Raw genomic sequence first — 123,587 nt, forward strand, 5'->3', positions numbered from 1 at the left:
CCATTTAAATATTTAAGTGGAAGATTAAGTTTTCATTTCACACATATTGTAAAATCAGACTATATAATTCGGAAATCTTTTAATTTATGAACAAAATATTATTTCTTAACATCACATAATAATCGCAATTTATATATTATAAACATTTCTAAAACTGAAATATAATAAACTAATTTTTTTATTACAATAAAATACTCTATTTCATAAAGATATTTATTTTATAAAAAATTGAATACATATAAAATTTAATAAAAAATATTATTTTGCGATAGTAAAATTTTAGTCAATAATTTTGAAAAACTGTTGAATCTGCTAAAAAATCCAGAAAAAAGCTCAACTATTTGTAACCAGTAACTAAACTAGAAAACTCAAGTCCCCTGAATAAACAAGAAATAAAGAATAAACAGATCTCTAAAAATTAATAAAGCATCCGGGTGAGGACCCAATAACTGTGTAATTTTTTAAATTATGATTATTAGCTAATTAATCAATGATCTATTACAGAAAATATTTGGAAGACAAAAAAAATCCTGCCAGAATGGCCACTCTGCCCCAATTCATCCTTGACACAAAAGAGGAGACAAAATTTACAGTGGAATGTCTCTCCTTTCAGTAACCTTTAAAATGTTATAAAACTTGTAGAGAATACAAAGAAGAGAAGAGCACATCAATAAACAAATTGTGAAATATATCAGGGTGGTTTAGAAAGGGAAGATTCTGTGTGGAAAAAATAAATAGTAAAGAGGAGATTTTTTTGCCTTTACAAAAGATCGGGCAAGATTCAAATAGAAATGGTAAATGTAATTGCTGAAATATATTTCTTAAAATATATAACAAAATATTTCTTAAATAGATGTATCGGAATATACCAGTAGCAACAAAGTATGATCTAATCTTAAAGATTCTTAATTTTTTTAGGTGTTAAAAAAAATGTAAATTTTTTTATATTTTCTGATATTACATATTTTGAAAAATATTTTGGTAAATTTACAAGCATAAATTCAAAATAATTGCAAAGTTATACAAATTTAACTCTTTAATTGTTGTCGTCTGGTCATTTTTGACCTGAGAGGTATATTTTTGTTGGCTATGTTGACATGACAGTTGCTACTTCCCAGATTTTCATTGTCCACTGTATTCAAGGGTGTTTCAAGGTCAGCTATAGTGCCATGTACAATGAAACTTATTGGTTTACCTTTTACAAGTGTTCACAATCAATCCGATGATAGTAGCAATGTTACTTTTTTTTTGGTAATAAAATCGTCATTGTATTTTTTACATTTTTAACAAATTATGCGTTTACTGAGTATAAGTACCTCTTGTGAATGGAGTAAAAGCTTGGATGAAAATGAAATTGGAGATATCTTAATGAACTGATGATCTGTAGGACAGTGAATCTATATTTAGTGAATATGATAGCGATAGTGAATGTGACATAGAAAGTCCTGACAATGTATGTGAAATTAAAAACAAAAACGCGATGAGTGTATCCGATGAATTGTTGAAGAGGAAATTAGACGAAAGTCTGTTTATGAAAAAAATTGTTATAAATTGAGTACTGAACTTATTAGTTCAAGAACTTAGGTTATTAGGACTCATCTTTCTCAAATAAAAGGAACTGCTAAAAACTTGAATCTCTATTAATTCAATTTATTATTGGGAATTACTGTTTACTGATGAAATGTTATACATTATATTAGAACATAAAATTATTAAATTATCACTAAAACTACTGCTCCGCAACTTCCTTTGTTAATCACACTGATAATATTGAATTAAAAGCTTTAATGGACTACTGTATTTATTTGGTATATTTAATTCTAGTAAAGAAGATGTGAGGAATCTACAGAAAGTGATGGATCTGGAAGTGTTATATTCAGGGAAACCATGTCCCTTCAGCAGTTTTTATTTCTGTTAGTTTTAACGGCACTAAAGTACACTCCAGTACACGAGATGGTGACAAAACTGCTCATATTTTCAAATTATTTAAAATGTTCCTCTCAGTTGCCAGTCCAATTATTCTCCGTCCAAATATCTAATTGTAGACAAGATGCTTGTCAGTTTTCAGGATCTATGCACCTTACGAATGTTCATGAAAAATAAGCCCAGAAAATATGGACACATTTAAGAAAATCACTTGCCTTAACTCATATGAGACGACGACTTGAAGAATCCAGACTTCCAACATCGCTGACTTTATTATTAGAAATGTATTAAAAATTAAAAAAGGAAAAATCGAACCTGAATTGCTATAGAAAAAACACAGGCGATGTCATATGTGTCCATCAATCAATGACAACAAACATCTCAATGTCTGTAGTGAGTGTGAGACCATGTATGCAAGTACAAATAACATCATAAGAAATAGTTACAAAAATGGAGATCTTGAATAAAATCTTGCAATTTTTTTCTTCATTTAAAATTTTTCAATACATATTTGTCTCCAGTTAGTTTTGAAATATCACAATTTATTGTTACAAATACGTTTCATTCAAGAATCGGACATTTTCAAATTTCATGATACATAGATTTTTCGATTATTTAAATTTTTAATTACTTTGTTTATTTTATAATACGGGTAAAAAACTTTCATTAGTAGTCAGTAATTAGAAAAAAAAATCATTAAAAATGTTAATCTTTTTATCAAAAAACACGTTTGTAATTTTCATACATAAATCACATATTTAGATCAAATTAGTTTTATTAATTTATATATATTCTAAACATTATGTTGAATATTTTATTTCTTAAATGCAATGATAGATATTTGAAATAATGTATATTAAGTAATTTGATGTTTTACATGCTACAATCAGGTAATCTCATTAAATTTTATATAAAACCACAAAAAAGCCACCTTTGTATGTTTTTGCATTGCAAATACGGTCAATAATTTTGTCAACCAAAAAAAAAATTTAATATTGTGAGAATTTCAATTTGTGGGTCAGCTGTGAACCGACGATAGCATTAATGTATTAATAGCAGTAGAGAGTTAAAGTGGTAAAGAAGTAGGTCGAATTTCAAAGTGTGGTAAGAGACCTGGCATCTCAAGTCTCTGCCCTCTATTGTTTAAGTTTGCAGCTCCTATACTTTCCAAAACCGTTTTCTATTGTGAATAGAATATATTGAAGAATATAATAGGAATATTAACAACGATTTGAGACATGTATTTCAAAATGTTAGTTTCTGTTTATATTCAAGGTTATCAGCACTTTTAACCATGTTAGTGAGTAACAAAAAGAGGAAAATAACTCACAACAAGGAGATAAGATAAGAAAACAATTTTAAGAAATTGACACATGAAAGAAGCGTCATTTTTTTACATGTTGATAAAAAATTAAAAATAAAGTTTTTGAGGTCGATACAAACAACAGGAGCAGGAATCCTCCTATTTGTTTTTAATATGCGAGTAAACTTTAATACAAAATCAGAATGAGGTTTTAGATTCATTCAAGATCAACGTCATTTGTGAAAATATATTTGAGAAAAATTCATGTAACGTGTGATTTGTATAAGAAGTCTCACTTGTGAACTTCACAAATATTTTTTTCTGAAATGGTCGAATTTCTCAGCACCAACCAAGTTATCTGACTGGCATAATACATGGTTCTGGTCTTAAAATATTCATCATCACGTGCATATTACATTCTAGAGTAATATATAAATCTAACATCTTTTTAAGTCGTCTGTAGCCTTGGAGTCAGTGGTAATGACTCAGTTTTCTGGGATCTGAATCCCGGTTAGGAATGGTATTTTTCACAAATACCATGGCTACAAAACTGCCATTTTACTTAATCCTCTGATGCAATACCTAATAGTGGCAGTGCTACTACAGTGGTAATAAAATTACAAAAAATGTACTTTGTAGCCATAACTAAGCCAAACGTTAATTTTTTGTTTACCTACCATAAAACTGTTCAAGTTTCGACTTCAGATAATTTCTTCAATAATTATCCCTTACACCAACGACCACAATGTTGAACAATCCCTAGACTGATTGGTTTTCCTTATCTTTACATGGATAAAATTTGTTATAGTTGTTTTAAATTATGCACACTTGAAAAAATTATATTCATTTTTTCCCATAATATATTTTCTTACTATAAGATTTTTAAAGGTAATAACAATTCTCTAATATGGATACTAAGATAACTTTTTGAACTATAACTCATTGTAAGATTTTTGACAAAGGTTACAAACAGAAATTTTTCTCATTAGTTATGAATATTAAGATGTCGCTTTAAATTAGAAGGCCAATGAAAAAGCTTATGGCAGAATTTACAAACATAATTTTTCTCTTTTTTATGAATATTAAGATGCATTTTTAAATTGCTTTTGTGATTAAATGACTTTTGACAAAAGTTACAAATATAATTCTTCTCCTTTGTATGAATATTAAGATGTATTTTTAAACTGTCTTTGTGATTAAATGACTTTTGACAAAAGTTACAAATATAATTCTTCTCCTTTGTATGAATATTAAGATGTATTTTTAAATTGCTTTTGCAATTAAATGACTTTTGGCAAAAGTTACAAATATAATTCTTCTCCTTTGTATGAATATTAAGATGTATTTTTAAATTGCTTTTGCAATTAAATGACTTTTGACAAAAGTTACAAATATAATTCTTCTCCTTTGTATGAATATTAAGATGTATTTCTAAATTGCTTTTTTGATTAAATGACTTTTGACAAAAGTTACAAATATAATTCTTCTCTTTTGTATGAATATTAAGATGTTTTGTTAAATTGGTTTTGTGATTAAAAGACTTTTGACAAAAGTTACAAATATAATTCTTCTCTTTTGTATGAATATTAAGATGTCGCTTTAAACTGGTTTTTCGATTAAATGACTTTTGACAAAAGTTACAAATATAATTCTTCTCTTTTGTATGAATATTAAGATGTCTTTCTAAATTGCTTTTGTAATTAAATGACTTTTGACAAAAGTTACAAATATAATTCTTCTTCTTTGTATGAATATTAAGATGTATTTCTAAATTGCTTTTTTGATTAAATGACTTTTGACAAAAGTTACAAAAATAATTCTTCTCTTTTGTATGAATATTAAGATGATTCTTTAAATTAGAAGAATAATTAAAAACCTTATGGCAGAAATTGCAAACATAATTTTTCTCTTCGTTATGCGCAATAAGTTTTGTTTTTAAACTATTTTCATGAATAAGAGACTTCTGACAAAAGTTAGAACTATTTTTTTTCTCTTTAGCATAAAAGTTAACATTATCCTTCACTAAAGTTTCTGTTGTTACATTACCATTCGCACAGTTACATTCACTGAATTTTTGTTTTATAATTCCATCATATACCGAATTATTTACACATCTCTTACAATTCTTAGTACTTCCCTTGATGGTTAATTTATCAATAATAACCTGTAAAATTAAAACAACAATTAAAAAATAATTATGAATTAATGTAAAATTATTTCCATTACAATAACATTATTCTATTTTGTAAAAAGCCGCAAAATATGGATAAACACTGAATATTTTAAACATATATTCAAAATAAACATCGTTTGGAATATTATTTAATGATGCACAAGTAAAGTTTAATGTAATAACAAACTTTACTTATCCTATTGCATATCTATACACATAGCTGAAACTTTACAGATTGTCTGGGCTAAAGGTATCCAAAACAAATGGCCTATATTTAGGAAATCAGTCCTAACTTCTTAGTAGACTCAAATGATAGCATAAATCTCCAAGAATTGCTCAGTGTACTTTCAATAGTCAGTAGAATATGCATATGATGTGCAGGCAAGCTGACTCCAATGCGATTGTAGTCCATCAAGATGTGGATCCCACAAAAACCATTCAGTGCATGCTTTTGTTAATGGAGTTTTAATCATGTACACATGTTTAACAGTTTGTACAAACTGAATGCAATATCAATTCTTTTACGTCCAAGTTTAACGTCCTCCAAGGTAATGAACTTTAAGAGACAGAAATCATCAAAGGTTTCAGTTTTAATGAGACTACGGATCAAGTAAGTGACGCAATCACTGCCCATCCCATTAACTTCTTTTGGCAACCTAGTTATGGATTGTAAATATCTCTTTCCACTGTTCACAACATTACCATAAGCACTCAGTTTGCAAGAATACAAGTTACAACAATTATTTATAGTTAGATATCTTATTTAGTGGTGAACTAACTTTTTCATATGTGCAGGATAGTTAAAGACACACTATCAAATTTAATGTACTTAAAACCCCATGCAGTAATCAAAAATGAAAGGGAACCACCCAAGTCAATGTCTATTTATGATGAAACAAAAATGGTGTAATCAGACTGATTTTTTCATGGAGCCCACTGTGACAGGGCACATTTACCTCGACCTGTTTGAGAATTTTCCTGTTCCTCAGATTCCTGCCGGATTCAGTTTCCAACAAGATGTTGTTCCACCACACTTATATTGAGATGTTACCATGTTCCTGAACAACACTTCCCCAGATGTAGGATCAAATGAATTACCAATTGCATGGCCAGCTATATCTTTCAAATATCACTTCTCTAACTTTTTTGCTTGAAATTTCATTAAAAGTTGTAACAAAGAAAGTTTGAGATTTGGACGATTTAAAACAAAAAAATTGAAGGTGTAGGTCTAATAATGAAGCTGATGCTCTTAAACACCTGGCAGGAGTTAGATTATTGTCTAGGCATCTGAAGAGCTACAAAAGGTGCATACACTGAAGTAGACAAATTTACATTAAAACATGGCGAGAGTTGATGTTTATTTAAAAAAACGTTACCAAGTTATGTTAACTGGTTCTCTTAATATTAAGCTGTACTTTTAGACTAGACACTCTGAAGATTATAGTAAAATATGATATTCTTCTGCACCAATATATGGTATTTTTATAATAAAAAACCAACTTCAACAACCCAAGTAAAGAATTACAAAGTAAATGAAATAACATTTTATTTTTTATTCTAAGCACTTTTGCGGGATCCTGATATCAGTTTTTTATAATACAATTAAATAAAATTACATATCAAACATAATAAAAAATTAAAACTACAATCATATATAAAAAACATATGAAGTCAGTTAAATAAAATAACTACTTCTACTATAAATAACAAATTAAATTTAAAAAATAAAATAAATAGAATAAATTTACGCTATGTAACCTGGAAAGCCAATTTACATTACTGAGTGGATTTAAATCACGCTATTTATAAAAATTATAATCATTTCTTTTTTTTATCTATAAATGTGCTGCCATCTGTTGCTGCTTTTTTAAGTGTCATCATCATATTCTGTCTGAAAGTTGATCAAGTAGGAATCTTTTGTATTTATATGTTTAAATATCTGAAAAATGTCCTAACTTTACCTAGTATTATTTAAATTAAATTTCTTGATATTTTAATATTAAAATTAACTATTTACAATATTTTAATTTGTTATTATGTTTGATATGTAATTTTATATAAATATATTATATACAGCTGATGGTGAAGGATCCTGCAAAGATGCTTTTGGAATAAAAAACAAGGTAAGTGTCATTTCATTTACTTTATAATTCTGTACTGGGGTTGTTCAAGTTGATTTTTTTATTATAAAAATACTATATATATATATACATATGACCAAACTGAAAAACATGATTTATAATGTATAATTTTATAACAAATAAAATAAAAATATATATTTTTTAAATTCTTCTAAATTCGCGTCCTCTTTTAACAATATATTAAAAACATTTAAAAAACTTGTAAATAAATCTGATGATGTGGTGCGCATGCAAGAAACACTAATATATATATATTTCCACACAGGGCAAGAAACTTAAAAACCAAACTGAGAGAGCTTAACTACAGGTATTTGAGGGTTACCTTTTACACTGCTCCTATTAGCACTATTATTGGAGGTGTATATTACTGCTCTAATCTATTATTGTTTGTTGTAAACTATTCATGCTTCAGTGCAATAATTTTCGAGAACAGTGGTTTCCTTGTCAACACGATTTGTCTAGTGCAATTCTGACTAGACGATTTGTCTAGTTGCAAGTCCTACACTATCAATAACTGAAGGCAAATGTTCACAATAAAAAACTGAAGTCATTGACAACAGTTTGCATCAGGTGACTCTCAATAATATTACTTTAGCATTGATGCATCAGCTGTGCAGGGTGATCACTTCGGATATCTTTTGTCAAAATATGGTAGATATGTTAAGTCTTCCTAATGTAATCACATAATTAGATTTTATATTATTTTCTTTTCATTTACAGATTTTATGTCACAACCATGTTTAGTCTGTACCAGGTCCAATTTAAACTGCCTATCTGATAAATATTGAAACATGAGCACTGAATACAATTAACAACATATCACCCAAAGCTTACAAAATGTTCTACTCTATCAACAGGTTAAAATTCACATACTTCGGTCATCAATGAATTTCAAAAACACACTTTGCTCTCACACATTGACCATTTATCATTCACAATCATCTCAATAAATCAATATTAATTAAACAGAACTAAATACAGTTACAAACATTTTTTTTAAAACGAACACATTGGAATATATACACAGTAATGAAATTAACAAGAGACAAATCATGTTTGTTACAATAACCAATAGCTAATACTTACACGACATGGATAAAATACCATCCCATCTTTTGTCTTCACTGTGTGAAAATCTTTTATTCGAACTTCATTGCTTTTCATATTAGGATTAACCTGTGGTGAAACATAATCATTCAATAAGATCTCAGATTCCTTTAACAAAAAAAAAGATAAAGAAAACAAATTAATTTCCAATAAATGTTTTTTTAAATTTTATTCTGACTGGAACTTAGTAATAATACCACTTATATACAAATCACATATCATAAAAATAAATATTTTTGGCAGTAAATACCATTAAAATTTGTCTTGCTAAAATTTTTAGAAAAATCCAAGTATTATGACAAAATTAGGCCAAAAAAGAAGAAAATTATTTTAATTTTATTTTTATATTAATTTAGTATTTAAAGAATATTACAATGGTTATTTATATATATATATTATACACTTTATTTTCGCAATGTGTACGTTGTAAAAAATAACAAAATAGCAAACACATTAATCACAAATTTAATTCTGAGAAAATTAATTTTATAAGTCAAACAAATATTGACTTTTTGTTCAGGAAGGTTTTGAAGAATTTTTTTTAAACTTTCAACTTAATTCTCTTGAAATTTGATTCATTTACTCAGATTTTCCAAATTTTTTTATATTATCAGTATGATGTGATTTGTCCAACTCGGCGAAATGAGCAGTTCTCTCACCTTTGCATCATTAGAAATAAATCTTTGTCCAATGAGCCATTTCTTCAGATTTGGGAGGAGGAAGTAATTAATTGAATCCAAGTCAGGTGAATACAGCACATGCTTCCAGATGACTTTTCAAAGTGTAAATTATCATTGAGTTTTGCAACTACTATCAGAGTTATGTGTACCAGCATATTATTGTGGTAAAAGAACAGTATCTTTTTGGCCAATGTGGCAGTAAATATCAATCAGTCTAGTTAAACATCAGAACTGTAATGATCCTCATACTTGAAAGTTCATGTATTACTAAAGAATAAACCAAAACATGGTAAAAAAATGCATTGAAGTCAAATTAAAACATCAACATTAAGTGCTTACATAAAGTTTCACTCACATAACTACTCTACAAAATTCACTCTGAAAGGGCGAGTAAAACTAACTTACTGCTTCATTTTTGATTTTATGATCTTCTAATTTAATTAGGCTGGTCCCTTCACTCACAAGAGGATCTGTCACTTCATCAAAATTATCACACCCATTATTAATCGGCTCCTCTTTCACTTGCAAAGATTCACTTTCCTGAAACACAAAATCAATAATTTAATGTTATAGTTCAATGGCATGATGATCTTTCCATATGACACAAAAAAAGCATAAAATAAATCAAATTATACTTACACAAACAGGTGTAATATCATCTTCAATAGGGCGATGTGGTAAAATCAACAATAAAGTTTCCTTTGTGGTATCATCTTCAGTTTCTAGTTTGATACTGTTAGAGGGGAATGCTTCATACATGTAGATATTCTTTACAGGTACATCCATTATCTTCAAAAATAAAAACACTCTAAGTTAAAATTGAAGTATTTATAATAAAAACAACAAAGTCGCTGAAAACTGTAAAACATTTCTATATTGAAATTTTTATTTATATTTATTTGTGTGTAACTTTTTTTTTACATGAATATTTAAGAACTTAATTATAGTATATATATATAAAATATTGTCAAGTGAATGATTAATGCGAGACCTGACATTAGACACATCACTAATAAAAATGGCACTAGTCATTCTCAAGAATGAAAGAGAAGAGGTTTTGCAACATTTTCTTCATGCAACAAATATACACAAGTGTTACATAAACATGATATTACCACTGAAATAAAGGTGATAATCAGCCACGCACAAGCAGCTCAATTATTTATACCACAGAAATTTATGTACAATGGACATCAAAACTATCAGAGAACATTACCATGACTGTGCCCAGACGTACTTTAGTTGCTTCACATGAAACAAAATCAAACCTAGGGCAGACAGTTTAAAGCAACCAACTAATGGTCTTTTAAACAGAAAATTATAAATTATATATGACTCCATTCACTAAAAACATTAAAAAGGTGGAGCTACAATTTTAATAATTTTTTTTTAAACCTTACAGTCCAGTACACTCTTCTTCCATTCAGAGAAGCCCCTTATTGAACAAAATGTTGAAATTCATCAAAGTCACTCCCAAAAATTGTAGGCTCTCTGTAGGAGATGATCCTCTCATACTCTGAGAATGACATTCCCCTGTCGTATATTCCCGATACAGAATAAAAATTGCACCTACAAGATGTGTTGTTATTATGGAAACCATATAAGAAAGGAATCACGATATTATTGTTGTGAATGTGATGTTGGTATTTGTCCTGCCCCTTGTTTTAGAAATTTCCACACTAAGAAGGAAAACATTTTCATATTTCAAAACATTAAAATTCATTTAACAAAAAAAATTTATAACTAGTATTAAACTGAAATATAGTAATAACTCTGTGAACAGGCAAACATGAATCTAAGTTATTATTCTGTGATCTTGAACTCTGAATGCATAAATTTATAAATATTTATGAACTATTTCTATAATTTAATAGTTTTCACAGTTAGATGAGAAAAGTATACATAGAAGATTCACAACATGTAAACAAATTTCACCATGCCTCAATGAGATAATGTTATGTATCAGACTACACTTTGTTTAGTTTGGTAGAGACTCAGATCATCTATTCCTGAGACATATGGTTAATTAAACCCCAACCACCAGAGTACACAGGTATTCACTGTTAAATTAATAAATCTTATAAAAGCAACTGACTTTTACTAGGATTTGAACCTGAGAACTTTCGACTTTGAAAATCAGCTGTTAAAACAACTTTTTTGTGATGAGTTAAACACTAGATCAGCCTGGTGGGCTAAATATATATATATTATTATTATCTTTTATGACCGCATAGGATCATTTTAGTCAGTCTGTTATGCATGTCTCTTTGATGGGACTGTTTTGGGCCTTGTGGTCCTCCTATTACTTTTTCATACATTTCAATCCTTGTGCCCTTTCTAGTGTTGAAAATGTTTGTGTTTTGAGGTTTTATCTTATAAGAGTTTTTGTTCATGAGTTTCTCATTTAATTTTATCGTACCTGTGGCGTCTACTGATGTAATGCCAATTTCCTTCAGATCCTATCTTATTTCTCTCAATCATCTGCATCCTGCCTTTGTATTTTCCGAGTCGAGATTGTACTGCATTAGCAGTTTCCAAAGTCTTGAATACTGCATCCACATGATAAGTAAGGGTCAGTTTTATCATGTTTATAATATGATGAATAGTTCAGGGTGTCTTAGAATTTTTAGTAGGGATGCAGTCATAAGCTTTCTTGAAATCTACAAACGTTACGACCACATCCTCTTGTAATCCATTATTAGCTTGAAACTCAAGATGTGTTCTGGGCAGCTCCTACAGGCTCTGAAACCTTCCCTGTATTCTCCTGGTTTTTTTTCGAGTTGTGGATGATTCTTGTAAGAATTTTGTATGTTGTGTCTAGGAGTGAGATTCCCCAGTTAATGGTTAGGGTCTGTTTTGCCCCCATTTTTGTGTAGGAAATGGATGAGGGCTATCAACCACTGTTCTGGTAGTTCTTCTTTGATCCAGATGTTGACAAACTGTTGATGAAGGACAATTTTTGCTGATCTTCCTGCATGTTTTTAGATGTTTCCAAAAGTCTGATTTTCTCCTGCTGCTTTGTAATTCTTCATCTCACCCAGTGCTTGGTAGACTACTTTTATTGTGGGAGGGTTGATGTTTTCTGGTAGTGTTGGTGTTAAAGTTTAAGAATTTTGTTGGTTCTTCGCAATTTAGGAGATCATTAAAATATTTAACAAGGATTTCCAAATTGTTTTTATTTCTGTTAGCCAGTTCCTTCTATTGACTTGTGTTTTTTTAATGATGTAGTCTCTTTATTCTTCTTAGGGGTCAGGTGGTTTCTTTTCTTTGTTTTACTAGATTTTGGAAGGATATTTCTAATTTTTGGGATTAATAGCAATAGTGGATTTTTTTCCACTGTTTTGACACATTTGGCGTTCCAACATTGATGCTTTTGTACGGGATTTTATTGGGGCTAATTCTTCTGCGATTAATTTAATGTTGTTGACTGGATCTTCGAGTTTATCTGTGATTGTTTATTTTTTTGGTTGCTTTTTGGTGATTTTCATTCTTGACCAGTCGGGCAGGATCATCTTTTCTTTTAGTTTTAGACTTGATTTTGTTGTTTTCTTTGTGAAGCAAATTTAATTTTGACTACATAGTGATTGGATCCAGTGTCTACGCCTCGGATGACTTTTACACTGTAGATCTCAATGTGGTGCTGTTTATCCATAAAGACGGTCTAGTAACCATTCTCCTATAATGTAATCAAGGTGTTTTATGATTTTGATTTTTTAAGGTTTCCTCTTGAAATATGTGGATTTCAAGATTAGGTTGTCATTTCTGCAGAGATCAATGAATCTCTGTCCATTTTTGTTTGTTTTCTTTTGGGCGGGCCATTTTCCGATGATGTCGTGTTCTTCTTTCTCTGTCTAGTTGGGCATTGAGTTTCCAATTAATTGTTTTACATGGATTTCAGTTATGTTATTTATAGTTAGGTCGAGTAGATTCCAGAACCATACTGTTTCTTTATGGTCTTTTGGAGAATTATTTTTATTATTAGTGGATGCATGGCTGTTTATTATAGTGTAGATTTTATTAGATGCATTTGGTGTGAGTGTTGCGATTCTTGGAGATTGTGACTTGAATTCTTGTATGGAGTTTATTATTTTGAGTCTGACTAAAAAGCCAGTTCAAAACTGTGGGACTTTTTCATCACTCTCTTTCCAGGTATACCTCTGCAGAGTCTATATCCGTGAGATTCCATGGCATCCTGGTCAGTGTTTCTTATTTCCTGCAGACCCATGATGAGAATTTTGTATTGGTCCATTCGGCCAGTTATTATTTTTAGTTTACCATTCTGCTGCAGCAAGTTTACTTTGTGTGTGGAAATGTAGATGGTTTGATTTTGGACTTTGTATTTTTCTTATTTATGTGTGTAGTGTTAGGGCATTCCAATGCTTCCAGTTGCATGTTATCTTCTAAGTGGCAGCCCACCATATCCAAATGCTGCCTTTTCTAAACTCTGGTGTTGCTTGGTTCAGCAGGTGGTGTATTTCTTAAAAAAGACCATTCAGTGACGCCTCTCAAGGGGACACCTGTCAAACTAGGTTCTGAGTTACATCTCTAAATGCGATCTAGTGAGGTGTGATTTGATGATAAATGAAGCTATGAAGTTTTTTTAGATTCAGTTCACCAGACAAATTTCTCCTATTTGTTTGGGATACTTCCAAGCATAACCCATGAAGGCTCAATCTGACTTTTGTTAAAAGATGTTATTTTGGAGAAAAGTTAAAAACTCTGATCCTAAATGTTACACCCGTATATATATATATATATATATATACAATAGCCTTCGCAATTCACAGAATTAGAGAAACACTCACCTTTAATCTTTTACTTCATCATAATGCTATTGGGCCTAAGCCCATCCTCAGTGATATCTTTTATAAATTCTTTAACTGTTTATAATTACACAATAACTATTAGCTTTTTACATTTTGTAATCTTTTTGCAATTGTTGGATTTAATTTTATAAATACCAGAAGAATACGATAAAACAAAAATTCCCGTTATTTCAATTGAGAAATAAAATGAATATATAAATGAAATGGTTTTAAAAAAAATTAATGACCCAACAATAAAGTTTTAAAAATCAAAAAAAGATTCCATAGTTAAATACAAGGAAATATTTAATAATAATAAATTAAAATATCATATCAGATTATCCACATATACCTTGTAGCCCAAAACTTACAGGTTTCCCAAAATTACACAAGGAAGGTATAACAACAAGACCATTAATTAATTTCAAAACAGCCCCAAGTTATATTATTACTAAAATTATTGATATAGCAATTAGATCAAAGATAAATTTAGAATACAAATAAAATATAAAAAACAGATATGAATTAATAAATTAAATAAGTTAAACATTATTAAAACTATAATTACTAGCTTAGATATAACCAATATGTTCCCAGATTAACCCATTGATTACACAATCTCAATAGAAAATAAATTAATAAAAGCAGGTGAAGACAAAAAATTTATAAATATTTAGCAATTAGAAACATGTGTAAGCAGAATTATTTTGAATTTATTGGAACCTGTTACATATGAGAAAATATTTTACCCATGGGATTTCCCTTATCTGCTTTAATGTCAAAAATATATTGCAGGAATTTGATAATAGAACAGTATATGGCATAAATCACGTATATTAAATTTTATTGTGGGTCAGATTCGTGGATGATAATTTAGTTATATATGAACCAGTTATAGATAATGATGAAGTAATTTTAAATAAATTCAGTTCAGATCATAAAACTTTATATTTTACATATGAAATGGAACATAACAGAAAATTAAACTATTTAGATGTACATATTAAAATAAAAACAATCAAATAATAACTGAATTATATAAAAAACCTACCTGAAATGAAATTATTATAAGTAGGAATTCTAATCATATTTGGTCCCAGAAGGTTAATATTTTTAAGTACATGATAAACAGAGCAATAAAATACATAAACGACAAATGGGAATTTTGTAATTTTAGTATAAAGAATATAGCTATAAAAAAATGGATATCATACGTCATTGATTGATATTAAAAATATAATCCAGAATTTTTCAGTAATACAAATATTACTACATTATTACCCATAAAAATATGTAAAATAATCTTATACAAATAAAATTATAGAAAACTAAATTGATGCGTATACAAATAAAAAATACAAACCTGATAATCATATAATAAAGCATTAAAAACATACAAAATCCTGTCGAGAATCATATACAACCATCATGAACTGGAACTTGGGGAATACCAAGGGGGATTTAGGCCATGGAGAGGTTGCCCGGAGCAAATAATATCCCAAAAACTTATGATGGACTTATTTAAAAGATGGAAAAAACAACTAATAATCACCTTCGTTGACTTTAAAAGGGCCTATGATTGTATACACCGACCAACCATGCTGAATATTCTGAGAAACCTGGGCCTTCACCCTAAACTCTTAAACATGATAAAATTAACTTTAACCAATACCCAGTCCAGAGTGAAATTCAGAGGTGAACTCTCTCAACCCTTCTACATAAAAACTGGATTGAGGCAAGGAGACAGCCTCTCACCACTCCTTTTTAACTGCGCCCTCGAATTTGTCATGAGAAAATGGTATGAAATAAATCCCAAAAATATAAAAATGGGTACTAAGAAAAACTCCATCACACTAAATCGCCTAGGATTTGCAGATGACCTCGCTCTTTTAGCAAATAATATTCAAGAAGCCAAAACACAAATCATGAGCCTTCAAAACCTAGCACAAAAGATAGGGCTTCATATCTCTTTCGAAAAAACTGAACTAATGGCCATAGATCCTCTGGTAATAGAGCACATTACGGTAAACAATCAGAAAATTAAAATAGTAAAACAATTTAAATATCATGGGGAAATAATAATTTATAATTTAAATGAAAAAGTGACATGGCAAAACCGGACAAATAAAATGATTAAATCCCAAAAATTAACTCGGTCAACATATAACAAAAAATGCCTTTCGACTAAAGCAAAACTTAAACATTATAAAACTGTAGTACAGCCAGAAGTCACCTACGGAAGCGAGACCCTTTTCAAAATCACTCAGACAAACCGAATTGAAAAAATTCTGAAAATAGAGAGGAGAATTGTCGGAACGTGTATCAATAAAAAACACCAAAAAGAAGGCCGATGGTGGATTGTGCCAAATGAGGTGGTGTATCGAGAAATAGAGCCTGTTACTGATACTATGCGGAAAAAAAGAATCTCTTTCTTTGGTCATCTCATAAGGACACAAGGAAACAAGACTGTCATGAAATATCATTGAAAAGCTCTGGTTCCAAAAGCTAGAAGTAGGATGGATCAAAGAAATTACTGAAGATATGAAAGAATTGGAGATTTCCCTGACTGACCTACAGAATAAAACTGGAAAAATTACAAAGCTAAATAAAAATTAATAAAAAATCTTTAAAAACATTTCGAATATTTTTAGAAGTTTAAAATTTGTTTTATTAATTTTTATTTAAAACAAACAATTTTTACACAATGTAAAAAGCTAATAGTTATTATATAAATTGAGAACAGTTAAAGAATTTATAAAAGTTATCATTGAGAATGAGCTTAGGCCTGAAGGCATTTTGAAGTAAGAAATTAGAGGCAAGAGTGTTTCTCTAATTCCGTGCTTTGCAGAGGCTGAAAGAATATTCTATCGTACATATTTATGTAGAGAGAAAAAAAATGGACTATAAAAAGTTTAATCTGCTAAATAATTAATACATACAAGTTCACAAATGAACTGCATGGAATCCAAAATTTACATGCAAGGCCATAATAATGAAAAACAATGCAGTAGGATGCCGATTTTCAAGATGTCTGACAAACTGGACTGCTTAAATCCAAATTAAGAAATTAAAGAAAAAATAATACATTATTTGAAAAATAAATCTTCACTTCAACCGGAAATATTTTATTTATGTTTATTTTACTGAATTTTTCAATTGACCTTTTTGCAATTCATTTAGCAAAAACATATATGTATTTTAGCCTTTGTAAAACTTATTAAAGTAAATTTTTACCCAATTATCCAGATCTGGCCTTGTAAAGGTTCATCTGGACAATTGGTGTTTTCACTGTATGCAGAATCTAATATCCTTACTTACCACTTCATTTTTAACTTCTAAATTTTCTGATTTATACAAATTGGTGTCTTCAATTGCTAAATGATCTTTTTTGATACCAAGTAGTTCCTCTTTCAGCTGTAGTAAATCTACTTGCTGTAATAAAAAACAAAAAAATGAATGCTACAACGTAAAGATTTTTACGATTTTTTTGTATAATTTATTAAATATATAAAATTGCTCCTGTAATTTGTTTAGCATACACATATAGGACAGCCACAGTTAAATTATTACTATTATTATTAGGTGACTTTAATATGCCAGATTTTGCAAAATATTATCAAAAAATGTTTCAACTCATCTTATAGATTTTTCTACAAATTTTACAATAATACCTTTTACAATCAAATAATCTGTTAAAACTCTTGTGGTAATTCTCATGAGTTTGTTTTTTCTAATCTTACTGACATATTATGTTAATAATGCTTACAGTAAAACTTTTTATCATGGTAAATATCATTTACCTTAGAGATAATGTTGCCTAAGATTTTGAGTTAAATCTTATAGCTAAACAACAATTCTACTTTTATAACATAAATATAAAGATATTTTTATAACATTCACCATTTACTAAATAGGAGTTTGATTGTAAATGATATTTATTTATTATAATGCCATATAATATTGAAGTTTAAGAGTGAAACAAGGAAACTGAATTGATAATCATGTACCAAAAATATTTATATATAATGTAATTTTTGAAGCAGTTCTCTACTGAGAATTTACACAATTATTAATGAGAAAAACTTCCATAAGCTTCAAAAACAACATAGATCTACCTTATTATTAAGATATATTTAAGAACAAAATATTTGTAATACTCTTAGTCAAGATTTATTTTTTAATTATACTGTTAAAGATGAGGAATCTTTATGCAATGGTTCCAAAGATTTTTTTAAAATAAGCTAACAAAAACAATGATAAATCTATTTTAGGTGGCCACGAAGGCGGAGCAAATGTCCTCAACACTGAAGAGGCTAAGGCCAATGTCGGAGGTCCCAGGGCATCTAAATGCAGGATATTAGCATCTACGGTGGTGTTGAATATATAGCCGATACTATTGCTATCACATACAATATTGTATGTGATGGCGGTAAGATTTGAGGCCTTCAGGCTGAACAGCATGTATACGAATTTGGCAATCAGGGTGGCCCAACTATATAGGACAGTTTCCTTGGATGCTTCACAATTGGTGGTGGGAATGCCACCATTGGACCTCATAGCCAAGGAAAAAAGGGGAAGGACCACAGATGGCAAAGAGGAGGCAAGGAGCGATATGTTTATTGAATAGCAGGAGGTGGAAGAATCCAAAAGGACATTAAAGCTATATTTTGATCCCAGAAGTAGCTACTGTATTGGTCAATAGACCATGGGTCATTTGGGGTCTACGTCTGCAGGATTGGAAGGAGGTGTACAGATCAATGTCAGTATTGTGAAGAAACTAACACAATGGAGCACATCTTTTTCATGTGTCCCAGGTGGAAGGAAGAATTGCCATGTGATGGTTTGGACTCGCTTGGGGGGTCATGCAGTTGATGCTCTTGTTCGGTGAGAGTTGGACCATGTGTTCACAGTGGTTTCTGGTGGAGCGCTCCACCAGAAATTACTAAAGAATGAACATGAGGTGGGTAGCAAAGATGTCAGTTGAGGGTAGTGCTGGGCACCAGTCTTTGGGGGCAGGTGACAGGGGTGCCTCGACACTGCCATCAGCAATGGCTCCCATGAAATGCATTCCTGCTATCTAAGGCCAGCATAGCTGTATGGAGTTAAGAATCTACTTGTATAGTATATATTGCGTTGTAAATATCATGTGAATGTGGTGTGTAAATATTTTCATGAATGTGAGGTGTACCTGTGACGCACATGGTGCTGAGGTAGAGCCTTTACGGCAGTTCCAGCACCACATTGCATGAGGGAATCGGCTTTAAGCTAGTCCACTGCAGTAGGTGGTGAACCTCACACCCAGTATGTACAGGCTACTGAGCGTTTGGTTTAGGCATGTTTTCCCACTTCCGATGTAAAACAAAAAAAAAACACTATATTCTATTTTATTATGTACTTATGATTTTGCATTCATAGGTCTCATGCCTGTCTATTAAATTAAATATAAATAAATAAACTTAAAAATTTACCACTTGCAAAAATTTAAAAACTTACCAAATACAAATTACCCAGCCTTCGCTTGAGATTAAAAACGGAAAATTAGGCCTTAACAACAAAGACAATTGCAAAAATATAGGAAGTATTTCAAAAAATTATTAAACTGCCATGAACCAGCAGTACGATTTCAATTCCAAAATCCAACATGAACTAACTATACAGACGCCAGCCATCTGCACAGATTACAGTGACTGGCTTTAACTGTCCATTTCACGACTCTAGGAACATGACATCTATTACATTGATTGTGTCTAGCTAGACAGTTGCTGCTGCACAGTTCTCATACTAAGCGGCCGATATGATGTTATATCATCAGGTAGTTTACCTAGTTTGATTGGTTTCAGCTATTTTCCATACATCGAGAAAATATTCAATTTTGAGAATGGATGTACAGTAATAATAATTATAATAGCTGAACAAGAACTTTACGATGAGTGAAGTTAGCATTGTAGATAGTTTATGAATTAGATAGTATGCAAACAATGAAGATATTGGATTTTAAAGTTTAATGATAAGAAAATCAGAATTTATTTTACAAAAGCAGCAAAATTTATTTGTTCTGAATGAATACATAAAGTTGTTAAAAACATCTATTCATATGTTAAAAACAGCTGCTGGGTTGTGTATGAGATTTTTCACTCATTTTCTTATTTCGGCATGCCAGCAATCTGTTAATTTTTTTCAAATTAAAAATCTTTTTGGGTGAAATTAAAATTAATTTAATATATATTATTAGAATTAAGCTTCACTCTAACAAAGCAGTATTTGCTGATAATACTTCCTATCTCTATCTATACTATTACATAAAGAGGCAGAGTGTTTTTGTTTGTTTGGGATAAACAAAAAAACTCCTTAATCAATTTCAACTAAATTTTTACCCACATTTCTCAGCATAACTGAGGTTTTTAGATATGTTTACATATGAATCTATATCTGTAGTACTAGAGATTTTCCAGTTGAAGCACAATCTTTAATGAAATGTGAGTCATCACTGTGTGAGGTGAGTTTGAACTGAATGCATTATATCAGTCGACTGAAAAATATTACAAAAATAATGAGTAATATTAAATTTTGAACAATTTCTTTCTGTTTAACAATAATGACCTTCCCTTGGGGACTGCATGTGAGGCTAGAGTGGTGAGGTATACGAACACCTCATGGGAGACTAGCCCAATCATTACTACGAACTGGTAACAAACGGGGTGCCCCTGGGGCACTTTTTTGGAGGTGCAATGTGGTGCTCTTATATCAGAAAACAATAATCCGATTTTGAAAATTCAAACTGGGAATATATAGTTTGTCTGTTTGCTCATGCATCATGTGAGACGAACCTGACTGACTGATTACTTTCAAATTTCAGAATACAATTGTGTTACCCCAGAGAAGGTTTTAAGCCATTAACCGAGGCTCTAGCTCCCTTGAACATTAAGATATTAAAATTATTCATTATTTCTTCACTCCCAAGATGGGTGAAGTTGTGAATTAAGGAAATTCATTAAGGAAAAGATAGATTTATTCTTTTACGTCATTACTGAATATTTCGGCCGCCATTGCAAAGAAATAAGTTATAAATTTTTCATCGTCAAAGGCATGTGTAGTTTAGTTACCATAGTTCCTATTACCTATATTTCATAATTTAGTTTATTTTTCAGGTTTCTGTCCAACCTCACCATGTATGTTACAATATCCAATAATTATAAATACTTACATGACCTGGATAAAATTCCTCCTCTTCTTCTGCCTTTACAGTGTGTACATCATTAATTTTAAGATTAATCCAAGGTGGAATGTCATCATTTAATGAGATCTCAGATTCCTATAAAAATAAGATGAAAAAAAACCTTACAAAAATGTTGAAATTAATTAATATTCAATAAAATATCTTTTTTTATTCTGACAAAGTTAATTATACTATTGTAAATTTGTCTATTATCAAGATATACCGTCATCATAAAATTGATTAAAGAAAAACAAATTATAAGATAAAAATAGATGCGATAAAAGTCTATATTAACTGTTTATAGAAAACACATGAAATAATGTTAAGGTAAATATTTAAAAATAAAAAATCACAAAAAGATAATCCAATATTCTAAGGGCGCTATTGAAAATTATTTTGAGCATATATTTAAATACATTTTGATCAGAATGCAGATAAACTGTGTTTTTTTTAATAATTATTGTTATTTAAAAATTCTGCAACAGAGGAATGTTGTTTCCATAAAAGAGAATATTTCAATTTTTTTAAAATAAATTGTTGAGGAGATTTTTCATATTCAGAAGGAAATTAAGGCTCTTCTTCCTGTAAGTTGAAGTTATGAAAAGACAGTACTGTTGTCTGGTTATGTTTCTAAATTTCCCTTTAATTTTACTAAATTATAAAAGTAAACCCTATAAAATTTCTGATAATGATATTTTATTAGCTGTCTAAAAAATTAATAACACAAAAATTACTGAAATTGAAGATTTAAAATACCCAGAGGAGACTATTGAAGTCTAACATTTCTGAAAAAGTAGCCGTTAGGTCCATACACAGTAAAGTGGCTAATCTATCAATTAACTAAACACCTGTAGCAGAAAATTAATATCACTGAATGCTAAAATAAGGCACTACTGAACAGTCATTTGATCAGAAGCTGTATGTCCCACTGAACATCTGACAACTTCTAATAGACAAATGAATGAACAATATTAAAAAAAAAGGTCTTTCAGCCCATCAAAGATAGAAAAGAAGACACAATAATGAACATGGAGAAAGTGTTAGATTTAATCAGAAAAAGAAAAATCACCTTTCATGGTCATCTACAAAGAATGAACCCTAACAAGCTATTTTTACACCTTAAAAATCTAAAAAATAATAACAGAAAAATACATCAAAGAACATTTACTATGACAATTGCAAAATATTTCAGGTTTCCAGGGGAAAAAACTAGTAGAAGAAATATTTCTTACCTGGACAGAAGAAAAAAGTAAAATACTTAAAAATAATGAAGGAGATATGAAAGAAAAAGTAACTGAAAAAGGGAAATAACAGGAACGTAAAAGCAATTAGATTAGACAAGCGAGATTAAAACTACAATTCAACCAAACATAAATCATGTAAAATTATGACACCAAATACTGACAATTAATAGCAAGTTTCTTAACCCCCTTCATAGTTTTTGATGAAATAACTCATCAAATAACTACCCGGATAAAAATTTCCTTGACGAAATAATTTGTCATCCACTATTTTGCTGAAAAGTGCCACTGATGAATTATGAATTGACCCATTTTATTGTGTTTGTTGATGGGTTACTGTAACATATGTGAGTCTAGTTCCATTTTTACTCTAATTTATTGCTGAAGCGATAGTATCATATTGTTTCTCTATTCTATATGTCCTAACAATGTATATTCATTATTCGGGTTATTTTTTACAAATAAATTAGTTGACATTCTTTATGTCAAGCAGACTAATCTTTATGTCAAAGATTTATTTTTAAAAAAATAACTACTAAACCAGTTTTTGAGGTTTCACCTGTGGAAACAGACTGATAATTATGAGATGCTTTTGTTTGTAGCTGTATATATGCTTTCAGGAATTACCTGAAAGCCACAAACTGAAAGTTATTACACAAACAATCTCCTTTTTACAACTCTTGGATTTGGAAATGTTTTAGCCCAAAGAATCAAACTTTTATTGTATTTCCTCAATTTTACTCATGATGAAAATAATACATATAAATCTCCAAAAAATAAAATCGATTATTGTCTTGTTAAAAAATTCAGAGGTGTATATACACCAGAAAAAATTTTAGCAGATGATGAAAGTTTACTGGAAAGATAGGCTAAATTTCATTCACTTTATTAAAATAAAATGAGCACACTTTGATATTAAGACATTTCAGAGCCAGAAACTGGATATATGAAAATAAAATTTGATAGCATATGTAGATGCAGGCACACAAATTGTAAAAACTCCTAATCATGGCTACACCACTAATATTGTCATTACTCTTTTTGAAACTGGTAACCAACTAGTGAACACGAACGTACACTTAAATGAGGATGATATGTATGACATGTAAACAATGCCTAGTCTTGTACACTCAGGCGTAACATTCCTGTGAAATATGGTTTATTGAACCCCAACAATCAAAGTCTATACGTATCCATGGTTTAGATTTCAATTATCAATAAAAGCAACTAAATTTTACTAGGATTTGAACTTTACAACCTTTTGACTTCAAAAATCAGCTGTTACAGCAGTGTTACTTAACTGCCTATTTGCAACTCAACAAATATTAGTAACAAAATATATATATATATATACATATATATATATACCAACCTTTGTAAAACTGATTATAAAAGCAAATGTCTATATAGTGTATCTTTTGTACTATATTACTATCTCTTTTCTCTTACACTGTACATTGTATTTTCATTTTTACAAATTTCTTCTTAATTTAACTGAAACACATTTACTTTTTATTTTTTTACTTATAGTATTACCCATTAAAAATAGAATCACACAACCTTTTTTAAATTACCCTTTTCAATTATCCAGATTTGGCCTTGAAATGTCCATCTGGATAATTGGCGTGCCACTGTATATAAAATCTAACACTTACCACTTCATTTTCAACTTTTAAATTTTCTGGTTTAACTAAGTTAAACTCTTCAATTGTTAGAGATATTTTTTGATTATTCATAATTTCAAGCAGTTACTCCTCTTTCAGTTGTACTGAATCTATTTTCTGTAATAAAAACAATAAATAAATGCTACAAAGTAAATATGTTTATGATTTATTGTACAATTTATAAAAGTAAAATAAATTGTATATGTAATTCGCTTATCATACACAAACAGCGCAGCAACAGTTAAATTATTATTAGTATTAGGTGACTTTACTGTGCCAGGTTTTGTATGGAAAACCCAAGAAATGTTTCTTTTGCTAAATATTAAAAATGCTGTTACTCACCATATAAATGGGTGTTGAAAACAACACTACTTTACAAGATGATGTTGTTTTTTACAAATTGTAAGCTTCTGCAATCAAATAATTTGTTAAACTGTTCGAGTAATTCTCATGATTTAGTTTTTCTAATCTTACTGACAGTGGTGTTAATATTGCTTACGGTGAAATTTTTTATCACGATCATCAGAGATAATGTTACCTTCAAAAAGATTTTGAAATCTAATTTTATTTCTCATAAATACTTAACAGATTATAAAAATGTTCATCTTATAATAGTCAGAATTTACTAAATAAGAATATATGATTACATTTTCTCATAAAAATTGATTGTAAACAATATTAATTTTTTTTATCGCAATATAAGCATGAAGCTAGTGCATGGAACATGGAAATGTCACTTTATAGTGTATGAAAAATGTCACACCTAAGCAGGATTTGATATTGATCATGGATATAAATTTATTAATAAGAAGAGAGTTCTATAAGCTACAAAAAGAATATAAATCTACTTAAAAATTAAATAAAAATGAAATTCATACAGCGATAAAGAGGAAAAAATAATGCTGAAGTGGCAAGATAAACGACATATTTTCTGTTTGACAACGAAATCCAAATTAGACTGTGTAGAAATAGTATGGAAAGGAAAGAAGGCGATGGTTCCAAATGTTGTCAAAGGGTTATTAAATATGTATATATATAAATGCTGTAATTGTATATGTTGAAGCCAAAATGAGAAGTTAATAATTCGCACTGTACTAAAATAACAACTGATTTACCTTCTATCTGTAATAAATTTTTGAACTTCAAAATTGTTTAAATTTGTTGTATTAAATAATTTAGAACTGGAAATATAAATGTAAATTTTTAAATTAAATATGATAATTAAAGTAAACAATACCTCAGTTGACCAGGCCGTTTAATTTCTAGTAGTATTGCAAATTATTTTTTATTATAATTATCGGAAGGCTGCTATTATTAGGGTTTGGGCCATAATTCAAACATTAACTGTTTAAAGTTCGTTATCAAATGTAATTCTGAAGGGTATACGAAACAAAAAAGTTACTACAGGGGTTTTAACTCGTTTTATTTCTATCGCGATTTTTCCGTCCTTCCAACTTTCATTGCTCATAAAAAAAAAAAAAGCGTTGATGATAACTGATTTTCGCCATTATTTCCGCAAAACATTACATTACAATCACGTATCGTTTCCTATTTAAAAAAAGAAATTGATTCAATATGACGGATCCAAGACAGCTGACAAAATATTTCAAACTCATCATAACTACGAAGATCCATCTTTATTTCTACCTTCTAATATTCCACCACGGTTTCAAAATAAAAACTAGTTTCCAAACTTTAATTTTACTCCGTATGGAAATGTCATCAGGCTAAGGAAAATAAAAACCGTTGAAGATAGAAAAGGAACGTAAACTAAACACTATATATGCTTGCAAAACTTATGTTACAAACTTCTTTCATTATGGCTGTTGAAAATAACAATTTTCTACGCTTCACTTTGTGTAATACTGAACGTATTTTAATGTATTAACCTAATTCTCTCGTAGATCTGTATTCCCGTTTGACAGAACGACCTTTAAATAACGGGATTATTTTCATACCGGATTTAGAATTGCACGAAAAAAGTAACTGTAGTTAAATTGTCTGTATGGAATGGCCTCTGATTTTCATTAAATCTGATACATGATCTAGCTTTATTTAAGACGTAAGTTACGAGTTATAAAACAAATCTGTCGTCAGAAACCCCTTTCACCCTAATTAAATCCCTCATAATTCACATAGTTCCCGCACACAATATTTCGTTATTTCGCACTACACGCGTGTAATATACAGGTAAACGTGAAAGATCAAAATTTGAGAATGTCGACCGATTTTTCTCTAGTGAATGTAGACACATACCAAATACCTCGGGTTAAACATTTAAATATTTACTAACATTATGATACATTCGGAATTTCACCGGTATATGTCGTCAAACACAAATAAGCTGTGGCGGGGATTGAAACGATAACTAAAAATTAAAATAGAAAATTACCCGATAGCGATCTCTAAGGTTAACAGATTTCGAAATATCCTGGTAAAAAAAAAGGCTGTACTAAAAAAAGTAATAACCTACACTCGCTTAGCTCGCTAACCTGGTTTAATTAACGTTAAATATAATTGTTGCAATTAAAAACGGTTGTTTGAGACCCAACTCGGTGTGGAACTACCGCAAAATAGAATTAGATTTAAGGGACAAAATTATTGAATTGTTTTGTTTTTCACCTGAAAAAAGCAATAAAATAGTTCCGAGAACCGTATCTTAAGTATTTATTCTGGTATTAAATCTGGTATGAAATTCAATAAATTGGGGTAAAACCCTGTATTTTTGGTAAGACCTCCGATAACTTTGATAAATGAATAATAAACCGGTAAAACTTTTAAAGCATTGTATTCTGAAGAAGAAAAGAAACATTGTTGTTAGTTGAATCGAACAAAGAAAAACCTTTTCACTTCTCTTTCACCAGTCGTAAATCGGAAACAAAGAATTTCAGGTATATTTTTATATTACATTTCTCCGTTATTTGCACGTGTAGAAAAGTTTATAATAGATCCGGCAGAACAATATGTACACTCTTTGAAAATAACAAGCAATTTTTACGGGGCTATTATCCTTTATATAACGGTACGGAATTTAATAGCAGTATAACTAAAAATTAAAGCAGGTATACAAAATTAAAATATATTTTACAAACACAAATTCCACCGCCTACGTGAAAGATTTCGTCTACGCTAATTGAACATATTAGAATCATTAATAACAGACAAGAAGTTAAAAACGAAAGTATTAAAAATAATAAAATATACAGTTATTGCTTAGCATTTATTCTGTTACAAATTAACACAGTTTAAAATATTTTACGGTCATAACCCAAATCCATCATTAGAAGCAGATATACAGCTTGTACGAACGTGTAAAGGAAACTAATGAATTCAACTAAATTAAAAATTCAACTAAAAACTAAATATAAATAAAGATTTACTGGATGTCCCACCTGACGTTTATATAATATAAAGACTGTCCAAAAACGAAGTAAAGCAAAAAATAAATTCGATAATTCACTGAAAAACAGCAGATATAGAAGCACGACAACAAGTAAAATACATTTAACGACCCCGAAAGGTTAAACCAAATACAACAGAAAAATCCTCCAATACAGAAAATAATCTGCATTTAAATTCTCTTGCAGAACCATCGTATTCCTAAAAGAAATCCATCTCGAGCAGCTGAAATAAGAAATATAACTATTAATTCGGAAACCGTCCCGACAGAATTAGATTTAACCAAATTAGAGGCCTCTTACCGTACATTTTTTCATTATAACAGATTTGGTATTAAATCGTTTATAAAATCTGAATAATATTTACGAATACGTATTAAATTGTTTTCATTATATCCGATTGTATAATGTAAGTGAAAATTGTCGTAAGTATAGACGGAAGTAATTGTTTTAAAATTATTAATCGTATGAAAACGTTAAGTACGAGATAAAAGAGGTATTGTTAACGGTCTCGGTTCGACTGTTGAATTCTTTACTAGCAATTTAGATGCATACGGTTGAGAAAAATATGAAAAATTGTTATAACATTTTATTGAGAATTCTGAAGTGCCTGACCGCAATCGAACCCGGGACCTTCGGATAAAAGGGCGAGATGCTACCACTCGCGCCACGGAGGCCGGTAACCGTCGCTTAATATTCACGCATTTTTTTTTACTAGAGGGTTTTTTATTTACGAATTTTGATAATAATATAACATAATTCCAAGTCTAACCTGAAATCGAATCCAGAATTATTTACTGTACAAAAAGAACGGAATTCTGACGAACTTCAGACGCAACGTCACCCTCACTGTTTTAAAAATATGTACGAGTAAGAGATTCTTCCATTTTTTAATTACGCAACAAACTTCGAAACTTAACAAAATATTTTTTTATCGCGGATTTATTATTTTGATTTCATCGACCGATAAAATGTACGATATGAGTATTTTTTTCACAGAAAATTTACTTCATTGGAAATTGTTAGGTCAATTGACACCCTTAACTAACAGCCGACACATATAATACGTATTACAATTGAAACAGGAAATAATTTTTTCTACTACCGTTCTGGTTGACAAAAAAGATGTACATTTCATTTTACATTTTCAGATTAAATGTATCGCGTAACCGACTTATATCCGAAACGTTTTGGTTCCAAATACCGTTAATTTTTTACGTACGAAAATATTTATATACTTAACCGTCATATTATTAAAAAAAAAAAAATTAATTTGGGCATGACCCTTTAGGCGTTAAACGAAAAAATAAATATCGAAATTGCATAATGTAAAAAAAGAAAAACGTTAAACAAGGTAACCAAGTCGGTTTTCCGTTTCTTATATATTCACATAAGAAATTTTATTATGTTGCATTCTTTTACAGATTTAATATTTTTCAAAAATGTTACCTTGCAGCTTACGTAAACGGATAGATTAAAAAAAAGTAATCAAACCGTTACATACAGGTAAAATAAAATAGAAATACTAAACGACAATCGAAGTCGCCTGAATTTCCATCCGGTTGGCTCCATTCACGTATAAAAAAAGGAAACATTAAATATTCAAATTATTTATATTTAACAAGACCTGCTTGCAACAGATCGAGTAAGAAGACGCCAAAAAAAGTCATATGCATCGGGCCCCGTAAAAAAAAATTACTATCGATGGAGACGGATCATAATTTTGAAAGTTTGATTCGCTTTTTGTAAAACGCCTAAAAAATTTAGACTTTCAAATTACTTTTCTATAATCTTCATCTTTATGATGGAACAGCCTGAGGGTGTAAATGCAGGAAAACGTTTTTGTGAGAACTAATTGAACGGCAGTCGATTAACCGGTTGTTCTAATAATCATTTATCAAACATTGTATGTCGTTATCAATTTTGCTAACATCTAAGAATTTTATTACGACCAAAATCATTTTATAAAAAAAAAATAATCATTATCATGGTCAATTATCCGGTGCCATTACCGCTGTCTATTAAAGAATTAATGTTTCATTACTTTACTTGTTGAAAAGATATTTAATTCGCAATAATTAAAATAGCGATTAAATATTTAAATAAAAATTTATAACATTCAAATTTATATCTACGTTAAAGTCGATTACCCGGTTCTTAATAGTAATTTATTCTAAGGGAATTATTTATATATAGAAATATTTTTATTTTAATGTTTTAAGAAATCGTTCATTTTTAGCATGCGACAGAATCGAGGCGCATTTTAATTACGTAGTTCTAAGCTTTCTATTAAACAAACAAAAATTATTACATTTATTTTAACAATAAATTTGAAGTAACTTTCAGTTATAATAACTTCTATTCCCTTCCACAACATCGCCCACTCAATCACTCATTCTCTCTCTGTGTGAGTGCGCGCGCGGGTATGCGGGGGGATATTTAAATGCTTGTATTTTTTTTTTTAATTTTCTTGCTCAAAATGCATTTTAACAAAACCTTTGTTAAATTTACTGTTACAATTTTCGACACTTTTTTAAATCTTTTAATGACTTTATTTTTTTTTAGTTAATACGATACAGTGTGATAAATAGCTAAAAAAAAAATGAACACAAGCTGGGAATCGAACCGAAATCCCGGTATCTAACCCTCTGATGAAATTACTTATTTTTAATTTATAACTCCTGCACGATTGTTTAATTACGCGTTATTGTTTAGATATGGGCTATGTATATCGGGTTATGTTTAGACTTATGAGATGTTGAGGAAGACAAACTTATGCCCGAAATTGAACCGAGGACCTTCAATATATTAGTCGGTTGTTCCACCGAATGAAATAATACCGCTGTATCCTTTACGTTTAGAATTCATTTAAAGGGAAAAAATCGTTTTTATTTATAAACAATTAAGAATATAAAATTTTATCTTGAAAAAACGAGTACGTAGTTGAATTATATTACTTAAATTTTTAAAAAATTTCGAAGCTCCGTTGATCACAAGAAAGTTTTTTTGGAATTTCTTTATTTCGCGCCGTTTATCGTTGCACATAATGAACGAAATGAAATGATAATCATTTAAACATGCCGAACCCGATTTCGGAATCGAACACAGGACCTTCAGTACAACAGTCGATCGTTATAGAACCGATTACCAATGTGATTTTTTCTGTTAGATTATTTAAAAATCATAAGGAAAATTTATAATAAAAAAAGATTTCAGTCTACATATTAATTGTCGATCTATATTTCATTTACACTATTATGTAGGTTATATGAAGACACAGCTAGTTTATCATGGATAATCTCAGGATCTCAAATAACACTTCATTGTTTAAAAATGTCTTCCTGAGTGAAAGACCAATGAGAATTTCGTTACATTCTATTCTATTTAAAATACTACTCTTCTGCCAGTTTTTCTACAAAATCAATGCGCTTCGAATGTCTAAAAATGAAAACAAATTTTCGTGTATATTTGTGATGCATAATTCCTTCTTAAAAGCATAAATAATCAGATAAATCACGGTCGGTAAGAATTGCTTCCACGCGTAGAGTCAAACCAGCACCGTCATGTTAGTAGGTTGTTTGATACAGTCAACGTGACTTTTTGTGCCTCATAATAAATTTTAAAACAGAAAAATTCAATTAAAAAAATTAACGGTAAATATTTTTTTAAATGTTAAGAAGAAAATTTAAACACAATAAATAATTATTTATTTATTTTTTTAAATTAATGAGTGTAAACTGGGTTGTAACATTTTTAAGTTAATAAATTATTTGAATACATACATAAAAAGAAAAAACATCTCCAAATTATTGTTTCAAAAATTGCAATAAAATAAAAAAAAGTAATTAAAACTCACCTTAATCAGTAATATCTCGACAAAAAGAAGTAAACTGGATGACGTTACAAGTGGATTACGTTAGTTAAACAACAGCGTTCGCTCGAGTCAGTTACAGTCTTACAAATTGTAACTTGCATTGATATTTCTCTGTTTTCCCACCACTATGGCAACGACCGTCACGACATCTTATAACAACAACGCTAACTTTTAAACAACAATATTATTCCATTTAAATTTTTTTCGCTTTATACGTTGTCCATTTATCAAACGTTGTCTAATATCAAATAAGTTATTATCAATCTTGCGGAACTTATAATTACATTAAATATGAACGAGAATAAATTTCCATTTAACCTATACAAGAAAGAGTTATAACAAAATTTACGCTTATTTAATTACACCTAATAATCAACTTATTACGTAATCAAGCTCAACATACAATACATGTAAATGCAGACCCGGACACGCGCGCACATATAATCTTGTTATTAAGTATTATTATATTAGTTTAAATATTAAATCAGGGATTAAAAAGAAATAAAATTATTTTTTTTTTTTAGATGCAGCATGACCTCCACGCTATTAGAGAAGCAGCTGCTTACCTGCTACAATAAAAGTTCCGGATTCGATACCCGGTTAGGATCTGGAAAACTTATAATAGCGCAGTCTCTGATGGCTTCAATAGTCATCAGTTCTAAAGAAAATAACAGAGCCGCATCTTTTATGATGCAAATTATAGAAACCACGAATGGTACGTAAGGAGGTAATGATTAGTGTTATTTCTAAATTTCATATCTACCCGACCACCGTATTTCACGGTTAAGCCAGTCTACAATATACAGAGTGTCCCGTATAAAACGCAACCCAACCTTATTTTGGTAGGTATTGAAATAATAAAAAGGCATGTGTAAATGGAATTTTTATTATTACCATCCATTACCTTACATTTAGAATAAATATTCCAAGTGGCCGCCATCTTCTTGAATACAAGCTTCAATTCTTTATACGGCGTTTCTTGCAACTTTTTTCAAAGTTTGTGGCTGGATATTTAATACAGCTTGTTCGATATTGACTTTCAATCGTTCAAGTGTTCGTGGTTTGTTGCTGTAGTCTTTTTCTTTGAGGTAACCCCGTAGAAAAAAATCCGCCGCAGTCAAATCTGGAAATCATGGTGGCCACAAGCCTCGACCGATAACACGATTACCAAAGAATTCTTCAACGAAATCAGAAGTTGAACCTGCGTAATGCGATGTCGCACCGTCATGTTGTAGCCAGCAGTGTCTGAGTTCCTCTTCCAAGAGTGCGATGAACTGAAATAAAATATCCTGATATCGTTCTGCATTAATGGTGTACTCGACAAAAATAAGACCGATTATTTTCATCTGCGATATTGGGCACCACACGCCCAACTTCTACGGGTGTAATTGTTTTTCGTGATAAAAGTGGGGATTTTCAGCACACCAAATTCTACTGTTTGGGCTGTTTACGTAGCCGTCCAAATGAAACCGCGCTTCATCTGTGAAAAATAACAAATCCATAACATTATTTCCCTCACGCAGAAATCGACGGAACCGTTGACAATATTGTAGCAGTTTTTCTTTGTCGGGATCATGAAGTCAATGAACCGTTTGAATGCGATAAGGTCGTAATTGTAATCGTTTGGTCGCCCGATGAACAGTCGATTTAGACAAATTAATTTCAGCAGACAAACGTCTGATCGATTTATTTGGCGAGGCGTGTAATCGGTCTTTGATTTCAGCGACTGTATCTGTATTCAACACTGACCCAGATCTTTTGTGTTCCTTGTTATTAACAGAACCGGTCTCTCTAAATTTTGCAACTAACCTTAATACTGATGTTTTGTTAGGAGCCGGTTTATCTGGGTACTTATGGCGAAAGAAATCTTGCACTGCAACCGGTGATTTCGTACTGAAGTACGACTCAACAGTGAAAACACGTTCACGTAGCGAAAACACCATCTTGTCTCTAGCAATACACTGAACGTTATGATTGCATTGTTGTTACTATCGGTAGTGTTCTGCTGCGTCGCCGCGATGGTCAGATGTTGGACGAGTCCATTTCAGTAACGAGTAAGGGATTAAGCTTGACTTTTGAAATTTCATGGGTGAGTGATTGATGGGTTGCGTTTTATATGGGACACCCTGTATTTTATGAATCAATTTGAAAGTGACTGGCACAAAATTCCGGTAGTTAATGTGTCCACAAGGAAGTGAAATATATATATAAAGTTTTGAACTGATGATGGTTTTGGGAACAGAGGGATGTGTCGAAATTTTCCTAAAGAAAAATCATGGTACCAATACAATGGGTAGCTTTGTTATTAAATCTCTCTAAAACTTACCTTGAAATTTACGGATTTCTTTCATAAAATGCTTAGAAATAGACTTCAAAAATTTTTCGGGGAAATATGTTAATTTTCTTAATATCTAATTGGGGGTTTAACTATGATTTCTTTATAACACACATTTGTTTTGGATTTCTTACAGATATTTGGTGGTTAAGTGTGTTTATATATATATATATATATATATGTAAAAAAAAAATAAAAACTACAAGGTAAAGAAAACTCGTTAAGTGTAAAAAACAAAGAGGTTGAAGAAAGTAAAATCAATTTTAACCGAAGAGGAACTTTTAACAAGTAAAGTTGTACGAAAATCTAACAGAGTAAAATTTAATTAAAAAGGGTACACAAAAGCACCATAAAGAAGACAACATTAAAGAGTTCTTTTATAAAAACCCTAGTAGGATTTAAACGAGAACCTAGAAGGATCTAAACTAGGAGAGGCTGTAATTTAGAGTAATAAACAAAGAGGTTCAAGAAAGTCAAAACAACTTAAACCAAATAGGAACAAGTAAAGTTATAAAAAAACCCAACCAGAGTAAAATTTAATTAAAAAGGGTATACAGCTGTTTCTTTTGTCTCATCCATTTAAAAAGTAATAATAGAATACTGAAAAAAAAAATAGATTTCTGCAGAAAGAAAAACAAAATAAATTAATTAGACTGAAGCGATTAAAAAGGTTTTCCAATACGTAGGTATTGTTGAAAGTTTTTTAAACAAGATCTGTTTAGAAAGTTAACTTTTAATCACGAGATGGAAAATAGAAAAAAAAGATGGTCTGGAAAGAAATAGACTGGAGAAAATGAGTTTAAACAAAAAAAAAATGCTGCAAAAAATTATCTTTAACATTGTCCATATATGACTAAGATTATAACAATGACATACCATTAAATGTAGAAAAATGAGATTTTTATAAATGAAACAACCTCAAAATCATCTACTTTTTGATATGAGGCCACCACATTTAAACCCCCATGGCTGGGACACTAAAAAATTTAAACGGAAAAGTTAAGACTATGCAGATTCACAATGTAGGTCAGGCAAAGACGGGGTAGCTTTAATTTAGTTTTAATTATCTAACTGGTACAGGATAAATGCATCTGGTCATAATATAATACAACCAACTGTTCTTACGAAAAGGAATCGTGTACATTTTAAATAAAAAAGCAATCTGTTTTTGGTAGAACTTTATTTGATTAAAAAAATAAATAACTTTGAATGTACATATGAAAATATTCAAAAACATAATTTTTAAATAATAAGAGTATATAAATATAGTTTAATCCATTTAAATATTTAAGTGGAAGATTAAGTTTTCATTTCACACATATTGTAAAATCAGACTATATAATTCGGAAATCTTTTAATTTATGAACAAAATATTATTTCTTAACATCACATAATAATCGCAATTTATATATTATAAACATTTCTAAAACTGAAATATAATAAACTAATTTTTTTATTACAATAAAATACTCTATTTCATAAAGAAATTTATTTTATAAAAAATTGAATACATATAAAATTTAATAAAAAATATTATTTTGCGATAGTAAATTTTAGTCGATAATTTTGAAAAACTGTTGAATCTGCTAAAAAATCCAGAAAAAAGCTCAACTATTTGTAACCGGTAACTAAACTAGAAAACTCAAGTCCCCTGAATAAACAAGAAATAAAGAATAAACAGATCTCTAAAAATTAATAAAGCATCCGGGTGAGGACCCAATAACTGTGTAATTTTTTAAATTATGATTATTAGCTAATTAATCAATGATCTATTACAGAAAATATTTGGAAGACAAAAAAAATCCTGCCAGAATGGCCACTCTGCCCCAATTCATCCTTGACACAAAAGAGGAGACAAAATTTACAGTGGAATGTCTCTCCTTTCAGTAACCTTTAAAATGTTATAAAACTTGTAGAGAATACAAAGAAGAGAAGAGCACATCAATAAACAAATTGGGAAATATATCAGGGTGGTTTAGAAAGGGAAGATTCTGTGTGGAAAAAATAAATAGTAAAGAGGAGATTTTTTTGCCTTTACAAAAGATCGGGAAAGATTCAAAATGTAATTGCTGAAATATATTTCTTAAAGAAATTAATTGGAATATACCAGTAGCAACAAAGTATGATCTAATCTTAAAGATTCTTAATTTTTTTAGGTGTTAAAAAAAATGTATTTTTTTATATTTTCTGATATTACATATTTTGAAAAATATTTTGGTAAATTTACAAGCATAAATTCAAAATAATTGCAAAGTTATACAAATTTAACTCTTTAATTGTTGTCGTCTGGTCATTTTTGACCTGAGAGGTATATTTTTGTTGGCTATGTTGACATGACAGTTGCTACTTCCCAGATTTTCATTGTCCACTGTATTCAAGGGTGTTTCAAGGTCAGCTATAGTGCCATGTACAATGAAACTTATTGGTTTACCTTTTACGAGTGTTCACAATCAATCCGATGATAGTAGCAATGTTACTTTTTTTTTGGTAATAAAATCGTCATTGTATTTTTTACATTTTTAACAAATTATGAGTTTACTGAGTATAAGTACCTCTTGTGAATGTAGTAAAAGCTTGAATGAAAATGAAATTGGAGATATCTTAATGAACCGATAGTGAATGTGACATAGAAAGTCCTGACAATGTATGTGATATTAAAAACAAAAACGCGATGAGTGTATCTGATGAATTGTTAAAGAGGAAATTAGACGAAAATCTGTTTATGAAAAAAATTGTTATAAATTGAGTACTGAACTTATTAGTTCAAGAGGACTCATCTTTCTCAAATAAAAGGAACTGCTAAAAACTTGAATCTCTATTAATTCAATTTATTATTGGGAATTACTGTTTACTGATGAAATGTTATACATTATATTAGAACATAAAATTAAATAATTATCACTAAAACTACTGCTCCGCAACTTCCTTTGTTAATCACACTAATAATATTGAATTAAAAGCTTTAATGGACTACTGTATTTATTTGGTATATTTAATTCTAGTAAAGAAGATGTGAGGAATCTACAGAAAGTGATGGAACTGGAAGCGTTATATTCAGGGAAACCATGTCCCTTCAGCAGTTTTTATTTCTGTTAGTTTTAACGGCACTAAAGTACACTCCAGTACACGAGATGGTGACAAAACTGCTCATATTTTCAAATTATTTAAAATGTTCCTCTCAGTTGCCAGTCCAATTATTCTCCGTCCAAATATCTAATTGTAGACAAGATGCTTGTCAGTTTTCAGGATCTATGCACCTTACGAATGTTCATGAAAAATAAGCCCAGAAAATATGGACACATATTTAAGAAAATCACTTGCCTTAACTCATATGAGACGACGACTTGAAGAATCCAGACTTCCAACATCGCTGACTTTATTATTAGAAATGTATTAAAAATTAAAAAAGGAAAAATCGAACCTGAATTGCTATAGAAAAAACACAGGCGATGTCATATGTGTCCATCAATCAATGACAACAAACATCTCAACATCTGTAGTGAGTGTGAGACCATGTATGCAAGTACAAATAACATCATAAGAAATAGTTACAAAAATGGAGATCTTGAATAAAATCTTGCAATTTTTTTCTTCATTTAAAATTTTTCAATACATATTTGTCTCCAGTTAGTTTTGAAATATCACAATTTATTGTTACAAATACGTTTCATTCAAGAATCGGACATTTTCAAATTTCATGATGCATAGATTTTTCGATTATTTAAATTTTTAATTACTTTGTTTATTTTATAATACGGGTAAAAAACTTTCATTAGTAGTCGGTAATTAGAAAAAAAATCATTAAAAATGTTAATCTTTTTATCAAAAAACACGTTTGTAATTTTCATACATAAATCACATATTTAGATCAAATTAGTTTTATTAATTTATATATATTCTAAACATTATGTTGAATATTTTATTTCTTAAATGCAATGATAGATATTTGAAATAATGTATATTAAGTAATTTGATGTTTTACATGCTACAATCAGGTAATCTCATTAAATTTTATATAAAACCACAAAAAAGCCACCTTTGTATGTTTTTGCATTGCAAATACGGTCAATAATTTTGTCAACCAAAAAAAAATTTAATATTGTGAGAATTTCAATTTGTGGGTCAGCTGTGAACCGACGATAGCATTAATGTATTAATAGCAGTAGAGAGTTAAAGTGGTACAGAAGTAGGTCGAATTTCAAAGTGTGGTAAGAGACCTGGCATCTCAAGTCTCTGCCCTCTATTGTTTAAGTTTGCAGCTCCTATACTTTCCAAAACCGTTTTCTATTGTGAATAGAATATATTGAAGAATATAATAGGAATATTAACAACGATTTGAGACATGTATTTCAAAATGTTAGTTTCTGTTTATATTCAAGGTTATCAGCACTTTTAACCATGTTATTGAGTAACAAAAAGAGGAAAATAACTCACAAGGAGATAAGATAAGAAAACATTTTTAAGAAATTGACACATGAAAGAAGCAGTCATTTTTTTACATGTTGATAAAAAATTAAAAATAAAGTTTTTGAGGTCGATACAAACAACAGGAGCAGGAATCCTCCTATTTGTTTTTAATATGCGAGTAAACTTTAATACAAAATCAGAATGAGGTTTTAGATTCATTCAAGATCAACGTCATTTGTGAAAATATATTTGAGAAAAATTCATGTAACGTGTGATTTGTATAAGAAGTCTCACTTGTGAACTTCACAAATATTTTTTTCTGAAATGGTCGAATTTCTCAGCACCAACCAAGTTATCTGATTGGCATAATACATGGTTCTGGGCTTAAAATATTCATCATCACGTGCATATTACATTCTAGAGTAATATATAAATCTAACATCTTTTTAAGTCGTCTGTAGCCTTGGAGTCAGTGGTAATGACTCAGTTTTCTGGGATCTGAATCCCGGTTAGGAATGGTATTTTTCACAAATACCATGGCTACAAAACTGCCATTTTACTTAATCCTCTGATGCAATACCTAATAGTGGCAGTGCTACTACAGTGGTAATAAAATTACAAAAAATGTACTTTGTAGCCATAACTAAGCCAAACGTTAATTTTTTGTTTACCTACCATAAAACTGTTCAAGTTTCGACTTCAGATAATTTCTTCAATAATTATCCCTTACACCAACGACCACAATGTTGAACAATCCCTAGACTGATTGGTTTTCCTTATCTTTACATGGATAAAATTTGTTATAGTTGTTTTAAATTATGCACACTTGAAAAAATTATATTCATTTTTTCCCATAATATATTTTCTTACTATAAGATTTTTAAAGGTAATAACAATTCTATAATATGGATACTAAGATAACTTTTTGAACTATAACTCATTGTAAGATTTTTGACAAAGGTTACAAACAGAAATTTTTCTCATCAGTTATGAATATTAAGATGTCGCTTTAAATTAGAAGGCCGATGAAAAAGCTTATGGCAGAATTTACAAACATAATTTTTCTCTTTTTTATGAATATTAAGATGTTTTTTTAAATAGCTTTTGCAATTAAATGACTTTTGACAAAAGTTACAAATATAATTCTTCTCCTTTGTATGAATATTAAGATGTTTTGTTAAACTGTCTTTGTGATTAAATGACTTTTGACAAAAGTTACAAATATAATTCTTCTCTTTTGTATGAATATTAAGATGTATTTTTAAATTGCTTTTGCGATTAAATGACTTTTGACAAAAGTTACAAATATAATTCTTCTCCTTTGTATGAATATTAAGATGTATTTTTAAATTGCTTTTGCGATTAAATGACTTTTGACAAAAGTTACAAATATAATTCTTCTCCTTTGTATGACTATTAAGATGATTTGTGAAACTGTCTTTGTGATTAAATGACTTTTGACAAAAGTTACAAATATAATTCTTCTCTTTTGTATGAATATTAAGATGCATTTTTAAACTGGTTTTGTACTTAAATGACTTTTGACAAAAGTTACAAATATAATTCTTCTCCTTTGTATGAATATTAAGATGTATTTCTAAATTGCTTTTTTGATTAAATGACTTTTGACAAAAGTTACAAATATAATTCTTCTCTTTTGTATGAATATTAAGATGTCGCTTTAAACTGGTTTTTCGATTAAATGACTTTTGACAAAAGTTACAAATATAATTCTTCTCTTTTGTATGAATATTAAGATGTCTTTCTAAATTGCTTTTGTAATTAAATGACTTTTGACAAAAGTTACAAATATAATTCTTCTTCTTTGTATGAATATTAAGATGTATTTCTAAATTGCTTTTTTGATTAAATGACTTTTGACAAAAGTTACAAAAATAATTCATCTCTTTTGTATGAATATTAAGATGATTCTTTAAATTAGAAGAATAATTAAAAACCTTATGGCAGAAATTGCAAACATAATTTTTCTCTTCGTTATGCGCAATAAGTTTTGTTTTTAAACTATTTTCATGAATAAGAGACTTCTGACAAAAGTTAGAACTATGTTTTTTCTCTTTAGCATAAAAGTTAACGTTATCCTTCACTAAAGTTTCTGTTACATTACCATTCGCACAGTTACATTCACTGAATTTTTGTTTTATAATTCCATCATATACCGAATTATTTACACATCTCTTACAATTCTTAGTACTTCCCTTGATGGTTAATTTATCAATAATAACCTGTAAAATTAAAACAACAATTAAAAAATAATTATGAATTAATGTAAAATTATTTCCATTACAATAACGTTATTCTATTTTGTAAAAAGCCGCAAAATATGGATAAACACTGAATATTTTAAACATATATTCAAAATAAACATCGTTTGGAATATTATTTAATGATGCACAAGTAAAGTTTAATGTAATAACAAACTTTACTTATCCTATTGCATATCTATACACATAGCTGAAACTTTACAGATTGTCTGGGCTAAAGGTATCCAAAACAAATGGCCTATATTTAGGAAATCAGTCCTAACTTCTTAGTAGACTCAAATGATAGCATAAATCTCCAAGAATTGCTCAGTGTACTTTCAATAGTCAGTAGAATATGCATATGATGTGCAGGCAAGCTGACTCCAATGCGATTGTAGTCCATCAAGATGTGGATCCCACAAAAACCATTCAGTGCATGCTTTTGTTAATGGAGTTTCAATCATGTACACATGTTCAACAGCTTGTACAAACTGAATGGAATATCAATTCTTTTACGTCCAAGTTTAACGTCCTCAAAGGTATGACTTTAAGGGACAGAAATCATCAAAGGTTACAGTTGTGATGAGGCTATGGATCAAGTAAGCGACGCATTCACTGCCCATCCCATTAACTTTATTAGGTGACCTAGTTATGGACTGCAAATATCTCTTTCTACTGTTCACAACATTACCATAAGCACTCAGTTTGCAAGAATACAAGTTACAACTCTTATTTATAGTTAGATATCTTATTTAGTAGTGAGACAACTTTTCATATGTGCAGGATAGTTAAAGACACTCTGTCAAATTTAATGTACTTAAAACTCCATGCAGTAATCAAAAATGAAAGGGACACACCCATAGTCAATGTCTAGTTATGATGAAACAAAAATGGTGTAATCAGACTGATTATTTTCATGGAGCCCACTGTGACAGGGCAGATTTACGTCGACCTGTTTCAGAATTTTCCGGTTCCTCAGATCCTGCCGGATTCATTTCCAACAAAATGGTGCTCCACCACAATTATATTGAGATGTTACCAGTTTCCTGAACAACACTTCCCCAGATGTAAGATCTGATGAAGAACGGACTGCATGGCCAGCTAGATCTCTCAGATATCACTTCTCTAACTTTTTTGCTTGAAATTTCATTAAAAGTTGTAACAAAAGAAAGTTTGAGATTTGGACGATTTAAAATAAAAAAAATTGAAGGTGTAGGTCTAATAATGAAGCTGATGCTCTTAAACACCTGGCAGGAGTTAGATTATTTTCCAGGCATCTGAAGAGCAACAAAAGGTGCATACACTGAAGTAGACAAATTTACATTAAAACATTGCAAGAGTTGATGTTTATTTTAAAAAAAGTTGCCAAGTTATGTTAACTGGTTCTCTTAATTTTAAGCTGTACTTTTAGACTGGACACTCTGTAGATTATAGTACAACGTCATATTCTTCTGTATCAATATATTGTATTTTTATAATAAAAAACCAACTTGAACAACCCAAGTAAAGAATTACAAAGTAAATGAAATAACATTTTATTTTTTATTCCAAAAGCCTTTTTGCGGGATCCTGAATATCAGTTGTATATAATATAATTAAATAAAATTACATATCAAACATAATAAAAATTAAAACTACAATCATATATAAAAAACAAGTGAAGTCAGTAAAAAAAAAAATAACTACTTCTACTGTAAATAACAATTAAATTTAAAAATAATATAAATAGAATAACATTACGCTATGTAACCTGGAAAGCCAATTTACATTACTGAGTGGATTTAAATCACGCTATTTATAAAAATTATGATTATTTCTTTTTTTTATCTAAAAATGTGCTGCTATCTGTTGCTGCTTTTATAAGTGTCATCTTCATATTCTGTCTGAAAGTTGATCAAGTAGGAATCTTTTGTATTAATGTTTAAATATCTGAAAAATTTCTAAACTTTACCTAGTATTATTTAAATTAAATTTCTTGATATTTTCACTACATGGAAATTTTAATATTAAAATTAACTATTTACAATATTTTAATTTTTTATTATGTTTGATATGTAATTTCATATAAATATATTATATACAGCTGATGATGCAGGATCCTGCAAAGGTGCTTATGGAATAAAAAATAAGGTAAGTGTCATTTCATTTACTTTATAATTCTGTACTTGGGTTGTTCAAGTTGATTTTTTTATTATAAAAATACAACATATATATATATATATGATCAAACTGGAGAACATGATTTATAATGTATAATTTTATAATAAATAAAATAAAAATATATAATTTTTTGACTTCTTCTAAATTAGCATCCTCTTTTAACAATATACATTTTAAAAAACTTGTAAATAAATCTGATGAAGTGGTGCACATGCAAGAAACACTAATATATATATATATATTTCCACACAGGACAAGAAACTTAAAAACCAAACTGAGAGAGCTTAACTCCAGGTATTTGAGGGTTACCTTTTACACTGCTCCTATTAGCACTATTGTTGGAGGTGTATATTACTACTCTAATCTATTATTGTCTGTTGCTACTATTCATGCTTCAGTGAAATAATTTTCGAGAACAGTGGTTTCCTTGTCACCACGATTTGTCTAGTGCAAATCTGACTAGACGATTTGTCTAGTTGCAAGTCCTACACTATCAATAACTGAAGGCAAATGTTCACAATAAATAACTGAAGTTATTGACAACAGTTTGCATCAGGTGACTCTCAATATGATTACTTTAGCATTGATGCATCAGCTGTGCACTTCGCTGCACAGCACTTCATTGCACATCAGCTGTGATCACTTCGAATATCTTTTGTCAAAATGTGGTAGATGTGTTAAGTCTTCCTGATGTAATCACAAAATTTGATTTTATATTATTTTCTTTTCATTTACAGATTTTACGTCACAACCATGTTTAGTCTGTGCCAGGTCCACTTTAAACTGCCTACCTGATATATATTGAAACATGAACACTGAATACAATTAACAACAAATCACCCAAAGCTTACTAAAATGTCAACTCCATCAACAGGTTAAAATTCACATATTTCAGTCATCAATGAATTTCAAAAACACACTTTGCTCTCACACATTGACCATTTATCATTCACAAACATCTCAATAAATCGATATTAATTAAAATGAACTAAATACAGTTACAAACATTTTTTTTAAAAAGGAACACATTGAAATATATACACAGTAATGAAATTAAGAAGAGACAAATCATGTTTGTTACAATAGCCAATAGCTTATACTTACACGACATGGATAAAATACCATCCCATCTTTTGTCTTCACTGTGCGAAAATCTTTTATTCGAAGTTCTTTGCTTTTCATATTAAGATTAACCTGTGGTGAAACATCATCATTCAATAAGATCTCAGATTCCTTTTAAAAAAAAAGATAAAGAACACAAATTACACACTAATTAATTTCCAATAAATGTTTTTTTTTATTTTATTCTGACTGGAACTTAGTAATAATACCAGTTATATACAAATCACATATCCTAAAAATAAATATTTTTGGTAGTAAATACCATTAAAATCTATATTGCTAAAAATTTTAGAAAAATCCAAGTATTATGACAAAATTTAGCCAAAAAAGAAGAAAATTATTTTAATTTTATTTTTATATGAATTTTCTATTAATATAATATTATAATTGTTATTAATATATATATATATTATACACTTTATTTTCTCAAAGTGTATTTGCAAAAAATAACAAAATAGCAAACACATTAATCACAAATTTAATTCTGAGAAATTAATTTTATAAGTCAATTTAAAACAAATATGGCGGTTGTTCAAGAAGGTTTTGAAGAATTTTTTTTAAACTTTCAACTTAATTCTCTTGCAATTTGATTCATTTACCCAGATTTTCCAACTCTTTTTATATTATCAGTATGATGTGATTTGTCCAACTCTGCGAAATAAGCAGTTCTCTCACCTTTGCATAATTAGAAATGAATCTTTGTCCAATGAGCCATTTCTTAAGATTTGGGAGGAGGAAGTAATAGAAAAAAGAGGAAGTAAAAGAAAAGATATATAAAACAAATAGATCATTTAAAGATAGATTTAATGAAGATTTTAAATCATTTAAAAATAGAATAATAGGTTTCTCGAATGTTGCTGACAATTTTATAATAATTTTGTAAATTATTTAGTTTTAAACTATTATTTAGTTTAGAAGATAATTTGGAAATAGTTGAAAAAATTAATACTGAAGATGAATATATATATATAAATGTGAATTCAGCCTTATAAACCTGCAAACAGAATTTGATTGAGACACTTTTATTAAAATTAAGTTTGTATCCAAAGATAAGATATGATAAATTAATAATTATTGTAATGCTTTTTCATTATTGACTGAACAAATATTTGTTACAAATAAAAAATCCATAAAAACATTTTGAATATTTTTAGAAGTTTAAAATTTGTTTTATTAATTTTTATTTTAAACAAACAATTTTTACACAATGTAAAAAGCTAATAGTTACTATATAAATTGTGAATAGTTAAAGAATTTATAAAAGTTATCACTGAGAATGAGCTTAGGCCTGAAAGCATATTGAAGTAAGAAATTAGAGGCAAGAGTGTTTCTCTAATTCCGTGCTTTGCAGAGGCTGAAAGAATATTATATCGTACATATAGACATTTATGTACAGAGAGAAAAAAATGGACTATAAAAAGTTTAACCTGCTAAATAATTAATATATATGAGTTCACAAATGAACTGCATAGAATCCAAAATTTACATGCAAGGACATAACAAAAAACAATACAGTAAGATGGCGATTTTCAAGATATCTGACAAACTACACTGCTTAAATCCTAATTAAGAAATTAAAAAAAAATACACTATTTGGAAAAAAAAATCTTCACTTCAACCGGAAATTTTTTATTTATGTTTATTTTTCAATCGATCTTTTTCAAATTCATTTAGCAAAAATATATATGATACTTATAAAGGATGAGTGAAGATAGACTTGCTAAGAAAATTTCCAACATCGTCAACGTAAGTAAATTAAAGTCGATTTGAATGAAAGAAACACAAGATGACCTGCAACGACTCAACATAATACAGCGGGACACCATTTTTTTAAATGTCCAACAAGCTGGACTGCTTAAATCCAGACAAGGAAACTAAAAAAAAAAACTAGTATATTATTTGAAAAATTTGAACCATTCATACCAATCTGTGCTTAAATAGGTATTTTTCTTATCAATCTTTATTATACTGGGTTTTTAAACTACAGTTTTGGAATTCATTTAACAAAACCATATATATATACTGGCCTTTGTAAAAGTAATTTTCTACATTCTACACACTGTATTTGTTGCACCATATTACTAAATCTTTCTTTCCTTACATTGTACATATGCTCTAAATTTCTTCTTAATTTTACTGAAATGTTTACTTTTATTTTTTGTTTTTTTTTTTTTTTACTTGTTACTCATTAAATATAGAATGATATGTGCACTGTATACCACAAATCTTTTTTAAATTACCCTTTTCAATTATCCAGATTTGGCCTTGCAAGGTCCATCTGGATAATTGGTGTGCCATTATATACAAAATCTAACACTTACCATTTCATTTTCAACTTTTAAATTTTCTGATTTAACTAGGTTGGTGTTTTCAATTGATAGGGATTGTTTTTCATTATCACTACTCATAATGTCAAGCTCCTCTTTTAGTTCTACTAAATTTATTTGCTGTAATAAAAAAACAATAAATTAATGCTAAAAGTAATTATGTTCATGATTTATTGTAAAATTTATAAAATAAAAAAAAATTATTTATATAATTCACTTACCACACACATAAATAGTGCAGCCACAATTTATTATAGCCACATAATAATAATTATTATTATTATTAGTTGCCTTTAATGTGCCAAGTTTTATTCCAGAAAATGTTTCTTTTGCTAAATTTTATCAAAAATGCTGCTATTCACAAATTGTAAGGTGGTATTGTTTTTTACAAATTGTAATCTTTTACAATCAATTTATTAATCTGTTGCTGTAATTCTTATGATTTAGTTTTTTCTAACCTTACTGACGGTATCAATATTGCTTTTGTTGAAATTTTTTATCATGAACATGAGAGAAAACATTAAATAAAATTTTGAAATTCTAATCTTCTAATTCTGTAATATTCAGCATTTATCATACGAGTCTGATTGCAAATAATATTTATTTTTTATATCATCACATAAGTATGAAACTTGTGTGGAGCATGGAAATGGAATTTTATAACATATGAAAAATGTCATGCCTGACCAAGATTTGATATGGATCATGATATAGGAATTTTTGCTGATGAATCGTAACTATGTATTAATAATATTGTTGACTAAAAAATACCAAAAATACTTATGCAAAAATGTAATTATCAAAGCAGTCCTCTAATGAACTTATTATCGCAATTATTAATAAGAAAACACCATACGCTTCAAACACAATATAAATCTATTTTAAAATTAAATAAAAATTAAATTCATTCAATGTGTGATAAGGAGGGTAAAATGATGTTGAAATGGGAAGTTAAATGAGATGTCTTGGGTTTGACGAATAAACATATAGAGCGTAGAAGTAGTTGGGAAAGGAAAGATGAAAGGGATTTTTTTTTATCGATCTTAATTTTACTGGTTTTTTTTAATTTAACTTTTTTCAATTCATTTAGCAAAAACATATATGTATTAAAACTTATTAAAGTAAATTTTTACCCAATTATCCAGATCTGGCCTTGCAAAGGTTCATCTGGACAATTGGTGTTTTCACTGTATGCAGAATCTAATATCCTTACTTACCACTTCATTTTTAACTTCTAAATTTTCTGTCTTATTCAAGTCGGTGTCTTCAATTGCTAAATGATCTTTTTCGATATCAAGTAGTTCCTCTTTCAGCTGTAGTAAATCTTGCTGTAATAAAAAACAAAAAAATGAAACATATTAACAATATTGTTGATACTCATCTACCAAAAATATTTATAAAAAATGTAATATTTGAAGCAGTTCTGTACTGAGAATTTACACAATTATTAATGAGAAAAACTTCCATAAGCTTCAAAAACAACATGGATCTACCTTATTATTAAGATATATTTAAGAACAAAATATTTGTAATACTCTTAGTCAAGATTTATTTTTTAATTATACTGTTAAAGTTGAGGAATCTTTATGCAATGGTTCCAAAGATTTTTTTAAAATAAGCTAAGAAAAACAATGATAAATCTATTTTAGGTGGCCACGAAGGCGGAGCAAATGTCCTCAACACTGAAGAGGCTAAGGCCAATGTCGGAGGTCCCAGGGCATCTAAACGCAGGATATTAGCGTCTACGGTGGTGTTGAATATATAGCCGATACTATTGCTATCACATACAATATTGTATGTGATGGCGGTAAGATTAGAGGCCTCCAGGCTGAACAGCATGTATACGAATTTGGCAATCAGGGTGGCCCAACTATATAGGACAGTTTCCTTGGATGCTTCACTATTGGTGGTGAGAATGCCACCATTGGACCTCATAGCCAAGTAAAAAAGGGGAAGGACCACAGAAGGCAAAGAGGTGGCAAGGAGCGATATGTTTATTGAATAGCAGGAGGTGGAAGAATCCAAAAGGACATTAAAGCTTTATTTTGATCCCAGAAGTAGCTACTGTATTGGTCAATAGACCATGGGTCATTTGGGGTCTACGTCTGCAGGATTGGAAGGAGGTGTACAGATCAATGTCAGTATTGTGAAGAAACTAACACAATGGAGCACATCTTTTTCATGTGTCCCAGGTGGAAGGAAGAATTGCCATGTGATGGTTTGGACTCGCTTGGGGGGTCATGCAGTTGATGCTCTTGTTCGGTGAGAGTTGGACCATGTGTTCACAGTGGTTTCTGGTGGAGCGCTCCACCAGAAATTTTTAAAGAATGAACATGAGGTGGGTAGCAAAGATGTCAGTTGAGGGTAGTGCTGGGCACCAGTCTTTGGGGGCAGGTGACAGGGGTGCCTCGACACTGCCATCAGCAATGGCTCCCATGAAATGCATTCCTGCCATCTAAGGCTAGCATAGCTGTGTGGAGTTAAGAATCTACTTGTATAGTATATATTGAGTTGTAAATATCATGTGAATGTGGTGTGTAAATATTTTCATGAATGTGAGGTGTACCTGTGACGCACATGGTGCTGAGGTAGAGCCTTTACGGCAGTTCCAGCACCACATTGCTTGAGGGAATCGGCTTTAAGCTAGTCCACTGCAGTAGGTGGTGAACCTCACACCCAGTATGTACAGGCTACTGAGCGTTTGGTTTAGGCATGTTTTCCCACTTCCGATGTAAAACAAAAAAAAAACACTATATTCTATTTTATTATGTACTTATGATTTTGCATTCATAGGTCTCATGCCTGTCTATTAAATTAAATATAAATAAATAAACTTAAAAATTTACCACTTGCAAAAATTTAAAAACTTACCAAATACAAATTACCCAGCCTTCGCTTGAGATTAAAAACGGAAAATTAGGCCTTAACAACAAAGACAATTGCAAAAATATAGGAAGTATTTCAAAAAATTATTAAACTGCCATGAACCAGCAGTACGATTTCAATTCCAAAATCCAACATGAACTAACTATACAGACGCCAGCCATCTGCACAGATTACAGTGACTGGCTTTAACTGTCCATTTCACGACTCTAGGAACATGACATCTATTACATTGATTGTGTCTAGCTAGACAGTTGCTGCTGCACAGTTCTCATAATAAGCGGCCGATATGATGTTATATCATCAGGTAGTCTACCTAGTTTGATTGGTTTCAGCTATTTTCCACACATCGAGAAAATATTCAATTTTGAGAATGGATGTACAGTAATAATAATTATAATAGCTGAACAAGAACTTTACGATGAGTGAAGTTAGTATTGTAGATAGTTTATGAATTAGATAGTATGCAAACAATGAAGATATTGGATTTTAAAGTTTAATGATAAGAAAATCAGAATTTATTTTACAAAAGCAGCAAAATTTATTTGTTCTGAATGAATACATAAAGTTGTTAAAAACATCTATTCATATGTTAAAAACAGCTGCTGGGTTGTGTATGAGATTTTTCACTCATTTTCTTATTTCGGCAGGCCAGCAATCTGTTAATTTTTTTCAAATTAAAAATCTTTTTGGGTGAAATTAAAATTAATTTAATATATATTATTAGAATTAAGCTTCACTCTAACAAATCAGTATTTGCTGATAATACTTCCTATCTCTATCTATACTATTACATAAAGAGGCAGAGTGTTTTTGTTTGTTTGGGATAAACAAAAAAACTCCTTAATCACTTTCAACCAAATTTTTACCCACATTTCTCAGCATAACTGAGGTTTTTAGATATGTTTACATATGAATCTATATCTGTAGTACTAGAGATTTTCCAGTTGAAGCACAATCTTTAATGAAATGTGAGTCATCACTGTGTGAGGTGAGTTTGAACTGAATGCATTATATCAGTCGACTGAAAAATATTACAAAAATAATGAGTAATATTAAATTTTGAACAATTTCTTTCTGTTTAACAATAATGACCTTCCCTTGGGGACTGCATGTGAGGCTAGAGTGGTGAGGTATACGAACACCTCATGGGAGACTAGCCCAATCATTACTACGAACTGGTAACAAACGGGGTGCCCCTGGGGCACTTTTTTGTAGGTGCAATGTGGTGCTCTTATATCAGAAAACAATAATCCGATTTTGAAAATTCAAACTGGGAATATATATATAGTTTGTCTGTTGACATCATGTGAGACGAACCTGACTGACTGATTACTTTCAAATTTCAGAATACAATTGTGTTACCCCAGAGAAGGTTTTAAGCCATTAACCGAGGCTCTAGCCCCCTTGAACATTAAGATATTAAAATTATTCATTATTTCTTCACTCCCAAGATGGGTGAAGTTGTGAATTAAGGAAATTCATTAAGGAAAAGATAGATTTATTCTTTTACGTCATTACTGAATATTTCGGCCGCCATTGCAAAGAAATAAGTTATAAATTTTTCATCGTCAAAGGCATGTGTAGTTTAGTTACCATAGTTCCTATTACCTATATTTCATAATTTAGTTTATTTTTCAGGTTTCTGTCCAACCTCACCATGTATGTTACAATATCCAATAATTATAAATACTTACATGACCTGGATAAAATTCCTCCTCTTCTTCTGCCTTTACAGTGTGTACATCATTAATTTTAAGATTAATCCAAGATGGAATGTCATCATTTAATGAGATCTCAGATTCCTATAAAAATAAGATGAAAAAAAACCTTACAAAAATGTTGAAATTAATTAATATTCAATAAAATATCTTTTTTTATTCTGACAAAGTTAATTATACTATTGTAAATTTGTCTTTTATCAAGATATACCGTCATCATAAAATAGATTAAAGAAAAACAAATTATAAGATAAAAATAGATGCGATAAAAGTCTATATTAACTGTTTATAGAAAACACATGAAATAATGTTAAGGTAAATATTTAAAAATAAAAAATCACAAAAAGATAATCCAATATTCTAAGGGCGCTATTGAAAATTATTTTGAGCATATATTTAAATACATTTTGATCAGAATGCAGATAAACTGTGTTTTTTTTTATAATTATTGTTATTTAAAAATTCTGCAACAGAGGAATGTTGTTTCCATAAAAGAGAATATTTCAATTTTTTTTAAATAAATTGGTGAGGAGATTTTTCATATTCAGAAGGAAATTAAGGCTCTTCTTCCTGTAAGTTGAAGTTATGAAAAGACAGTACTGTTGTCTGGTTATGTTTCTAAATTTCCCTTTAATTTTACTAAATTATAAAAGTAAACCCTATAAAATTTCTGATAATGATATTTTATTAGCTGTCTAAAAAATTAATAACACAAAAATTACTGAAATTGAAGATTTAAAATACCCAGAGGAGACTATTGAAGTCTAACATCTCTGAAAAAGTAGCCGTTAGGTCCATACACAGTAAAGTGGCTAATCTATCAATTAACTAAACACCTGTAGCAGAAAATTAATATCACTGAATGCTAAAATAAGGCACTACTGAACAGTCATTTGATCAGAAGCTGTATGTCCCACTCAACATCTGACAACTTCTAATAGACAAATGAATGAACAATATTAAAAAAAAAGGTCTTTCAGCCCATCAAAGACAGAAAAGAAGACACAATAATGAACATGGAGAAAGTGTTAGATTTAATCAGAAAAAGAAAAATCACCTTTCATGGTCATCTACAAAGAATGAACCCTAACAAGCTATTTTTACACCTTAAAAATCTAAAAAATAATAACAGAAAAATACATCAAAGAACATTTACTATGACAATTGCAAAATATTTCAGGTTTCCAGGGGAAAAAACTAGTAGAAGAAATTTCTTACCTGGACAGAAGAAAAAAGTAAAATACTTAAAAATAATGAAGGAGATATGAAAGAAAAAGTAACTGAAAAAGGGAAATAACAGGAACGTAAAAGCAATTAGATTAGACAAGCGAGATTAAAACTACAATTCAACCAAACATAAATCATGTAAAATTATGACACCAAATACTGACAATTAATAGCAAGTTTCTTAACCCCCTTCTTGGTTTTTGATGAAATAACTCATCAAATAACTACCCGGATAAAAATTTCCTTGACGAAATAATTCGTCATCCACTATTTTGCTGAAAAGTGCCACTGATGAATTATGAATTGACCCATTTTATTGTGTTTGTTGATGGGTTACTGTAACATATGTGAGTCTAGTTCCATTTTTACTCTAATTTATTGCTGAAGCGATAGTATCATATTGTTTCTCTATTCTATATGTCCTAACAATGTATATTCATTATTCGGGTTATTTTTTACAAATAAATTAGTTGACATTCTTTATGTCAAGCAGACTAATCTTTATGTCAAAGATTTATTTTTAAAAAAATAACTACTAAACCAGTTTTTGAGGTTTCACCTGTGGAAACAGACTGATAATTATGAGATGCTTTTGTTTGTAGCTGTATATATGCTATCAGGAATTACCTGAAAGCCACAAACTGAAAGTTATTACACAAACAATCTCCTTTTTACAACTCTTGGATTTGGAAATGTTTTAGCCCAAAGAATCAAACTTTTATTGTATTTCCTCAATTTTACTCATGATGAAAATAATACATATAAATCTCCAAAAAATAAAATCGATTATTGTCTTGTTAAAAAATTCAGAGGTGTATATACACCAGAAAAAATTTTAGCAGATGATGAAAGTTTACTGGAAAGATAGGCTAAATTTCATTCACTTTATTAGAATAAAATGAGCACACTTTGATATTAAGACATTTCAGAGCCAGAAACTGGATATATGAAAATAAAATTTGATAGCATATGTAGATGCAGGCACACAAATTGTAAAAACTCCTAATCATGGCTACACCACTAATATTGTCATTACTCTTTTTGAAACTGGTAACCAACTAGTGAACAATAAAGCTACCCCACGAACGTCCACTTAAATGAGGATGATATGTATGACATGTAAACAATGCCTAGTCTTGTACACTCAGGCGTAACATTCCTGTGAAATATGGTTTATTGAACCCCAACAATCAAAGTCTATACGTATCCATGGTTTAGATTTCAATTATCAATAAAAGCAACTAAATTTTACTAGGATTTGAACTTTACAACCTTTTGACTTCAAAAATCAGCTGTTACAGCAGTGTTACTTAACTGCCTATTTGCAACTCAACAAATATTAGTAACAAAATATATATATATACATATATATATATACCAACCTTTGTAAAACTGATTATAAAAGCAAATGTCTATATAGTGTATCTTTTGTACTATATTACTATCTCTTTTCTCTTACACTGTACATTGTATTTTCATTTTTTCAAATTTCTTCTTAATTTAACTGAAACACATTTACTTTTTTTTTTTACTTATAGTATTACCCATTAAAAATAGAATCACACAACCTTTTTTAAATTACCCTTTTCAATTATCCAGATTTGGCCTTGAAATGTCCATCTGGATAATTGGTGTGCCACTGTATATAAAATCTAACACTTACCACTTCATTTTCAACTTTTAAATTTTCTGGTTTAACTAAGTTAAACTCTTCAATTGTTAGAGATATTTTTTGATTATTCATAATTTCAAGCAGTTCCTCCTCTTTCAGTTGTACTGAATCTATTTTCTGTAATAAAAACAATAAATAAATGCTACAAAGTAAATATGTTTATGATTTATTGTACAATTTATAAAAGTAAAATAAATTGTATATGTAATTCGCTTATCATACACAAACAGCGCAGCAACAGTTAAATTATTATTAGTATTAGGTGACTTTACTGTGCCAGGTTTTGTATGGAAAACCTAAGAAATGTTTCTTTTGCTAAATATTAAAAATGCTGTTACTCACCATATAAATGGGTGTTGAAAACAACACTACTTTACAAGATGATGTTGTTTTTTACAAATTGTAAGCTTCTGCAATCAAATAATTTGTTAAACTGTTCGAGTAATTCTCATGATTTAGTTTTTCTAATCTTACTGACAGTGGTGTTAATATTGCTTACGGTGAAATTTTTTATCACGATCATCAGAGATAATGTTACCTTCAAAAAGATTTTGAAATCTAATTTTATTTCTCATAAATACTTAACAGATTATAAAAATGTTCATCTTATAATAGTCAGAATTTACTAAATAAGAATATATGATTACATTTTCTCATAAAAATTGATTGTAAACAATATTAATTTTTTTTATCGCAATATAAGCATGAAGCTAGTGCATGGAACATGGAAATGTCACTTTATAGTGTATGAAAAATGTCACACCTAAGCAGGATTTGATATTGATCATGGATATAAATTTATTAATAAGAAGAGAGTTCTATAAGCTACAAAAAGAATATAAATCTACTTTAAAATTAAATAAAAATGAAATTCATACAGCGATAAAGAGGAAAAAATAATGCTGAAGTGGCAAGATAAACGACATATCTTCTGTTTGACAACGAAATCCAAATTAGACTGTGTAGAAATAGTATGGAAAGGAAAGAAGGCGATGGTTCCAAATGTTGTCAAAGGGTTATTAAATATGTATATATATAAATGCTGTAATTGTATATGTTGAAGCCAAAATGAGAAGTTAATAATTCGCACTGTACTAAAATAACAACTGATTTACCTTCTATCTGTAATACATTTTTGAACTTCAAAATTGTTTAAATTTGTTGTATTAAATAATTTAGAACTGAAAATATAAATGTAAATTTTTAAATTAAATATGATAATTAAAGTAAACAATACCTCAGTTGACCAGGCCGTTTAATTTCTAGTAGTATTGCAAATTAGTTTTTATTATAATTATCGGAAGGCTGCTATTATTAGGGTTTGGGCCATAATTCAAACATTAACTGTTTAAAGTTCGTTATCAAATGTAATTCTGAAGGGTATACGAAACAAAAAAGTTACTACAGGGGTTTTAACTCGTTTTATTTCTATCGCGATTTTTCCGTCCTTCCAACTTTCATTGCTCATAAATAAAAAAAAAAAGCGTTGATGATAACTGATTTTCGCCATTATTTGCGCAAAACATTACATTACAATCACGTATCGTTTCCTATTTAAAAAAAGAAATTGATTCAATATGACGGATCCAAGACAGCTGACAAAATATTTCAAACTCATCATAACTACGAAGATCCATCTTTATTCTACCTTCTAATATTCCACCGCGGTTTCAAAATAAAAACTAGTTTCCAAACTTTAATTTTACTCCGTATGGAAATGTCATCAGGCTAAGGAAAATAAAAACCGTTGAAGATAGAAAAGGAACGTAAACTAAACACTATATATGCTTGCAAAACTTATGTTACAAACTTCTTTCATTATGGCTGTTGAAAATAACAATTTTCTACGCTTCACTTTGTGTAATACTGAACGTATTTTAATGTATTAACCTAATTCTCTCGTAGATCTGTATTCCCGTTTGACAGAACGACCTTTAAATAACGGGATTATTTTCATACCGGATTTAGAATTGCACGAAAAAAGTAACTGTAGTTAAATTGTCTGTATGGAATGGCCTCTGATTTTCATTAAATCTGATACATGATCTAGCTTTATTTAAGACGTAAGTTACGAGTTATAAAACAAATCTGTCGTCAGAAACCCCTTTCACCCTAATTAAATCCCTCATAATTCACATAGTTCCCGCACACAATATTTCGTTATTTCGCACTACACGCGTGTAATATACAGGTAAACGTGAAAGATCAAAATTTAAGAATGTCGACCGATTTTTCTCTAGTGAATGTAGACACATACCAAATACCTCGGGTTAAACATTTAAATATTTACTAACATTATGATACATTCGGAATTTCACCGGTATATGTCGTCAAACACAAATAAGCTGTGGCGGGGATTGAAACGATAACTAAAAATTAAAATAGAAAATTACCCGATAGCGATCTCTAAGGTTAACAGATTTCGAAATATCCTGGTAAAAAAAAAGGCTGTACTAAAAAAAGTAATAACCTACACTCGCTTAGCTCTCTAACCTGGTTTAATTAACGTTAAATATAATTGTTGCAATTAAAAACGGTTGTTTGAGACCCAACTCGGTGTGGAACTACCGCAAAATAGAATTAGATTTAAGGGACAAAATTATTGAATTGTTTTGTTTTTCCCCTTAAAAAAGCAATAAAATAGTTCCGAGAACCGTATCTGCAGTATTTATTCGGAAATCTGGTATGAAATTCAATAAATTGGGGTAAAACCCTGTATTTTTGGTAAGACCTCCGATAACTTTGATAAATGAATAATAAACCGGTAAAACTTTTAAAGCATTGTATTCTGAAGAAGAAAAGAAACATTGTTGTTAGTTGAATCGAACAAAGAAAAACCTTTTCACTTCTCTTTCACCAGTCGTAAATCGGAAACAAAGAATTTCAGGTATATTTTTATATTACATTTCTCCGTTATTTGCACGTGTAGAAAAGTTTATAATAGATCCGGCAGAACAATATGTACACTCTTTGAAAATAACAAGCAATTTTTACGGGGCTATTATCCTTTATATAACGGTACGGAATTTAATAGCAGTATAACTAAAAATTAAAGCAGGTATACAAAATTAAAATATATTTTACAAACACAAATTCCACCGCCTACGTGAAAGATTTCGTCTACGCTAATTGAACATATTAGAATCATTAATAACAGACAAGAAGTTAAAAACGAAAGTATTAAAAATAATAAAATATACAGTTATTGCTTAGCATTTATTCTGTTACAAATTAACACAGTTTAAAATATTTTACGGTCATAACCCAAATCCATCATTAGAAGCAGATATACAGCTTGTACGAACGTGTAAAGGAAACTAATGAAAAAAAAAACGAATTTTAAAATTCAACTAAAAACTAAATATAAATAAAGATTTACTGGATGTCCCAGCTGACGTTTATATAATATAAAGACTGTCCAAAAACGAAGTAAAGCAAAAAATAAATACGATAAAGGAAAAGTTCACTGAAAAACAGCAGAAATAGAAGCACGACAAGAAGTAAAATACATTTAACGACCCCGAAAGGTTAAACCAAATACAACAGAAAAATCCTCCAATACAGAAAATAATCTGCATTTAAATTCTCTTGCAGAACCATCGTATTCCTAAAAGAAATCCATCTCGAGCAGCTGAAATAAGAAATATAACTATTAATTCGGAAACCGTCCCGACAGAATTAGATTTAACCAAATTAGAGGCCTCTTACCGTACATTTTTTCATTATAACAGATTTGGTATTAAATCGTTTATAAAATCTGAATAATATTTACGAATACGTATTAAATTGTTTTCATTATATCCGATTGTATAATGTAAGTGAAAATTGTCGTAAGTATAGACGGAAGTAATTGTTTTAAAATTATTAATCGTATGAAAACGTTAAGTACGAGATAAAAGAGGTATTGTTAACGGTCTCGGTTCGACTGTTGAATTCTTTACTAGCAATTTAGATGCATACGGTTGAGAAAAATATGAAAAATTGTTATAACATTTTATTGAGAATTCTGAAGTGCCTGACCGCAATCGAACCCGGGACCTTCGGATAAAAGGGCGAGATGCTACCACTCGCGCCACGGAGGCCGGTAACCGTCGCTTAATATTCATGCATTTTTTTTACTAGAGGGTTTTTTATTTACGAATTTTGATAATAATATAACATAATTCCAAGTCTAACCTGAAATCGAATCCAGAATTATTTACTGTACAAAAAGAACGGAATTCTGACGAACTTCAGACGCAACGTCACCCTCACTGTTTTAAAAATATGTACGAGTAAGAGATTCTTACGTAAACGGATAGATTAAAAAAAAGTAATCAATCAAACCGTTACATACAGGTAAAATAAAATAGAAATACTAAACGACAATCGAAGTCGCCTGAATTTCCATCCGGTTGGCTCCATTCACGTATAAAAAAGGAAACATTAAATATTCAAACTATTTATATTTAACAAGACCTGCTTGCAACAGATCGAGTAAGAAGACGCCAAAAAAGGCATATGCACCGGGCTCCGTAAAAAAAAATTACTATCGATGGAGACGGATCATAATTTTGAAAGTTTGATTCGCTTTTTGTAAAACGCCTAAAAAAATTTAGACTTTCAAATTACTTTTCTATAATCTTCATTTTTATGATGGAACAGCCTGAGGGTGTAAATGCAGGAAAACGTTTTTGTGAGAACTAATTGAACGGCAGTCGATTAACCGGTTGTTCTAATAATCATTTATCAAACATTGTATGTCGTTATCAATTTTGCTAACATCTAAGAATTTTATTACGACCAAAATCATTTTATAAAAAAAAAATAATCATTATCATGGTCAATTATCCGGTGCCATTACCGCTGTCTATTAAAGAATTAATGTTTCATTACTTTACTTGTTGAAAAGATATTTAATTCGCAATAATTAAAATAGCGATTAAATATTTAAATAAAAATTTATAACATTCAAATTTATATCTACGTTAAAGTCGATTACCCGGTTCTTAATAGTAATTTATTCTAAGGGAATTATTTATATATAGAAATATTTTTATTTTAATGTTTTAAGAAATCGTTCATTTTTAGCATGCGACAGAATCGAGGCGCATTATAATTACGTAGTTCTAAGCTTTCTATTAAACAAACAAAAATTATTACATTTATTTTAACAATAAATTTGAAGTAACTTTCAGTTATAATAACTTCTATTCCCTTCCTCAACATCGCCCACTCAATCACTCTCATTCTCTCTCTGCGTGTGTGCGTGTGAGTGCGCGCGCGGGTATGCGGGGGGGGATAATTAAATGTTTGTATTTTTTTTTTTCTTGCTCAAAATGCATTTTAACAAAACCTTTGTTAAATTTACTGTTACAATTTTCGACACTTTTTTAAATCTTTTAATGACTTTATTTTTTTTAGTTAATACGATACAGTGTGATAAATAGCTAAAAAAAAAATGAACACAAGCTGGGAATCGAACCGAAATCCCGGTATCTAACCCTCTGATGAAATTACTTATTTTTAATTTATAACTCCTGCACGATTGTTTAATTACGCGTTATTGTTTAGATATGGGCTATGTATATCGGGTTATGTTTAGACTTATGAGATGTTGAGGAAGACAAACTTATGCCCGAAATTGAACCGAGGACCTTCAATATATTAGTCGGTTGTTCCACCGAATGAAATAATACCGCTGTATCCTTTACGTTTAGAATTCATTTAAAGGGAAAAAATCGTTTTTATTTATAAACAATTAAGAATATAAAATTTTATCTTGAAAAAACGAGTACGTAGTTGAATTATATTACTTAAATTTTTAAAAAATTTCGAAGCTCCGTTGATCACAAGAAAGTTTTTTTGGAATTTCTTTATTTCGCGCCGTTTATCGTTGCACATAATGAACGAAATGAAATGATAATCATTTAAACATGCCGAACCCGATTTCGGAATCGAACACAGGACCTTCAGTACAACAGTCGATCGTTATAGAACCGATTACCAATGTGATTTTTTCTGTTAGATTATTTAAAAATCATAAGGAAAATTTATAATAAAAAAAGATTTCAGTCTATATATTAATTGTCGATCTATATTTCATTTACACTATTATGTAGGTTATATGAAGACACAGCTAGTTTATCATGGATAATCTCAGGATCTCAAATAACCCTTCATTGTTTAAAAATGTCTTCCTGAGTGAAAGACCAATGAGAATTTCGTTACATTCTATTCTATTTAAAATACTACTCTTCTGCCAGTTTTTCTACAAAATCAATGCGCTTCGAATGTCTAAAAATGAAAAAAATTTTTCGTGTATATTTGTGATGCATAATTCCTTCTTAAAAGCATAAATAATCAGATAAATCACGGTCGGTAAGAATTGCTTCCACGCGTAGAGTCAAACCAGCACCGTCATGTTAGTAGGTTGTTTGATACAGTCAACGTGACTTTTTGTGCCTCATAATAAATTTTAAAACAGAAAAATTCAATTAAAAAAATTAACGGTAAATATTTTTTTAAATGTTACGAAGAAAATTTAAACACAATAAATAATTATTTATTTATTTTTTTAAATTAATGAGTGTAAACTGGGTTGTAACATTTTTAAGTTAATAAATTATTTGAATACATATATAAAAAGAAAAAACATCTCCAAATTATTGTTTCAAAAATTGCAATAAAATAAAAAAAAGTAATTAAAACTCACCTTAATCAGTAATATCTCGACAAAAAGAAGTAAACTGGATGACGTTACAAGTGGATTACGTTAGTTAAACAACAGCGTTCGCTCGAGTCAGTTACAGTCTTACAAATTGTAACTTGCATTGATATTTCTCTGTTTTCCCACCACTATGGCAACGACCGTCACGACATCTTATAACAACAACGCTAACTTTTAAACAACAATATTATTCCATTTAAATTTTTTTCGCTTTATACGTTGTCCATTTATCAAACGTTGTCTAATATCAAATAAGTTATTATCAATCTTGCGGAACTTATAATTACATTAAATATGAACGAGAATAAATTTCCATTCAACCTATACAAGGAGTTATAACAAAATTTACGCTTATTTAATTACACCTAATAATCAACTTATTACGTAATCAAGCTCAACATACAATACATGTAAATGCAGACCCGGACACGCGCGCACATATAATCTTGTTATTAAGTATTATTATATTAGTTTAAATATTAAATCAGGGATTAAAAAGAAATAAAATTATTTTTTTTTTTTTAGATGCAGCATGACCTCCACGCTATTAGAGAAGCAGCTGCTTACCTGCTACAATAAAAGTTCCGGATTCGATACCCGGTTAGGATCTGGAAAACTTATAATAGCGCAGTCTCTGATGGCTTCAATAGTCATCAGTTCTAAAGAAAATAACAGAGCCGCATCTTTTATGATGCAAATTATAGAAACCACGAATGGTACGTAAGGAGGTAATGATTAGTGTTATTTCTAAATTTCATATCTACCCGACCACCGTATTTCACGGTTAAGCCAGTCTACAATATACAGAGTGTCCCGTATAAAACGCAACCCAACCTTATTTTGGTAGGTATTGAAATAATAAAAAGGCATGTGTAAATGTAAATGTAATTTTTATTATTACCATCCATTACCTTACATTTAGAATAAATATTCCAAGTGGCCGCCATCTTCTTGAATACAAGCTTCAATTCTTTATACGGCGTTTCTTGCAACTTTTTTCAAAGTTTGTGGCTGGATATTTAATACAGCTTGTTCGATATTGACTTTCAATCGTTCAAGTGTTCGTGGTTTGTTGCTGTAGGCTTTTTCTTTGAGGTAACCCCGTAGAAAAAAATCCGCCGCAGTCAAATCTGGAAATCATGGTGGCCACAAGCCTCGACCGATAACACGATTACCAAAGAATTCTTCAACGAAATCAGAAGTTGAACCTGCGTAGTGCGATGTCGCACCGTCATGTTGTAGCCAGCAGTGTCTGAGTTCCTCTTCCAAGAGTGCGATGAACTGAAATAAAATATCCTGATATCGTTCTGCATTAATGGTGTACTCGACAAAAATAAGACCGATTATTTTCATCCGCGATATCGGGCACCACACGCCCAACTTCTACGGGTGTAATTGTTTTTCGTGATACAAGTGGGGATTTTCAGCACACCAAATTCTACTGTTTGGGCTGTTTACGTAGCCGTCCAAATGAAACCGCGCTTCATCTGTGAAAAATAACAAATCCATAACATTATTTCCCTCACGCAGAAATCGACGGAACCGTTGACAATATTGTAGCAGTTTTTCTTTGTCGGGATCATGAAGTCAATGAACCGTTTGAATGCGATAAGGTCGTAATTGTAATCGTTTGGTCGCCCGATGAACAGTCGATTTAGACAAATTAATTTCAGCAGATAAACGTCTGATCGATTTATTTGGCGAGGCGTGTAATCGGTCTTTGATTTCAGCGACTGTATCTGTATTCAACACTGACCCAGATCTTTTGTGTTCCTTGTTATTAACAGAACCGGTCTCTCTAAATTTTGCAACTAACCTTAATACTGATGTTTTGTTAGGAGCCGGTTTATCTGGGTACTTATGGCGAAAGAAATCTTGCACTGCAACCGGTGATTTCGTACTGAAGTACGACTCAACAGTGAAAACACGTTCACGTAGCGAAAACACCATCTTGTCTCTAGCAATACACTGAACGTTATGATTGCATTGTTGTTACTATCGGTAGTGTTCTGCTGCGTCGCCGCGATGGTCAGATGTTGGACGAGTCCATTTCAGTAACGAGTAAGGGATTAAGCTTGACTTTTGAAATTTCATGGGTGAGTGATTGATGGGTTGCGTTTTATATGGGACACCCTGTATTTTATGAATCAATTTGAAAGTGACTGGCACAAAATTCCGGTAGTTAATGTGTCCACAAGGAAGTGAAATATATATATAAAGTTTTGAACTGATGATGGTTTTGGGAACAGAGGGATGTGTCGAAATTTTCCTAAAGAAAAATCATGGTACCAATACAATGGGTAGCTTTGTTATTAAATCTCTCTAAAACGTACCTTGAAATTTACGGATTTCTTTCATAAAATGCTTAGAAATAGACTTCAAAAATTTTTCGGGGAAATATGTTAATTTTCTTAATATCTAATTGGGGGTTTAACTATGATTTCTTTATAACACACATTTGTTTTGGATTTCTTACAGATATTTGGTGGTTAAGTGTGTTTATATATATATATATATATATATGTAAAAAAAAAATAAAAACTACAAGGTAAAGAAAACTCGTTAAGTGTAAAAAACAAAGAGGTTGAAGAAAGTAAAATCAATTTTAACCGAAGAGGAACTTTTAACAAGTAAAGTTGTACGAAAATCTAACAGAGTAAAATTTAATTAAAAAAGGTACATAAAAGCACCATAAAGAAGACAACATTAAAGAGTTCTTTTATAAAAACCCTAGTAGGATTTAAACGAGAACCTAGAAGGATCTAAACTAGGAGAGGCTGTAATTTAGAGTAATAAACAAAGAGGTTCAAGAAAGTCAAAACAACTTAAACCAAATAGGAACAAGTAAAGTTATAAAAAAACCCAACCAGAGTAAAATTTAATTAAAAAGGGTATACAGCTGTTTCTTTTGTCTCATCCATTTAAAAAGTAATAATAGAATACTGAAAAAAAAAATAGATTTCTGCAGAAAGAAAAACAAAATAAATTAATTAGACTGAAGCGATTAAAAAGGTTTTCCAATACGTAGGTATTGTTGAAAGTTTTTTAAACAAGATCTGTTTAGAAAGTTAACTTTTAATCACGAGATGGAAAATAGAAAAAAAAGATGGTCTGGAAAGAAATAGACTGGAGAAAATGAGTTTAAACAAAAAAAAAATGCTGCAAAAAATTATCTTTAACATTGTCCATATATGACTAAGATTATAACAATGACATACCATTAAATGTAGAAAAATGAGATTTTTATAAATGAAACAACCTCAAAATCATCTACTTTTTGATATGAGGCCACCACATTTAAACCCCCATGGCTGGGACACTAAAAAATTTAAACGGAAAAGTTAAGACTATGCAGATTCACAATGTAGGTCAGGCAAAGACGGGGTAGCTTTAATTTAGTTTTAATTATCTAACTGGTACAGGATAAATGCATCTGGTCATAATATAATACAACCAACTGTTCTTACGAAAAGGAATCGTGTACATTTTAAATAAAAAAGCAATCTGTTTTTGGTAGAACTTTATTTGATTAAAAAAATAAATAACTTTGAATGTACATATGAAAATATTCAAAAACATAATTTTTAAATAATAAGAGTATATAAATATAGTTTAATCCATTTAAATATTTAAGTGGAAGATTAAGTTTTCATTTCACACATATTGTAAAATCAGACTATATAATTCGGAAATCTTTTAATTTATGAACAAAATATTATTTCTTAACATCACATAATAATCGCAATTTATATATTATAAACATTTATAAAACTGAAATATAATAAACTAATTTTTTTATTACAATAAAATACTCTATTTCATAAAGAAATTTATTTTATAAAAAATTGAATACATATAAAATTTAATAAAAAATATTATTTTGCGATAGTAAATTTTAGTCAATAATTTTGAAAAACTGTTGAATCTGCTAAAAAATCCAGAAAAAAGCTCAACTATTTGTAACCGGTAACTAAACTAGAAAACTCAAGTCCCCTGAATAAACAAGAAATAAAGAATAAACAGATCTCTAAAAATTAATAAAGCATCCGGGTGAGGACCCAATAACTGTGTAATTTTTTAAATTATGATTATTAGCTAATTAATCAATGATCTATTACAGAAAATATTTGGAAGACAAAAAAAATCCTGCCAGAATGGCCACTCTGCCCCAATTCATCCTTGACACAAAAGAGGAGACAAAATTTACAGTGGAATGTCTCTCCTTTCAGTAACCTTTAAAATGTTATAAAACTTGTAGAGAATACAAAGAAGAGAAGAGCACATCAATAAACAAATTGGGAAATATATCAGGGTGGTTTAGAAAGGGAAGATTCTGTGTGGAAAAAATAAATAGTAAAGAGGAGATTTTTTTGCCTTTACAAAAGATCGGGCAAGATTCAAATAGAAATGGTAAATGCAATTGCTGAAATATATTTCTTAAAATATATAACAAAATATTTCTTAAATAGATGTATCGGAATATACCAGTAGCAACAAAGTATGATCTAATCTTAAAGATTCTTAATTTTTTTAGGTGTTAAAAAAAATGTATTTTTTTTATATTTTCTGATATTACATATTTTGAAAAATATTTTGGTAAATTTACAAGCATAAATTCAAAATAATTGCAAAGTTATACAAATTTAACTCTTTAATTGTTGTCGTCTGGTCATATTTGACCTGAGAGGTATATTTTTGTTGGCTATGTTGACATGACAGTTGCTACTTCCCAGATTTTCATTGTCCACTGTATTCAAGGGTGTTTCAAGGTCAGCTATAGTGCCATGTACAATGAAACTTATTGGTTTACCTTTTACGAGTGTTCACAATCAATCCGATGATAGTAGCAATGTTACTTTTTTTTTTGGTAATAAAATCGTCATTGTATTTTTTACATTTTTAACAAATTATGAGTTTACTGAGTATAAGTACCTCTTGTGAATGTAGTAAAAGCTTGAATGAAAATGAAATTGGAGATATCTTAATGAACTGATGATCTGTAGGACAGTGAATCTATATTTAGTGAATATGATACCGATAGTGAATGTGACATAGAAAGTCCTGACAATGTATGTGATATTAAAAACAAAAAACGCGATGAGTGTATCTGATGAATTGTTAAAGAGGAGATTAGACGAAAATCTGTTTATGAAAAAAATTGTTATAAATTGAGTACTGAACTTATTAGTTCAAGAGGACTCATCTTTCTCAAATAAAAGGAACTGCTAAAAACTTGAATCTCTATTAATTCAATTTATTATTGGGAATTACTGTTTACTGATGAAATGTTATACATTATATTAGAACATAAAATTATTAAATTATCACTAAAACTACTGCTCCGCAACTTCCTTTGTTAATCACACTAATAATATTGAATTAAAAGCTTTAATGGACTACTGTATTTATTTGGTATATTTAATTCTAGTAAAGAAGATGTGAGGAATGTACAGAAAGTGATGGAACTGGAAGTGTTATATTCAGGGAAACCATGTCCCTTCAGCAGTTTTTATTTCTGTTAGTTTTACCGGCACTAAAGTACACTCCAGTACACGAGATGGTGACAAAACTGCTCATATTTTCAAATTATTTAAAATGTTCCCCACAGTTGCCAGTCCAATTATTCTCCGTCCAAATATCTAATTGTAGACAAGATGCTTGTCAGTTTTCAGGATATATGCACCTTACGAATGTTCATGAAAAATAAGCCCAGAAAATATGGACACATATTTAAGAAAATCACTTGCCTTAACTCATATGAGACGACGACTTGAAGAATCCAGACTTCCAACATCGCTGACTTTATTATTAGAAATGTATTAAAAATTAAAAAAGGAAAAATCGAACCTGAATTGCTATAGAAAAAACACAGGCGATGTCATATGTGTCCATCAATCAATGACAACAAACATCTCAATGTCTGTAGTGAGTGTGAGACCATGTATGCAAGTACAAATAACATCATAAGAAATAGTTACAAAAATGGAGATCTTGAATAAAATCTTGCAATTTTTTTCTTCATTTAAAATTTTTCAATACATATTTGTCTCCAGTTAGTTTTGAAATATCACAATTTATTGTTACAAATACGTTTCATTCAAGAATCGGACATTTTCAATTTTCATGATGCATAGATTTTTCGATTATTTAAATTTTTAATTACTTTGTTTATTTTATAATACGGGTAAAAAACTTTCATTAGTAGTCGGTAATTAGAAAAAAAATCATTAAAAATGTTAATCTTTTTATCAAAAAACACGTTTGTAATTTTCATACATAAATCACATATTTAGATCAAATTAGCTTTATTAATTTATATATATTCTAAACATTATGTTGAATATTTTATTTCTTAAATGCAATGATAGATATTTGAAATAATGTATATTAAGTAATTTGATGTTTTACATGCTACAATCAGGTAATCTCATTAAATTTTATATAAAACCACAAAAAAGCCACCTTTGTATGTTTTTGCATTGCAAATACGGTCAATAATTTTGTCAACCAAAAAAAAATTTAATATTGTGAGAATTTCAATTTGTGGGTCAGCTGTGAACCGACGATAGCATTAATGTATTAATAGCAGTAGAGAGTTAAAGTGGTACAGAAGTAGGTCGAATTTCAAAGTGTGGTAAGAGACCTGGCATCTCAAGTCTCTGCCCTCTATTGTTTAAGTTTGCAGCTCCTATACTTTCCAAAACCGTTTTCTATTGTGAATAGAATATATTGAAGAATATAATAGGAATATTAACAACGATTTGAGACATGTATTTCAAAATGTTAGTTTCTGTTTATATTCAAGGTTATGAGCACTTTTAACCATGTTATTGAGTAACAAAAAGAGGAAAATAACTCACAAGGAGATAAGATAAGAAAACATTTTTAAGAAATTGACACATGAAAGAAGCAGTCATTTTTTTACATGTTGATAAAAAATTAAAAATAAAGTTTTTGAGGTCGATACAAACAACAGGAGCAGGAATCCTCCTATTTGTTTTTAATATGCGAGTAAACTTTAATACAAAATCAGAATGAGGTTTTAGATTCATTCAAGATCAACGTCATTTGTGAAAATATATTTGAGAAAAATTCATGTAACGTGTGATTTGTATAAGAAGTCTCACTTGTGAACTTCACAAATATTTTTTTCTGAAATGGTCGAATTTCTCAGCACCAACCAAGTTATCTGACTGGCATAATACATGGTTCTGGTCTTAAAATATTCATCATCACGTGCATATTACATTCTAGAGTAATATATAAATCTAACATCTTTTTAAGTCGTCTGTAGCCTTGGAGTCAGTGGTAATGACTCAGTTTTCTGGGATCTGAATCCCGGTTAGGAATGGTATTTTTCACAAATACCATGGCTACAAAACTGCCATTTTACTTAATCCTCTGATGCAATACCTAATAGTGGCAGTGCTACTACAGTGGTAATAAAATTACAAAAAATGTACTTTGTAGCCATAACTAAGCCAAACGTTAATTTTTTGTTTACCTACCATAAAACTGTTCAAGTTTCGACTTCAGATAATTTCTTCAATAATTATCCCTTACACCAACGACCACAATGTTGAACAACACCTAGACTGATTGGTTTTCCTTATCTTTATATGGATAAAATTTGTTATAGTTGTTTTAAATTATGCACACTTGAAAAAATTATATTCATTTTTTCCCATAATATATTTTCTTACTATAAGATTTTTAAAGGTAATAACAATTCTCTAATATGGATACTAAGATAACTTTTTGAACTATAACTCCTTGTAAGATTTTTGACAAAGGTTACAAACAGAAATTTTTCTCATCAGTTATGAATATTAAGATGTCGCTTTAAATTAGAAGGCCGATGAAAAAGCTTATGGCAGAATTTACAAACATAATTTTTCTCTTTTTTATGAATATTAAGATGTTTTTTTAAATAGCTTTTGCAATTAAATGACTTTCGACAAAAGTTACAAATATAATTCTTCTCCTTTGTATGAATATTAAGATGTTTTGTTAAACTGTCTTTGTGATTAAATGACTTTTGACAAAAGTTACAAATATAATTCTTCTCTTTTGTATGAATATTAAGATGCATTTTTAAACTGGTTTTGTAATTAAATGACTTTTGACAAAAGTTACAAATATAATTCTTCTCCTTTGTATGAATATTAAGATGTATTTCTAAATTGCTTTTTTGATTAAATGACTTTTGACAAAAGTTACAAATATAATTCTTCTCTTTTGTATGAATATTAAGATGTTTTTTTAAATTGCATTTGAGATTAAAAGACTTTTGACAAAAGTTACAAATATAATTCTTCTCTTTTCTATGAATATTAAGATGCATTTTTAAACTGCTTTTGTAATTAAATGACTTTTGACAAAAGTTACAAATATAATTCTTCTCCTTTGTATGAATATTAAGATGTATTTTTAAAGTGGTTTTGTAATTAAATGACTTTTGACAAAAGTTACAAATATAATTCTTCTCCTTTGTATGAATATTAAGATGTATTTTTAAAGTGCTTTTGCAATTAAATGACTTTTGACAAAAGTTACAAATATAATTCTTCTTCTTTGTATGAATATTAAGATGTATTTTTAAATTGCTTTTGTGATTAAATGACTTTTGACAAAAGTTACAAACATAATTTTTCTCTTCGTTATGCGCAATAAGTTTTGTTTTTAAACTATTTTCATGAATAAGAGACTTCTGACAAAAGTTAGAACTATTTTTTTTCTCTTTAGCATAAAAGTTAACGTTATCCTTCACTAAAGTTTCTGTTGTTACATCACCATTCGCACAGTTACATTCACTGAATTTTTCTTTTATAATTCCATCATATACCGAATTATTTACACATCTCTTACAATTCTTAGTACTTCCCTTGATGGTTAATTTATCAATAATAACCTGTAAAATTAAAACAACAATTAAAAAATAATTATGAATTAATGTAAAATTATTTCCATTACAATAACGTTATTCTACTTTGTAATAACCCGCAAAATATGGATAAACACTGAATATTTTAAACATATATTCAAAATAAACATCGTTTGGAATATTATTTAATGATGCACAAGTAAAGTTTAATGTAATAACAAACTTTACTTATCCTATTGCATATCTATACACATAGCTAAAACTTTACAGATTGTCTGGGCTAAAGTATCCAAAACAAATGGCCTATATTTAGGAAATCAGTCCTAACTACTTAGTAGACTCAAATGATAGCATAAATCTCCAAGAATTGTTCAGGGTACTTTCAATAGTCAGTAGAATATGCATATGATGTGCAGACAAGCTGACTCCAATGCGATTGTAGTCCATCAAGATGTGGATCCCACAAAAACGGATTCAGTGCATGCTTTTGTTAATGGAGTTTCAATCATGTACACATGTTTAACAGCTTGTACAAACTGAATGGAATATCAATTCTTTTACGTCAAAGTTTAACGTCCTCAAAGGTATGACTTTAAGAGACAGAAATCATCAAAGGTTACAGTTGTGATGAGGCTATGGATCAAGTAAGCGACGCATTCACTGCCCGTCCCATTAACTTTATTAGGTGACCTAGTTATGGACTGCAAATATCTCTTTCTACTGTTCACAACATTACCATAAGCACTCAGTTTGCAAGAATACAAGTTACAACTCTTATTTATAGTTAGATATCTTATTTAGTAGTGAGACAACTTTTCATATGTGCAGGATAGTTAAAGACACTGTCAAATTTAATGTACTTAAAACTCCATGCAGTAATCAAAAATGAAAGGGACACACCCATAGTCAATGTCTAGTTATGATGAAACAAAAATGGTGTAATCAGACTGATTATTTTCATGGAGCCCACTGTGACAGGGCAGATTTACGTCGACCTGTTTCAGAATTTTCCGGTTCCTCAGATCCCCTGCCGGATTCATTTCCAACAAAATGGTTCTCCACCACAATTATATTGAGATGTTACCAGTTTCCTGAACAACACTTCCCCAGATGTAAGATCTGATAAAGAACGGACTGCAATGCCAGCTAGATCTCTCAGATATCACTTCTCTAACTTTTTTGCTTGAAATTTCATTAAAAGTTGTAACAAAAGAAAGTTTGAGATTTGGACGATTTAAAATAAAAAAAATTGAAGGTGTAGGTCTAATAATGAAGCTGATGCTCTTAAACACCTGGCAGGAGTTAGATTATTTTCCAGGCATCTGAAGAGCAACAAAAGGTGCATACACTGAAGTAGACAAATTTACATTAAAACATTGCAAGAGTTGATGTTTATTTTAAAAAAAGTTGCCAAGTTATGTTAACTGGTTCTCTTAATTTTAAGCTGTACTTTTAGACTGGACACTCTGTAGATTATAGTACAACGTCATATTCTTCTGTATCAATATATTGTATTTTTATAATAAAAAACCAACTTCAACAACCCAAGTAAAGAATTACAAAGTAAATGAAATAACATTTTATTTTTTATTCCAAAAGCCTTTTTGCGGGATCCTGAATATCAGTTGTATATAATATAATTAAATAAAATTACATATCAAACATAATAAAAATTAAAACTACAATCATATATAAAAAACAAATGAAGTCAGTAAAAAAAAAAATAACTACTTCTACTGTAAATAACAATTAAATTTAAAAATAATATAAATAGAATAAATTTACGCTATGTAACCTGAAAAGCCAATTTACATTACTGAGTGGATTTAAATCACGCTATTTATAAAAATTATGATTATTTCTTTTTTTTATCTAAAAATGTGCTGCCATCTGTTGCTGCTTTTATAAGTGTCATCTTCATATTCTGTCTTAAAGTTGATCAAGTAGGAATCTTTTGTATTAATGTTTAAATATCTGAAAAATTTCTAAACTTTACCTAGTATTATTTAAATTAAATTTCTTGATATTTTCACTACATGGAAATTTTAATATTAAAATTAACTATTTACAATATTTTTATTTTTTATTATGTTTGATATGTAATTTCATATAAATATATTATATACAGCTGATGATGCAGGATCCTGCAAAGGTGCTTTTGGAATAAAAAATAAGGTAAGTGTCATTTCATTTACTTTATAATTCTGTACTTGGGTTGTTCAAGTTGATTTTTTTATTATAAAAATACAACATATATATATATATGATCAAACTGGAAAACATGATTTATAATGTATAATTTTATAATAAACAAAATAAAAATATATAATTTTTTTAATTCTTCTAAATTCGCGTCCTCTTCTAACAATATATTAAAAACATTTTAAAAAACTAGTAAATAAATCTGATGAAGAGGTGCGCATGCAAGAAACACTAATATATATATATATGTATTTCCACACAGGGCAAGAAACTTAAAAACGAACTGAGAGGGCTTGAACTACATGTATTTTAGTGTTACCTTTTACACTGCTCTTATTAGCTCTATTATTGGAGGTGTATATTACTACTCTAATCTATTATTGTCTGTTGTAAACTATTCATGCTTCAGTGCAATAATTTTGGAGAACAGTGGTTTCCTTGTCACCACGATTTGTCTACTGCAATTCTGACTAGACGATTTGTCTAGTTGCAAGTCCTACACTATCAATAACTGAAGGCAAATGTTCACAATAAAAAACTGAAGTCATTGACAACAGTTTGCATCAGGTGACTCTCAATAATATTACTTTAGCATTGCTGCATCAGCTGTGCAGGGTGATCACTTCGGATATCTTTTGTCAAAATGTGGTAGATATGTTAAGTCTTCCTAATGTAAACACAAAATTAGATTTTATATTATATTATTTTCTTTTCATTTACAGATTTTATGTCACAACCATGTTTAGTCTGAACCAAGTCCACTTTAAACTGCCTACCTGATAAATATTGAAACATGAACACTGAATACAATTAACAACAAATCACGCAAAGCTTACTAAAATGTCAACTCCATCAACAGGTTAAAATTCACATATTTCAGTCATCAATGAATTTCAAAAACACACTTTGCTCTCACACATTGACCATTTATCATTCACAATCATCTCAATAAATCGATATTATTTAAACAGAACTAAATACAGTTACAAACATTTTTTTTTAAACGAACACAATGATATATATATATATATATATACAGTAATGAAATTAACAAGAGACAAATCATGTTTGTTACAATAGCCAATTGCTAATACTTACACGACATGGATAAAATACCATCCCATCTTTTGTCTTCACTGTGTGAAAATCTTTTATTCGAAGTTCATTGCTTTTCATATTAGGATTAACCTGTGGTGAAACATCATCATTCAATAAGATCTCAGATTCCTTTTAAAAAAAAAGATAAAGAACACAAATTAATTTCCAATAAATGTTTTTTTTAATTTTATTCTGACTGGAACTTAGTAATAATACCAGTTATATACAAATCACATATCCTAAAAATAAATATTTTTGGTAGTAAATACCATTAAAATCTATATTGCTAAAAATTTTAGAAAAATCCAAGTATTATGACAAAATTTAGCCAAAAAAGAAGAAAATTATTTTAATTTTATTTTTATATGAATTTTCTATTAATATAATATTACAATTGTTATTAATATATATATATATATTATACACTTTATTTTCTCAAGTGTATTTGCAAAAAATAACAAAATAGCAAACACATTAATCACAAATTTAATTCTGAGAAAATTAATTTTATAAGTCAATTTAAAACAAATATGGCGGTTGTTCAAGAAGGTTTTGAAGAGTTTTTTTAAACTTTCAACTTAATTCTCTTGCAATTTGATTCATTTACCCAGATTTTCCAACTCTTTTTATATTATCAGTATGATGTGATTTGTCCAACTCTGCGAAATAAGCAGTTCTCTCACCTTTGCATAATTAGAAATGAATCTTTGTCCAATGAGCCATTTCTTAAGATTTGGGAGGAGGAAGTAATAGAAAAAAGAGGAAGTAAAAGAAAAGATATATAAAACAAATAGATCATTTAAAGATAGATTTAATGAAGATTTTAAATCATTTAAAAATAGAATAATAGGTTTCTCGAATGTTGCTGACACTTTTATAATAATTTTGTAAATTATTTAGTTTTAAACTATTATTTAGTTTAGAAGATAATTTGGAAATAGTTGAAAAAATTAATACTGAAGATGAATATATATATATATATATATATATATATATATATATATATATATAAACGTGAATTCAGCCTTATAAACCTGCAAACAGAATTTGATTGAGACACTTTTATTAAAATTAAGTTTGTATCCAAAGATAAGATATGATAAATTAATAATTATTGTAATGCTTTTTCATTATTGACTGAACAAATATTTGTTACAAATAAAAAATCCATAAAAACATTTTGAATATTTTTAGAAGTTTAAAATTTGTTTTATTAATTTTTATTTTAAACAAACAATTTTTACACAATGTAAAAAGCTAATAGTTACTATATAAATTGTGAATAGTTAAAGAATTTATAAAAGTTATCACTGAGAATGAGCTTAGGCCTGAAAGCATATTGAAGTAAGAAATTAGAGGCAAGAGTGTTTCTCTAATTCCGTGCTTTGCAGAGGCTGAAAGAATATTATATCGTACATATAGACATTTATGTACAGAGAGAAAAAAATGGACTATAAAAAGTTTAACCTGCTAAATAATTAATATATATGAGTTCACAAATGAACTGCATAGAATCCAAAATTTACATGCAAGGACATAACAAAAAACAATACAGTAAGATGGCGATTTTCAAGATATCTGACAAACTACACTGCTTAAATCCTAATTAAGAAATTAAAAAAAAAATAAACTATTTGGAAAAAAAAATCTTCACTTCAACCGGAAATTTTTTATTTATGTTTATTTTTCAATCGACCTTTTTCCAATTCATTTAGCAAAAATATATATGATACTTATAAAGGATGAGTGAAGATAGACTTGCTAAGAAAATTTCCAACATCGTCAACGTAAGTAAATTAAAGTCGATTTGAATGAAAGAAACACAAGATGACCTGCAACGACTCAACATAATACAGCGGGACACCATTTTTTTAAATGTCCAACAAGCTGGACTGCTTAAATCCAGACAAGGAAACTAAAAAAAAAAACTAGTATATTATTTGAAAAATTTGAACCATTCATACCAATCTGTGCTTAAATAGGTATTTTTCTTATCAATCTTTATTATACTGGGTTTTTAAACTACAGTTTTGGAATTCATTTAACAAAACCATATATATATACTGGCCTTTGTAAAAGTAATTTTCTACATTCTACACACTGTATTTGTTGCACCATATTACTAAATCTTTCTTTCCTTACATTGTACATATGCTCTAAATTTCTTCTTAATTTTACTGAAATGTTTACTTTTATTTTTTGTTTTTTTTTTTTTTTACTTGTTACTCATTAAATATAGAATGATATGTGCACTGTATACCACAAATCTTTTTTAAATTACCCTTTTCAATTATCCAGATTTGGCCTTGCAAGGTCCATCTGGATAATTGGTGTGCCATTATATACAAAATCTAACACTTACCATTTCATTTTCAACTTTTAAATTTTCTGATTTAACTAGGTTGGTGTCTTCAATTGATAGGGATTGTTTTTCATTATCACTACTCATAATGTCAAGCTCCTCTTTTAGTTCTACTAAATTTATTTGCTGTAATAAAAAAACAATAAATTAATGCTAAAAGTAATTATGTTCATGATTTATTGTAAAATTTATAAAATAAAAAAAAATTATTTATATAATTCACTTACCACACACATAAATAGTGCAGCCACATAATAATAATTATTATTATTATTAGTTGCCTTTAATGTGCCAAGTTTTATTCCAGAAAATGTTTCTTTTGCTAAATTTTATCAAAAATGCTGCTATTCACAAATTGTAAGGTGGTATTGTTTTTTACAAATTGTAATCTTTTACAATCAATTTGTTAATCTGTTGCTGTAATTCTTATGATTTAGTTTTTTCTAATCTTACTGACGGTATCAATATTGCTTTTGTTGAAATTTTTTATCATGAACATGAGAGAAAACATTAAATAAAATTTTGAAATTCTAATCTTATTTTTCATAAATACTTACCAGATAATAAAAATATTAATTCTGTAATATTCAGCATTTATCATACGAGTCTGATTGCAAATAATATTTATTTTTTATATCATCACATAAGTATGAAACTTGTGTGGAGCATGGAAATGGAATTTTATAACATATGAAAAATGTCATGCCTGACCAAGATTTGATATGGATCATGATATAGGAATTTTTGCTGATGAATCGTAACTATGTATTAATAATATTGTTGACTAAAAAATACCAAAAATACTTATGCAAAAATGTAATTATCAAAGCAGTCCTCTAATGAACTTATTATCGCAATTATTAATAAGAAAACACCATACGCTTCAAACACAATATAAATCTATTTTAAAATTAAATAAAAATTAAATTCATTCAATGTGTGATAAGGAGGGTAAAATGATGTTGAAGTGGGAAGTTAAATGAGATGTCTTGGGTTTGACGAATAAACATATAGAGCGTAGAAGTAGTTGGGAAAGGAAAGAAGACAATAGTTCCAAATGTTGTCAACGATTATATTTTTATAGACCGAGTTGATAAGGTGGATCAAATGCTGAGAGCATATCCATTCAAAAGAAAAAGACAAAACGGGCGATATAAAAGCAGTTCTGCCAACTTTTCAATATCACTGTATTCAATGCTCATAGTTTACATAAGAAAAGTGGTGAGACGTACAATCCTCTTCAATTCAGACAGAAAATTGTTGAAATTCATCATAGTCATTTCCAAAAAAGGTAGGCCCTCTGAGAAGATTCTGTAATTCTCTCTCTGTGTTTAACTTATAATTTCAATTTTTTCAAATAAATCTTCACTTCAATAGGGATTTTTTTTTTATCGATCTTAATTTTACTGGTTTTTTTAATTTAACTTTTTTCAATTCATTTAGCAAAAAGATATATGTATTATAATTTATTAAAGTAAATTTTTACCCAATTATCCAGATCTGGCCTTGCAAAGGTTCATCTGGACAATTGGTGTTTTCACTGTATGCAGAATCTAATATCCTTACTTACCACTTCATTTTTAACTTCTAAATTTTCTGTCTTATTCAAGTCGGTGTCTTCAATTGCTAAATGATCTTTTTCGATATCAAGTAGTTCCTCTTTCAGCTGTAGTAAATCTTGCTGTAATAAAAAACAAAAAAATGAAACATATTAACAATATTGTTGATACTCATCTACCAAAAATATTTATAAAAAATGTAATATTTGAAGCAGTTCTGTACTGAGAATTTACACAATTATTAATGAGAAAAACTTCCATAAGCTTCAAAAACAACATGGATCTACCTTATTATTAAGATATATTTAAGAACAAAATATTTGTAACACTCTAAGTCGAGATTTATTTTTTAATTATACTGTTAAAGTTGAGGAATCTTTATGTAATCATTCCAAAGTTTTTTTAAAATAAGCTAACAAAAACAATGATAAATCTATTTTAGGTGGCCACGAAGGCGGAGCGAATGTTCTCAACACTGATGAGGCTATTGGCCAATGTCGGAGGTCCCAGGGCATCTAAACGCAGGATATTAGCGTCTACGGTAGTGTTGGATATATAGCCGATACTACTGCTATCACATAGAATATTGTATGTGATGGCGGTAAGGTGGGAGGCCTTCAGACTGAACAGCAAGTATAGGAAGTTGGCAATCAGGGTAGCCCAATTATATAGGACAGTTTCCTTGGATGCTTCACTAGTGGTGGTGTGAATGCCACCATTTGACCTCATAGCCAAGGAAAAAAGGGATAGGGTCACAGAAGGCAAGGACCCGTATGTTTATTGAATAGCAGGAGGTGGAAGAAGTCGAGTCGAGTTGTGGACGGAACCGAGTGCAGACGTGTTTCCTACTCCGCGATATTTTACTTTTTGATTGGGTTTTTTGGATTTTTTACTGGGTACGGACATCGGAAATTATAGTGGTATGGTTAATGGACACAAGTGCAAAGTTTTTTGAGTTTCGGTTTTTTTTTTTTTTTGAAAATACAAAATTTTGAGGAAAGTGTAGAGAACTTTTATTGCTACTGCCCTTTTGGACAACGGTTAAGAACCGAAGGGGTGTGGGATTGTAAGTAAATACAACTACACGGACAGAGTGAGTCAAAATGTACTTTGAATAAGGTTTTTTTTTTTAAGTGTTCAAGTATATACATTTAACTTATATAGAGACAAATTTTGCAAGTCAAGCTTGTTCGTGACATCATTGAAATACAAGTAAACAAGGACTTGTAAAATTTTCAGAAGTTTTACTGTGTACTAGTAGAAATTTTTCGAAGTGTTTGCGATACATTACACGGGCAAACTTCTATCCTCCATATCTCCTATAGTTTTTATCATAGAACCAAAATTCCCAAATATCTATCCGAAACCAAAGATTTCTGACCTTCTGACCGCCCCTCATATTTTGACCCCCCCAAAATTTTTGACCCCGGATTTGGACACATACATTTTACTTCCCCCCCAAATTTTTTGGGGGGCACCCGCCCGTGTGGGGTATCATAGGACTCGGAATCAACCCCCGATTTCGAATTTGAAGCTCGCTTCCAATAGAAGATAAGGCCTCTCCAGAGGCTGGGCCCTCGAGGGGAACTGCCGGAAGGAGGGATAGTGTTTCTGAAGTCTCAGAAGACATGGACATTACAGGATTAAATCAAGGAAAAGCAAAGTGGAAGAAAGTAGAGGGGAGAACCGCCAAGCGGCCGAGAGCAGGCTCATCAGAAGAAGAGGAGGCCCCCCTTAATTTGAAGGAGGTTACGTACAGGCTGGGTAATGCACTATTACAGCTTAGGCAACTAACTGGCAAGGCCAGTGTAACGGCAATCAAGGCTCATGAGAGGGAGCTGACAGAAATTTATAAAGGTTTACGAATAAATGATGAGACTCCAGACACAGTTGACCAAAGTACGCAAACCGAAAGTCATAGCAGGAACGAGATGCAAGATATTCTAGATGTAGAGCTGACAGATGAACAACTGATAGACAATTACCCACACGATGGTCAACCTGGGTAATGAACAGGTTGACCCAGGAGAAAGATCTAAGACCAGGAGATGACAGCTGTTTTTTCATCGATTTGAATGGATTAAAGCCATCCAGCCGGTATGCTGGGACAGCACCTGGGACAATGATCTTACAAGACTCCACCATCCTTGAAGATGGAAAGATCACAAATACCGGAATTAGGTACACGGTAATGTATGACTCTAGAGAAGGAGATAAGATAATGGCCTCTCATATTATATAGGCCTTACGAAGAGCTGTAGGTAAGCTGGAGTCAGCTGTCTTTGTGGTTCCCAGTGGTCCAGCGGGCATCATAGTGAGAAAAATAGTAATATACATGATGAGGAAGGGTAAGACCTTGCCGAGGATGTTACTCCCCAGCCTGAGCGAACAAGGGAGGGCAAGGTCGAGGTCGGTATCAACAAGAAGGGGAACCCCCCCCCGGTCATTGAAAGTAAAACGGTTGTAGTAAGGGCCCCCGGTAAATCTTATGCCGATCTGTTGAAAACCATGAAAGAAAAGGTTAAGGTTGAGGAGGCCGGCAAAATACTCAATTAAACAGGGAAGGGATCAACAACTAGAGGTCTGAATTAGTGGGGCGCAGAAGGCGGGGGAGTTTTCCTCCCTGCTGAAGAACAGAGCAGAGGATCTCCAGGTGGATATAAGAACAAGAGGAGACCGCAGAACAGTCGTTCATGTAAAAGACATGCTAGGCGACACTACTGAGCGAGAGGTCAGGGAAGCGGTAGAGAAGGTACTAGGACAAGGAGAAAACTTTCAGGTCACATCACTAAGGGAGGCATTTGGAAACACAAAAAATGCCACGGTAGTCACAAGTCAAAGGAATGCAACGAAATTAATTGCAGCAAGGCTGAGAGTAGGGTGGGTGAGTTGCAGGGCCTACATCCGGACGGATATAGAGAAATGTTATCGATGTTGGGATGTCGGTCACAGCAGAAGAGAGTGCAGAGGCCAGGACTGTTCAAACCTCTGCTTCAACTGTGGTAAACCCGGCCATGTAATTAAAGATTGCAAGGAGGCAACCATATGCCTGGACTGTGGAGCCACTTCACATAGGACCGGGAACCCGTGCTGTAACAAAGGTCATGACTAAAGTAATACTAGTTAATAATAACAGGAGCCTACTCTCTAGTGATTTGAGCATAGAAATAGCAGCTAGATACGAAGCGGACTTCCTGGTGGCCACCGAACCTAATGTGTATTTGGCGGCCAGAGAACAGTGGCTGACCGATGGGAATGGTGATGTGGCAATTAGAAAGATCGTTGGAAATGTGGATTATGATCTGTATGGTAGAGGTGACGGACTCATTGCTGTTGAAGTAAGCGATAAGATTATAATAGGTGTATATATCAGCCCTAACTGCAGCAGGGAATCTCTTAAGAACAATGTCCAACATAATTAAGACTCCTTAAGACTCCTTGACCTCCAACAAGTCATTATACGAGCTCGGAAGAGAATTGTAGTCCTTGGAGACTTTAACTGCAGGACTGTTCTAGCTGGAGCGGTCTCCTCGAACGCTAGAGGAAAACTCCTGGAGGAATTGCTGGCAGCGACAGGAATGACATTATTAATGACGGAACAGCCACCTACCAAGCAAGAGCGCATCAATCGGTCCTGGATTTAGTTATAATTGATGGAAGGATGCGCACTGATGCAGCTGATTTCATGGTTCTTAATGACGAAACAGCCAGCGATCACAGAGCCATCTTTGTTAACTTCAGAGAGAAACGGCCAGAAATAAGACAGATAAATAACAATATCAGACTGTCTGATCAACAGATATATAGAGTGGCTAATAATGCGGCAAATAGAATTAGAAATAGTACTCAGATAACACCTGAAATATTCCAAAATATAGTTAAAGAAGAGATGGTGAACATACCGAGGAGAAATAATATTAAACATAATATGGTCTACTGGTGGTCCAGGGAGATAGAGGAACAGCGTAGAATTATGCAAAGACACAAGAGGACGGCCCAGAGGTGCGAGCTAGAGTTGGTTCGGAAATAGGATGTAACATTGCGACAGAGCAATATAGGCAAGCGAGAAAGACGCTTAACTTCCTCATAAAGCAGGCCAAAAGAAGGAAATGGTTAGAACTATGCGAGGAGTTGAATGCTGATCCGTGGGGAAAGGCTTTCAAAATAGTAACCAAGCGTCTTGGGAGACAAGCTCCGACACTGAATGAAGAAACGGCTGCGTTGCAGATCAGAAAGTTATTCCCCAGAACGGAGGAGCAATATAATAGAGAGGTGATAGAATGCCAGGGAGGAAGATTTACACAAAAAGAGGTCATGGAAGCTATAAATAAATTAAAAAATAAGAAAAGCCCCGGCCCAGATGGCATCCCAGCGACCATCATTAAGATGATAGCTAGAATTGTACCTTGGGAAATAGTCGATGTAGCCAGCTACGGCCTACAAAATAGAAGCTTCCCTGAATGCTGGAAGGAAGCAAGAACAGTCTTCCTCCCAAAGGCAGGACAAATTCAAGAGAACACAGCATATAGACCGATTACGCTCATAAATAATATGGGAAAAGTAGTTGAAAGGTTGTTAGAAAATAGACTTAGAGAGGAAAAACAATGTCTACATCCGGAACAATACGGATTTAGAAAGGGACGGTCCACGGTGACCGGAGTTGAGAAGGTAAAAAACTGGGCATTAAATTGCAGAAGCGGTACATGGAGGACTAGAAAAATCCCCATGATCATAATGCTTGATGTTAGAAACACATTTGGTACGGTCTCCTGGACAGCCATCATTGAGGCGCTTCAAGCCATGTAAATAAGTAAATACTTAGTAAACCAGATAGATCACTATCTGCAAAATAGGTTCATAGAGGTCAAAACCCTAGAAAGGAAAGCCATATTTCAGGTATTCGGAGGGGTGCCGCAGGGATCTGTCCTTGGCCCAACCTTATGGAATATTTTCTATGATAAAATCTTCAGGCTGACCTACCCCGAAGGGGTATCGATAGTAGGATACGCGGATGATATCGCAATATTAGTAGAAGAGAGAGATATTAATGAACTGGAGAACAAGGCAAACCAAGCACTTAGAACAATAGATGAATGGATGGAGGATAACAAATTAGAAATAGCTCCTAATAAATCCTGTTGCCTGGTCCTCTCGGGTAGAAGACCATTAAGAAGTGTGAATCTAAATATCAGAGGACAGAGAATCGATGAAGTAAAAGAAACAAAATACTTGGGGGTACTTCTGGACAAAAGTTTAAGGTTCAGCAAGCATATTGATATGATTTGTGGGAGAGTTACTCCTGCTGTAAAGGGATTAAGAGGATTATTTCAAAACCACGGCACACCTAAAATGGTTATTCGAAGATTGATAACCGCGGCTATCACTTCGGCGGTACTGTATGCGGCTCCCAAATGGGGGGCGGCAATGAACATACAACGAAATAAAAAGAAATTGAGAAGTGTCCATAGACTGGCATTGCTGCGTGTAGCTGCTAGTTACTGTACGGTATCGTATTACGCGCTGTGCGTACTGACCGGGGTCCTACCCATAGACCTTCAGATAAAAGCCAGAACCCTCAGACACAGCGGTATGTCGAAAGAAGAGATGGAAGGGATTATAGAACAAGAATGGCAAAAAGAGTGGGCAGGGTCCAGAGTGGGAGAATGGACCAGACGCCTAATCCCTAATATTAAAACCTGGAATAACAATAGACTCGGAGATGTCAATTTTTACATGACACAATTAATGTCGGGGCACGGCTCTTTCGGTCAGTATCTGTATAGGATCGGGAAGAGAGCCACCCCGCAGTGCATCTATTGTCCAGAGAACGACGATGCCGAACATACGTTGTTCATATGTCCAAGATTTTAACAGAGGTCAAATAGTAATTAATGGTCTTACACCAGAAAATCTTATAAACCGGTTGGGGTACAACAATGAGAACTGGGAATGGTTCCGCAGGTTCGCCGGGGAGGTCCTGCGGGCCAAAGAGGATGAAGACAGAAGAATGGGAGTATAAACAGTAGGGTAGGGCGGACAGTCACTCCATGGAGGGCCTGTACGCCTTGGTGTGCGGGTACCTGAGAAGGGGGTGAACTCCAGGGGAGTTTGAGTTTGGGTTAAAATAAAAGACCAAGTCCCGGTCGGCGGGGTCGTCCCTGCGGGAGCCTAGGCTCTTTGTGGGGTCAGCGCTGTCGATTAGAGGCCAAAGGCGTAAAGACCGAGTCCCGGTTCCCTGCTGAGGCGCTGGGGGACGGCATAGCCGGACCTTGGCTCTAAAGCGGGGGATTAGAGGCAGGCAATGTAAAACAAAAGATCCGAGACCGGGGAGGCCAACCTGCCGTGCCGGACGTATAGCCGGCGGGTGGGGGACGCCTCCTTTGAGAGTAAAAGGACACTCTCCCCGACTGAGTATACTTAATTGGATATCCGATCGGGGAGAGTAGGAAAAAAAAGGAGGTGGAAGAATCCAAAAGGACATTAGAGCTATATTTTGTTCCCAGAAGTAGCTGCTGTATTGGTCAATAGACCAAGGGTCATTTGGGGTCTACGTCTGCAGGATTGGAAGGAGGTGTACAGATCAATGTCAGTATTGTGAAGAAAGTAACACATTGGAGCACATCTTTTTCATGTGTCCTAGGTGGAAGGAAGAATTGGCATGTGATGGTTTGGACTCGCTTAGAGGTCATGCAGTTGATGCTCTTGTTCGGTGAGAGTTGGACCATGTGTTCACAGTGGTTTCTGGTGGAGCGCTCCACCAGAAACTACTAAAGGAAGAACATGAGGTGAGCAGCAAAGATGTCAGTTGAGGGTAGTGCTGGGCACCAGTCTTTGGGGGCAGATGACAGGTGTGCCTCGACACTGCCATCAGCAATGGCTCCCATGAAATGCATTCCTGCCATCTAAGGCTAGCATAGCTGTATGGAGTTAAGAATCTACTTGTATAGTAAATATTGAGTTGTAAATATCATGTGAATGTGGTGTGTAAATATTTTCATGAATGTGAGGTGTACCTGTGATGCACGTAGTGCTGAAGTTGAGCCTTTACAGCAGTTCCAGTACCACATTGCCTGAGGGAATGGGCTTTTAGCGAGTCCACTGCAGTAGGCGGTGAACCTCACACCCAGTATGTACAGGCTGCTGAGCGTTTGGTTTAGGCATGTTTTCCCACTTCCGATGTAAAACAAAAAAAAAACACTATTTTCTATTTTATTATGTACTTATGATTTTGCATTCATGGGTCTCATGCCTGTCTATTAAATTAAATATAAATAAATAAATTAAAAAATTTACCTCTTGCAAAAATTTAAAAACTTACCAAATACAATTACCCAGCATTTGCTTGAGAATAAAAATGGAAAATTAGGCCTTAACAACAAAGACAATTGCAAAAATATACGAAGTACTTCAAAAAATTATTAAACTGCCATGAACCAGTAAGATTTCATTTCCAAAATCCAACATGAACTAATTATGCAGACACCACCCATCTGCACAGATTACAGTGACAGGCCTTAACTGTCCATTTCACGACTCTAACAACATGACATCTATTACATTGATTGTGTCTAGCGGGTCAGTTACTGCTGCACACTTCTCATACTACGTGGCCGATATGATGTTATACCATCAGGTAGTTTACCTAGTTTGATTAGTTTCAGCTATTTTCCATACATCGAGAAAATATTCTATGTTGAGAATGGATGTACAGTAATAATCATTATAATAGCTGAACAAGAACTTTACGATGAGTGAAGTTAGCATTGTAGATAGTTTATGAATTAGATAGTATGCAAACAATGAAGATATTGGATTTTAAAGTTTAATGATAAGAAAATTAGAATTTATTTTGCAAAAGCAGCAAAATTTATTTGTTCTGAATGAATACATAAAAATGTTAAAAACATCTATTCATATGTTAAAAACAGCTGCTGGGTTGTGTATGAGATTTTTCACTCATTTTCTTATTTCGGCATGCCAGCAATCTGTTAATTTTTTCAAATTAAAAATCTTTTTGGGGAAATTAAAATTAATTTAATATATATTCTTAGAATTAAGCTTCACTTTAACAAAGCAGTACTTGCTGATAATACTTCCTATCTCTATCTATACTATTATATAAAGAGGCAGAGGGTTTTCGTTTGTTTGGGATAAACAAAAAAACTCCTTAATCACTTTCAACCAAATTTTTACCCACATTTCTCAGCATAACTGAGAAGGTTTTTAGATATGTTTTCAATCTCAAAAAAAAAAATGAGTATATATCTGTAGTAGTGGAGATTTTCCGCTTGAAGCACAATCTTTAATGAACAGTGAGTCATCACTGTGTGAGGTGAGGTTGAACTGAATGCATCATATCAGTCGACTGAAAATATTACAAAAATAATGAGTAATATTAAATTTTGAACAATTTCTTTCTGTTTAACAATAATGACCTTCCCTTGGGGTATGCATGTGAGGCTAGAGTGGTGAGGTATACGAACACCTCATGGGAGGCTAGCCCAATCATTACTATGAACTATTAACAAACGGGGTGCCCCTGGACAACTTTTTTGGAGGTGCTCTTATATCAGAAAACAATCATCCGATTTTGAAAATTCAAACTGGGAATATATATATAGTTTGTCTGTTTGCTCATGCATCATGTGAGAGGAAGCTGACTGATTACTTTCAAATTTCAGAATACATATGTGTTACCCCAGAGAAGGTTTTAAGCCATTAACCGAGGCCGTAGCTCCCTTGAACATTGAGATATTAAAAATTTCATTATTTCTTCACTCCCAAGATGGGTGAAGTTGTGAATTAAAGAAATTCATTAAGGAAAAGATAGATTTATTCTTCTACTTCATTAATGAATATTTCTGCCGCCATTGGAAAGAAATAAGTTATGAATTTTTCATTGTCAAAGGCGTGTGTACTTTAGTTACTATAGTTCCTATTACCTATATTTCATAATTTAGTTTCTTTTTCAGGGTTCTGTCCAACCTCATCATGTATGTCCATCATGTAATATCCAATAATTATAAATACTTACATGACCTGGATAAAATTCCTCCTCTTCTTCTGCCTTTACAGTGTGTACATCATTAATTTTAAGATTAATCCGAGGTGGAATGTCGTCATTTAATGAGATCTCAGATTTCTATAAAAATAAGATGAAAAAACCTTACAAAAATGTTGAAATTAATTAATATTCAATAAAATATCTTTTTTTATTCTGACAAACTTAAATATACCATTGTAAATTTAAAAAAAAGGTCTTTCAACCCATCAAAGACAGAAAAGAAGACACAAATTATTTAACCCCTTCATAGTTTTTGATGAAATAACTCATCAAATAACTACCCTGATAAAAATTTCCTTTGACGAAATAATTCGTCATCCACTATTTTGCTGAAAAGTGCCACTGATGAATTATGAATTGACCCATTTTATTGTGTTTGTTGATGGGTTACTGTAACATATGTGAGTCTAGTTCCATTTTTACTCTAATTTATTGCTGAAGCGATAGTATCATATTGTTTCTCTATTCTATATGTCCTAACAATGTATATTCATTATTCGGGTTATTTTTTACAAATAAATTAGTTGACATTCTTTATGTCAAGCAGACTAATCTTTATGTCAAAGATTTATTTTTAAAAAAATAACTACTAAACCAGTTTTTGAGGTTTCACCTGTGGGAACAGACTGATAATTATGAGATGCTTTTGTTTGTAGCTGTATATATGCTATCAGGAATTACCTGAAAGCCACAAACTGAAAGTTATTACACAAACAATCTCCTTTTTACAACTCTTGGATTTGGAAATGTTTTAGCCCAAAGAATCAAACTTTTATTGTATTTCCTCAATTTTACTCATGATGAAAATAATACATATAAATCTCCAAAAAATAAAATCGATTATTGTCTTGTTAAAAAATTCAGAGGTGTATATACACCAGAAAAAATTTTAGCAGATGATGAAAGTTTACTGGAAAGATAGGCTAAATTTCATTCACTTTATTAGAATAAAATGAGCACACTTTGATATTAAGACATTTCAGAGCCAGAAACTGGATATATGAAAATAAAATTTGATAGCATATGTAGATGCAGGCACACAAATTGTAAAAACTCCTAATCATGGCTACACCACTAATATTGTCATTACTCTTTTTGAAACTGGTAACCAACTAGTGAACACGAACGTACACTTAAATGAGGATGATATGTATGACATGTAAACAATGCCTAGTCTTGTACACTCAGGCGTAACATTCCTGTGAAATATGGTTTATTGAACCCCAACAATCAAAGTCTATACGTATCCATGGTTTAGATTTCAATTATCAATAAAAGCAACTAAACTTTACTAGGATTTGAACTTTACAACCTTTTGACTTCAAAAATCAGCTGTTACAGCAGTGTTACTTAACTGCCTATTTGCAACTCAACAAATATTAGTAACAAAATATATATATATACATATATATATATATATACCAACCTTTGTAAAACTGATTATAAAAGCAAATGTCTATATAATGTATCTTTTGTACTATATTACTATCTCTTTTCTCTTACACTGTACATTGTATTTTCATTTTTTCAAATTTCTTCTTAATTTAACTGAAACACATTTACTTTTTATTTTTTTACTTATAGTATTACCCATTAAAAATAGAATCACACAACCTTTTTTAAATTACCCTTTTCAATTATCCAGATTTGGCCTTGAAATGTCCATCTGGATAATTGGTGTGCCACTGTATATAAAATCTAACACTTACCACTTCATTTTCAACTTTTAAATTTTCTGGTTTAACTAAGTTAAACTCTTCAATTGTTAGAGATATTTTTTGATTATTCATAATTTCAAGCAGTTCCTCCTCTTTCAGTTGTACTGAATCTATTTTCTGTAATAAAAACAATAAATAAATGCTACAAAGTAAATATGTTTATGATTTATTGTACAATTTATAAAAGTAAAATAAATTGTATATGTAATTCGCTTATCATACACAAACAGCGCAGCAACAGTTAAATTATTATTAGTATTAGGTGACTTTACACTGCCAGGTTTTGTATGGAAAACCTAAGAAATGTTTCTTTTGCTAAATATTAAAAATGCTGTTACTCACCATATAAATGGGTGTTGAAAACAACACTACTTTACAAGATGATGTTGTTTTTTACAAATTGTAAGCTTCTGCAATCAAATAATTTGTTAAACTGTTCGAGTAATTCTCATGATTTAGTTTTTCTAATCTTACTGACAGTGGTGTTAATATTGCTTACGGTGAAATTTTTTATCATGATAAATATAATTTATCACGATCATCAGAGATAATGTTACCTAAGATTTTTAAATCTAATTTTATTTCTCATAAATACTTAACATATTATAAAAATATATCTTATAATAGTCAGAATTTACTAAATAAGAATATATGATTACATTTTCTCATAAAAATTGATTGTAAACAATATTAATTTTTTTTATATATTGTTTTATTGGAATATAAGCATGAAGCTAGTGCATGGAACATGGAAATGTCACTTTATAGTGTATGAAAAATGTCACACCTAAGCAGGATTTGATATTGATCATGGATATAAATTTATTAATAAGAAGAGAGTTCTATAAGCTAAAAAAAAAATATAAATCTACTTTAAAATTAAATAAAAATGAAATTCATACAGCGATAAAGAGGAAAAAATAATGCTGAAGTGGCAAGATAAACGACATATTTTCTGTTTGACAACGAAATTCAAATTAGACTGTGTAGAAGTAGTATGGAAAGGAAAGAAGGCGATGGTTCCAAATGTTGTCAAAGGGTTATTAAATATGTATATATATAAATGCTGTAATTGTATATGTTGAAGCCAAAATGAGAAGTTAATAATTCGCACTGTACTAAAATAACAACTGATTTACCTTCTATCTGTAATAAATTTTTGAACTTCAAAATTGTTTAAATTTGTTCAAAATTTGTTGTATTAAATAATTTAGAACTGAAAATATAAATGTAAATTTTAAATTAAATATGATAATTAAAGTAAACAATACCTCAGTTGACCAGGCCGTTTAATTTCTAGTAGTATTGCAAATTATTTTTTATTATAATTATCGAAAGGCTGCTATTATTAGGGTTTGGGTCATAATTCAAACATTAACTGTTTAAAGTTCGTTATCAAATGTAATTCTGAAGGGTATACGAAACAAAAAAGTTACTACAGGGGTTTTAACTCGTTTTATTTCTATCGCGATTTTTCCGTCCTTCCAACTTTCATTGCTCATAAATAAAATAAAAAAGAGTTGATGATAACTGATTTTCGCCATTATTTCCGCAAAACATTACATTAAAATCACGTATCGTTTCCTATTTAAAAAAAGAAATTGATTGAATATGACGGATCCAAGACAGCTGACAAAATATTTCAAACTCATCACAACTACGAAGATCCATCTTTATTTCTACCTTCTAATATTCCACCACGGTTTCAAAATAAAAACTAGTTTCCAAACTTTAATTTTACTCCGTACGGAAATGTCATCAGGCTAAGGAAAATAAAAACCGTTGAAGATAGAAAAGGAACGTAAACTAAACACTATATATGCTTGCAAAACTTATGTTACAAACTTCTTTCATTATGGCTGTTGAAAATAACAATTTTCTACGCTTCACTTTGTGTAATACTGAACGTATTTTAATGTATTAACCTAATTCTCTCGTAGATCTGTATTCCCGTTTGACAGAACGACCTTTAAATAACGGAATTATTTTCATACCGGATTTAGAATTGCACGAAAAAAGTAACTGTAGTTAAATTGTCTGTATGGAATGGCCTCTGATTTTCATTAAATCTGATACATAATCTAGCTTTATTTAAGACGTAAGTTACGAGTTATAAAACAAATCTGTCGTCAGAAACCCCTTTCACCCTAATTAAATCCCTCATAATTCACATAGTTCCCGCACACAATATTTCGTTATTTCGCACTACACGCGTGTAATATACAGGTAAACGTGAAAGATCAAAATTTAAGAATGTCGACCGATTTTTCTCTAGTGAATGTAGACACATACCAAATACCTCGGGTTAAACATTTAAATATTTACTAACATTATGATACATTCGGAATTTCACCGGTATATGTGGACAAACACAAATAAGCTGTGGCGGGGATTGAAACGATAACTAAAAATTAAAATAGAAAATTACCCGATAGCGATCTCTAAGGTTAACAGATTTCGAAATATCCTGGTAAAAAAAAAGGCTGTACTAAAAAAAGTAATAACCTACACTCGCTTAGCTCGCTAACCTGGTTTAATTAACGTTAAATATAATTGTTGCAATTAAAAACGGTTGTTTGAGACCCAACTCGGTGTGGAACTACCGCAAAATAGAATTAGATTTAAGGGACAAAATTATTGAATTGTTTTGTTTTTCACCTGAAAAAAGCAATAAAATAGTTCCGAGAACCGTATCTTAAGTATTTATTCTGGTATTAAATCTGGTATGAAATTCAATAAATTGGGGTAAACCCCTGTATTTTTGGTAAGACCTCCGATAACTTTGATAAATGAATAATAAACCGGTAAAACTTTTAAAGCATTGTATTCTGAAGAAGAAAAGAAACATTGTTGTTAGTTGAATCGAACAAAGAAAAACCTTTTCACTTCTCTTTCACCAGTCGTAAATCGGAAACAAAGAATTTCAGGTATATTTTTATATTACATTTCTCCGTTATTTGCACGTGTAGAAAAGTTTATAATAGATCCGGCAGAACAATATGTACACTCTTTGAAAATAACAAGCAATTTTTACGGGGCTATTATCCTTTATATAACGGTACGGAATTTAATAGCAGTATAACTAAAAATTAAAGCAGGTATACAAAATTAAAATATATTTTACAAACACAAATTCCACCGCCTACGTGAAAGATTTCGTCTACGCTAATTGAACATATTAGAATCATTAATAACAGACAAGAAGTTAAAAACGAAAGTATTAAAAATAATAAAATATACAGTTATTGCTTAGCATTTATTCTGTTACAAATTAACACAGTTTAAAATATTTTACGGTCATAACCCAAATCCATCATTAGAAGCAGATATACAGCTTGTACGAACGTGTAAAGGAAACTAATGAATTCAACTAAATTAAAAATTCAAAAAATTTAAAATTCAAAAATTTAAAATTCAACTAAAAACTAAATATAAATAAAGATTTACTGGATGTCCCACCTGACGTTTATATAATATAAAGACTGTCCAAAAACGAAGTAAAGCAAAAAATAAATTCGATAATTCACTGAAAAACAGCAGATATAGAAGCACGACAACAAGTAAAATACATTTAACGACCCCGAAAGGTTAAACCAAATACAACAGAAAAATCCTCCAATACAGAAAATAATCTGCATTTAAATTCTCTTGCAGAACCTTCGTATTCCTAAAAGAAATCCATCTCGAGCAGCTGAAATAAGAGGTATAACTATTAATTCGGAAACGTCTCGACAGAATTAGATTTAACCAAATTAGAGGCCTCTTACCGTACATTTTTTCATTATAACAGATTTGGTATTAAATCGTTTATAAAATCTGAATAATATTTACGAATACGTATTAAATTGTTTTCATTATATCCGATTGTATAATGTAAGTGAAAATTGTCGTAAGTATAGACGGAAGTAATTGTTTTAAAATTATTAATCGTATGAAAACGTTAAGTACGAGATAAAAGAGGTATTGTTAACGGTCTCGGTTCGACTGTTGAATTCTTTACTAGCAATTTAGATGCATATGGTTGAGAAAAATATGAAAAATTGTTATAACATTTTATTGAGAATTCTGAAGTGCCTGACCGCAATCGAACCCGGGACCTTCGGATAAAAGGGCGAGATGCTACCACTCGCGCCACGGAGGCCGGTAACCTTCGCTTAATATTCACGCATTTTTTTTTACTAGAGGGTTTTTTATTTACGAATTTTGATAATAATATAACATAATTCCAAGTCTAACCTGAAATCGAACCCAGAATTATTTACTGTACAAAAAGAACGGAATTCTGACGAACTTCAGACCCAACGTCACCCTCACTGTTTTAAAAATATGTACGAGTAAGAGATTCCTCCATTTTTTAATTACGCAACAAACTTCGAAACTTAACAAAATATTTTTTTATCGCGGATTTATTATTTTGATTTCATCGACCGATAAAATGTACGATATGAGTATTTTTTTCACAGAAAATTTACTTCATTGGAAATTGTTAGGTCAATTGACACCCTTAACTAACAGCCGACACATATAATACGTATTACAATTGAAATAGGAAATAATTTTTTCTACTACCGTTCTGGTTGACAAAAAAGATGTACATTTCATTTTACATTCTCAGATTAAATGTATCGCGTAACCGACTTATATCCGAAACGTTTTGGTTCCAAATGCCGTTAATTTTTTACGTACGAAAATATTTATATACTTAACCGTCATATTATTAAAAAAAAATTTAAGTTTGGGCATGAGCCTTTAGGCGTTAAACGAAAAAATAAATATCGAAATTGCATAATGTAAAAAAAGAAAAACGTTAAACAAGGTAACCAAGTCGGTTTTCCGTTTCTTATATATTCACATAAGAAATTTTATTATGTTGCATTCTTTTACAGATTTAATATTTTTCAAAAATGTTACCTTGCAGCTTACGTAAACGGATAGATTAAAAAAAAGTATTCAAACCGTTACATACAGGTAAAATAAAATAGAAATACTAAACGACAATCGAAGTCGCCTGAATTTCCATCCGGTTGGCTCCATTCACGTATAAAAAAAGGAAACATTAAATATTCAAATTATTTATATTTAACAAGACCTGCTTGCAACAGATCGAGTAAGAAGACGCCAAAAAAAAGTCATATGCATCGGGCCCCGTAAAAAAAAATTACTATCGATGGAGACGGATCATAATTTTGAAAGTTTGATTCGCTTTTTGTAAAACGCCTAAAAAAATTTTAGATTTTCAAATTACTTTCCTATAATCTTAATTGTTTATAATGGAACAACCTGAGGGTGTAAATGCAGGAAAACGTTTTTGCGAGAGCTAATTGAACGGCAGTCGATCGACCGGTTGTTCTAATAAGCATTTATCCAACACCGTATGTAGTTTTCAATTTTGAAATTATCGCTAACATCTAAGAATTTTATTACGACCAAAATAACGAATGAAATCATTTTATATATATAAAAATAAAAAATACGGTGCCAAGCATTCTGTTAAAAAATTTAATTTCATTACTTTACTTGTTGAAAAGATATTTAATTCGCAATAACCAAAATCACGATTAAATATTTCTATCAAAATTTATAACTTTGAAATCAATATCTACGTTACGTTCAGTCGATTATCCGGTTCTTAATAGTAATTTTAAGGGAATTATGTATATATAGGAATATTTTTATTTTAATGTTTTAAGAAATAGTTAATTTTTAGCATGCGATAGAATGGAGGCGCATTTTAATTACTAGCGTATTTTATTCGACTTTGGTGGTTTTCAGCTTTCAATTAAAAAAAAAATACATTTATTTTAACAATAAATTTGAAGTAACTTTCAGTTATAATAAATTCTTACGCGATACAGTGCAATAAATAGCTAAAAAAAATGAACACAAGCTGGGAATCGAACCGAAATCCCGGTATCTAACCCTCTGATGAAATACTTACGTTTTTAATTTATAACTCCTGCGCGATCGTTTACTTACGCGTTATTGTTTAGATGACTTACGGGCTGTTGAAGAAGACAAACTTACGCCTGAAATCGACTTATACACGGTATGAAAGATAGGAATACTAGAACGATGTAAATAAGGAGAATAGTTAAATATAACATTTACTTTGCAAATAAAAATTATTGAAAAATCAATTTCTCTTAAATAGAGTAATGAAGAAGATTACAATTAATTTCGACTTAATATTAAGGATAATCCTCATACTCAAATTAGCCGAAGCTAAAATAGAAGCTATTCACTGTTAACGAAAAAATTGATAATATCCAGTCAAGAGAATTAAAAGAAAAGGAGCCGCTAATTACCTTTCAAGTGAAACACTTTATTCTTATTTATATAGTTTAAAAAAAAAACAATACTTTCAACGTATAAATAAATAAATTTTGTAAATGTCCAGAGAAAAAGTTCTTAGTAACCATTTCAATGTTAAGCTTTAAATTAAGCTATCCGAACAAAAAAAAAAGTAAAACCTAAGAACGTTCAAGTACACCTATCAAAAAAAAAAAAAATCCTAACCACCTCAAAACCCAATTAAGCCACCGGAAACAAAATACTCTACAAGTAATCCATATCTAAAATAACAAAATTTAAAAAAAACCAGAAGAATAAAAACCCAAAAACCATATATAAATCAAACCAAAGTAAAAATATAAAGAACTCACTACATCCAAAAACAGACAAAAAATAAATAAATATAAAAAAATTAACCTAAAATCAAAAGGCAAAACAAAAAAAAATCATCCTCAAATAATCAAACATAAAAAACCAACAAATAAACAAAAAAATATAAAAAAGAGAAATATTCAGATATAAACTATAAGAAAAATTAATATAAGGGGAAAAAAGAATTAGAAGAAAACAAATAATAAATTAAACGTAAATTATAAATAAAAGTAACCCCCGTCCACCCGCCACCCCAAAAAAATAAATATTTAAAAAAAATCTAAAATAAAATCCCTTGAATAAAACCCAGAAAAAAAGGAAATCCACATAAACAAACTAAAGAAACAAAAAATGCTTAACTAAGCCTCCTATAAATCGGATATCTTGACTACCTAAAAAACAATGAATAAAAATAATACCGGAACACAAAAAAAGTAATGATTTAAACACAGCGTGAATTAATAAATGAATAAAACAAAGAGATGAAGACCCAAGAGAAAGAATAAAAAATATAAATCCCAACCGTCTAAGAGTAGAAAAAGCAATAATCTTCCTCAAATCATTTTCTAAACGAGCGGCACAAGTATCGCAAAAATAAATAAAATAATTAAATCGAATAATTAAATAAACACCAGAAGTCACCAAAGTAGAAGAACGAACTAAAGAAAGAAACAGGGGTAGGAGCTGCCGTCGCCGAAGGCAACACAAAAGGGAAACCGAGCGCTTTTAGTAAAAGAAGGAAATAAAACCAAATAAACCAAATTAATAAAATCACCGTCAAAAAAATATAATGAAAAGAACCAAAATTAATAATTAAACCGATACACAAAATTAAAAATACATCACCTGCACGATTTATTAATAATAATAAAGTAATAAGACCAGAATATAAAGAAACTCTATTTTGATAATAAATAACTAAACAATAAAAAATTAACCCGAGACCATCTCAGCCTAATAATAAACAAATAAAATCAGGTATTAAAATAAAAAAACCGTACTTAGAATAAATAAAACAACCAAATAATAAAACCGAACTAAATTTAAATCACCAAGACTATAAAATAAAACACAACTTCTAATTAAAAATACAAGACATAAAAAACAAGAAATTCAATCAAAAAAAAACATAGAAAAAGAATTAAAAAAAACCACTCAAAAAAAAACGAATCATATTCAAACAAATAAATACCAAAGAAAAAAAAAAGATTGTAACAGAAAAACATAGCCTATCCTCAAAAAGATCTTTGACATCACAAATCAAAATTTTAAATTCAAATAAATAAGCAAAATTAGAAAAAACAAATCAAATATTATATAAAAAAATAAGGAAACAATGAAGAAGCAAAACATAAAATTCACGAACATAACAAGAATTTAATTAAAATTAAATCACCGGAATAAAGACCGTGCTGAGTTAAAGAAAAAATTATTACTTTATAACAAGCAGGAAAAATAAAAAAATAAAATAAAATCTTCATCTTAAAATAGAAATAATTAAACTAATCTCAGAAAATAAATTCAATCTAGGAGGACAAGAAGACGCAAAACAAAAATAAAAAAAAAACTAAGTAAAGGTAAATAATTAAGCAATCCCTTAACGAGAAAGAATCTTCGTCTTCCCGATCGATCGTAAATAACCCCGACATATGTAAATAACAAAAGCAGGAGCGACCATAAAACAGGATGAACCGATTAATCCCAAACCAGTTATAGTAAATAACCAGACTTATGTGACAAACAGACGAATAAGCAACAAGAACCTTTAAATCTCTTTGAATTATACAAAATATTCTAACGACCAAATAAACAAATACTAACAAAAAAATAACCGTAATTAAATATAAAAAAATAAATATAACCTAATCGACGAATAAACCCATACCCCCCAACTTTAATATTACACCGGCTAAAATTATAGAACCTGAAGTAGGGGCCTCTACATGAGCCCGTAAATACCCCGACTAAACCTAAAGCCAAAACAAAGAATTCAAAATAGATAAAAATAATCTTAAAAGCTAACAATTTAAACCATCAAAATTAGAACTTAAAGCTACCCCTAACTTTAAATCAATTTAATATAAAAAAACAAGGGTTCAAAATATAAGAAAATAAACTTAAAAGCTAACAATTTATAGCATCAAAACCAGACCGTAAAGCTACCCCTTATGCTAATTCAATAACAAAAAAATCAAGAATCCAAAATAGATGAAAATATACCCGGAAAACTTAATAAAATATTCTCAATTTAAATCCAAAAGATTAACTCTTATAATAATAAATTTGTTTTTAAGAAACCAAATATAAATATTTAAATAAGCGCATGTAATTATCTTATTAAACTGAAACTTAAAATTAAAGTTAAACCATGAGGGTTTTTTTTGTATAAAAAAAAATTGGTAAGAATTGACTCAACGCTTGGAGTCAAACCAAAACCGTCATGTTAGTAGGTTGTTTGATCCAGCAAATTGATTTTTTTGTGCCTCGTAATAAATTTAAAACAGAAAAATTCAATTAAAAAAATTAATGGTAAATATTTTTTAAATGTTACGAAGAAAATTTAAACACGGTGAATAATTATTTATTTTTTTAAATTAATGAGTGTAAATTCGGGCTATTAACATTTTTAATTTAATAAATTATTTGAATACATACATAGAAAAAGAAAACATCTGCAGATTATTGTTTCAAAAATTGTAAAAAAAATTAAAAAAGTAATTACTCACCTTAATCAGTAATATCTCGACAAAAAGAAGTAAACTGGATGACGTTCCCTCGAGTCAGTAACAGTCTTACAAATTGAGTCTACGAACACACGTAGTACACTTTCCCGTACACTTATACAGCACAACTGCGGGACACACATATTTCTCTGTCATCCCCCACTATGGCAACGAATGTCACGACATCTTTACCGTTACTTTTAAACAACAAAATTATACACATGGAAATGTTAAACGATATGCGATATCAATTGTAAATATTTCATTTCCTTTTCCCACGGCCGACCGTGAAATTGCGATTTTTACTTCCTTATACGAAGTAAAAGAAGTATTGTGATCGCCAAAATTTTCGGTTTTCAAATTTTAACAGAAATATTCATTTTGACCATCCTTGAATCCATTTTGACTAGTTCGGCGTGACGTCTGTACCGACGTAAAATATCTATCTCGCATAACTCAAAAACTATTAGCCGCAGGATCTTGAAACATTGGTTTAGGACTGTTGTAACATCTAATTTTGCACCTCCCTTTTTGATTACAATCGACTGGACCAAAAGTGTCCAAAAAAGCCCAAAATCCTCAAAAAATTAGATTTTGAGCTTTTTCTTAACTGCAGTAATCAGCTTTAAGAGCATAATTAAGAGCGTTTCAATGATATATCTTAAACGGTACTTATTTTCACCGGTTCCAGAATTATAGCCAAATAAAATTTTAATTAATGAAATTTTTGGGTCGTTCAAGGGGAAGACACATCGGTTCGAATCCGACTTCATTACCTTTTTTTTTAACTTAAGTATATTGATATATTAATAATTATTAACCTCTGATTGTAAAAAAAATGTTAACTTTTCTAACTATTTTTTAAAATTTAAATATATTGATTTATTAATAACTAGCAGATCCGGCAATGCTTCGCTATTGCTAGATTTGAGTATATATATATATATATATATATATACACACATAGATTTAATGAACACAATTGAAAGTTTGATAAAACATTAACTAAATGAACATTACGGACTTCGCAAAAGGTAATTTTTCCCTGTTACCCTTTCTCCCTTTCCCCTTTCCTCCTTGTCACAATTTTTCTTTCCCCATTTCATTCCCCTTTCAATTACTTTCCTCTCTCTCTTTCCCATATTTCCCCTTCCTCTTTCCTTTTTTCTCCTTTCCCGTTTCCTTTTCTCCGTTTTCTTTTTCTCCATTTCCCTTTTTAGATTTTTCCCTTTCTTCCTCTTTCTCCGCGCGTGAATCGGTCCAGTAGTTTTTTTAGTCTACAGCGGACACACATATCGGAAACATTGAAATGGAATCGTAAAATATTTAGTACAGCGCGTGTTGCGTTTACGTCCAACAGATAGCGCTGTTTTTAAAAAAAAAACATGTTTTTACCTAAAACAAGTGTGAAATTTTAGGTATATAAAAACACGCGCGTATTCGAATGCAACGTCGTGTCAAAATTTCAAAGCGATCGGTGAAGAACTTTCGGAGTTTTAAGATTTTGAACAAACTAACATTTACATTTTTATTTATATATATTATTAATCTCTGATCGTATAAAATGCGTATATGTAATTTAGTAGGCGTACAAGGAAGTTATGTGGTGTCCGCATCAAATTTTTTTTTAAAAAGAATAATACGTACTTCAAGTCATTTCCTTTTCTTAGCCGGCCTCCTTGGCGCGAGCGGTAGCGTCTCGGCCTTTCATCCGGAGGTCCCGAGTTCGAATCCCGGTCAGACATGGCATTTTATAAATCATTCATCTCAACCTTTGAAGCGATACCTAAGGGTGGTCCCGGAGGTTAAACAAAACGAAACGGAAAAGTAATTTCCTTTTAAACATCTGTCTTACCTAAATGTAAATGTTTTTATCTTGTGCAGATTAAACTTTTTAAGTACGTTTGTTTTTTATTTTATCTTATACTCCCTTTAACGTATTTTTTGCTGTAAATAATAAAATAAAGAACTACGATTTGTCTATGTAAGAAAGTATTTTCGTTATTTTGAAAAACTTTGTTAACAAGGAAATTTACTTGTGTTTTTATGTATTCTACCATTTTGGAACTTTAAAAGTTAAATTATTAATTTAACGCGTGTTTTATTATGTACATGGAATAATACTTTTTAGGTAAATGTTTATTTTTGTTTCTTCTCTTACAAATATTCATATAAAAAAGTTTAAACCACACGCACTACGCGCATGTATTTGTATATAAAATTAAATTTTATTGTGTTTTTTTTTTACTTCGTAAAAATGGTATAATTAGATAAGAAAATATCAGTTATTGACGTAACTAACTTTATCGATAAGATGGTACGCCTAAATATTAATTTATCTATCTTTACCTGGTCCACTTGTACAACGTTTCTCGTTGTTCTTAAAATATCGCAAAACTGGAACAAAGCACAACATAACGCGACTAACAAAGACGCTTTTACAACATAACCAAACGTAAACGGAAAACAACTAACCGACTAATCTATATTTCGATTGCGGTATAGCCCAAATACACAGCATTTTATTATTAACAGAAAGAACGGGTTTTTTCTGAGAAAAAAATTACAAACAGTGTGGAAAAAACATTCGTTTACGGTTTCGTATAATTTTTACTAGAGTCCTGATAAACGGACGTTGGCACTAAAAGTGTTAATAAATATATTTGGCTGCCCGAGATTAAAATATAGGCTAAGAAATAAATAAATATATTTTATTACTTTATTAGTAAAATTGAGTTTTTTAATCTGTTATCGTTAATGAAATAAGTGCAGCTTAGTCGTGCATGATACTCGATTTGTATGCACCAGCTTAGCCTATTTGTACTACGACCTCGTAAATAAAAAATAAAAAAATAAATTATAAATTCTATTTTAGTATATAAGGAAAAAACACGAATAATCAGTAAGCGAATAACATTTTAAAAACAAAAGATCCTTTTGCAAAGTGCGTTTTTAATGAAGAGAAACGTTTTCCCACGCGAGGGATTTACGTTTGTTTATATGTGACTTTTAATTTATCGGGTCGTTCGCTAACCTCATGGACTCTTCGAAACAGCTGATCATCGTACTTGGCAACTGGCTATTGTGTCACTACCTGGATTGACTGACTGACTATGGAATGGAATGGAATGCAAAGTTGGCAGAAGTTTATTACTCCCTACTCCATCGCAGAACCTGGACAGAGTCCCTTGCTGCTGGATCATTCTAATCGGGCTTGTTTTTAAAAGGGTTATTTTTTTTTTAATCTCGGATCTAATTTTTCAAGTTTTGTCTATTATTATTTTAGTGAATTTACGACGGATTTTATTGCATTCCAATCCGTTGTTAAACCAGCGTTATCGAACCCATTTCATGGGCCGACCGCGGAAGGCTAGGCTTATAAAGCCTGTCCCCCCGACGTAATTCCCCTTCAGACCGTCCACTGAAGTCCTTTCGGTGCTAACTCTTTAATAGGCTAGCAGGAATACGCCACAACGGGGCACTACCTGTAAGGAGGGAGCAATGCGTCTCCTTTTCCGGAGGAGTCGCAATTGCTAGGTTATTTTATCTTACTGTAAGTTTTGAAATAGGAGAGGTTGTGTAGAAGCTCTTCATCCGCTTCTGGTATGGCTGCCCTTCAGGACGCATCTCTGCTGGGCTCTGTTCCGGACTCCAGTCCGTGATGTTGAGGCGAGTGGTTGGTCTTCCTTCTTCTTCTCCCTCTTCTTCTTCCGAAGACCTCTTCGTTCTTCTTTGGCCTGCACTTTCCAAGAATTGGTAGTAACCGAAGTTACATACCATTAACCTTGGAATGCCCGAAGCCCCGAAGGGCTGAACGGGGGAAAGTGCAGGTTTCTTCGTTCTTCTGTGCTGTCAGTGGCTGCTGGGCAGGTCGCTGCTGGACTTGCGACTGCTGGGCTGATGGCTGCTGGGCTCGTTCCCTCTTTCTTCTTTCTTGAAAGGAAAGGAAGGTAATAGGGAACTTACAAATGGTGATACCTATTCGCGATCGCGGTTTTGGAGCGGCGATTTTCTGGAAAGAAGTAAACAGAAATTATTCACTCCACGTAATTATTAACCTTCAGACACACGTGTGTCTGAGAAGGGGTTGGGGGGACCGCGTGGCCGCAGTGAAGAAACCATTTGTTTTTGTGGTGGCTGTTGGTATCTTGGCTGTTGGAAATTGCTGTAATCACGGAATGTCGGGGCTTGTGGCCATTAAGGCCACAAGCCCCGACAAGGCCCTGGGTGTCGACGGGATCAGCGCCCGTGCATTCCGGAACATACCGGCCTCCGTGATTACAGCAATTTCGGTGATATTCACGTCCATTTTGTACGTTGGATATTTCCCGCATTGTTGGAAAACGGCCAAAGTCGTATGTTTACCCAAACCGGGGAAAAGTTTACTTTTCCCACGGAATTATAGGCCAATCTCCCTGTTACCGGTATTGTCTAAGTTGTTCGAGAGGATTTTTCTCGAAAAACTGAGGCGATACATGGAGGGAGAAGTGCGGCCCGAGCAATTTGGGTTCAGGGAGGGTCACTCAACTACCCTCCAACTGGTAAAAATAATAGACGACCTCTTGTCGGAGGCCTGAACAGGAAACGGGTGACTGCAGCCGTTTTTCTGGATGTGGCCAAGGCCTTTGACAAAGTTTGGCATAGCGGGCTGCTTTATAAGCTAGCGCGATCGGCGATCCCCTACCGCTATGTCAGACTGATGCGGTCATATGTGCTAGACCGACATTTTGTCGTGCGCGTAGGGGAAACGATTTCCTCCACCAGAGAAATAGCCGCTGGGGTTCCCCAAGGAGCAGTACTTTCCCCGTTCTTGTACACTTTGTACGTGAACGATATGCCGCTGTCGGAAGGGGTCAAAACGGCCCTTTACGCAGACGACACGTCATATTTCTACGAATCTGCAAATGTGGATTACGCGGTCCGGAGGCTCCAAAGGCAGCTGGACTTAGTGGAACCGTGGCTCGACATGTGGAGAATCAGGGTCAACGGTGAAAAATCGGTGGCCGTGATGTTCACATGCAAGACACGAAAACCGACCAGAGAGCTGGAAATCTCAGGGGAGAAAATACCTTTTGAGAAAACAGTTAAGTACCTGGGGGTGGTGTTGGACAGGCGGCTTACCTTCGGCGAACATGTAAATTATGCGACCCGGAGGGCTAAGGCCGCCAGAGCCTCGCTATACCCAGTGCTGAACTGTGCCAGCCCGTACCCACTGGCAACTAAGCTTCTCATTTTTCGGCTGTACGTACTGCCGATTCTAACATATGCTTACCCGGCATGGGGGGCAGTGTTGAGCTCCTCGCTTCAAAAGAAGATCGAGGCCGTCCAAAACATCGCGTTGCGGACGATCTTTGGAGCTCCGTGGTTCGTCAGGAACGCCACTCTCCGATCTGATGCGAGATTTCAATCCGTGTCCGAGGTGGGGGTGGCGCAGGCGCGCAGACTGTTCGGGAGAGCGGCTGTGTCCGAACACAGTCATCTTCGGGACATCTGCCGAGAGGACCCAACTCCGACAGTTGTAAGGAAGCGGCCTCACGCCGTACTGGACGAACCACCGTGATGGTGCGGTGCGGTAGCCGAAAATCGACAAACCAGGCCTAGGGGCCTCCATATCGCATGAGCCATAAACGGAATAGTGCGTCAGACGCGTTTCCGGGGTCGCGAGTTATATAGTTTGAAGACGTCAAATACGGTAAGTCGCGCATAAAACAAAAACGCGGTCAAACTAAAAAAATTTTTTTTTTCTTTTTCCGCGTGTGTTTTGTTCTGTTTCTCTTGTTTCTGAAACGGGAGAAACGTGGATGTGGAACGACTCGTCGTGCCGTCTCATCCTGCCAGTCGAAAGAAAAGTAAAAATTAAATTTTTTTTTTTTTTTTCGTGTGTGTGTTCTGCTTCTTTTGTTGCAGATACCAACAGCCACCACAAAAACAAATGGTTTCTTCACTGCGGCCACGCGGTCCCCCCAACCCCTTCTCAGACACACGTGTGTCTGAAGGTTAATAATTACGTGGAGTGAATAATTTCTGTTTACTTCTTTCCAGAAAATCGCCGCTCCAAAACCGCGATCGCGAATAGGTATCACCATTTGTAAGTTCCCTATTACCTTCCTTTCCTTTCAAGAAAGAAGAAAGAGGGAACGAGCCCAGCAGCCATCAGCCCAGCAGTCACAAGCCCAGCAGCCACCTGCCCAGCAGACACCTGCCAAGCAGCCACTGACAGCACAGAAGAACGAAGAAACCTGCACTTTCCCCCGTTCAGCCCTTCGGGGCTTCGGGCATTCCAAGGTTAATGGTATGTAACTTCGGTTACTACCAATTCTTGGAAAGTGCAGGCCAAAGAAGAACGAAGAGGTCTTCGGAAGAAGAAGAGGGAGAAGATGAAGATGAAGAAGAAGGAAGACCAGCCACTCGCCTCAACATCACGGACTGGAGTCCGGAACAGAGCCCAGCAGAGATGCGTCCTGAAGGGCAGCCATACCAGAAGCGGATGAAGAGCTTCTACACAACCTCCCCTTTTCAAAACTTACAGTAAGATAAAACAACCCAGCAATTGCGACTCCTCCGGAAAAGGGGACGCATTGATCCCTCCTTACAGGTAGTGCCCCGTTGTGGCGTATTCCTGCTAGCCTATTAAAGAGTTAGCACCGAAAGGACTTCAGTGGACGGTCTGAAGGGGAATTACGTCGGGAGGACATGCTTTATAAGCCTAGCCTTCCGCGGTCGGCCCATGAAATGGGTTCGATAACGCTGGTTTAACAACGGATTGGAATGCAATTAAATCCGTCGTAAATTCACTAAAATAATAATAGACAAAACTTGAAAAATTAGATCCGAGATTAGAAAAAAAATAACCCTTTTAAAAACAAGCCCGATTAGAATGATCCAGCAGCAAGGGACTCTGTCCAAGTTCTGCGATGGAGTAGGGAGTAATAAACAACTGCCAACTTTGCATTCCATTCCATTCCATTCCAATTACCTAGTTCAAATTTAAGCATTGTAGTTAGTTGGACATCTGGAAAATTGGTGCCCTACTGTTAACTTTTCATTATTATTACATAATAAATTTTGGATTACATATAGTTTATTTCTTAACTCAAGTGTGCGTGAATGTGTATATATATATATATATATATTTATCCCACCAAGCTGGTCTAGTGGTTAACTCGTAAATCAGTTGTTTAACAGCTGATTTTCGAAGTCAAAGGTTCTCAGGTTTAAACCTAGTAAAAGTTAGTTGCTTTTATATGGATTTAAAAACTAAACCGTGCATATTAATAATTTGCTTTGGTGGTAGGGGTTCAATTAACCATATGTCACAGGAATGGTAAGCCTGAGTGTAAAAGATTACAGATCATCCTCATCATATTAGATGAGGGTCATAGTAGAGTTGCTTTATTGTTCACTAGTCGGACAAATTGCAACGTACACATTAAAAAAAATAAAATGTATATATTTTTAATGTCTTTTGTAATATTCCAGAAATAATAAATTCATATTAAAAAAAAATTATAATAATAGTTTTTTTGCAAGGTGTAATTTATTATAAAATAACTTATCTAACCCTTCCAGGGAAAATATGATAAACATTTTCCTGAAAAATAACATTAAAATATATATTGTAGTGATATATTTATCATGAGATCATTATAAATTTAACATCATTAGCGATGAAGTACATGTTAATCAGAAGTGCACATATAATAATGTAGTGCTTGTAACAAAGTATATGTCTATGAAACAACAGTCAGGTTGTCGAACAATGTTTCCAATTGCGTTGGCTAATTGTGAAGCCTTATCAAATTTGAGAGAACAGAGTGAGCGGTTTAAATAAAACCACATAAAATTTAATCCAAAAAATACAGAAAAAACCGTATTGATTTGTGGAAAATGTATGTATACACATATTGATTGGAAAGCATTTTAATACTTCCAGATTGGCTCCACATAAATTCTTTGAAAATGGCTCCAAAATATCTGTATATTGGACAGTGGTGGCATTACATTTTGGAGATTACCGAGGCTGAGGTGCAGCAGGTTATTTGCAGTTTTGCAAGACATAAAATGACTCCCGGGTATGATGGGATCACCATGGAACTGCTTGTTCGCTTGTTAGGTGTCAGCAGTGGTGTTCTCACAAGAGTTTTAGTTTTGAATAGGTTAATAAAGGGTCACCAACTTGGTGGCCCTCGGCCTTGTATCAGTTGCATCGTTGGGCATGTACTGTTGAAGAGATAGGGGTGCTACAAAGTTACTTTTGTAACCGAAATTATTGCTTCGTGATGGTGGCATTGAAGTGAGCAAGATGCTGTCCAAGGGGTGTCCCTAAGGCAGTGTGCTGAGCCCTCTGCTTTGGGTTGATTATCCTGTTTTTTCTTTCACCTATTCCAGATTGTTGTGGATTATTATCTATTAAAATAGTATAGTATTTATGTGTTAAAATTTTATTTGGCTATAACTCTGGAACCGATGAAAATAAGTACCACTTATGATATTGTTGAAAAGCTCTCGATGAGAGCTTATTACTATTGTTAAGAAAAAGTCTAAAATCCAAATTTTTTTGGATTTTGTGCTTTTTTGATACTCTTGGTTCGGTCAATTGCAATCAAAAGGGGAGGTGCACAAGTAGATGTTATGACATCCCTAAATCCAAAATTTCAACATCCTACGGCTAATTGTTTTTGAGTTATGCAAGATATATACGTATGTACAGACATCACGCCAAAACTAGTCAAATTGGATTCAGGGATGGTCAAAATGGAAGTGAAATTTTTCAAAATACTTTGTTTATATCATACAAGCAAGTAAAAAGAAAAATCACATACTTTACTAAGATTCAAAGAATCAGTGAGCCAAGGTCTGTGTGACATGGTTTCACAGACAGATTTCATGTGAGCCACATGGCAATCAATATGTTAATATTATTTGCCTGTACTTATATTTTTAATTAAGAAAGCTTGCATTAGTATCAAGTATAACCTCATTCAAGCCACCATAAAGCATAAACCAGGATAATCATTAAGGAATTACAAGCGAGATATTTATGAACATTCTTTTTTTATACATATATATTTTTTTAATATGGATATTTATTTTAATCTTTGTTTCTGTTTTTTGGCTTTTTTGTACAGATAATGAATGGGCCTGAAAATAATACTATTATTAATGAATCTATTCCTCTTAATAAAGATATTAAATTAGAGACTGATCCAGGAGAATGTAGCAGAAATGATATGCTTTTATTTACCACATCACACAACTGAAACTGATGCATCTGTGCGTGTAAGCTTTTTTAATTTTTTTTGTATGTTTTGCTGACTGAGGACCATGAAGTAGTATTTTGCATTCATTTCTTATTCTTCTGTATATTTTCATTTCTTGTTTTCTAAGAGTTCTTCATTCTTTTGCTTTAAAGAAGTCAAACAATTCTTTATCTAAATCATTAATTTATTATTTCTCCCACGTATATTTAAATTTTACTTATTGATTTTTCCATATTTTGTTTTTTGGATCCTGGGGGGAATCTTAGTCGGTTACAAATTAGCCTTATTTTCCGTGCAATTTATTTTAGTTGGTTTTCTTGTTCTGCTGCCTTTTTGAGGTTCCCCAAGAAAATTGTAACATCATCGGCTAAGGTTAAGCAGTTAATTGCAAATTTCTATTTCCAATCCAATTCTATTTAGGTTGTCTCAACTTTTTTCATGTTCTTATCCCATTCTATTATTACTTTCTCTAGGACACAGATAAAAAGAGTTGGTGTTAAACCAATTTGTTGTCTTCTGTTTTAATTTCCAATTATCCTGATATTTCTAACATGAATTTTACTTCTGATTTTGTGTTTGGAAAGAGTCTTTTTGAAAATGTTAATTGTTTTGGGATCTTCAACAAATTATTCTAGGATGTTAAATAAGGAAGTTATATCGATAGAATGTATACCTTTTTAAAATTTGTGTAGACAGTTACTTTTTATATCTTGTCATTTTTTCCCTTATTGTTTTAAGGTTTGAAATTTGTTCTGTACATGTTTTTCCTTTTATGAATCCTTGGTATTCTCCCAGTTGTCAGAGTCTACGATTAATTCAGTTCTACTTTGAAGTGTTTCGAAAGGATTTTGAATGTCATACGTAAGAGGGAAATCCCTTTGTGGGAGTTTACATCTGTTTTATCTCCTTATTTACATAGTTGATGTGTTAAAGCATTTTTCCATTCTTGTGAGATTTTTTCAATTTTTTATGGAAGTTCTTCAGCTTTTTTTTTTTTGGCTGTTTTCATGATTGTTTCTGTAATTCTGCTGCAATCAAGCTTGCTACCTTGTTGTTTATTTTCTGGATGATTTTGTTTATTTATATTTCATTAGGTGGTTTGGATTTTTTAGTTCATATTGCTGAATTTGGAATTGAAATCTAACCTCGGATTCTTGATAGTTTAATAATTTTCAAAGTACTTGTTAGAATTTTGTGATTGTTGTTTTGTCCTAAACCAAAGGCTGGTTGTTTGGTATTTGGTAAATTTATAAATTTTGGTAAGTGTTGTTAATTTTAATTCAGATAGACAAGCATAAAACCCATCAATATAAGATCACATTAAAAAAATAAAAAACATAAGTACATAACAAAATTAACATTCATAAGCTAGGATAGCTCTGTATAATGTATTACAGAACGTCCAAAATTCTGCAAGATATATCCAGATGGACCGTATTTAGGTGCAACTCAATTTATGGTTACATAAAGTTTATGTCAGCTTGTTTGTGTGTGTGTATATTTAGCCTACCAAGCTGATCTAATAGTTAACTCTTTGGAAATCAGTTGTTTAATTGAAAATTGTTTAAAACAATTCTTTTTTTGGCCTATTTTTTCTTTTAATTTTTGGATTATTCATTCAACCTTGTTTTATGCCTTTTTCTAACTGAATTGTGTATGCTGCTCTTAGCTGGGATTCTATTATTCTGAAATTTTTTAGCGAATATTTGATGTGTTCCTGGAAATGGAAAGGATTTAAGAACAGTGATTAGCTTCCAAAATAGTAACCCATTCCTTGATCTATTAAGGCGTCAGAGAAGCACAACTCAAGGAACGAAACTTATTTCAGTGAAGCATGAATAGTTTACAACTGACAGCAGTAGGTTAGAGTAGTAACATACGCACCAATAATGATAATAGAAGCAGTGATAAAGGTACATTTAAATAACTGCAGTTCAAGCTCTCTCAGTTCAGTTTTATGTTTCTCACCCTGTATGTGTAAATATATATATTAGCGCTTTTGCAGTGTGCACCGCTTCATCAGACGTATTAAATACATTGATGAAAAGTTGTGTACCACAAAAGTGCTAATTTGTAAGAATTAAAAAAAGCAAACAGTAGGAGGTGTTTTTATTTTAATTATTATAAATTTATCATTGTATTATTTATAATCTTATATATTATAAATAATATTTTCTTTGTGTTATTATATATATATATATATATATATTTACACACACACTCACTTTATAATCTACAGGATGTCCAGACTAAAAGTATCCAAAAGTACACCTTATATTAAGAGCAATAACTAATCTTAATATTATTTAATAACTTTCTTTCTTTTTTTTTAATAAGCTTAGCAACTCGTCATGTTTTAATGTAGATTAGTCAACTTCAGTGTATGCACTTTTTTTTAGCTGGTCAGATGCCTAGACAATAATCTAACTCTTGCCAGATGTTTGGGAGCATCTGCGGCATTATTAGACCAACCACCTTTAAAATTTTTTGTATTAAATCATTCAAATCTCAAACCTTTCTTTGCTATAGCTTTCAATAAAACCCCAAGCAAAAACGTCCAGAGAAGTGAGTGATATCTGAGAGATGTAGGTGGCCATGCAGTTGGACTTCGTCTGATCCAATATCTGGAGAAGTGTTTTCCAGGAACATGCTAACGTCTTGATAAAAGTGTTGTGGAGCACCATTTTGTTGAAAACTGAATCTTCCAGGAATCTTAGGAACAGCAAACATCTGAAACATGTAGACGCATGTGTGCCCGTAACTAGATCGCGTAATAGACTTATCGGGCACTGAATATATCGCTTACTTTACGCACAGTCTCGTAACTAACTGAAACCTTCTGATGATTTCCAGTTTGTGAAGTTTTCCCATCTTCTAGTCTCCAGTTCATATCCTTGGAATACAATAGATTTGGATGTAGGAGAATTGACATTCAATTCAGTTCATACAAGCCGTTGAACATGCATAACTGATAGAAAGCAAAGCATAAATTGAATATTTTTTGTGGGGGTCTGCATCTTGGTGGACTGCAATTGCATTCAATTCGATTTGTATATGCTGCTGACTCTAAGAGTATACTGAACAAATTTTTGAGATACATTCTGTCATTTGACCCTACATTTAAGAGATTACAATGACCGTTTTCTTAAATGTAGGCCATTAGTTTTGGATGCTTTCAGCCCAGACTTCCTGTATATAAAATGCATGGGTAGGTCTGATCAACATGCATATTGATAAAACGTATATAATAAATATGTATTATAAACCTGTTATAAATTTGCAAAATAGTTTTGTTTCTTAAAACATACTTGTGATAATAAAGTTTCAACCAAAAGTGTAAATATAAGTAAAGTACCTTATTATAATAAAGTTAACTCATTGATGATTAATTAATATCCAAAACCACTTTGATTATGAATATATCTTTAAAATATTCAATTTTTTTATACGTATTTTTTTATACTTTTTACAAGATATAATACTTAATGTTATTGTAATTCAAATAGTTTTACGTTATTCATAATTACCTTTGAATTATTAGTTATTTTTAATCTACAGGTTATTATTGATAAAGGAACCTCCAAGGGAAGTACCCCAAGAATCGCATTACTCAAAAGAGATGTGTAAATAATTCAGTATATGATGGAATTATGAAAGTAAAATCCATTGAATATAATCAAGGTTACAATTCAAAATCACATTTAAATATTCATACAAAAACGAAAAATTATGATTGTAATTTCTGCCAAAAAGTTTTAATGATGTTTCTTATTTAAAGATGCATATTAATTTACACACCAAGGAGAAAAATTATGTATGTAAATTTTGTCAAAAGTCATTTAATTTCAGAAGAAATTTAACGAGGCATCTTAAAAAACAAACAAATAAGAAAAATTATATTTGTAACTTTTGTCAAAAGTCATTAAATTCTGAATGCTGTTCAAAGATTCATCTTGCTACTCATATGAAGGGGAAAAATTATGTATGTAAATTTTGTCAAAAGTCATTTAATATTAAAAGCAATTTAACGACACATCTTAATATTCATAAAAACGAGAGAAATTATGTTTGTAACTTTTGTCAAATGTCATTTAATTGTAAAAGCTATTTAAAGAGACATCTTAATAATCATACAAAAGAGAAAAATTATGTTTGTACATTTTGTGAGAAGTCTTTTAATCAAAGTTTAATTTAAAATCGCATTTAAATATTCATACTAAGGAGAAAAGTTATATTTGCAACTTTTGTCAGAAGTGTTTTTATGAAATTTCTAATTTAAAATCTCATTTAAATATTCATACTAAGGAGAAAAATTATATTTGTAACGTTTGTCAAAAATCATTTAATGCCAGAAGCAATTTAAAGAGACATGTAAATATTCATACAAAAGAATAAAAATAATGTTTGCAACTTTTGTCAGAAGTCTTTCAGGGAAAGTTATGCTTTAAAAGTACATTTAAATATTCACAGAAAAGAGAAAAATTATGTTTGTAACTTTTGTCAAAAGTCTTTCAGGGAAAGTTATGCTTTAAAAGTACATTTAAATATTCACAGAAAAGAGAAAAATTATGTTTGTAACTTTTGTCAAAAGTCGTTTAATAATAAAAATCATTTAAAGAGACATATTAATATTCATACAAAAGAGGACGATTGTACTTGTAACTTCTGCCAAAAGTTGTTTTATCGCATTTGTGATTTTAAAAAACACATTTATTTCTACTCTAAAGAAAAAAATTAATGTTTGTGACATTTATCAAAAATCTTTTAAGTTTTTTAAGCATGGCACTATTGGTATGTAATATTTTTATACATAAAAATCTTTTAATAGAGTTATATTTTAGAAAGACATCTTAACGTTATTCTAATTAGAGAATCGTTATGACTTTTAAAATTCTTATAGTAAGAAAATTGATTAAGGAAAAAATTAATAGCATTCTTTCAAGTGTGTGTAATTTAAGATTCAGATAACAAAATTTATTTAATGTTTATAATTTAACATTACATTTTTCTCACTTTTATATGTTGCAACTAAAGGTAGAGAGGTTTCAATTTATATATTACTATATTTTATAATGTGTGGGTATGTTTATGAACATTTTAAGTCCAGAATCAGAAAATTTGGTGTAAAAAAGCGTGTGTAAAGTTCTTAAGTGAGACTTGTTTTACAAATCACAAGTTACATGTGTTTTTCTTGAAAATTTTTTCCTCAAGTGCATTTTCACAAATAACCGTAATCATGAATGAATTTAAAGCCTTGTGATTTTATATTAAAATTAACTTTATAATAATAATAAAACCACACAAGAAGTTTGTAATCTGATATCTGTGCCGCAACTAGTTTCAATGTTTTTCTCCATGCTTTCATGAATATCATCTTTTAATTGTATTCTTTATACAATTAATGGTTTTGAAAATTCAAAATAAATTAAACTTTAGAAAAAGCAATAGAAATTGTTTGTTCAGTTTAAAATATTATAATTTATGCAGCTTATTAATTTTAAATATACTATTTGTTCCGCACAAGATCTTCCCTTTCTAAACCACCCTGATGTATTCTCAAAGTTGTTTATTGATGTGCCCTTGTATTCTCTACAACTTTTGTAAGATTTTATAGATTACTGAAAGAAGAGAAATTCCTCTGAAATTATTAACTTCCATTTTGTCTCCTTTTTTGTGTAAACGGTAAATTAGGGCAGACTGCACTTTTGGGATTTTTTCTGCGTCCCAAATGTTCTAAAAATAATTTCTCTAATAGATCATATATTAATTATCTAATCATCATAATTTTAAAAATTGCATTGTTATTCTCACCAGATGCTTTATTATTTTTTAGAAATATGATTATATATTCTTAATTTTTTGTTTATTTGGGGGATTTGAGTTTTTTAGTTAAGTTACTGGTTTCAAACAGTTTAGCTTTTCTTTGGGGTTCTTTGCTGTTTCAATATTTTTTCATAATAATTTGCTAAAGTTTTGCTATCACAAGTTTATTCGATATAATTAAAAATATTTGTACTTAAATTTTATGTGCAATTAATTTTCTTTGTGAGTAGACTTATTTTATTGTAATGAAAATCTCAATTTATTTAAATTTCAGTTTTAGAAATACACGTATAAAATATAAATTGTAATTCTTATGTGATGATAATAACATTTTGTTTATAATATAAAATATTTCAGAATTATGTATTTTGATTTTTTAATATATCTGTGAAATTGAAACTTATGGATTAAACAATAGTTTATATGTGTTTATTTTATTTTAAAGTTGTATTATCGATTAATTTTCAAATGTACATTCAAGTGGTTCATTTTTTAATCTAATAAACAAAGTTTCACTGAAAACAGATTGTTTTTTTATTTAAAACATTCCTTTTATACAAATAGATTGTATTAGTGTGACTGAATGCAAGTTTATTAAAAATATTTTGTATTATTATGATCATTAAAAACTAAATTAAGCTACCCTTTATGCCCAACCTACGTGGTGAAAGTGTTACTAAAGTGTGTGTACATCCAGGTTTGGATTTCTGTAACCTTAACCATTCCATTTTAAATGTTTAGTGTTCCAACTGTGGAGTTCTGATTTTGGTTGGTGGCTTCTTATCAAAAAATAGATTGTTTTGAGATGCAGCATTTATAAAAATATCATTTTTTTATCTTTAGTGATCAAATAGTAATTAGTGTCTTATGTTTTATACGCTATCTGTACTTGTTTTTTATTATTTTTTTAGGTTTTTAGGGGCATCGACTACTTTGGTCATTAGCCCCATCCCACTTCAAAAAAAAAAATAAAGAAAGGTTCACATTCTCATGAAAAAATGTTCAAAATTTCACATTCTTCTATAATTTCAAATCCAAAAATTACCGCCTAGGCTTTCCTTTCAGCCATCCTTTCTTGCGTTTTTCCATTCTGCGAACGGCCTCAACTTCCGATGACAGTGTGTCTGAGGCTTCGGACATGGCATCGTCTTCTCTTTCTGATGTCAATGACGTTCGCCGGCTTATATCAGGTGATGAAAGCTTCATTGGTGCTGTAAGCATCATTGCAATTGAATCTAAACTCGCAAGCGATGCACTTTCAGCGGCTGATGAACTTGATTCAATGTCTAAGGTTGTGCTTGGGCCGGCTGATACAGATGCTGTCGCCACAGTTGTTCTCTGAGCTTTTGGAGCCTCTGTACGTAGAGTTTTATTATCGTCTGGTCTGGTGCTTTTTCAATAATTATTTGCACCTCCATTTTGGTTGACTCAGATTTTTTCTGTACTCTTTTCACAGTATCCTTAGCTTTATGACTCGTCGTTGGAGTGATCTTTTGGTCTTTGTGAGATAACTTTTCTTCATTACGTCTATTGATGGCGTTATATCGAAGGTTTTGCCGGTTTTTTAAACTGCGCTGGTACGGGTCTTATGTCAACAATGTCAGTCCGGGAATGGGCCTTCTCATGTTTACTTAGTTGTGTCTGATGAGTCGACTCGATCTTGGAATCAATGATTCTTTCTGTCATTGTCGCGAGACTTGATGCCATCGTATTAAGCAACTGCTCCACGTTGATTTTAGATGTGGGGGGAGCAGCAGCTGCTTCTGCGTATGTAGTCGATGGTCTAGGTGTACGTATTTTGACAATCTTCTTCGCTTCAGGGTAGCTAACTTTTTGAAGCGTTTTAACTTCCTGAATGGCTGTTTCTAATTTGTATACTGGGCAGTTCCTAGATCGACAGTTGTGGTGCCCTTTACAATTAATGCAGACTGGAGGGTTTTTACATGGATCACCCTCATGTATCTTCATTCTGCATATGCAAATTTCCTGCGCTTCACATCTAGCTGCAGTGTGTCCTAAATGTTGACACTTAAAACATCTCATCGGTTGCGGAATAAATGCTCGTATATCAGGCCGATGGATGCCAGCTCGTACCTTTTCAGGAAGATTTGACCTATTGAATGTCAAAACATGCAAGGCCGAAGGAAGAATCTCACCATTCCATCTCATAGTAAGTCTTCGACAATGTGTCACTCCCTGACTAGACATTTCCTGCACTATTTCTTCTTCAGTACAGTTAAGAAGATCACGGCAAACAACTCCTCTGGATGTATTAAGTGTACTATGCGGTTGGACAGTAACCGCAAATTCACCGATTTTCTTCAACGCCTGGACTTTCTGGTTTTGCATGTCGTTGATAGTTTCGACATGTAATCAATTAAACGTCTTACGGATTTCCTTGACAGGACCACCAGCACAATTAATAATCTCTCTTGCAATTAAGAATGGACTTACCTTTTGGAAATTACCATTTTCTTTTGTAATGACCAAAAATCATGGTTTGGGAACATTATTTCCAAACAAAGCTCTTCTTAAATCTTTACTGATTTTATCAGCATCTTATCACTCTCCTTACTTTTTTCCTCTTCGCTTGTGGCGAATCAGCAGTTTCTAAACGAGGGTGCTTACGTGCACCCTCTGCCACGTTAGTTTGTTCAGGAACATTCATGAACATTTATCCCTTCTGTAGCAAGGCTAGCCGCCGGGGTACACCCCCACTTCAGGGCTACTAACCTTGGAGGTCCGGTCTGGTACTCAGGCTCCCATGCACCGACATACATGGGCACCATTGCTACATGCTTGCCATCGCAGGGGGCATGTGGACAACGGAAGGGTCTCTGTTACACCTGCAATAACATTGACCCTGGCCGCCACATCACCAGCTCTAATTTTGGTATGTGTCCACTTCCTAATCAATAAATTGTTCATATCCTGCAGGTAGCCGAAAAATCCAATCCGTCTATTGACCTGAAGATGGAGACAAGTCAATAAAGTAATACATCCGAGGAATTTACTCGAAGCCCCGTTAGCCAGCTATATGTATTGTACATAAGTACAGCTGTTGCTGCCCGGGACGTGGAACGTAGATGTTGGGTTCCGGACGTGGGGATTACCTACCTCAGGGCAAATCTTTTATTTATCATTATTGTAATGTTACTTTATTTTCTTGTTATGGATAATAATTTAAAGATAATTTGTTCCAGCATATTTTTTTTTTTTTAATTTTGACTCATTTTCATTCTCTTTTTTCAGTTCGATTCTTTCCACAGCTATTTTCTTTTTCTATTTCTCAACTCATGATTGAAAATTAATTTTCTTAAGAGTTGCTGTTTTAAAAAAACTTCTGCAATTCCTACCTCTCAAGATCCTTTTTTTAATTGCTTCAATCTGATTTATTATGCTTTTCTTTCAGCAAAAATTTATTAATTTTTTTCAGTATTCAGTAGTTGTAAAAAAAAAAGTGACAAAAGAAACAATCTTTCTTCTCGATGTCTAGTAAATGTTTTTGTATTTTAATAGAATTACAACTGCTGGAAAATGATTAATGTACAGTAATTACACAAATTCATAAAATAATGAAATTTTAGTAGTTTATAATCTGTGCAGTCGAAGAAATCAACATTTTAAATAAAAAATGGGGTACAGTTTTTATTTTTTGAAACTGTTGATTTTTTTTTTTGTCTTCAGTCATTTGACTGGTTTGATGCAGCTCTCCAAGATTCCCTATCTAGTGCTAGTCGATTCATTTCAGTATACCCTCTACATCCTACATCCCTAACAATTTGTTTTACATATTCCAAACGTGGCCTGCCTACACAATTTTTTCCTTCCACCTTTCCTTCCAATATTAAAGCGACTATTCCAGGATACCTTAGTATGTGGCCATAAGTCTGTCACTTCTTTTAACTATATTTTTCCAAATGCTTCTTTCTTCATCTATTTGCCGCAATACCTCTTCATTTCTCACTTTATCCACCCATCTAATTTTTAACATTCTCCTACAGCACCACTTTTCAAAAGCTTCTAATCTTTTCTTCTCAGATACTCTGATCGTCCAAGTTTCACTTCCATATAAAGCGACACTCCAAACATACACTTTCAAAAATCTTTTCCTGACATTTAAATTAATTTTTGATGTAAACAAATCATATTTCTGACTGAAGGCTCGTTTAGCTTGTGCTATTCGGCATTTTATATCGCTCCTGCTACGTCCATCTTTAGTAATTCTACTTCCCAAATAACAAAATTCTTCTACCTCCATAATCTTTTCTCCTCCTATTTTCATGTTCAGTGGTCCATCTTTGTTATTTCTACTACATTTCATTACTTTTGTCTTGTTCTTGTTTATTTTCATGCGATAGTTCTTGCGTAGGACTTCATCTATGCCGTTCATTGTTTCCTCTAAATCCTTTTTACTCTCGGCTAGAATTACTGTATCATCGGCAAATCGTAGCATCTTTATCTTTTCACCTTGTACTGTTACTCCGAATCTAAATTGTCCTTTAACGTCATTAACTGCTAGTTCCATGTAAAGATTAAAAAGTAACGGAGACAGGGAACACCCTTGTCGGACTCCCTTTCTTATTACGGCTTCTTTTGTATGTTCTTCAATTGTTACTGTTGCTGTTTGGTTCCTGTACACGTTAGCATTTGTTCTTCTATCTCTGTATTTGAACCCTAATTTTTTTAAAATGCTGAACATTATATTCCAGTCTACGTTATCGAATGCCTTTTCTAGGTCTATAAACGCCAAGTATGTTGGTTTGTTTTTCTTTAATCTTCCTTCTACTATTAATCTGAGGCCTAAAATTGCTTCCCTTGTCCCTATACTTTTCCTGAAACCAAATTGGTCTTCTCCTAACACTTCTTCCACTCTCCTCTCAATTCTTCTGTATAGAATTCTAGTTAAGATTTTTGATGCATGACTAGTTAAACTAATTGTTCTGTATTCTTCACATTTATCTACCCCTGCTTTCTTTGGTATCATGACTATAATACTTTTTTTGAAGTCTGACGGAAATTCCCATTTTTCATAAATATTACACACCAGTTGCTTCCTCACCTGCACTGTACAGTAATTCTACAGGCATTCCGTCTATTCTAGGAGCCTTTCTGCCATTTAAATCTTTTAATGCTCTCTTAAATTCAGATCTTAGTATTATTTCTCCCATTTCATCCTCCTCAACTTCCTCTTCTTCCTCTATAACACCATTTTCTAATTCATTTCCTCCGTATAACTCTTCAATATATTCCACCCATCTATCGACTTTACCTTTCGTATTATATATTGGCTTACCATCTTTGTTTAACACATTATTAGATTTTAATTTATGTACCCCAAAATTTTCCTTAACGTTCCTGTATGCTCCGTCTATTTTACCAATGTTCATTTCCCTTTCCACTTCTGAACACTTTTCTTTAATCCACTCTTCTTTCGCCAGTTTGCACTTCCTGTTTATAGCTTTTCTTAATTGCCGATAGTTCCTTTTACTTTCTTCATCACTAGCATTCTTATATTTTCTACGTTCATCAATCAGCTGCAATATATCATCTGAAACCCAATGTTTTCTACCAGTTCTCTTTATTCCGCTTAAGTTTCCTTCTGCTGATTTAAGGATTTCCTTTTTAACATTCTCCTATTCTTCTTCTACATTTTCTACCTTATCTTTTTTACTCAGACCTCTTGCGATGTCCTCCTCAAAAATCTTCTTTACCTCCTCTTCCTTAAGCTTCTCTAAATTCCACCGATTCATCTGACACCTTTTCTTCAGGTTTTTAAACCCCAATCTACATTTCATTATCACCAAATTATGGTCGCTATCAATGTCTGCTCCAGGGTAAGTTTTGCAGTCAACGAGTTGATTTCTAAATCTTTGCTTAACCATGATATAATCTATCTGATACCTTGCAGTATCGCCTGGCTTTTTCCAAGTGTATATTCTTCTATTATGATTTTTAAATTGGGTGTTGGCAATTACTAAATTATACTTCGTGCAAAACTCTATAAGTCGGTCCCCTCTTTCATTCCTTTTGCCCAGCCCGTATTCACCCACTATATTTCCTTCCTTGCCTTGCATTCCAATCTCCAACTATTATTAAATTTTCATATCCTTTTACGTGTTTAATTGCTTCATCAATCTCTTCGTATACACACTCTACCTCATCATCATCATGGGCGCTTGTAGGCATATAGACGTTAACAATCGTTGTCGGTTTAGGTTTTGATTTTATCCTTATTACAATGATTCTATTGCTATGCGTTTTGAAATACTCTACTCTCTTCCCTATCTTCTTGTTCATTATGAAACCTACTCCTGCCTGCCCATTATTTGAAGCTGAGTTAATTACTCTAAAATCATCTGACCAAAAGTCGCCTTCCTCTTCCCACCGAACCTCACTAATTCCTACTACATCCACATTTATCCTATCCATTTCCCTTTTTAAATTTTCTAGCCTACCAACCTTTTTTAAGCTTCTAACATTGCACGCTCCGACTCGTAGAATGTTATTTTTTAATTTTCTGGTGACCCCTTCCTTAGTAGTCCCCACCCGGAGATCCAAATGGGGGACTAGTTTACCTCCGGAATATTTTACCAAGGAAGGCGCCTCCATCATTGTAATATGAAAATGCAGAGAGCCACATTTTCTTGGAAAAAAAAGCAGCTGTAGTTTTCCATTGCTTTCAGCTGCGCAGTACTCAGAGGACTGAGTGATGTTGATATGGCCGTTTAAGTCATTGTGACTCACGCCCCTAACAACTACTGAAAGAGCTGCTGCCCTCTTTCAGGAATCATTCCTTAGTCTGGCTCTCAACAGATACCTCTCCGATATGGTTGCACCTTCGGTCCAGCTACTCTGTATCCCTGAGCACTCAAGCCCCCTCACCAACGGCAAGGTCTCATGATTCATAGAGGAGGTTTAAACTGTTGATTTATAGTTCATAATTTCCTAGATTGTCCTTTTTGTAAACTAAACTTTTCCTACCGCATTTAGTTTTCCTCCATTCTTTTTACTGTCTAGAACACAATTAAAAGGGACCATAATCTCATTACCTTAAGCATTTTTTTAATTTAATGGTACTGATAATTCAAAATAAATTTAATTTTAGAAAAGGCGTGGAAATTGTTCAGTTAAAAAGTTTAACATTTATGTCCATTTCTACCAGCAGAATCGCATACCTTTTTAAAATATAATTATATAGTTCTTGTATTTCACCATTCTTTCTCAGATTATTAATCTTACACAAACTATTTGTTATGTTCATTAACTTCCCTTTCTAAACCGTCCTGATGTATTCAATTGTTTATTGATGTGCCCTTCTATTCTATTCTCTAAGTATAAGTGACTGAAAGAAGAGAAGTTCCTCTCTAATTACACTGATAAACATAATTTTTGTGTATTAACATGTGATACATGATTTTAATCTGTTTTAAATATGAACTCAGAATCTTTCTATCGGCCACCATTTTTGAAAATTTTTTCAATTTTAATTAAAGTACGTTTTTCATTTTTCCGTAAAGTTAGCATTTTATGCTCCTATATATTGTATTTTGTTAGCTCATTTTTTATTGCTTAACTGTAACATAATTTGTAAGATATAAATAAACAATACTAGAAAAAGAATTAAATCCGTATCACAGTCACATATTATGACATCATATCTAATACTGAAGAGTGAGCCTTCACTGACAATATTAATCATGTCTAAATAGGCCAAAACATGTAGCTGAAAACACAGCTGTGTTTGTATTAAGCTCTGAATTTAGGAATGAATTAATTTTGTTCAGTCTTATTGGTGTCTTAAGTTTATTAATAGTGCAGTGTCATAATGCCTCGAAATTGTGTAAATGATGAGGATGCCTTTTGTTATGTATGTGGTGAGTTTACCGTAAAATAAAATAGAAAAAACATTTACACCTTTAATTAAAAAAGCATGTCATTTGTACTTTCAGTGTAAAATTGATCAGGATAAGATGCAGGCTCCTCATATAGTATGTATTAATTGTTCTGTATATTTAAGAGGATGGCTGAAAGGTACATAGAAGGCTTTGCCATTTGATGTACCTATGGTTTGGTGTGAACGAAAGGATCATGTAACCGATTGTTACTTTTTTTAACAAGTGTGTCTGGAATTTGTAAAAAATTCCAAACATACTGTAAAATACCCTTCATTGCAATCTACAATCAGGTCTGTACCTATAGTGAAATTATTCCGGTTCCTGAGCCATCTTAGAATGTATGTTTGGAAAGCAGCGATGAATCAGGCAGTACTGAAGAAAACAACTTTGATTTTGAATTATCTTCCAATAAGACACATCTTATATCACAAGTGAATTAAATGACTTGATTTGGGATTTAAATTTATGAAAAGATGAAGCTGAACTGTTAGGATCAAGACTGCAAGGTTGGAATTTACTTTAAAAAAATACAAAAATTTTATACTTTTGAAGCCGACAAAAAGAACTTTCTCAGTACTTCATTGATGAAAATAATTCGGTTTATTGCACAAATATTGATGAGCTTATGTTGCACTTAGGACAAGTTCATAAACATTAGGACTGGCACCTTTTCATACATTCATCCAAGTATAGTTTAAAAGTGGTTCTACTACACAATGGTAGCAAATATCGTTTGATACTAATCGCTTATGGTATTAATCTGAAAGAGACATACAATGTCATGAAAGACGTTCTTGAAAAAATAAATTATAAAAAACATATCTGGAACATATGTGGTGATTTGAAAGTTATAGCTATTTTGTTAGGCTGCAGTTAGGCTATACTAAGTGCATGTGTTTTCTTTGTAAACGGGACAGCCGAGCTAGGGATAAACATTACATTACCGAAGAGTGGAAGAAACGAGAACTTAACTCCAAATGGGAAAAATATTATTCACGATCCCTTAGTTGAACCCAAAAAAATATTTTTACCCTCTCACCATATCAAGCTAAGACTAATAGAAAATCTTGTAAAACCAATGAATCCAGGATTTTTGTACATCAAGAAGAAATTTCCGAATGTTAGTGAAGGAATATTTATTTGTTGGCCCTCAGATAAGAAAGTCGGTCAAAGATGATATATTTAACTCAATATTAAATATTGAAGAAAGTGCAGCTTGAACTTCATTTAAAGACGTTTGTAAAAATTTTCGTGGCAAACAAAAATCTGACAATTACCACGATATTGTTACTCAACTTAAATTTCCTTTAGTTTTAAATCTTTTATATTATCCAAATATAATAAAAAATTTCTATTTGTTTTCATTTTTATTTATATAATTTTTCTCAGAATTAAATTTCTTTACAAAGTTAACAATTTTCCAAATAATATAACTGTTACATACTATAACAAAGTTACTTTATTCCAAACCTACAAAAGTGTATTTTCCAACAAAAAATTTTGTTTTTCTTAAAACCTAAGTGAGAGAGAGGTCCACTGGGACCATTTTTATTTTATTTTTTTACATCAAAAACTATAATAAGCATCAAATTTACCCCTTGATTTATACCCTAGAATTTTAGTAGTTTAATTTCACAGAGGAAGCAAAAAGCTGGGCTAAATATTTTGCGAGCCAAAAGTTGCTAACAACCTGTTTTCCGACCTATGTTTATATGAATTTTTTTTATATTGGCTATAGAATCATCTCCCGAGAGATTGCCGTGAAATCTGTGATAACTATATGTATATATATTTATTTTTTATTTTTCAAACATATTTACTGCTCTATCAAATGAAGAAATTTAAACTATATTAAAAACACCAGACATTTTTGGGATAAAAAGGTAAAAAAAAAGATTAACATAGAACACAAGTAATTAAGTTTTATAATACGTTTTTTCAAAGTACTTTCCTTCTGTTACTACACCCTCTTGCCAGTTTCTATAAAGTTGGAAACATTCCTAGGAACCATTTTGAGATGCATCCAGATTTTCATTGCATCAGTCATCATGTAATCAGCATATTTGTATTTTTAAGCAAGGAAACAAATAAAGAATAAGCAGGTGCCAAGTCAGAAAATTATGATAGATGCTCCAGAGTTCGTACATAGTCTCATGCCAGGTATTATGATGAGCATGGATATGTACTGTTGCATTGTCATGCAAAAGAAAACAATTCTTTATTTCCTATTCTTCAAGTTGATTCTTCCTAACTCTCTCCTGTAAACAAAAAAGCATAATGAAGTAGATTTCCTTGCTGGTATTGTTCACTTCAAATTCATGAATGTATTTGTAGTGAACAATATCCTGAAAATCAAAAAAACTTCAACAACTTACTCCTATCCAAATGATATTTCTGTGATTGTGATTATGTTGATATACACTGTTGACAATAGGTGTTTTGTCTATGGGTCATACAAAAAAAAAATTTCTCCGTTATGATCTTGATAAGTCATTCTGTGGTGGGGCTCCTGCCATTGTCATGTGGGATATTTTCTAATATGCAGATAACATTTTTGGAATGATGTTTTGACAAATATGATGCAAGTTCAGACCATTATGTAGAATACTGGGATAACTTCAGACTACGGATGTTGTTTCCTTGACAGTTTTTTTTCTGTTATTTCAAACAACATTTTGACATGCTCAGTATTTTCGTGGTAGAGTGGAGTATCTGCTACGAATGTCATTTAAGCAATAGTACAACCATCTCTTAAATACTTACAGAGATTGTAATCTGCTGTTTTCTTCATTACTGATTCACATATGCTTGTTCAAGCAGTCTTAATGTTCCTGATGGTGATTTTTTTTTTTTTAAGTAAAGTACAGAATTTGATATATGCGCTGTTCAGTTGCTGACATTTTTCACTGTACATACATGATATAAAAAAAAACAGCTTTAATATTGTTGTATGTAAACCAGAAAACTTGTTAATATTTTTTTTTTATTAAGACATGTGAGTGCAGCCAACGGTTAAATCAAAAATTACCTTATTTCAGTTGCTATTATAAACTGTATGAGGCAATTCTGGGAATTTTTTTATTCTACTGTGTATGTAGTTTTGTGAGAACATTCCAAACATGTTATTAAAGTATATATTAAAGTAATGAATTTTACTGATAAAATAAAAATATGTTCCTAATATGAGTTAATATCTGGAAAAGAACGAAAAGTCATTCGCATGCTGTAATATATATCAGGAGTGTTAATAAGGTAAGGGAACTTTAAATAACATCACTAAGAAAAATGAAATTCAGCAAATGCCTCTTTCACCTTAAACTAATCTACTATTTAATATTACACCTAGCAACCATGGGAGAATGCAAATCAAAAATTAAATGGAAAGAATGGCAGTTGTAACACATCCTTTTAAAGGCATTAAAAACAAAACTTTTATCATAAAATAAAAACTTCAGGCTATAACAATGTAGTCAAAATAACAGCAACTTAATTTTTTCACAGTTTGTTTCAAAAGTGAGACATATATAGTGGTACAAATTTTGAATTATATATTATCACCATAAACAACAAAAAATAAAAAGCAACCTCAATGCAAACATGAATTAATAAAAAAAAGCTTTTTGAATCCATGGATTCATCATCAGTTATTAAAATAATATACTATCTCTGGCAATTATTAATTTCATCTTTTGTTAAAACTGATAATTATTGGGGTAAATTTATTGCCAGAGATAGTATTTTAATAACTGATAATGAAGAAAAGTTCTTTTTATGCAGACTGATAAGTTTGCATTGAGATTGCTTCTAATTTGTAAGTTTATGTTATTATTATTATTATACACTGTTTCAATCTTTTACAAGATGTAGCCTCTTCAAGTCTAGTTCGACAGGTAGGCCTTCAACACTTCTCGCCATGCCCATCTGTCCTGTGCTGTCCTCTGCCAGTTGGTTCCAGCCACCCTTCTAATGCCTCTGTCTCAT

The 123,587-nt window shown here is 31.2% G+C and overlaps 1 protein-coding gene across 1 annotated transcript; it reads right to left on the reverse strand.

Moving 5' to 3' along the window:
* Positions 1–46,225: 46,225 nt before the first annotated feature.
* On the reverse strand, positions 46,226–108,775 carry LOC142317979 (uncharacterized). Its single transcript, XM_075354513.1, has 5 exons — positions 108,692–108,775; positions 74,899–75,024; positions 72,537–72,665; positions 69,068–69,263; positions 46,226–46,260 (listed from the first exon to the last, which is right to left on the reverse strand). The coding sequence occupies exons 1-5, from the start codon at positions 108,773–108,775 to the stop codon at positions 46,226–46,228; spliced, it is 570 nt and encodes a 189-aa protein (XP_075210628.1).
* Positions 108,776–123,587: the final 14,812 nt, after the last annotated feature.

Source organism: Lycorma delicatula, chromosome 1 (genome assembly GCF_047948215.1).
Source record: "Lycorma delicatula isolate Av1 chromosome 1, ASM4794821v1, whole genome shotgun sequence".
Taxonomy (NCBI): domain Eukaryota; kingdom Metazoa; phylum Arthropoda; class Insecta; order Hemiptera; family Fulgoridae; genus Lycorma; species Lycorma delicatula.

Bases quoted from the DNA above. Each gene is read 5' to 3' on its own strand.
- LOC142317979 (XM_075354513.1), bottom strand. From the start codon at position 108,775: ATGAACTGGAGACTAGAAGATGGGAAAACTTCACAAACTGGAAATCAT. The intron at 69,264-72,536 runs GTAAGTATTAGC...TTAATTTTACAG, and splicing joins TGGTATTTTATCCATGTCGT to GTTATTATTGATAAATTAAC. The intron at 46,261-69,067 runs GTCAGAAGTCTC...TTTTTATTACAG, and splicing joins AAAAAATAGTTCTAACTTTT to CAAATAAATTTAGTAGAACT.